The sequence below is a fragment of the Anomaloglossus baeobatrachus genome, chromosome 5 (genome assembly GCF_048569485.1).
Source record: "Anomaloglossus baeobatrachus isolate aAnoBae1 chromosome 5, aAnoBae1.hap1, whole genome shotgun sequence".
Lineage (NCBI taxonomy): Eukaryota > Metazoa > Chordata > Amphibia > Anura > Aromobatidae > Anomaloglossus > Anomaloglossus baeobatrachus.
The window spans coordinates 289,463,171-289,607,349 of NC_134357.1; the positions used below are offsets into that span (position 1 = coordinate 289,463,171).

Below are 144,179 nucleotides of genomic sequence, written 5' to 3' on the forward strand. Positions count from 1 at the left end.
CATTTTATTTCACAGACACGTGTGTTTTCTCCGGTACGTGCCACACGGATCACATCCATGCTGTCTGTGTGACACCCGTGCTGCCGGAGGAAAAAATTGACATTTCTCCGTGTGGAGAACACGGACACACGTATACTTCAAGTGGACACACGGTCCGTGGCAAAACACACACGTGTGCACAAACCCATTGATTTTAATGGGTCTGTGTGTGCTCGTATCTCCGGTACGTGTAAAAGCGGACGTCACACATATTGGAGACACAGATGTGTGAAGGGGCCTAAGGCTCAGTTCTAGGGTCAGGTGTCCTGCATAGGTGCAGAACCTATCTAGTGTGGTCAGGGGAGCCAGGGGCCAGCAGAAGGTTTGCTCAATGGTCACCATCTCCTCCTTCCTTAAACAAAGAGATTCCCTTTCCTGTCACCATATGCGTAGTACGTCCTCATACCTAGCATGAATTATCCGGAACTGAATTTCTTGGTCCTTATGTATTATATCTTTGAGCATATGTGACATTCTGCTACTACCTTTTTCTGGTATGATCAAAACATTTTATTAATTTTGTATGGACTATGAATTAACATTTTGGCTATTATTAGTGATGAGCAAGCAGTAGCATCCTTGGTACTTGTAAGCAGGCGAACCCTCGTACGTTCTCAACTAGTGTATCGATTGTAATGGAAGTCAATGGAGAATGGAAGCATTTTTCTGGAAGAGCTTCTGGAAAAATGCAAGTTCCCCATCAACTTCTATGACACGAGTCAAGAATGTCAGAGCGTCCGACTGCTCATAAGAAGTACTGAGCACCCAACATGCTACTGCACACTCATTACTAGTTCTTATACAACCCTTGGATGTTTATATATCATACTAGAAGGTGGCCCGATTCTACGCATCGGGTATTCTAGAATTTACGTATTGTGTAGTTCATGTATGATTTTTGAATATAGATATAGATATATATATATATAGATGTTGTTGTGTGTAGTTACCAAGTGTTTGTGTAAGGCGCTGTACATGTTCTGGGTGTTGTCTGGGTGTGACGGGGGGGGTGAGAGCGGTGTTGTATGTGTGTTGCGTGTGTTGCATTGTTTGTGGAGCGCTGTGTGTCTGTAGCGTTGTGTGTGTGTGTTGCGCGGTTTGTGTGTGTGTGGTGTGTTTTGGGGGAGGTATGTTTTGTGCAATGTGTGTGTTGTGCGGTATGTGCGTATATTTGTGTGTGCCGCGGTGTTTGTGTGTTGGGTGTTGTGTGTGTGCAGCGTTGTCTGTGTGTGGGTGTCTGTGTAGGGCAGTTGTTTGTGGTTCCAAGTGTGTGTGTGTTGTGCAGTGCGCGCGCGCGTGCGTGTGTTGGGGGGAGGTGTGCACTTCCCATCGTGCTCCATCCCCCATGCAGCGCACTCCCCATCGTGCTCCATCCCCTATACTGCGCACCCCCCATCGTGCTCCATCCGCCATGCTGCGCACTCCCAAACGTGCTCCATCCGCCATGCTGCGCACTCCCAAACGTGCTCCATCCGCCATGCTGCGCACTCCCAAACGTGCTCCATCCGCCATGCTGCGCACTCCCAAACGTGCTCCATCCCCTATGCTGCGCACCCCCCAACGTGCTCCATCGGCCATGCTGCGCACTCCCCAACGTGCTCCATCCGCCATGCTGCGCACTCCCAAACGTGCTCCATCCGCCATGCTGCGCACTCCCAAACGTGCTCCATCCGCCATGCTGCGCACTCCCAAACGTGCTCCATCCGCCATGCTGCGCACTCCCAAACGTGCTCCATCCGCCATGCTGCGCACTCCCAAACGTGCTCCATCCGCCATGCTGCGCACTCCCAAACGTGGTCCATCCGCCATGCTGCGCACTCCCAAACGTGGTCCATCCGCCATGCTGCGCACTCCCAAACGTGCTCCATCCGCCATGCTGCGCACTCCCAAACGTGCTCCATCCGCCATGCTGCGCACTCCCAAACGTGCTCCATCCGCCATGCTGCGCACTCCCAAACGTGCTCCATCCCCCATGCTGCGCACCCCCCATCGTGCTCCATCCCCCATGCTGCACCAGCATCAGCCTCTCTACCCGCAGCATCAGCCTCTCTACCCGCAGCATCAGCCTCTCTCCTCCCAGCATCAGCCTCTCTGTCCCCAGCATCAGCCTCTCTGTCCCCAGCATCAGCCTCTCTCCTCCCAGCATCAGCCTCTCTCCTCCCAGCCTACCCCAGCCTCAGCCTCCCCCAGCATCAGCCTCTCTCCTCCCAGCATCAGCCTTTTCTGTCCCCAGCATCAGCCTCTCTCCTCCCAGCCTACCCCAGCCTCAGCCTTCCCCAGCATCAGCCTCCCCCAGCATCAGCCTTTTCTGTCCCCAGCATCAGCCTCTCTCCTCCCAGCATCAGCCTTTTCTGTCCCTAGCATCAGCCTCTCTCCTCCCAGCATCAGCCTCTCTCCTCCCAGCCTACCCCAGCCTCAGCCTCCACCAGCATCAGCCTCTCTCCTCCCAGCATCAGCCTTTTCTGTCCCCAGCATCAGCCTCTCTCCTCCCAGCCTCAGCCTCCCCCAGCATCAGCCTCTCTCCTCCCCAGCATCAGCCTTTTCTGTCCCCAGCATCAGCCTCTCTCCTCCCAGCCTCCCCCAGCGTCAGCCTCCCCCAGCATCAGCCTCTCTCCTCCCAGCATCAGCCTCTCTCCTCCCAGCCTACCCCAGCCTCAGCCTCCCCCAGCATCAGCCTCTCTCCTCCCAGCATCAGCCTTTTCGGTCCCCAGCATCAGCCTCTCTCCTCCCAGCCTACCCCAGCCTGAGCCTCCCCCAGCATCAGCCTCTTTTCTCTCAGCTTCCCCCTCCCAGCCTTCCCCAGGCTCAGCCTCTCTCCTTCCAGCCTCCTCCAGCACGCCGTGCTCCTCTGCCGACACGCACAAATCCGATCGCATACACTCACACACACCCGATCGCATACACTCACACACACCCGATCGCATACACTCACACACACCCGATTACATACACTCACACACAGACACATTGACGATATTGCACATACGCGCTTATACTCACAACATCCGGAGATACCACATGCTTCTGGCCATGTGATCCTCCGGCAGGTCCTGGAAGCTCACAGCACAGTATCGCCGCCGAGAAGCAAGCGATATCCCAGGATGTTGTATGTGGATGCGATGTGATGTGTGTGTGAGTGAGTGTGATCTGGTGTGTGTGTGTGCGTGTGTGTGCATGTTCCGCCGCTGCAGGACCTTGATGCGCTGGTAACTATGCTACCATGGTTACCAGCGTATCTCGTCCCCCGCTCGCACGGGAGCCCACACCAGCATACGCCAGCCAGCCCCAGCAATGCGAGGGTATGTGTCGGCTGGTTTGGCGGCGTACGCTGATGTGGGCTCCCAGGGGTACAGTACTCACCTGGTAGTCGTGGCTCCGTGACCGTGTCGGTTCGGGGACTGCGTGGGGGGGGGCGGGGCCAGAGCTAGCGTGCATTGCGTGAGGGGGCGGGGCGTGGCCAAGTTGCCAATGCCTGCAGGGTGCCGGGGCGAGAGGCCAATCTGTGGGGGGGCGCAGCCTGGGCGAGCGGCCAATCCGTGCGGGGGGCGGGGCCATGGCGAGCCCAGCGGCCAATGAGCTTTGTGTCACCGTAAGGACACAATTTTGGAGCAAGACGCACAGATGCACAGACACACAGACAATTATATATATAGATTATTATTATATTTTTGCCATGATATCTTTTCTTGGTGAAATATATATCCACACACACACACACACACACACACACACACACACACACACTGTATATATAAAGAGAATTCCTCTTTTTTATACATACCAGCACACAAAACACACAAAGACACAGACTTTCCCTTCAGTGTGTAGTATTATTTGGACTTCAAGGCTTATTCCCATCTCCAAAACCCTGTCGTAATATTTGTAGCAGGTGTAATAATTATATTAGCAAATACCTCCAATTAGTAATGTAGTATACTTCTTCTAATTCACTATGTCGCTTACCTCATGTTCAGGGCATTGCAGGACCTTAGGTATCCATGGTTACAACAACGCATATAGTCACAGTTAGTTAGCTAATTAGTTGCTAGAGGTCATATCCATGGATACCTAAAGGTCATGCAGTGCCCTGGTCATGAGGTAGGCAACATTAGAAGATTAGAAGAACATACCTACATTTCTAATTGGAGGTATTTGCTAATATTATTATTACACCTTCTACATATCGGGATAAGATCTTGGAGATAGAAATAGCCCTTTAACCTTTAAGGGCAGTCACTACACTTTCACCTCTACATGATTACACCCTACTTCCTATTCATTCTTTAGTTTTCATAATCATCACAGATATCTTGCGTTTAATTGCACATAATCATCACGCTTTGTACTCAATATATTTCTGTTCATACTTCATCATATTTTTGTTTTTCTTTGTTCTCTTTTCCATTCTTGCCCCTCCTGTCCCTCTTCAATCGTGGCACCCTCAGTACTCAAAGAGCCTCATGGTCAAAGCTTGGAGTCTCGTATGGGTAGCACTGGACCGGGTATAGTTTTGACCCTCCAGTGTAACCTAGAGACAGCACACTCCAGGAGCATATCAATAAACAAAAGCACTAGGAGTACTGGTGCAAAAATAGAAATTTATTATAAGTATCAATAAATAACAGCAAGTTAGACAAAGGACATTTATCAAGCAAGGTTAGGGGAATGAATGCCTGGGTCCCATAGACCACACTGAGGGGACTCTGTGTAGGATCGATATGTTTGGGCTTAATCAGGTTAAATTACAGGTAATCTGAGAAGGATATTACAACATGTTTTGGTATAATACATAAAGGTTTTTACCTATTGTAATGGTGGGGTAGGTAAGCCAGGCTGGAGGGATTCCCACCAATAGCATGCCGAGTCTCATAGACCCCAGTAGTGATAGGCCCTGTAAATCAAGCTAGGTTTCACAGAGGCCCCTGTGTTAATTCATATAGCCACTGGGTTAGATAGGGTTCCATGTACACCCTATATGTACCTATCTAACCCAGTGGCTATATGAATTAACACAGGGGCCTCTGTGAAACCTGACATGATGGCTCAAAGTAAGTGACTGGAAACACATTCATAAGAACAGATTGGCATTTTTTTGTTTTTGTTAGTATGGGACTACTTGAAACTCTCAAATGTCTGGATATTCTTCATGGTCAGAATTACCTCAACTTTACAACTCCAGCTCAACTCAAGAGCGGAATTTAAAAAAAAAAAAAATAAAGTATACTCCCTTCCTGCAGCGTCATTGCTCAGCGATGTTGGCGCCACGTTTCCCCTTAGTGATGCAATGTTATGTGCAGCTACAGCCAATGGGCAGTCGCTTGTTTGCAGAAGCCTATAGTATTTCATCAGAGCAGACATATGGCCTAATGGAATATTGATTGTCACCTCCCCGCCAGGAACAGATAGACTGGAGCGGAACCACTACAAAAGGCGAGGAAGCCTTCATTTTTTTTTACTTCTGCTCCTGAATTGATTAATTAGGGTATTCAATAGTGAACAACCCCTTGAATTCCATCATATTTCATAAGAATATTAAAGAGATAGCAGAAATCAACTTAGCAACTGCCCTGAAGATTTTATCTTATTGGAAATTAACAGACTCCCCAAACAAATTTCACTTGAGACATAGATACAACCTAAATTTATAGGCCAATAGTCATATAAAAGTTGTATTTCCTGCACACAGTAAATCATAGACTTTCCAGTAAAAAAAAAAAAAATAAAAAGTGCAGATAAAGATAAAGCCCACCAGCTATTCCCCTTACAGTGTTCAAAAAAAGGATTATGGCATAGACACACGCTGTGCTAAACAGATATTTCAGATTGTGGTTCAACTCTCTGAGGCTGCCTACAGACTGGTGTATGTGTCTAGAAAAATCTTATTAATAAATGAAATTTAATGGCAAACGCCACCAACTGGCTCCATTTCAAAAGTTTTGGAGAGCGGAATAATGCAATCTTCTCTACCACTCTAAAGGGGGCTTTACAGCAATTTGTAGCGATAGCGAGCGTGTAAGTACCCGCCCCCGTCGCGCATGTGATTGTTTGTGATCGCTGCCGTAGCAAACATTATCGTACGGCAGCGTCACACATACTTACCTGGTCGGCGCCGTCGCTGTGACTGCCGAACAATCCCTCCCTTCAAGGGGGAGGGACGTTTGGCATCACAGCGACGTCACCGCAACGTCACTAAGCGGCCGGCCAATCAAAGCGGAGGGGCGGAAATGAGCAGGACGTAACATCCCGCCCACCTCCTTCCTTCCGCATTGTGGCCGGCGGCAGGTAAGGAGATGTTCCTCGCTCCTGAGGTGTCACACATAGCGATGTGTGCTGCCGCATGAGCGATGAACCACCTGGATAAACAACCCTTACCGATTTTTGAGTTTGGGACGACCTCTCCATGGTGAACGATTTTCACCATTTTTGAGGTCGCTGGTCAGTGTCACATGCTGCGATATCGTTAATGACAACGGATGTGCGTCACTAACAACTTGACCCCGACGACCAAACATTAACGATATCGTAGCGTGTAAAGCCCCCTTAACTTGCCTTACAGTGTTAAAGTGAGACGTGTGTATATATATATATATATATTTTTATTATATATAATGTGTGTGTATGTGTATATATATTTTTATTATATATAATGTGTGTGTAATATATATACATATACATATATATATATATATATATATATATATCACACACACACACACACATATACATATACACATATATATATATATATATATATATATATATATATATACATATACATATACATATACACACACTTTATATATAATATATACACACACACACACACAGTAGAGACCAAAAGTTTGGACACACCTCATTCAAAGAGTTCTTTATTTTCAGGGCTCTGAAAATTGTAGATTTACATTGCAGGCATCAAAACTATGAATTAACACATGTGGAATGAAATACTTAAAGTGTGAAACAACTGAAAATAGGTCTTATATTCTAGGTTCTTCAAGGTAGCCACCTTTTGCTTTGGTTACTGCTTGGCACACACTTGGCATTCTTTTGATGAGCTTTAAGAGGTAGTCATCAGAAATGGTTTTCACTTCACAGGTGTGCCCTGTCAGGGTTGATAAGTGGGATTTCTTGCCTTATAAACGGGATTGGGACCATCAGTTGTGTTGTGCAGAAGTCTAGTGGATACACAGCCGATAGTCCTACTGAATAGACTGTTAGAATTTGTATTATGGCAAATAAAAACCAGCTAAGTAAAAAAAAACGAGTGGCCATCATTACTTTAAGAAATGAAGGTTAGTCAGTCCGAAAAATTGGGAAAAGTTTTAAAGTGTCCCCAAGTGCAGTGGCAAAAACCATCAAACGCTACAAAGAAACTGTCTCACATGAGGACCGCCCCAGGAAAGAAAGACCAAGAGTCACCTCTGTTGTGGAGGATAAGTTTATCCGAGTCACCAGCCTCAGAAATCGCAGGTTAACAGCAGCTCAGATTAGAGACCAGCTCAATGCCACACAGAGTTCTAGCAGCAGACACATCTCTAGAAAACCTGTTAAGAGGACACTTTGTGCAGCAGGCCTTCATGGTAAAATAGCTGCTAGGAAACCACTGCTAAGGACAGGCAACAAGCAGAAGAGACTTGTTTAAGCTAAAGAACACAAGGAATGGACATTAGACCAGTGGAAATCTGTGCTTTGGTCTGATGAGTCCAAATTTGAGATCTTTGAATCCAACCACCGTGTCTTTGTGCAACGCAGAAAAGGTGAACGGATAGATTCTACATGCCTGGTTCCCACCGTGAAGCATGGAGGAGGAGGTGTGATGGTGCTTTGCTGGTGACACTGTTGGAGATTTATTCAAAATTGAAGGCATACTGAACCAGCATGTCTACCACAGCATCTTGCAGTGGCATGCTATTCCATCCGGTTTGCGTTTAGTTGGACCATCATTTATTTTTCAACAGGACAATTACCCCAAACAATAATGGAATTATACTAGGCTCGACTGCTGCTAGCCTGGTGCTCAGGAGAAAAAAGCCAGTACAAACAAAAAAAGACAATTAAACGCAGGGATGGAAGGGTTAAGGCCCAGTCACACACAATGACTTACCAGCGATCCCAAAAACGATGCGACCTGATAGGGATCGCAGGTAAGTCACTGGGAGGTCGCAGGTGAGATGTCACACAGTCAGATCTTACCAGCGATTCAGGAACAATACAGGTCGCAGTAGCGACCTGTATAACTATCTCAGCAGTCACTATGACCCTGTCACACAGTGTGAAACACAGCGATGTGTCCTGCCCAGCAGGACATCGCCTTTGAAGAAAATGGCCTGGACCATTCTGCAACGACTAGAGATCACACAGCAGGGGCCTGATCGCTGGTAGGTGTCACACATAACAAGATCGCTAACAGAAACCGTGACTCAGCTGCGATCTCGTTATGTGTGACGGTACCTTAAGACTGGGACAGGAGAGGCCAAAATTTACATACAGCATTCCTGATGGGACGTATTAAAGGGGTGGTAAGTAGAGACAAAGGGAATTCGCGAAGTCATATTGGAAGTCTGTGTATTTCGTGATTGAGAATGTTACGAGAGAAACTGTCCTTATACATATATCTCATAGGTCATTTTTGTATGTTTTTCTGTATATCTGGTGTGATACCATGTTGAGAGTTGTAATCTCCTTTTGTTAAATACTGTTTTGTCTAGTATCATTTTGTCACTGATGAAGGCTCTTTTGAGCCTAAGCGTCGGACAGAACCATTTTATGTGAATTGTCACACTCGTTTATCACCTTGACAACTTTGAATGAATCACGAGCATACAACAAACCTATTTACTCCTTCAGTTTTTCCTGAACTGTGTACCAGGGATCTTCTTTTGTTTGTAATGACCCCAAATACACCTCCAGGCTGTGTAAGGGCTATTTGACTAAGGAAAGTGATGGGGTGCTACGCCAGATGACCTGGCCTCCACAGTCACCAGACCTGAACCCAATCGAGATGGTTTAGGGTGAGCTGGACCGCAGAGTGAAAGCAAAAGGGCCAACAAGTGCTAAACATCTCTGGGAACTCCTTCAAGACTATTGGAAGATCATTTCCGGTGACTAACTCTTGAAGCTCATCAAGAGAATTCTAGGAGTGTGCAAAGCAGTAATCAAAGCAAAAGGTGGCTATTTTGTAGAACCTAGAATATAAGACATATTTTCAGTTGTTTCACACTTTTTTGTTAAGTATTTCATTCCACATGTGTTAAGTCATAGTTTTGATGCCTTCAATGTGAATCTACAGTTTTCAGAGTAATGAAAATAAAGAAAACTCTTTGAATGAGAAGATGTGTCCAAACGCTTGGTCTGTACGGTATGTATATAATACACATAATCTATAAAACTATATACGAGTGCATCTCAATAACTCTGGGACCTTGATTTCCAAATGAAGTGCAAAATTTACTTTCATATGAAAACAACACCTTGGATCACTGAGCAACAGTCCAGTTCTTTTTCTCATTAGCCCAGGTAAGACACTTCTGGCGTTGTTTATTGGTCATGAGTGGCTTGACACAAGAAACACGACAGTTGAAACCCGTGTCCTGGATACATCTGTGTGTGATAGCTCTTGAAGAATCGACGCTAGTAGCAGTCCACTAGTGAACTTCCCCCAAATTCTTCAGTGGCTGTTTCTTAATCCTATCAAGGCTGTGGATATCCTGGTGGCTTGTGCACCTTTTTCTACCACACTATTTCCATCCACTTAACTTTCCATTAATATACTTGGATACAGCACTCTGAACAGCCAGCTTCTTTAGCAATGACCTTTTGTAGCTTACCCTCATTGTTGAGTGTATCAATGACTGCCTTCTGGACATTTGTCAGCAGTCTTCCCCATGATCGTGTAGCCTACTGCACCAGACTAAAGGGACCATTTTAAATGCTTAGGAAGCCTTTGCAGGTGTTGTAATTCTAATTTTCTGAGATAATGGCTTCTGGGTTTTCATTGGCTGTAAGCCATAATCATCAACATTAACAGAAATAAACTCTTGAAATAGACCACTCTGTTTGTAATGACTATAGGTTTAGCTTTTTGTATTAAATTACTAAAATAATATAACTTTTTGAGGATATTCTAATTGATTGAGATGCACTTGTATTAACTATAGCCCTTTTTACAATACTGCATCAGTGCGATACAAGTAGAGGTATCAAACACTGAGGCTAAAAGTGAAGCACATCTTAATCTTAGATTCAGTAACTCTTAAAGGATCATGTAAAATCTCCATTTCCAAGATACAAAGATGGGAGATACTTTGAGAGCGGTTTAAATATTGGTGTAAATATAGCTATATTAGTCCTTATTATAGTTAAGCTATCATAATGATAGATACCATTTAAAGCAGCCATTAAAACTTTACAATTAATTGACCTTATATTCTGATCAATGGATAACTAATGTGTATGCAGCGTTCATCATGTACCTTAATAAAGCAAAAGACTACCTGCTTAAAATCAGTGCTGATGCTGCTGTGATCACAGGACTTTATTAGCTAACAAGGGTCTACAAACACAGGTTGCAATTTCCCATCTAGGTACCTGCTCCTGCAGTTGACAACAGCCATGAAGAATAAGGGTTACAGTAATTCAGGAAACCAACTACTCTTTCCTTTATGGGGAAAAAAAAATAAAGCTAATTAATTGTGTAGGCCTCTCCATTCTATCTTTAGGCTAAAAAGCCCAAGTTTCATGAAAAAACATCAGCTAACTTTTTTTTTAGATCACTAGAGGAGAAATGAACATCTATACATGGTCCTAGAATGTTATATGTAAAGTGTTAGACAAAAAAAAGACGACAGTTATTATACAGCTTCAATGTTTATTATAGTTAACAATTAAAAAAATGCCTCGAAAAGCTACCTGTATGTTAAATTAATCGTTAGAACAAAGCTTGAGGTCATGTCGTGTCATTACAATGAACAGAGGACACACACGCACATTCACACCCTTCTCAAAGAAAAGAACTTTTACAAGTGATATGTAAAAGGAAAAAAATGCAAAAAGAATACAAACAAAAAAAAAAAGAAATAAAAAGCACATTTAATAGAAACCCTTGTCTGATTTGCTGCTTTTCCAATGCCAAACATGCCCTAAAATGCTACTTTACAATCCTAGCCTATATAAAAGGTCTTCAACTGTATAATGCCTGGTGGAATGAATAAAAGGTGCAGAAGGGTAGGGGGTCTACACAGTGTCCAGTGAACAAGGCACAGCCCTGTCATCTGGGAAATAAGCCCTTATTTCCAGGATATTAGGGACAGCCTCACAATGCAAAAGGAACAAAGAAAAGCTGGTGAAGGGTTAACACTCAGAATTACACTCGTTCCAGGGGATATGTGGAACTTTAGGTTCTGTGATCATCCATTGTATAATTATGGATTTGTGCATTATCTTAACCCATCTAATATACCACATGCACACATAATTACAACCGAAGGACAAGACCAGTTCCTTGGGAAACTTCTCTATCATCCATCATTTCAGGGTTGATCCTCAACTGTCATTTATAAAGGCCATCTATTGTGCAAAGTGGCACCATCTTCTCGAGGCTGGAGTGTTCACTACTGACATTCGAATAGTGGCAATCTAAGAACTAACATGTAAGATATTGTCAAGTCAGGTCAAGAAATCGTTCTAACTGCAACGTTATAAATAATACATTACCATCTAGATCAGTACATGCAGAGATAATCTTTCTTTGGTAAAGGGAGGGGGTAAAATAGCATAACTCCTACATATATCTTGGTTTCCTCTTTGGATAACACTTTTTTGCAACTACTTAAAAATTGCAACTCCCTAGATTGTCGACAAAGTTGAAAACACAATTTGCTTGTCTAAAGACATTGTTTTGTTGTCGTTAAGCTCTCCTGAAGTGTCCGTTATAGTAAATACTTGTATTCCCCGTAAAATAACAATTCCGACTTTTTTTTTTTTTTTTTTATAACTGTGTGTTGTACCAATTGCCCTTTATACCTTCTGGAAGAACTCAGCCAACCTGAATTGGCAATAAAAACGAAGCATGTAGCCTTAAAAGAGAGATGACCTTTATGAAAAATTACTCTGTTGGTTGCTCAATTTCTGTAGAACAGAGGCAGCAATAGTAAAAATGCGAATTTTATAAATACTGTAACCTGTACAAGGCCATGTGCTTAGCTTATATTGTCAGATTGGCCTGGCAGAATCCCATTCATTGGACAAAAGATCAACTTGGCCTTCATTCCCCCGAATAGATCAGGATGGTGTTATTTTGCTGTATAGAATAGCGTAGCCAGCTGCACTGTTCCATATAATGGGAATAAGCAAAAACGCCCAACAGCATTCTAGGAAATGATGCACCAGAGGTATTTTATGGGGACTACAAATAATTACTAAAACAGAAAAGCTACAAGACATCTGGCGTCTACATCTGGACCATATTTTGAAGATGGTCCACTTGCACTGCAGGCAAAGATAAGTCCAGAGACCAGGACTATTGTACAAACATGTTATGCATCTACACAACTTACCGCTAAGAATAGGATTACTTTATGATCAGTGTTTTTTTTCCTATGTTGGACTCCCACCGACCCAGAGTCTGAAGGGGTAACAGCGCTCTTCACTTTTTTGCACATTCCAACGAATGGGGACATCTGAAGGTCACTTTACAGATAAGTGGCCAGAACGCAGCACTAAATCATTGCCATGACCCTCAGAATTGAACTCCCATGATCAAAGTGATGACATTTTGTAGTGATAAGCCTCTTTTTAAAATACTGTATAGGTAACGGTCTGAAGACCTTAACATCCAGATATTGGCCAGATGCAGGCATAGGAGATCCTGAGTTTGGCAACATTCATTCTTAAAGGAAGTGCCCTTCCGTGGCAGTTCATTTTCCAGTGGCAGTGGCAATCTTTCAATTACATCCAGACTGTGGAGTTCAAAGGCAAAATGTCACAATAGCTCTGACTAATGTGATATATGGTTTATCCATTGTTACATGTGCCTATGCCTTCACTCCTATGACTCCAACTAGCATAATTTGAGGGTGTTAAGCACGGTTTAAACGGAAGGAAACTATTGTCTTGTCTTATTAATTAAGATTATGCTTTCCAAGCATATAGTTGTACCCGTGGTCCACCTGTAAATCAAGTGGACCAGAATGCAGAACCCCAGAACGCCATCTCATCCCATGCAATCAGTCAAAAGACGAGTGCTATGATCACCTGTTAGTTCATGCAAGGCCTAAAAATGGCTGTCTATACTGATGTCTTATGATACATCATATACATTCTCTATTATTCCAAAGTGCGAAAATGTTCAGTATCTTATCTAGATGGAAATACCGGAGAAATTTTAACATTTCACTGCTACGGTAGTAAAAGCCAGCCCTAGTATCAGTGAAGGTGCTTGGAAAAGGCTGTGCAAGAACCAATAGTGGCAAGTTATAAGAAAAATCTACAAACCCCACCATAGCGCATAACAGCAGATTCTTAGCAGCAGACACCTAAATAGCCATTCTCAGATGAGTCAATGAGGATGAAATTTCATGAAGAATTTCATTTGCTGCTCCAAACTTTCCAGCCAATGGAAATGATGATATTGTGTGCCTATTGCAAAAGAATATCACAGCTCTGTATCAGAGGATATGGTGAAACAGTTGTGTGAGCAGTGCATGCCAACTCCTCCACAATGCAGTAGTGCAATAGAAAATATTTTCAAGACTGTCTTAGCCTTGCATTAATCAGGTATGGAGTTGAAAGCCAGACCGCCAACTCTCGGCCAATCCCTAAATCGTCATTCTTGCCCTCAGGTAGAGTCGGAGCCCTCCATCTCGATGGCAGCAGTTCCCACGGCCTCCCGGATGAATGGGAGGCGCCAAGAAGGGGGCCAACGCAGGAAGACTGGGGGTCTGAGGGTGTAGAGAGTAGAAAAGTGCTGTCCCCAGAATGAAGGGGAGAGGCGCAGGAGCCCATCCGGATTGGACTTCAGGTCTTGGGGATGAGTGAGAGAGGGGAGCACGGAGTCAGACAGAGGGAGGGGGTCTCTGTAACAACCAAAATGGAAGAAAAGGGAGAAAACAAAATGGGTAAGGAAAAGAGGGGAAACAAAAAAAAAAAAAAAAAAAAAAAAAAAAGTTATACAGGTTCTTACTCATGGGGAATAAAAATGGAGGCGGAAAATTAACGTTTAAAAATGGAGATGCAAGAGCCCAAATGACCATGGATAGAAACACAGACCGGGCTGTGGAGAGGTGAAAATGGAATACACAAGTGATGCACATGGAAAAAGAACATAAAAACAGGTTAATAGGCTGTCATTAGGCTGTCCTCAACAAAGACTAATGAGTTATAAAGGTGCCATAGTTCACAACAACCCAAGATGCTACTAGGAGGCAGTGGCCCATAACTAAAGAGTTATAAAAATCTGAAACACTTCATAGAGCTTATAGAATAATATAGGAGCACTTTTACTATGCAGATTTCACAAAGACTCACTGCTATGCCATATTACATATTACATGGCAATTATACAAATCAGGATCTCCACCAAAAACACATACTGAAGTTATCAAAGTGATGTACTAGCAACATATGGCCCTCCAATAGGGATGCACACACAGGGCAGCACTGTCCACCCACAGAAGTGAAAAGAAGGAGGCATGGTAAATGGTTATACTGCATCATGTATGGGAAAGGGTAGAGTCTGTCAAAGAAAGGAAGGTGGTGGATCTGTATTATCAGGAATATTGATGGAGATAGAAGTTGCAGAGCCAGCTACCTGGACACCATGGAACTTGAGTGAGACTGGCTAGAGGAGGTGGTGGCAGCACTGAGTTGTGAGAAACCACTATGGCTCGATTCAAGGCTTGTCATTGAGCCCCTGGAAGAAAACAAAAAATCAAAATTTGATATCTCACTGCAAAATACATTAATGAGGTTGACTGGTATAAGGGGGGGGGGCGCTAATAACCAGCGCCTCAACTGATCAGCTATTATAAGTTGGATGTAGACATGCATATTGCAGCTCCATTTACTATCAGTTTGTAATCCATCACTACGGGGACAAATCTATTAGCCCCTATGCAAGGTTAATATTTTATAGAGGGTTGACTTGCAATTCTGCCAAGATCACAGAAATCCTTTAATTAAGGCTAATTTCAAAAGTTAAAAGGAGCGTCTTCCCTTGAGGCCCTCAAAAGGAGCGTCTTCCCTTGAGGCCCTCAAAAGGAGCGTCTTCCCTTGAGGCCCTCAAAAGGAGCGTCTTCCCTTGAGGCCCTCAAAAGGAGCGTCTTCCCTTGAGGCCCTCAAAAGGAGCGTCTTCCCTTGAGGCCCTCAAAAGGAGCGTCTTCCCTTGAGGCCCTCAAAAGGAGCGTCTTCCCTTGAGGCCCTCAAAAGGAGCGTCTTCCCTTGAGGCCCTCAAAAGGAGCGTCTTCCCTTGAGGCCCTCAAAAGGAGCGTCTTCCCTTGAGGCCCTCAAAAGGAGCGTCTTCCCTTGAGGCCCTCAAAAGGAGCGTCTTCCCTTGAGGCCCTCAAAAGGAGCGTCTTCCCTTGAGGCCCTCAAAAGGAGCGTCTTCCCTTGAGGCCCTCAAAAGGAGCGTCTTCCCTTGAGGCCCTCAAAAGGAGCGTCTTCCCTTGAGGCCCTCAAAAGGAGCGTCTTCCCTTGAGGCCCTCAAAAGGAGCGTCTTCCCTTGAGGCCCTCAAAAGGAGCGTCTTCCCTTGAGGCCCTCAAAAGGAGCGTCTTCCCTTGAGGCCCTCAAAAGGAGCGTCTTCCCTTGAGGCCCTCAAAAGGAGCGTCTTCCCTTGAGGCCCTCAAAAGGAGCGTCTTCCCTTGAGGCCCTCAAAAGGAGCGTCTTCCCTTGAGGCCCTCAAAAGGAGCGTCTTCCCTTGAGGCCCTCAAAAGGAGCGTCTTCCCTTGAGGCCCTCAAAAGGAGCGTCTTCCCTTGAGGCCCTCAAAAGGAGCGTCTTCCCTTGAGGCCCTCAAAAGGAGAGTCTTCGCTTGAGGCCCTCAAAAGGAGAGTCTTCCCTTGAGGCCCTCAAAAGGAGCGTCTTCCCTTGAGGCCCTCAAAAGGAGCGTCTTCCCTTGAGGCCCTCAAAAGGAGCGTCTTCCCTTGAGGCCCTCAAAAGGAGCGTCTTCCCTTGAGGCCCTCAAAAGGAGCGTCTTCCCTTGAGGCCCTCAAAAGGAGCGTCTTCCCTTGAGGCCCTCAAAAGGAGCGTCTTCCCTTGAGGCCCTCAAAAGGAGCGTCTTCCCTTGAGGCCCTCAAAAGGAGCGTCTTCCCTTGAGGCCCTCAAAAGGAGCGTCTTCCCTTGAGGCCCTCAAAAGGAGCGTCTTCCCTTGAGGCCCTCAAAAGGAGCGTCTTCCCTTGAGGCCCTCAAAAGGAGCGTCTTCCCTTGAGGCCCTCAAAAGGAGCGTCTTCCCTTGAGGCCCTCAAAAGGAGCGTCTTCCCTTGAGGCCCTCAAAAGGAGGGAGGGTCTTCCCTTGAAGCCCTCAAAAGGAGGGAGGGTCTTCCCTTGAGGCCCTCAAAAGGAGGGTCTTCCCTTGAAGCCCTCAAAAGGAGCGTCTTCCCTTGAGGCCCTCAAAAGGAGCGTCTTCCCTTGAGGCCCTCAAAAAGGAGGGTCTTCCCTTGAAGCCCTCAAAAGGAGGGTCTTCCCTTGAAGCCCTCAAAAGGAGGGTCTTCCCTTGAAGCCCTCAAAAGGAGGGTCTTCCCTTGAAGCCTTCAAAAAGGAGGATCTTCCCTTGAAGCCTTCAAAAAGGAGGATCTTCCCTTGAAGCCCTCAAAAAGGAGGATCTTCCCTTGAAGCCCTCAAAAAGGAGGATCTTCCCTTGAAGCCCTCAAAAGGAGGATCTTCCCTTGAAGCCCAGTTTAACAAGGGAAAACAGACTGTGCACAAAATCTCTCTTCATAAATGTGTAGTGGGGAGGCATCCATGTACCTGTATTTGTCATTTTTTGTAACAGTACATACTCTGCTCCTAATCACCAGTCCATTTTTCTATGGTGGTCAGATGCCGATCAATACTTTACGACCTAAAACATTGTGTGTGCAAACATATTTTTGGCTTATACCTGAAATCCTCAGAGCCAATGATTTCTGTGTAATACATGACTTTGCACTTGTGCGAGGACACTTGTAAGGAGGCAAGAACATCATCTACACGTGGGAGGCTGCTGGTGGCACAGGCTGGCATGCTATGAAACTTCCATTGCAGGATGTAGAAACCCGGCCAGCGGGTCACATGAGAACCCTGAGAAAGGTAAAGTATTATATACATGTGCTAGCAGTAGCAAATTTTAGAAAAAAAAAAAAGATTAAAAATGCATCATCAATGTACCTGTACGCTCTCGCCCTCCTTGCAGGTCAATGGAGACTCTACCATGCTGTAATCGCGTCCCAGCTGCCAAGCCTTATCAATCAACTGCACATTGTTGCACAGAGGAGACGTAATGCCATGAGCTCCAAGGGTATCACGCTTGGGGACCTGCGGTGCTCTCTTAGAGTGATAAATGTTAAAAATAATGTCTCCTTTACATACATCAAAGTCCCAGGTGATTACAGAAGAGGCATCTACTATCTGGATTAATATCTAAAAAAGAAAAGACAAAAAGAACAATGTCATGTAATAAATCTAAGGAAAAACAGGTTAAAGCAACATCAGCTTTGTTATACTGCAGGCCAGCCTGAGGGCAACAAGTAGAGACAGTTATGCCAATTTGATTGGTGGCTTGTCTTTACATTCAGTAATCCAATAAAAAAGAGGGACCATAAAAATATAACATATCTTTTATTTAATTCATAGAAAAATTAAAAACATTAAAAACGAGGAAGAGTATCAAAAAGAAAAAATACTAACTGCCACATGATATTATAAATACACAAACTAGCATAATACAGAGAATGGAAAATTCCAAATGACAAATACACAGTCAAATGAATTGAAAAACACGGCCAATGAAGTATCAATGGGGTAACTACATTAATAGATGTATATTACAGTAAATCATATCAATGCAAAATGATAAGTAATTACCCAGTCATAGATGGTGGGCTATATGGAGGAAATCCCTAACGCGCGTTTTGCATTAGCTTAGTCAGAGGGGTTGGCTTTAATTACTGTTTACCACTGCGGCTCTGAGATAGTAGCCCATATTTCTTAGGGGCTTTAATACGTTGTGCATACATAGCATATAGGTACTATTGCTAGTTTGATATACTGTAATATCCATCTATTAATGTAGTTCCCCCATTTACATTTTTATCAATTCACTTGGAATTTTCCATTCTCTGAATTATGCCAATTTGTGTATTTAGAATAACATGTTCCAGTGAGCATTAATAATAACACTACCAAATACTTACTATTAAAAACGTAGTATAGTTCTCTTGATTCTCTGTGTCACTTACCTCTTGTTCAGGGCATTGTAGGACCTTGGGTATCCAATGGATATGACCACTCATATAGTGACAGTTCGTTGCTTGTGGTCATAACCATGGATACCTAAGGTCCTGACATGCCATGAACATGAGGCAAGCAACATAGTGAATCAGAACAACTATATTACATTTCTAATTGGAGGTATTTGCTAATATTATTACATCATCTACATATTGGGATAGGATCTTTGAGCTAGGACTACTCCTTTACGTTATGCACTGAGGATTTTTTTCCTTTCTCATACACTTCTTTTTAATGTTTTAAATTAAATCTTCTATGAAGTAAATATAATAAAAAAATATTATATATTTGTATGGCCCCCCCCCTTTCTCTATAGGATTACGGTGTCATTTTTGGGACCAAATATTACTTTTGCCAGTTTATATATAGGTTTAAAAAAGTTTACGTTCAGCAGTTTAAGAATGTTTAGATTTTGTTTTGTAGGATGAAACCAGTGAGAAGTTCACTGTATTCAGGATATGCAGGCTCATCCAGCCAGTAGCCACAGATTGACAAATTTCTCCCCATAACGGTCACTGGTTGAAGCTTACAAATCATGAAATGCGCTGCAAAATTATAGATTTAAATTCCCAAAAACTACTGCGCAATTATTCTATAAATTTTCTTTTAAAATACAAAATAAAACAGATTTTTAGTCTACATTTCAAACGTCCTAATATTTTCCTGCAGTAGAGTCTGTTACACCTTCACATAGCTAGTAGTGATGGGCGAACCCCCCGATGTTCAGGATCGGGAGCCTTGCCCATTGTCATTATACTTACAGGTCCCGCAACGCATTCTGCAGACTGTCTCCCGGCAGCTTCTGCTTCCAGGTCCCATCATTGCTGTGCCCCCGGGTAACCACCACTGACTACAGGACCTTCTATGACGTCATAGCCATGTGACTAGTCTGGTGTGAATATTGTATTACCTCGTGGGTTACAGACTGGTCACATGGCTAGGTCTCTGACAGCTCTCAGCTGAGTGTGTGAGCAGACCTGTGTTTGTCTCCTCGCACAGATGTAGCAGAGCTGAAGATGCTCGCCCGCCTTTGGACTAAGTTGGAGTTTTTTTTTTTTTTTTTAAAGTAATAAAGATGGAGCCCTAAATGTCTTCTGTTTTACTTCTAGCAAAATATTTGTTTGTGTTGCTGTTTTATTTTACTTTTAAAATAACAGAATCACATATGCTGTCACAGAGTGGGCATCTGGGGTTGGATGCTGGAGTAACCTGAAACCAGACCATACATTCTAGCATCTAGAATGTATGGGCAGATTCAAGGTTACTTTAACAGCCAATCACAGATGCCTATTCTGCGTGACAGCGTCTGAGATTGGCTGTTGGGTCCCTCACACATAGTAGTGTAAAAATAAATAATTAAAAAAAATTATGTGACGCGCTACAGTATTTTTGATTCTCAGCACAGATAAAGCGGACGGCTACGGGCTGCCACCCCCATCTGCCTGGCAATCAAACTACAGGAAGCCCATTAAATTTAATTATTTAAAAATATAATTAAAAAAAAAATTCCGTGGGCTCCTGCCGTATTTTGATCGCCAGTCAGGTAAAACCAGGCAGCTGGGGGCTGGGATTCTCAGCGTGGTAAGGCCCAAGCGTTCTGGGCCCTCACGCTAAAAACCGCAGCCTGCAGCAGACCCTGGAAATGGCACACTGTTTCTTAGCGCCATTTCCAGGCACTTTACCTGACTCATCCAGCAGCCCTGATGGCAGTGACACACTGTGTAATAATGGGTTAATACCAGCTTTGTATTCTCAGCTGGTACTAAGATGGAAATTCATGCTGTCATGCCAAATTAGACATGGCCACCATGAAATTCTAGTAAACAAAAAATAAAGAGAAAGATTTTTATTAGAGATAAAACAAAAAAACAATCCTATCTCTATTGTAAAAAAAGTCCTTAGTCCGACATAGTCCACAGGGAGAGCCATGTCGGCTTTGCTTTAACACTCTGTGTCGACGAGCGTCTTACAGAGCGAGAAGCAGGCTGACAGCGAGGGTATGATTCCACTTGCATATGACTCGTGCGAATCTCACATTGCATCACCCCGCATGGCCTGACACTCTCACAGGAGCACCTCAGTTGCATGGAAATACATGCAGCCGACACGCTCCTGTCAGGAGATTGTGCTCCGTGTCGGGTGATACCGATGAGAGACTCGCATAGTGACAGTCAAAGTTTAATCGAGTCCATGAGCCGAAAACAGCTGAAGACTGCCGATTGATAGCAGTGCAGTGAATACCCCCAGAAGCAGAAGCGGCCAGGAGACAGTCTGCAAGACGCGTCGCGGGACCTGCAAGTATAATCAGAATTTTTTTTTTTTACTAGTGTGCTTGTTTTTACAGCCCCTGGACCCGAACTGTAACACGAGCTTCCCAGGAAAGAGTGTTCGGGATCGTGTGCACGAACACTGTGTTCAGGTTCGCCCATCACTATCCTGTCGCTTTTGACACAGATCCAATAGGACAATACTCAGGACTCTGTTGCGCTATCTGCTTTGCCTGTTCTTTCGCCTCTTAGTGTTAGAGATAGCAGCAGGAAAGATGTACATGGCAGATCAGAGTGTGTAAGGAAGCAAAGAAGGGAATTTTGTTTACTTACCGTAAATTCCTTTTCTTCTAGCTCCTATTGGGAGACCCAGACAATTGGGTGTATAGCTTCTGCCTCCGGAGGCCACACAAAGTATTACACTTTAAAAAGTGTAACCCCTCCCCTCTGCCTATACACCCTCCCGTGCATCACGGGCTCCTCAGTTTTGGTGCAAAAGCAGGAAGGAGGAAACTTATAAATTGGTCTAAGGTAAAATTCAATCCGAAGGATGTTCGGAGAACTGAAAACCATGAACCAAAAGAACAATTAAACATGAACAACATGTGTACACAAAAGAACAAACAGCCCGAAGGGAACAGGGGCGGGTGCTGGGTCTCCCAATAGGAGCTAGAAGAAAAGGAATTTACGGTAAGTAAACAAAATTCCCTTCTTTGTCGCTCCATTGGGAGACCCAGACAATTGGGACGTCCAAAAGCAGTCCCTGGGTGGGTAAAAGAATACCTCGATAAAAAAAAGAGACGAAAACGACCTTCTCTTACAGGTGGGCAACCGCCGCCTGAAGGACACGCCTACCTAGACTGGCGTCTGCCGAAGCATAGGTATGCACCTGATAGTGTTTCGTGAAAGTGTGCAGACTAGACCAGGTAGCTGCCTGACACACCTGTTGAGCCGTAGTCCGGTGCCGCAATGCCCAGGACGCACCCACGGCTCTGGTAGAATGGGCTTTCAGCCCCAAAGGGAGCGGAAGCCCAGAAGAACGGTAGGCTTCAAGAATCGGTTCCTTGATCCACCGAGCCAAGGTTGACTTGGAAGCCTGCGAACCCTTACGCTGGCCAGCGACAAGGACAAAGAGCGCATCTGAATGGCGCCGTGCGAGACACGTAGAGCCGGAGTGCTCTCACCAGATCTAATGAGTGCAAATCCTTTTCACATTGGTGAATTGGATTAGGGCAAAATGAAGGTAAGGAGATATCCTGATTGAGATGAAAAGGAGATACCACCTTAGGGAGAAATTCCAGAACAGGACGCAGAACCACCTTATCCTGGTGAAAAACCAGGAAGGGGGCTTTGCATGACAGCGCTGCCAGCTCCAACACTCTACGGAGCGATGTAACTGCCACTAGAAATGTCACCTTCTGCGAAAGACGTGATAAAGACATCCCGCAGCGGCTCGAAAGGTGGTTTCTGAAGAGCCGTTAGCACCCTGTTAAGGTCCCAGGGTTCCAGCGGACCCAGGGTTCCAGCGGACGCTTATAAGGTGGGACTATATGGCAAACTCCCTGCAGGAACGTGCGGACCTGCGGAAGCCTGGCTAGACGCTTTTGAAAAAATACGGATAGCGCCGATACTTGTCCCTTGAGAGAGCCGAGAGACAAACCCTTGTCCATTCCGGATTGGAGGAATGAAAGAAAAGTGGGTAAGGCAAAGGGCCAGGGAGTAAAACCATTATCAGAGCACCAGGATAAGAAGATCCTCCAAGATCTGTGATAGATCTTAGCGGACGTTGGTTTCCTGGCCTGTCTCATGGTGGCAATGACATCTTGAGATAACCCTGAGGACGCTAGGAGCCAGGACTCAATGGCCACACAGTCAGGTTGAGGGCCACAGAATTCAGATGGAAAAACGGCCCTTGTGACAGCAAGTCTGGGCGGTCTGGGAGCGCCCACGGTTGACCCACCGTGAGATGCCACAGATCCGGGTACCACGACCGCCTCGGCCAATCTGGGGCGACGAGAATGGCGCGACGACAGTCGGACCTGATTTTGCGCAGCACTCTGGGCAGCATCGCCAGAGGAGGAAATACATAAGGCAGTCGAAACTGCGACCAATCCTGAACTAATGCGTCCGCCGCCAGAGCTCTGTGATCTTGAGACCGGGCCATGAATGCCGGGACTTTGTTGTTGTGCCGTGACGCCATGAGATCGACGTCCGGCGTTCCCCAGCGGCGACAGATCTCTCGAAACACGTCTGGGTGAAGAGACCATTCCCCCGCGTCCATGCCCTGACGACTGAGAAAATCTGCTTCCCAGTTTTCTACGCCCGGGATGTGAACTGCGGAGATGGTGGAGGCTGTGGCTTCCACCCACTGCAGAATCCGTCGTACTTCCTGGAAGGCTTGATGACTGCGAGTGCCGCCTTGGTGGTTGATGTATGCGACGGCAGTGGCGTTGTCCGACTGGATACGGATCTGCCTGCCCTCCAGCCACCGATGAAAAGCTAATAGGGCTAGAATACACTGCCCTTATCTCCAGAATATTGATCTGAAGGGATGACTATCGGAGTCCAGGTTCCCTGAGCCCTGTGGTGGAGAAAAACCGCCCCCCACCCTGACAGGCTCGCGTCCGTGGTGACCACAGCCCAGGTTGGGGGTAGGAAGGATTTTCCCTGCGACAGAGAGTTGGGAAGGAGCCACCACTGAAGTGACGTCTTGGTTGCAAGGGAAAGAGAGACGTTCCTGTCGAGGGAAGTCGACCTCCTGTCCCATTTGCGGAGAATGTCCCACTGGAGTGGCCGCAGATGGAATTGTGCGAAGGGCACTGCCTCCATCGCTGCCACCATCTTCCCCAGGAAGTGCATGAGACGCCTCAAGGGGTGTGACTGACCCCGAAGAAGAGATTGCACCCCTGCCTGCAGAGACAGCTGTTTGTCCAGCGGTAGCATGACTACCGCTGACTGAGTATGAAACTCCATCTCGAGGTAAGTCAGTGATTGGGTCGGTGTCAACTTGGATTTTGGGAAGTTGATGATCCACCCGAACTGCTGGAGAGTCGCCAGAGCGACGGTAAGGCTGTTTTGACACGCCATCTGAGAGGGTGCCCTGACCAGAAGATCGTCTAAGTAGGGAATCACCGAGTGGCCCTGAGAGTGTAGGACCGCCACAACAGATGCCATGACCTTGGTGAACACCCGTGGGGCTGTCGCCAGGCCGAAAGGCAATGCCACGAACTGAAGGTGTTCGTCCCCGATGGCGAAACGCAAAAAGCGTTGATGTTCGGGTGCGATCGGCACATGGAGATAAGCATCCTTGATGTCGATCGATGCTAGGAAGTCTCCTTGTGACATCGATGCGATGACCGAGCGGAGAGATTCCATCCGAAACAGTCTGATGCTCACATGTCTGTTGAGTAGTTTGAGGTCCTGAACGGGACGGAACGAACCGTCCTTCTTTGGCACCACGAACAAGTTGGAGTAAAAGCCGCGACCATGTTCCTGGGGGGGAACAGGGATCACAACTCCTTCTGTCTTCAGAGCGTCCACCGCCTGAAAAAGTGCATCGGCCCGCGCGAGGGGCGGAGAGGTTCTGAAGAAACGAGTCGGGGGACGAGAGCTGAACTCTATCCTGTAACCATGAGACAGAATGTCTCTCACCCATCGGTCTTGAACATGTGGCCACCAGGCGTCGCAAAAGCGGGAGAGCCTGCCACCGACCGAGGATGCGGTTCGGGGATGCCGAGTCATGAAGAGGCCGCCTTGGAGGCATTGCCTCCGGCGTGTTTTTGGGGGCGTGGCTTAGCCCGCCACGCATAGGAGTTCCTCTGGCCTTTCTCCGGCCTGCTGGACGAAGAGGATTGGGGCTTGGCGGAGGGACGAAAGGACCGAAACCTCGATTGTATTTTCCGTTGCTGAGGTCTCTTCGGTTTGGACTGGGGTAAGGAGGAGTCCTTTCCCTTGGATTCCTTAATAATCTCATCCAATCGTTCGCCAAACAATCGGTCGCCAGAAAACGGCAAACCGGTTAAGAACCTCATGGAAGCCGAGTCTGCCTTCCATTCGCGCAGCCACATGGCCCTGCGGACTGCCACAGAATTAGCGGATGCCACCGCTGTACGGCTAGCAGAGTCTAGAACTGCGTTCATGGCGTAGGAAGAAAAAGCTGACGCCTGAGAAGTCAAAGACGCAACCTGCGGAGCAGAATTACGTGTGACCGCATTAATCTCAGCCAGACAAGCTGAGATAGCTTGGAGTGCCCACACGGCTGCAAAAGCCGGGGCAAAAGACGCACCCGTGGCTTCATAGATGGATTTCACCAGGAGCTCTATCTGCCTGTCAGTGGCATCCTTTAGCGATGAGCCATCTGCAACCGATACCACAGATCTAGCCGCCAATCTAGAGACTGGAGGATCCACCTTGGGACATTGAGCCCAACCCTTAACAACGTCAGAGGGGAAGGGGTAACGTGTGTCAGTAAGGCGCTTAGTAAAGCGCTTGTCCGGAACCGCTCTGGGCTTCTGGACAGCATCTCTGAAGTTAGAGTGATCGAAAAACGCACTCCATGTACGTTTAGGGAACCGAAACTGGTGTTTCTCCTGCTGAGAAGTCGACTCCTCTACAGGTGGCGGCGGGGGAGATAGATCTAACACCTGGTTGATGGACGAGATAAGGTCATTTACTATGGCGTCCCCTTCAGGTGTATCAAGATTGAGAGCAACGTCAGGGTCAGAGCCCTGAGCTGCGACGTCCGCCTCGTGCTCCAGAGAGTCCTCAAGCTGGGAACCCGAGCAGTGTGAAGAAGTCGGGGAAGATTCCCAGCGAGCCCGCTTAGCCGGTCTGGGACTGTGGTCCGGGCAGGAATCCTCCACGTGAGACCTAGGGCCCCCCCTGGGAGCGCGCTGCGGCACGGACAGAGAGGGGCCTGGAGGGGACGATCCAACAGGGCCCGGGGCCTGTGTAAGGACCGGTCTGGACTGCAAAGCTTCAAGCAGCTTGGCAGACCATTTGTCCATAGACTGAGCCATGGATTGTGAAAGTGACTCAGAGTTTCTCAGCAAAAACGGCAAACTCTGTCCCTGCCGCCTGGACAGGGGGAGCAGGGGGGTCTACCTGAGCCGAGGGGCCCACTAGTGACCGAGGCTCCGGCTGAGCAAGCAAAACAGGGGTCGAGCATTGCTCACAGTGAGGGTAGGTGGAACCCGCAGGTAACATAGCCGCACAAGAGGTACAGGTCGCAAAATAACCCTGTGCCTTGGCACCCTTGCTCCTTGTGGACGACATGCTGTTGTCTCCTAGGAGAGTAATCACTGAGGGTACATGGGAAAAGGTATATAGCCCGACCGAACAGAAAAATAAATATAAATATAAATATAAATATATATATATATATATTTATTTATTTATTATTATCTATTCCGGCACCCTAAGGGGACCAGCACCGGGTGACCGGTGTGGCTTACCGACCGCTAAAAAGCGGAGCGTGTGTCCTCCAGATTCCCTGCCTTAGGTCTCCCAGAGTTGCAGAGCTCTTTCCTGGAAATCCTCCACCGGCAGAATGCCAAAAAAATGGCTGCCGGAGCTCTCTGGGGAGGAGTGGAGCCGTGGGCGGCGCTAGAAAAGTGCGGGAATCTGGGGTCCCCATAGTGATCAGTGAGGGGGGAGGAAACATACAGGATGCTCCGGCCCTCACATCCGATGTCAGGTCGGCAGTCCCGCCCTTACCCCTGACAGACAGGCCCGGGGGCGGGAGTTTTGCTACTAGGCCGCAATGAAGCCGGGGACTAAATTTAAGACCGCGGCCGACAAGCAGGCGCAGTCAGCGCGGAAGTCCGCCGGTCTTCACAAATCAGCAGCTGCTGCAGCGTCCGGGATGAAGGCGCTCCATGCACAGCCCCCATGGGGACACAGAGTACCTTAGAGATGCAGGGCCCGGTCCCTGAGGATGATTAGACTCCTGTCCGGCAGATTCCCACAGGGGCTGCGGAGGGAGCACGGTCCCAGTAACTGGATGACCGGTCAGGATCCCACTTCTCCCAGAGCCGCTAAGGGATGGTGAAGGAAAACGGCATGAGGCTCCGGCCTTTGTACCCGCAATGGGTACCTCAACCTTAACAGCACCGCCGACGTAGTGGGGTGAGAAGGGAACATGCCGGGGGCCCCGTGGGGGCCCACTTTTCTTCCAACCGATATAACTAATATGAGAATGCATGAGTGGATGTGTGCCTCCTTCCACACAAAGCATAAAACTGAGGAGCCCGTGATGCACGGGAGGGTGCATAGGCAGAGGGGAGGGGTTACACTTTTTAAAGTGTAATACTTTGTGTGGCCTCCGGAGGCAGAAGCTATACACCCAATTGTCTGGGTCTCCCAATGGAGCGACAAAGAAACACAATTTATCATGGATGATAGCCTGCAGGAGGTGGTGGAGTGAGCCTCATAGGCTGTGAATCAGAAGAGAGATAAGATAGCCCTAATGGCGGCCTCTGCAGGAAGGGGGTGAGAAATCACAAACACCCCATCATTGATGCCAGTTGGAATAAGGGAGAGGAAATCAAATATGGGTTATAAGAGTAAAATGCAGTACAGGAAAGAAGCTGTGCTAGTACATGAGATTTGGAAATTAGTGCTATGGACATGGTTAGCTAGTGAGCATGAGATCTCGTTAACTCTCATATGCATCGCTGCTACTGTAAAATTAAGCAAATGACCTGTCTAGAATAATCAGTCCCATGAAAATTAACCAAAAATGTCAAAAGTTTTTCTTCGTATGTCAAGAAGTGTCCAAAGCCTTAAAAACCCAACACACCGCCACTGGTTGCCAGCTTTCTGTGCATACTGTGCTCAGGCAGAAAGCTGACTATCAGTGATGGGGTGGGGTTATGAATACGGAGGATATTATAGCAGCAGGTTTACTATTCCTCTAGTGACGATCTCCTGCTAATAAAACTGTGATTTATCAAAACCACAGTATTACATTCTACTGTTGTCAGATTAGGAGGCAAAAACCTGGCGAGGGATTCCCTTTAACACTAGAAGTCCCAGGAATTTCGAGCTCCATAGGGTTCCAATGGTAGAACTGTTAAATGACCCCTCTCTGGGACTTCTAGTGTTAAATCATAGAAGCACATGAGATAATTTGGATCCATAATAGAAGCATATATGTCCTACCTCATGTGGGGCACCCTTAAAGACACTTGCTGATTGATAGATGGTCTCTGTCCACAATCGGATATCCTCACTTTCAAGTTCTTCTGGAGTCCTGTATAAGGCTTTGGGAACCAGCCCACCTTCTGAAACTTCACACTGCAAGACAGTGGTTCAAATGTATTAAGAATAGCATCATAGTTTGACTAGGCATTGAAGAAAAAAAAACAAAGCCCTATAAATATCTTAAAAAGGCGATATTTTGTAAGGATTTCTTTTTTTTTCTCTGGTCATTTGGGCCCTACGGTATTATTTTTGGTCTTTGATTATACAGAATTAAAAATGCTGTTCGTGCCTAAAGTTCTTTTCTTACTTACCAAACATTCCCCCCCAAGGAAATCAGGAATGACTTCTTTGTCAATATAATCAATTAACCCTCCAGGACCTTGATAATCATTGCCAGCGTAAATAAGGAATTTCTTTCTAGTATTCTCATCTATAAAGGGGCTGACCTAATAAAAAGACAGGAAATATTAGATTAGCAAAAATGTTTTATATTCAGGGAGTATTTTGACCAGGTCATCATTTTTATGCAGATTTTCCAATTCCAGGCTGTATAAACTTGAAGGCTTATAGGATGAAGCAGATCAGGTGATGTATATTTGTGTAATGGGGAGGATGAGGCCTAATGATATCAACAGCCAAGGCGTGCAGAGTTATTAGGCAGCTTATTTTCCTCAGGGCAAAATAGGTAAAAAAGATTTAACTGACTGAAAAGTCAAAAATGGCTACAAATCTTAGAGGGACGCAGCACTCCTGAGATTAAGATATTATTGGGAAGTAAATCGCATAATCACAGATCCAGCAAAATATTGTTACAAGTAGTCAATCGCCACCCCCCAAAAAAACCCAAAAAAACGCGCACATTATCCCCTTCACAACCAACCGATTTTGCGCTTTCCATTTTTTTTTTCGCAATCCTCTTCTGAGAAACGTAACTTTATTTTTCAGTCAATATGGTCATGTGAGGGCTCGTTGTTTGCGAATGAGGTGTAATTTTAAACGAAACCATGAGTTTTACCATATAGTGTAAAGGAAAATGGCAAAAAAATTCCAAATGAGGAAAAATTGCAAAAAATGTGAGATTGCACTATTGTTTTTGAGATATTTTATTCACAGAGTTCACTATATGGTAAAACTGATGTGTCGCTGTGATGCCTGAGGTCGGTGAGAGTTTATAGACACCAAACATGTATAGGTTTACTTATATCTAAGGGGAAAAAAAATATATATTAAAAAAAAAAATAAATAAAAAACCCCCAGAAGTTTGTCTGACAAAAGTGGCGTATGTTATTGCACCATTTTACGCGACCTGTAGTGTTCTCATTTTTCGGGATCTATGGCTCCATGACAGCTTATTTTTTACGTTTTGAGCTGATGTTTTAATTTTGGCGTTTGGAATTTTTTTTGCCACTACGTCGTTTAGCGATCAGATTAATTTATTTTATATTTTGATAGACAGGGCATTTCTAAACGCGGCGATACCATGTGTGTATATTGTTTCTTTTTTTAACCCTTTAATTTTCAAGGGGGCTGGATTTGAACAACTTTTTTTTTTTTTTATTTAATTTCATTAGTCCCCATAGGGGTCCATGAGGATCAGCAATCTGATCGCTAATTAATGTCTCCAGATCAGAGCAGCATCACTCAGACCGGGAGAAATGATCATCTCTTATAACCGTCAGTACTCGGTTAAAGGATCTAAGTCATGTGAGCTACAGGAGTCATCACGTGACCATGTTCCACCATGACAACCACCAGATACAGGTGATCACCTCACGTGACTTCCAGTATCTGGCGGTGAGTAAACGTCTACCGCTATTGCCATCAATATGGCGCTGTCACATTTTGACAGCGCCATTTAAGGGGTTAACAGGTACGGATGAATAGCGATTCCACTCGTACCTGCCAGGCACACGTCAGCTGTACAAATTAGCTAACATGTGCGCAGAACACCGCCTCCAGCCCGCAGCAGCAGGTGGGGATTAACACTATGACCACAGGGACGTAATATTACTACCTGCAGTAGTTAAGGGGTTAATTGCCAAAGATATGAGATGAATCAAAGAAAGAGACCAGGAACCCATCATCCTCCAAGTTTTCTCAGTCTAGAACTACAACCCTCTGTGGAGGGCCCAGAAGTACAAGTTGTTCAGTGTCAAAGACACAACCGAGGTAAGGAAGAATGAAACTGATCACCACTGAGCAACACACAGAAGTGGGAACATCAAGACTGGGCTTAGAAATATTAGAGGAACGTTTTTCAGAGATTTTATGGACTGATGAGAAGACAGTGACTCTTGACGGACCAGATGGATGAGTCTGAGGCTGGATCACCAATGGCCCAGACCTCTACTTCGACTCAGAAGCCAGAAAGGTGAAGGTGGGATACTGCTATGGGCTGATAGTAAAGATGAGCTAGTTTGACCTTTTTCGAGTTGAAGATAGATTCAAAAACTGCCAAACCTACTGCCAGATTTAAGAACGCACTAAGCAGTGGTACAGGAAAAAGTCTGCATCTATCAAGAATACATGATTTTTATACATGCCATTGTTCCACGACATGCATCGAAGTCCTCCAATGCTTCGCTGCCTTACAAAAGAATAATGACATGGCCCCTTCCCAACCTGACCTAAACCCTATTGAGAACATGTGGGCGTGCTTCTAAAATGAGAAAACAGTCACTGTTGGTGCTGCTCAAAAAGTTGATGGTCAACAGATTAAGAAACGGACTGCTCAATGGATGGAAGGCTTAATACTGGTATTCAAAAGGAAGGGGGGCTTTACTGGTCATTGAAATTTGAAATGTCACAAATAGATATTTGTACATTAAAGTCATTTGGTTATTCTCCAGTTACCAGATGAAAATAAACAGTGGAGATGGGAAAATTTATGTTTTTTCAATTAGTTGTATATCCTTCAAAACTGATGTTCTCCTAGGAAAGACAAAACCTCACTTTCTTAAATATTCTGCTTTATTAACCTTTTGGATTCACCAACAGCTCTCTAGCTGCTCAACAATAAAAAAAAATAAAATAAAATTTATACTAATCATATATATTTTATTAAATCAAAAATACTAATTGCATAATAATTGTGCAGTGTGTGTACATTCCCACATGGTAGTGATTATGTGTACTTTATAAAATGTTACCAGTGTCCACAGGACAGGAAACACTCTGGGGGCCCGCAATATCAAGAGTCGTCCAAGGGTCTCGGGATAATTGGCTTCCACAACTTCTATGATCCGCAGTAATGCTTTGACACCCGGCCTCCATAAATGCCTCATATTTAGCCCCTCCAAGTCCACCAAACATGTCCAGGAGCTACAGTAAAAATGACATCACACATACTTTTAGCACATAGATAATTTCAGTCTGTAGGGGGATGGGAGAACAACATTTAGAATGTGGTTGATCAGTCCACAAAGAATTGAGGTCTTAAGAAACAGGATTTTGCTCCTAAGCTTTTGTGCTTTGGAGCCAAAGGTGACAATGTTACATTGGAGACATGCAAGTAACATACTGCGCTTAGTACCGTAAGGGAACAATATAGCCACCTAGTGGTTACTTACTGCAACAGTATGTGAGTATACAGCAACTATAAATGCCGAAAAAGAATTGCCGCTCCCTTAGCCTGCTTTCACACTTGCGTTGTTTTAAATCCATCAGGTCAGTCGTCGCGACACAACAACGGATCCGTCGTTTTTTTAGACATCAACTGACAACGGATGTGTTATTTCACAGGATTCCGTTCACAGGAATCTTGTGAAAAACTGATCTGTCGCATCCGTTAAATCCGCTGTGCGTCCATTTTATGACGGATCCGTCGTGATCCCTTTGTGTTTGGGACAGGCCAATGGGTGGGCCAAACATGCTGGGCATGCTCAGTAATGCATGACTGAAGCCAGCACTGGATTCTATCGTGTGACGGATTACGGCGGAATCCAGCACCATAGACACCCATTACAGCTCTTGACGGATGGCGACTGAATCCTGCGGAGTGCATTTTTTTGCCGCTTGAAAAAACGTTAGATTCAGCATTGCCCCCGCCTCACGGTCAGTAAACGACTGATCCGTCACGCGGCGGATGCAACGCAAGGCCATCAGTCACAATCTATCGCCAATAGAAGTCTATGGGGAAAAATGGATCCCTGCAAAATATTTTGCAAGATACCGTAATTCCTCAAGGCGACAGATTGTGACTGATACAAAACAACGCAACGCAAGCCTTACAATTCAACATCACCAAGATTACATTCGATGTTGCGGACTTTTTTACAGCCATTTCCTTTATTCTAGATCTGTTAAGAGCACCCATTTCTTCATTTTGCACACCATCATACAGCTGATGGTTCAGGTATCCCACAGATTATATTGGGAAAACCTTCAAACCAATAAAAGTCCTTTTCACGGCTTAAACCAGAACCAACTGCTCACTAGGCTTCCCCTATAAATACCTTTCTCCACTACTCTGCTGTTTTTATGGTTTTCCTGGAATCCCTTTATTTATAAGAACAAAGCTGCCTTTGCATACCTAAGAAAATTCCTTGTATAATCATCCAGTGTCACAAGCTAATCATAGCCATGCTATCCGATGGTTGTCTATGGGCAGTGTTCCAAAGCACTTCTGTCCCCACAATCTATACGACCATGATTGACGTCACCCACAGTGTCTGTTGCCCCTGTGCAGGTCTAGTTCCCTACATTGCAGGTGCGAGAGCTGAACAGATTGTGTGGATGACATAGAAGGATAGCCATATCAATATCAATATCAATATCAATATTCTCAGAAGAGTATATCAATCAATGCAAGATGACCCATCCAAATACCCAACACTGATTAGCACGTGCGGGACAATAATAAAAGGCATTCTAGGTATGCAGGGCAGCTGGGCTCTTATGAAGAAGTTGCAGGAGAGCTATTAACTGAAAGGTGGTGGATATAGTTTATATACTAGGTAAGTTTGGAGCCTGTTAAGTTTATCACCAAACCTCAGGTGCCAAACACCAATATCAGTAGATCTCCCAGTTGTGTACATAAAGTAAACAAAAAAAAAAAAAAAAAAAAAAAAAACTTACCTGATGGGTCTCCCAAATATATTGGTGTTCTCCTCACATCGCCTCAGCCCTTCCTCATTTATGGATAGCACCTAATTGAAAATAAAGTAAAATTAATTAGTACCCTGGATTTAAAGGGAATCTGTCAGCAAGGATTTCCCTATATAATATGAGAGCAGAATGATGTATTGGCTGACAGCCAGATTGCAGCGATGTGTCACTTACTAGGCTGTATGTTGTTTCAATACAAATCAGCGTTTGTCTTGAGATCATCATTGCAGAATTAGGAGTATCGAGCTTCCTAATCAACTGGTCTGGGTAACCTCGCCCACCCCACCACTAATTAGCAGCTGTCTCAATATAAAGTGTACAAAGACAGCTGCCAGTGGTGTGGTTTTTTTTTTCTTGTTTTTTTTTAGCGTTCAGCATTCTTAGCACAGTTACAATTATGATATTGTCTGCTGGAAATGTATCAAAATGACAGCATACAGACAAATAAGGAATATAACAGGAATCAAAGTCTCAGTCCCTATATCATGCTGCTTTCAGACAAGGCAACAAAAACCCAATGGCAGGTTCAAATTACATTGTGTCAAAACATTTTACAAAATAATTGTGGTACCAGAGGGGGGTGATCAGGAGCACAAAGAACGTCCTTCTGTGCGCACAGGTGCTTATATTGTAGAGTATTACTGCAGTCTTACGTGTCTGAGTAGGGACTCCTCACCAAGGGCTCTGACCAAACCCTTTGTGTCCATCTGACCAAGCCTTAGAACGTACAACGGACGACCATCTGCAATGGATAAGACACACATTAACGAGTCAAGAACAACTGCACCATTTCTTCCTTTGAATCAGTGAAGTTTTAGTTTTTAATCAAATAATTTAGAAAATGTTAAAAAGTATGAAAACGCGCTTTAAGTTATAGTCTTTGTATAGAATGCTATATGTTTGCCACAAATCATAGTGTAAGATAAGTGTTAAATAGTCTGATGGCTGGAGGACTCACTGATCACAAACCCAAAAGAGGAAACGTGTGAATGGAGAGGGGAAGTCATACACGCGCTCTGCCACGCCACTCAATGCCTACAGGGAGGACAGCTCTGGGCCCCAAGCCATCAGACATTCATTACCAACCCTGGTTGGAAAAACAAGGTTAAAGGGTCAACTATAAGTCTGATCTGCACTACCAGACGAAGCCCAGACATGAGAGACGATGCATCTAAGAAAGCAGCCATGTTTCTCTAACCGTATGCAACCCCAAAATGTTGGTTCTGAAATGAGACACCCAATTTCCTGTCTGCGATCCAATAAACCAATTGAATAAGTTACAATGAAAAAGAACCACATCCCTACAGAATCCTTTTTAGAAACTTCACCCTAAATTGCCATCATGGTGAATGCTTAAAAAAAAAAAAAAAAAAAGTACAAAAAGAGAATTTTGTTACTTACCGTAAATTCTTTTTCTCATAGTTCCGTATTGGGAGACCCAGACAATGGGTGTTTAGCTTCTGCCTCCGGAGGACACACAAAGTACTACACTTAGAAGTGTAGCTCCTCCCTCTGAGCTTATACACCCCCTGATGAGCAAACTCAGCCAGTTTAGAGCAAAAGCTGAAGGAGAATAGCCACCCACAAGTAAAACAGAGCAAAAACCGGAACAACCGGAAACTCTGTCTACGACAACAGCCGGTGATAACACGCGGAACAAGAAATTGCCAACAGGCAACAGGGAGGGAGCTGGGTCTCCCAATACGGAACTATAAGAAAAAGAATTTACGGTAAGTAACAAAATTCTCTTTTTCTTTATCGTTCCTTTGGGAGACCCAGACAATGGGACGTCTCAAAGCTGTCCCTGGGTGGGAAATAAACAGAAAAACAAAGAAGTAGGCAGAACCTAACTTCACAAATGGGCGACAGCCGCCTGAAGGATGCGTCTGCCCAAGCTCGCATCTGCCGAAGCATGAGCATGCACTTGGTAGTGCTTTGAAAAGGTATGCAGGCTAGTCCACGTGGCAGCCTGATAGACTTGTTGAGCCGTAGCGTGGTGCCTGAAAGCCCAAGAGGCACCGACAGCTCCGGTCGAGTGAGCCTTGATCCCCGGCGGGGAAGGCACTTGAGAACACTGGTAGGCATCCGAAATGGTCGACCTAATCCAACGGGCTAAGGTCGGCTTAGAAGCAGAAAGGCCCTTGCGCCGACCTGTGGTTAGCACAAAAAGAGAAGTGCACCGCCTAAGAGCAGCAGTGCGAGATAGATAGATCCGGAGAGCACGCACCAGATCCAGAGTATGCAGCGCTTTTTCAAAGCGATGAACAGGAGCCGGACAAAAGGAAGGTAAGGTAATGTCCTGGTTAAGGTGGAAAGGAGAGACCACCTTAGGGAGAAAGTCCGGAGTCGGACGGAGAACCACCTTGTCTTGATGAAAGACCAAAAAAGGTGACTCCGAAGAGAGCGCAGCCAAATCGGAGACTCTCCTGAGGGAAGTTATGGCCACCAGAAAGGCCACTTTCTGTGAAAGACGAAACAAAGAAACCTCCCTAAAAGGCTCAAAGGGGGGTTTCTGCAAAACAGTGAGAACCAAATTAAGGTCCCAGGGATCCAAGGGCCGCCGGTAATCCGGAATGATGTGAGACGCGCCCTGCATGAAGGTGCGGACCTGAGCCAGCCGGGCGAGGCGCCGCTGGAACAGCACTGACAGAGCCGAGACTTGTCCCTTGAGAGAGTTGAGGGACAGTCCTAGCTGCAGACCGGACTGTAGAAAAGACAGAAGGGTCGGCAAGGAGAATGGCCAAGGAGGATGGCCGGAAGAGCGACACCAGGACAGGAAAATCTTCCAAGTCCTGTGATAGATCTTGGCGGAGGAAGACTTACGGGCCCGAGTCATAGTGGAGATGACTTCCGGAGGAATACCAGAAGCCGTCAAGATCCAGGACTCAAGAGCCACGCCATCAATCTGAGAGCCGCAGAATTCAGGCGGAAAAACGGACCTTGTGAGAGAAGGTCTGGACGGTCCGGGAGATACCACGGCACCTCTACGGACAGATGGAGCAGGTCTGGGTACCAAGCTCGCCTGGGCCAGTCCGGTGCAATGAGGATGACTCAACGGCCCTCCATTCTGATCTTGCGCAGGACTCTGGGCAAGAGAGCTAGAGGGGGAAACACGTAGGACAGACGAAACTGGGACCAGTCTTGAACCAGAGCGTCCGCGGCAAAGGCCTGAGGATCGTGGGAGCGAGCCACGTAAACCGGAACTTTGTTGTTGTGACGGAATGCCATTAGGTCCACGTCCGGAGTGCCCCATTTGCGGCAGATCGACTGAAACACTGCCGGGTGCAGGGACCACTCGCCACTGTCCACGGTTTGACGGCTGAGATAATCTGCCTCCCAGTTTTCCACGCCTGGGATGTGGACTGCGGATATGGTGGACTTGGAGTCCTCCGCCCATTGAAGGATGCGTTGTACCTCCAACATTGCCAGGCGGCTGCGTGTCCCGCCTTGGTGATTGATGTAGGCAACCGCTGTCGCGTTGTCTGACTGGACTCGGATGTGCCTGCCCGCCAACAGGTGGTGAAAAGCCAGGAGAGCCAGAAGCACAGCTCTGGTTTCCAGCACATTGATCGAAAGGGCTGACTCGGAGGCAGTCCAAGTGCCCTGCGCTTTGTGGTGGAGACATACCGCTCCCCAGCCGGATAGACTGGCATCCGTGGTGAGGATCACCCAGGACGGAGCCAGGAAGGAGCGCCCCTGGGACAGAGAGAGGGGCCGAAGCCACCACTGAAGAGAGCTCCTGGTCTGTGGCGACAGAGCCACTAACCTGTGCAAGGAGGAAGGCCGCTTGTCCCAACAGCGGAGAATATCCAGCTGCAGGGGACGCAGATGGAACTGGGCAAAGGGAACAGCCTCCATTGACGCCACCATTTGACCCAGCACCTGCATCAGGCGCCTGAGGGAATAACGGCGGGGCCTCAGTAGAGAGCGCACCGCCAGTTGGAGGGACTGCTGTTTGACTAAGGGCAACTTCACAAGTGCCGGCAAAGTCTCGAACTGCATCCCTAGGTACGTGAGACTCTGGGTCGGAGTCAGAGTAGATTTGGGGAGATTGACAAGCCACCCGAATTGGGCTAGAGTGGCAAGAGTGAGCGAGACACTCCGCTGACAGTCCGCGCTGGATGAAGCCTTGACTAGAAGGTCGTCCAGGTAAGGAATCACTGCCAACCCCTGTAGGTGCAGGACCGCAATCACTGCTGCCATGACCTTGGTGAATATCCGAGGGGCTGTGGCCAACCCGAAGGGGAGAGCTACGAATTGGAAATGATCTTCTCCGATTGCAAAACGTAGCCAACACTGGTGAGAAACTGCAATTGGCACATGCAGATAGGCATCTCTGATGTCAATGGATGCCAGGAAATCCCCTTGGGTCATTGAGGCAATGACTGACCGCAGAGACTCCATGCGAAAGTGCCGCACTTGAACATGCTTGTTGAGAAGCTTGAGATCCAGGATGGGCCGGAAGGAACCATCCTTTTTGGGAACTAGGAAGAGATTTGAGTAGAAACCTCTGAACCGTTCCCGGGCGGGCACCGGTACAATTACTCAGTTTGCCTGCAAGGATGCGGCGGCCTTGGAGCAGGGGGGAGTTGAGAGAAAAAATCTGTTTGGCGGGCTGGAAGAGAATTCTATCCTGTAGCCGTGGGAGATGATATCCCTCACCCACTGATCGGAGACGTGTTGAAACCACGCGTCGCCAAAGTGGGAGAGCCTGCCACCGACAAAGGACGTTGCTGGCGCTGACAGATAGTCACGAGGAGGCTGCCTTAGCGGCAGCACCTCCTGCGGTCTTCTGTGGACACGCTTTTGGGCGCCAGTTGGATTTCTGGTACTTGGCTGAGTTAGCGGACGAGGCTGAGGACTTAGAGGACGACCAGTTGGAGGAACGAAAAGAACGAAACCTCGACTGATTCCTACCCTGGACAGGTTTCCTGGTCTTGGTTTGTGGCATGGAAGTACTCTTCCCGCCAGTAGCTTCCTTAATGATTTCATCCAGCTGTTCACCGAACAAGCGGGACCCAGCAAAAGGGAGCCCAGCAAGGTACTTCTTTGAAGAAGCATCTGCCTTCCACTCTCGAAGCCACAAGATCCTGCGGATAGCGAGGGAATTAGCCGAAGCCACCGCAGTGCGGTGAGAAGCCTCCAGCATGGCAGACATGGCATAGGATTAAAAAGCTGAAGCTTGGGAAGTTAAGGTAACCATTTCGGGCATAGATTCCCTGGCGAGGGAATGCATCATCTCTAGAGAAGCAGAGATGGCTTTGAGAGCCCACAGTGCTGCAAAAGTCGGGGAGAACGAGGCCCCCGCCGCTTCATATACGGATTTGGCCAGGAGGTCAATCTGGCGGTCAGTGGAATCCTTAAGGGAGGTGCCATCAGCCACCGACACAACGGTCCGGGCTGAGAGCCTAGACACCGGGGGGTCTACCTTTGGGGACTGAGCCCACTCCTTGACCACCTCAGGTGGAAAGGGAAAGCGGTCATCAGAACCACGCTTTGGGAAGCGTTTGTCAGGACAGGCCCTGGGCTTGGCCACAGCGGCCTGAAAACTGGAGTGGTTAAAGAACACACTCTTCACTCTCTCTTAGGCGAGGTAAACTGGTGCTTTTCTGCTAGAGAGGGTTGCTCCTCTGATACTGGCGGATTGAGATCCAGTACAGAATTAATGGAAGCAATCAAATCACTAACATCTGAGTCACTTTCGGACAGATCAATGGGGCACATGGAGTTAACCTCCGAGCCCCCCGTAAAGGCATCCTCCTCATCCTGCGAGTCAGCTCCTGAATCAGAGCCGCGGGACGAGGAAGGAGAGGGGACCCTGCGTCTCTTAGGAGGACAGGGTCTGGGACCAAATGAGGAATCCTCTGTGAGCTCCGGTCCTGAGAGACCCCTAGCAGCCGAGGCACCATGTGAAGGGGGCTGATGCATGTTCAGCAAAGTCCTGGACAGATGTCCCATGGAGTCAGCAAAAGACTGGGAGATAGACCTAGAAAAAGCTTCTACCCAAGCCGGAGGTTCAGGCACAGGAGCAGGAGCAGCCTGAGAGACCACTGGGTGTGAGACTCCAGGCTGAGGCACCGCCAGGTTAGAGCAGGCATCACAATGTGGGAAAATGCTCGGTTTAGGCAGCAGGAGCTTACATGCAGTGCATACTGAATAAAGCTTTGGAGCCTTGCTCCTCGTGTGAGACATGCTGCTGGAGTGGAGGCTCTGCCAGAGAATGAACCCCAGAGAGTATAAACAGAGGTCCACAACCGGAGACCGGTTGTGGCTTACCAGACCGCTGGAGCGGTGTTGTGTGCCCTCCAGATCCCAAAGCCCGGACCCCCAAGCACAGCACCTCAGCAGAGATGCTGCAGACCAGCGCTGCAATGCAGAGAGAACGTTGAAAAAATGGCCGCCGGAGCGGAGAGGGGGCGGGACTTGCTTGAGGAGTGGGAACTGGAGGGCCTTAGAGACCTACAGGGGAGGGGACACACACAGCAGTGGGGAGTGTCCCTCCCCTGTACAGAACGGCCGCCGGGAGGAGCCGAGCCTGTCCCTCTGCATGAGAGACAGGCGAGGTCAATGAAACCGAAACTAGGCCTCCGGCAAAGCCGGGGCCTAAATTTGAGCAGCGCGGCCGGAGCGCAGGCACCATCGGCGCGGTTCTCAGGCGACAGCTAGAGAACCCGCCGGAAATGTCAGAAAACACAATCAGCACACTCTCCCACAACAATAAAGTACAGGGACCCGGAAAACTAAACGTCTCAGGTACTTAGCTTGCTGAGACGCAGGGCCATGTCCCTGGGGATGAGTGCTCCGGTCCAGCAGGGTCCTGAAGGGCTGCGGATGGAGACCGGTCTCCTGCCAAGCATGGAGACCGTGCTGGCTCCCACTTCAAGCCAGAGCCCAGGAGGGATGGTGAAGGAGCACGGCATATAAGGCTCCAGCCTAGGAATCAACCTTACAACACCGCCGACACAGTGGGGTGAGAAGGGACATGCCGGGGGTCCAGACGTGGACCCCACTCTTCAATCTCGTTCCAAAAGGAAAAAAATCATATGAGAATGCATGTGTGGATGTATGCCTCCTGAACACAAAGCGATAAACTGGCTGAGTCTGCTCATCAGGGGGTGTATAAGCTCAGAGGGAGGAGCTACACTTTTAAGTGTAGTACTTTAGCTTCTGCCTCCGGAGGACACACAAACACCCATTGTCTGGGTCTCCCAAAGGAACGATAAAGAAAATAACATTAAAGGGTGCTTTACACGCTGCGACATCGTGCGTCACTAAGCGGCCACCCAATAGCAGAGGAGGAGCGGAGATGAGCGAGCGGAAGATCCCGCCCATCTTCCTTCCTCATTCCCGGTGGCAACATGTAAGGAGATGTTCGTCGCTCCTGCGGTGTCACACATAGTGATGTGTGCTGCTGCAGAAACAAGGAACAACCAGCGGCATGCCCCACCACCGATATTTGGTAAAGGAGCGACGTGTCAACGATTACCGATTTTTCACGTTTTTGCGATCGTTGATCGTCGCTCCTTGGTGTCACACGCTGCGATGTCGCTAACGACGCCGGATGTGCGTCAAAAACACCGTGACCCCGACGATATATCGTTAGCGATGTTGCAGCGTGTAAAGCACTCTTATGAGTCACAAAAGGCGAATGAACATTTTTGGCTAAATGGAATATTTTAATTGTAAAGTGCTGCAGAATATGTTGGTGCTTTATAAATAAAATGATTTATAATTACCGCATTTTCCGGGTTATAAGATGCACTTTTTTCCCCAAAAATGGGGTAAAATGGAGGGTGCGTCTTGTAATCCGGATATGGCTCACCGGGGCGGCTGTCATGGAGCAGGGTCATAAGAGGCAGGATCGGCGTTACTGATGGCTCGGAGGAGGGGGTGTCACTGAAGTGGAGTTGCTCAGTAGGATGGTGTGTCACGGCGGCTGGGCCCAGTGATCTGACTGTGGGCTCCATTGAATCATTCGCAGTTGACGCGATTGACTTTAAGAAAATAGCTTTGGAAGAGGCGTGTGCGCAGACTGGTGCAATGTACTTAAAAAAAAAAAAAAAAAAAAAAAAAATGGCCGCAGAGTCCTATCTGCCCATGTGCCGCCTCCACGGCCATTTTCTTGAAGTCCATCTTGTCAACCATAGGCGATTCAATGGAGCCCGCAGTCAAATCACGGGTTCCAGCTGTCAGGACACCTCATCTTGTGACCCTCCTCAGCCGCTCTACTGCAGTGACATCCCTGCAGCCCATCGGCAGATAAATGGTGCCCGACGCAACACCCCCAACCCCACAGTATTGGTGACCCTCCGTCCACAGACCTTCCTAAGCTGCAACCTCCGACCCTGCCTCCTGTGACCATTCTGAGCCACTCCACCACTGCGGCTCCCCGCTGGTGAGCTATAAGGAGATGCACTAGGATTGTCGTACATAGGAATAATAGCATTACTCTACTGATTCTTTTTGTTACCTGTAACATCTTCTAAAGATGAACACTACCTGGCAAGGTACGAACCTTTGTCATGGTGGTGCCATCCTCCAGCATAGTAGTCGTGCAGAACCTGTGGAGGGTTCCATGTGCTCAGTAGGTAGTCTACTTGATGCTGTTTTCGCCAGGTGAGTGATTGGCACAAGATTTCTCTAGATTTATCAATATTGAAGTCTCGAGCTCGCAGGAATCTTAGAATATGCTCATCTTTGGGAATCTACAAGTATAGAGATTAACCAATGTTTATGCACTAGTCATATACCATATTATGAGGATGCCATCATAACCCTTCAATCATCTGAAAACAAGCCACCTACCTTGCCTTTATGAGTTTCTTGCAGCCACTGTCTTAGGCGGATGAGGCAACTCTCCTGTAACGGTGTGAGGTCTCCAAGATAGCGCTTGATGTAATCGGCCTCCAACTTATCTATGTAGAAAGAGAGAACCAGACATGTGTAAGGACATTAAAGTGGATCTGTCACCAGATTTCACATACATTAATGGATTGTAGACCTGATAAGACTAATGTACTGACAGTGAAAATCCATGTCAGAATGGCTGTATGATGTCCAAATTAAAATACGCATTTTATGAGCTGGACTCATAAAATGGTTGTATCAATATTTTGCAGTTGGATCTAATGACACCAAGTACCCTATGTTATTTACATGTACTATTAATTTACTACAGGGTAGTTATTTTTACGCATCGTTTTTATCATAGGTTTTGCAAAATAAGTGGAAAGAAAAATCCTCAAATCCTCTAAAATTAGTCTGCCTATATAAAACACCCAACTTTAGTTTATGAGCTACAGCAAAGATACACATAAAAAAACAAAAAAAAAAAAAGGGGGGGGGGGGGTTGGTATCCAATTTGGTCCTCACAATCCTGTCTGGCAGCCTTCCATGCCTTTTCCACTTACTAGACCTCGCAATGTTGCACGTAATATACTGCCTAAGCTTCAGTCACAATGTTGTGGGGGCCTTATTTAAGAGAGTTGAACACTGCCCTGGTCCGGAAGCCCCAGAAGACCAAACTAAATCTCTCAAAACACGCACCATCTGGTGTACTGCTGAGCGCCTCTGGAGGGCTGGATGATGTGGGAGGACCTTCTTTGTTATTGTGCCCATCGGTTGAAGTCACGGTAGGTATGTTTTGTGCAGGGGACACAGAATGAGTTGAGGTAGATGTCGGACACTCTTGCAACTGCTTGGGAGCTGGAGTCCATCGAGGCAGCTGTGTAATGCCCTCGTCCTCCATTTGCTTCAAGTAATACTCAATGATTTCTTTACCCTGAAAGTTAAAAAGAAAAAAAAGTTCTTAGAGTACGGTTATTAAATTGGAACACCGGGTCTACCAGGATTGGTGGTCGCTTGCCTTTTTGATATTGCTGGTGTACTGTTTCATGGCAATTTTCTCTACTGTGCTCTCAAATCCAAAGAATGATTTGATATCCAGGCTAGCAGACTGCTCAAAGCAGGTCCAGTCATCATTGTCGGGGTGTACCTAGTGGTCAGAAAAAGAAGAGTGGGTCACTTACAGCACAGTCTTGAAATATTATTCAAGCATTTCCTTAGTCAAAGACTTAAAGATAATGCGAACAATGCTTCGGTCAGTATTTCATATGTATAAAAAGGATGATTTGTAATTCCAAAAGTAAAAAAAAATAAATAAAAGTTTTTGCCCCGATATGTAGTGCCGCTCTTGCCCATGAACTATGTATTGAATTAAAGCACAGCCCCATTGATTTATTCTAATCCCGGATGAGCTCATTATAGCGGTTTGCCCAACTTTGAAAGCAATATCTTCATTCACTATGACTCCAAACTCCTGAATCGTGGCAGTGTGAACTATCATAGTTACCTGAAACTGCAAATGTAAGCAGTCACATGACCACATGTATGTGATTTACATACAAGCACTCACATGCAGACTAGACAATTCACTTCTATTGAGAGAATCTGGATAAGACTAGTAGGCATGTGACTGCATGTGAGCAAATCACATACATGCAATCATGTAAACTCTTCCATCGTCAGTACCAGGGAATCACAACAGAGTAAGCACTGAACACTGAAGATTAAGGGGTACTTTGCACGCTGCGACATCGCTAGCATCGGCTAGCGATGCCGAGCGCAATAGTCCCCGCCCCCATCGCAGATGCGATATCTTGTGATAGCTGCCGTAGTGAACATTATCGCTATGGCAGCTTCACACGCACTTACCTGCCCTGCGACGTCGCTCTGGCCAGCGACCCGCCTCCTTCCTTAGGGGGCGGGTCGTGCGGCGTCACACGGCCAATAGAAGCGGACGGGCGGAGATGAGCGAAATTTAAACATCCCACCCACCTCCTTCCTTCTGCATAGCTGGTGGAGGCAGGTAAGGAAATGTTCCTCGCTCCTGCGGCTTCACACACAGCGATGTGTGGTGCCGTAGGAACGAGGAACATCGCATTTCCTATTAGTGCGACATTATGAAAATTACCGACGCTACACAGATCACCGATTTTCAACGCTTTTGCGATCGTTTATCGGCGCATCTAGGCTTTACACGTTGCGACATAGTTACCGGCACCGGATGTGCGTCACTTTTGATTTGACCCCGACTATATCGCAGTAGCGATGTCGCAGCGTGCAAAGTACCCCTAAGAGTCTGTTGTTACATAGAAAGACTGCAGATTTTGGACAACTCCTTTAAGCAGAACTACTGTATAATGAAGTCTAGTTGAAAAACTTCAATTGCAACTACCATGAGTACTTACAGTGTAACAGCAATACTCATGGATTGCAATACGGCTGGCGAAAGTTTCATTGTAAGCTTCAATGTTCAGAGTGCGGTCCCGTCTGTTTAAGGAATTTTTCTGGATAAAATACACATAGTCTACTCCCGCAATCTAGAAAACAAGAAGAACAATGTTTTATCGACTTCAGTGATACATTGATGGTTTGATATCTAAGGTGGCAAACAAATAAAAATACAAAGAATAAAAATTGACCTATGCCACAGACACTTGGGTCAAATATACTCAGAAGCTCACAATCTTCTGAAGTGGCCCTTCTGGCGTCCATCAGGCCAGTGTAGGTCTATAAAATGGCAACCATTAGAGGTATACATTACTAGATCCTCTAAAGAATTTAGCACAATGCAAAAAGGAAGGTGTATATTTGTTCAGTGATCAGCACAGGGCTAACGGCAGATGTGACTCACGCAGGTCAGCCTACATGTATTTTAGTAAGGCCACCCATGTTACCCACTGGGGTTTCGTAAGAATTATAACAAGTAGTGGGGAGTACACTTTTTGCACAGATGTTAGACTGACCTTTTTAAGTAGTCGTGGAGCATCCACATCCAGCTTACAACGTCTCTCCACCACATGCACTGCTCCGTCTTCACTGAGGAACTCATTCATGATATCACTACCGACAAACATAGGAATGAGATGACAAGTGGGGAACCGACGCTCATAAGCCTGCGGAGGAGAGAGAAGGAAGAAAAATGCAATTTAAACATAAAACCCATACTAAGTAAAATCAAAGTTAGAATACCATACAATGTCTGTATAGAAAACAGGAGGAACTCATGTTAAGGATGCTTTACACGAGACAATCTATCGTGCGATAGATAGTCGGGGGTCACGGTTTTTGTGACGAACATCCGGCATCGCTTGCGACGTCTGGCTGTGTGACACCTCCGAGCGACGCAGTATCGCTCACAAATCGTGAGTCGTGTACTCGTCACTCGGTTTCATAATCTCGTTTAATTAAAATGGCGCCGGTTGCTCATCGTTCCCGGTGTAGCACACACCGCTCCGTGTGACACCCCGGGAACGATGACCAGCAGCTTACCTCTGTCCCGCGGCACCCGCCGGCTATGCGGAAGGAAGGAGGTGGGCGGGATGTTTACGTCCTGCTCATCTCCGCCCCTCCGCTTCTATTGGCCGGCGGCTGTGTGACGCCGAACGTCCCTCCCACTTCAGGAAATGGACGTTCGTCGCCCACAGCGAGGTCGTCCAGAAGGTAAGTACGTGTGACGGGGGTTAAACGAGTTTGTGCGCCACGGGCAGAGATTTGCCCGTGACGCAAAAACGACGGGGGCGGGTACGATCGATTGTGAAATTGCACAATCGGTCGTCCCGTGTAAAGCAGGCTTAAGACTACTAGCCAACTTATCTGGGGCAAAAAAAAAGTTGTGACAAATCTGGGAAGCGCACAAACCTGCAGGAAGACATCAACCAATGTACCCCACTAATCTCTGTATGAGTATATGTACCCCACTATACCATGCTGAACTACACAAGCCAACACACCCCAATACAACCTGCAGGAGGCCATAAACCAATGTATCTCATAAATCACTGTAGGAGAACATAAACCAACATATCCCTGAATAACCATTAGGAGTATATAAGCCACCCTTCCCATACCATTCCCTGCAAGACAACACAGGCCAAGGTACCCCATTATAATCTGCAGGAGCACATGAACCAACTTACCCCACAATACCTTGCAGGAGCACACAAGCAAACATACTTTATATTTAACCACAGGTCAAACACACACACACAAAAAAAAAAAAAAAAAATTTAGTAAGTAAGTCGCCCAATTCTCCACCCAGCTCCTGAGTTTGTAGGGATTCACTGACCTGTGTATCTATATGGGGGGCCTTCTGACTTTCCCCTACAGGTAACGGGGGTAAATAGGGATGAGAAGGTTTTAATTGCAATACTCAATCCTGGCTTCAGAAAGGAGCACGGCACATGATCAGAAGTCTTCAGAAAACTTCCGGTCAGGCACAGTGCACCTCTCTGAAGCTGGGACGCGTACACCAGGCTTCAGAACCTCAATGATGTAAGGGAACAAAGCCATGCGCATTCATGAGCTTTGTATAATGCTCGCCATGACGTCGGCTCTTGTAAGTCATGTTATCACGCCCACAGCGGAGTGGGCTGACTAGTCTGGGGAAACTAACATCCAATCAATCAACTAATCAAAAGGAGACTTTTGCATATCATAAACTGACTTTAGAAATACTTTTTCTAAAGATCTGTACATCAGTATAATTTAATAAAGGGGCAATTAGGCAGGGAACTTATATACGAGAACACCAATAATTAGAGGACGAAATCCATACCACATAAGATACATGAATATAGTAATATATGGGAACTTATATACGTAGACAACTGCTCGTGGTTCTGGGGGTACGGGGAACCTGACAGGTTCAGTTTAATCCGGTCACCTCTTTTCACCCACCCCAAAGCCCGTTTTCACCCTCCTGAACAGGCCAATTTTTTTTTTTTTTTTTTTTAAGTTTGACCAGTGTCACTTTATGAAGTATTAACTGAAATGTGTCACCATATCCCAGTGATTTTAGGACTGTTTTTTTAGTGACATATTGTACTTCACAATAGTGGTAACTTTAAGATGATATTTTTTTCTGTTTGTGAAAATATCACAAATTTGGCAAACATTTTGAAAAAGTTGCAATTTTCAAACTTTTAATTTTTTTGACCTTAAACCAGACAGTTATGTCACACAAAATAGTTACTAAATAAAATTCCCCACATGTCTACTTTACATCAGCGCAATTTTGAATTTATTTTTTTTTGGGAAGTTAGAAGGGTTCAAAGTGGTCTCTTTTTTCCCAACTAAATTTACAAAACCACTCTTTCCTTAGGGACCACATCACACTTGAAGTGACTTTGAGAAGCCTATGTGACAGAAAATACCCAAAACCGACACCATTCTAAAAACTGCACCCCTCAAACTGCTCAACACCACATACAAAAAGTTTATTAACCCTTCACAGGAACTAAGCAATGTGGATGGAAAAAAATAACATTTTACTATTACCCACAAAAATGTTCCTTTAACCCCAAATTTTGTATGTTCACAAGGGTATCAAGAGAAAATGCACCACACAATTTGTTGTGGTATTTCTCCAGAGTCTGCCGATACCCCACATGTGGTGGAAAACTACTGATTGGGCCCACGGTAGGGCAAGAATGGTATTTTCCTTTTTTAATTCAAAACTGGGTGGAATAGTTAGCAGACGCCATGTTGCGTTTAGAGAGTCCCTGATGTTCCTAAAAAGTGGTGAAAAAAAAAAAACAGAAGTGACCCCATTTTGGAAACTAGACCTCTCAAGGACTTTAGCTAGATATTTGGTGAACACCGTGAACCCCTAGATTCTTCACAGAATTGAATAATGTTAAGCCATGAAATGAAAAAAATAAATAAAAATACATTTACCACAGCAACGCTGCATTAACTACAAATCTTTTATTTTCACAAGAGTAATAAGAGATCATGCACAGTACAAATTGTTGTGCAAATTCTCCTGAGTTCGCTAATACCCCATATGTGGTCGAAAACTATTTTTGAGGCACAGTACAAAGGGAAGGAGCGCAATATTGGAGTCCAGATTTAGTTGGAATGGTTTGCAGAGCCCCTGGAGGTGCCAGAACAGCAGAAATCCCCCACAAGTGACCCCATTTTACAAACGGCACTCCTCAATGAATTTATATAGGAGTGCAGTGAATATATTGAGAACAACAGGTGTGACAAAATTTTATACTAATAGGCAAGGAAGAAAAATAATTACATTTTACCCACTAGAATTTTGTTTTGTTTTAACCCCAGATTTCCAATTTACACAAGGGTTAACAAGTATAGGTTAACAAAAAAAAAAAAAAGAAGAAGAAGAAGAGGCCACATCATATATGTTACACAATTTTTCCTGAACGTGTCAATGCCCCACATGTGACTGTACTGTTTGGCCACACCACATGGCTCAGGATAGAAAGAGCGTCCTTTGATTTCTAGAACACAGATTTTCCTAGATTAGTTTGCGGACTCCATTTGCAGAGCCCCCAAGTGCAAGAACTGTAGAAGCTCTCAAGTGATCAAATTTTGTAAATTACACCCCTCTGGGAGTTCATGTACGGGTGCAGTGAAAATTCAGTTTCTGGAAAACACCCATTGAGTCAAACTAGTGAATGCTGCAGAACTAAAGAAAAAAAATATATATATATATATATAAATTTTCAAATAAGCCCTTGTCGTGCCCAGTACATTGTAGTGCCTGTACATTGTTACCAGTTCGTGGTTCTGGAAAACTGCACCCAGTAAATTAAGAGGGCTTCCTCGGTACAACAATGCCAGACATGTGGACGTTAACTGGTTTAGGCACATTATGGGGCTCAGAATGGAGGGGGGCATTTGTATTTGAGAGCACAGATTTTGCTGGATTTCTTTTTTGATGGGCATCTTTAGCATTTTTCCTAAGCCTTCGTGCTACTAGTAACATGGAAGCTCTTTATTTTTCTGTTAACAGATGACAGTCCTGAGTGGGGACTTGCGTTTTTGAGGTTTGGAGTTAAATGCTATTTGGTGACAATTTGGGTACAGAACATTTTGGATCATTCCACATTTATACCGTGGTACGCGACTCAGGTGAAACCCCCAATGGATCCATTCACTATGACACAGCAGAGTTACTCTGAGCTACATTTGGCCTCTGTTCAGCAGTGTCAGTCTTTTCATAAGGTAAACAGACAAGACCGCACTTTTGTGCACGCCAAAAAAGACGTGCAATAAGCTGGACACCGATGCACCACAAGCAAGATGGGAGTTCAAAGTGACTTCCTCTGCATGATTATAGTGAATTTTCCGTTGGGAATTTTGTCTGCATAACATTATTCAGTGATTTACACGTAATCTCTGGTATAAGCGTTCAGCGTAGAGCGCAAGATAAATGTGAGCCGCACCTTACTGCGATCTTTCGGAGGCAGAAGGAACAAATCAACAGCAGTCGAAGAAATGACTATATTTTTTACACCGTGCAGTTTAAGTGATATGGCAGCTTTATTCCTCAGGTCAGTACAATTACATTGATACCAGGTTTATATACGGTAGGTTTGTTTTTTTTTTATTTGTTTTTTTTAAGGTTTGGCTACTATCACAAAGGTTTTTTTTCTGGCAATAGGGTTATGTGAAGGTTTGCTTTTTGCGGGAGGCGTTGGAGTTTTTATTGGTACCATTTTGGGCCACGTATTATTTTTTGATTGCCTTGTATTCAGCTTTCTGGGAGGCAGAATCAAGAAAAGGAAAAAACACAAAAAAAAAAAAACAAAACAAAAAACCCCACCAATTCAGGGATTATTATTTTTTCTTTACGCTGTTCACAGTGTCATAAAAGTTATAAGATAGATTTATTCTTCAGGTCAATACGACTACAGTGATACCACATTAAGTTGTTTTTTTATATTTTGCCACTTTTACACCATAAACTAAAAAAAAAACAATAGTTTTTGCATTGCTGTATTCTGAGCGCTATAGCATTTTAATGTTTTAGTTGTTGGAGCAGCTTGTTTGTTGTGGAACAAGAAGACGTTTTCAGATGTACCATTTTTATTAATATATGACTTTTTTATTGCATTTTATTCCATTTTCTCAGCTGTGTGATGAAAAGTTTTTGCGATTTGTTTTTTTTTTTAGGATGTTCACTGAAGGGCTTAACTAGTGTTAAATTTTTTATAAATCACGTTATAGACGTGGCGATACCAAAATATGTACTTTTTTGATTATTTTCATAAATATATTTATTGGAATTTGTCTTCCTTTTAGTTCTTTATGCTGATTTTTATACTTTTATTTTTTTTTAACTTAGGGTACTTTCACACATCCGGATTTTTGCTCTGCGGCACAATACGGCGTTCTGCAGAAAAACCGCAACCGGCTTTTGTAACGCCGATTGCGGTTTTTTTTTGCATTGACTTACATTAGTGCCGCATTGTGCCGTAGGGGCTTGCGTTCTGTCCGGTTTTTGCCGCATGCGGCAGATTTAGCTGATGCGGCGGCCGGATCGAACGTACCCTGCAACGTTTTTTGCTCCGGCAAAAAACACCGCATCGCGCCGCATCCGGCCGCTGCGGCGCATTTTCAATGCATCCCTATGGAGGCCGGATGCGGCGCGATGCGGAAAAAACCGCATCCGGTCGCCGCATGCGGTATTTTCCACTGCGCATGCTCAGTAGCATGCCGCAACCGGAAAAAACCGGACCGGCCGCATGTAAAAACTTATGCAAAGGATGCGGTGTTTTCACCGCATCCGTTGCATAGTTTTCACAGCCGGATTGAGCCGCAGGGCTCAAACCGGATGTGTGAAAGTAGCCTAAGTCACTGTAGGAGACATTACTTTTTATTGCCCTGATCACTGGTATTGTATTGCAAAGCACTAGCATTGCAAAACATTACACAGTCCAAGCAGCACTGACTGAAGCATCTGAAATCATGCTCCTGGCGTGATCCTAGAGACTTTTTATAGGTTGGTGAGCCAGGGGTCGGTCGGTCATGACCACCTTGGGTCTCAATGGCAATGATCGGGCCCTTGCAATCACATTGCAGAGATACCAATCGGAGGGGAGAGGGAGTGCGATCCCTTTTCCAGACCCCTAAATGATGCGATTGATATCAATCGCCAGATTTAGAGGGTTAAACAGCCAGGGACGGAGTGGCAATCATCCCTAGTTGTGAGAGCTAGGTCTTGGCTGTCGAGTAAGTCGTCTCAGGCGGCGATTGAGTGGGCACAATGCCTGTGTTCCCGCAATCGCCTGGATGTGCTGGGTATGTCCAAGGCCGGGAAGTACCAGACTAGCAAATTAATTGGTTGCTTTGCACTAGTTTTTAATGGTCATCGAGTCCTGTTCTTTCAATGTGTATCATAACATACTGCAGGACAGATACAGTTAAAGCTTTTTGTCTTAACAGGTCTTGAAGAGTCAATCTCAATGCTGGTGTGTACACACAGGCCTGTTCCCTGGGATCTTTGTTACTGTATAAAAGAATAAGTGGAAATCTATAGGTGTGACATGACAATGAACAGGTTGCTTGCTCTGCCATGCGGCCAAAGCATAGGCTACTTTTGATAAGCCATGGCCGTTCCTCAACACCAGGCCTGGTGGCTTACGTATAATTCACACCCAACATAAAGCTTGTAGCCTTAGCACCAGCACCTCTGGGTAGGAGGCTGGTCTCTGTGTATCCAACAGCGATTTCTTGAAGTCGATTATCAAAGCAGTTTCTATTGTAATCCTAAAATGCTCGCTTGGCTATGTTCACTGTACGTCACTGCAGCCACTTATTCTTCCTGACTGAATTGGGTCAGAACAGAGAGGGAACGCAGCTGTACATCGCTTTGGGACACAAAAGAACAGAGGAAAGAGCAGCGCGAGATGAAAGTCAGAAGAGAAAGTCAGCGTCTGCTCCTGGGAAGAATACTGTTATATATAGGACAGAACATTAGGCCCAATACGGGGGCAGTCATGTAAAAGTCACCCATCTATACAGTGCTGAAATATAGTCACAGGTCGCAAAAATAGCTACTGTGCACAAATTATTTTAACTTACAGGTTTTGGGGGTTTCAAATAAATTTATGGCCTATCCATGTGATACATCATCAATTTTAGACCAATGGAGGTCTGACTTTGTACCCCCACCACAAGCAGTTTGAAGGGCTTGTCTAAGGGCAGTCTATGGCAGCAGCGTATCATAGATTGGCTCATTGAAATAAGTTAAAGCGGTATTCCCATCTCCAAGATTCAATCCCAATATATAGTAGGTGTAGTGTTACCTCATGTGCAGGGCATTGCAGCTTAGGTATCCATGGTTACATCCACTCAAATAGTGACAGTTACCGCTTTGAAATTCAGCGTTCGGGGGCGGCGTAAATCTGCAGGAGGAACAGCAACGGACCCCAGGCAGCCCGCCCCCATGGAAGATTTAAGAAATTTGCATAAGAAAAAGGTACAAGTTTACAAAGTGTTTATTTTGGTATAAAAGGTGCCACAAAAACTATAGGAAGCTTCCTAGAATGCAGCCCAGGAGCTGCAGAGGGGGGAACTTTTAGCTTTATAGCTAAATTTCTGATGACAGGTTCCCTTTAAAATCTGAAAGTAGTTGACCGGGGAGTGGTGAAGAGGGGGGTCAAAGGAGGCGGGTGAAATACTATGCGGTGTGCTCATGCTGGTCTGTGCGGTGCTGTTCTGTGCATCGGGCGGCACGGCTCTGCTCTGTGTGGGGCGGGTAACGTGGCGCTGTTCTGTTCAGGACTGCTCTGCTTGCAGCTGCTCTGTGCGGCGGGTGGTCATTCTGAAGATCTCGGCGGTCAGGGCTTCAAATAATGGCGCCTAGAGTCTGCGCATGCGCAGATTGAGCTCTCAGCTGAAGCTCTCATCTGCGCATGCGCAAACTCTGGCCGCCATTATTTGAAGCCTCGCCGCCGACGTCTTCAGAATGGCCGGTTACTCACCACCTCCCGTGCAGTGCAGGGCAAGTTGCGTCACCAGGCTCCGCACAGCAGAGCCGCGTCACCAGGCCCACACAGAGCAGCGCCCACAGTGAGTATTTGGGCCCCCTCTGTACCAGTAGCAGCATTACAGTACTCCAGTACCGCCCCTGCCTCTTGTGATCCCCGCTCCGCTGCTGCCCCCTCTCCCTGATAAAACACCACCGGATTATAATACAGACCCCATATTTTTTTTTCTACTTCTCCAAATTTGGGCTGCGTCTTATAGTCCGGTGTGTCTGAAAACAAAAAAAAAAAACAAAAAAAAAAAAACGGTACTTGTGGTCATAACCATGGATACCTAAGCTGCAATACCTTGCACATGAGGTAAAATACATGGCTAGGTCATGCGCACTATACTACATTTCTAATTGCTATTATTATTATTACACCTATTACATATTGGGATAGGATCTTTGAGATGAGAATACCCGTTTAAAGCCTGAGCAATGCAGCATGGAATGGTTACTAGGGACTTGCTGCCCGACAACCAACCTGAAAGGACTATTAGGAAGGGTTTTCTTAAAACAGCCAGTGAATGGATTGGACTAGGATTTTTTAGAAAGATTTGCTTCCTGTAATATAACTGCTATGGCTTTGTGAAGAGACTTGGTGTGTTCATGCTCCTTACATCAGCCTATTAATGGCATTCATACATGTTTTGAACTAGTCAATGATCGGCTGAAGTTATTGGCACAGAAGATATCCACTGGATTCTATAGCCGACGACAGAGGAGCAGCGAAGAACACTCAATCGGAAAGACCAAGTCAAACTCAATGTGTGCAAGTAGTCTTACAACTCAACTGTGGCACTGGTTTTATAGCTATAAACATTTAGATTCTTCTGTATGGCTAAACTAGGTAACTTTTCCTTGTGAAAAGAGGACATGATATTGTACAGAAATGCCATAGAGTCAATAAGAATAAACTATCTAATTTTGAAAGAATACTACAACTGGATGCAGTTCTCTTCAAAAAGGGACTAAAAGCGACTACTTCTGATTTATGGAAACATTCTGGGGGATGCAAGTTGTTTGGGTATTGCCGCTTTACCTGCTATTGATTTTAGAGGTCTTCCCATCACATCTCCACCTGATCTGCTCCTGCGACAGTATGCTTCTGGGGTCAGACACCACCGCAATCATTATGCCAGCGGCACCGATGATCGAAGAGCTGTCAGAACCAGAAGCTCTGGACGGTGCATGTTCTTTCCATCCGCTAAGGTTAGGGTGGCTGGGACCTGCTGATCCTTCCAGTCTGGCAGTATTGGTCATCAGCGTCCCGGTCCAGCTAACTGGATAGCACCACACCCTACTTAAGTCCCCAGCTTACTACTGGAATCTTCCAGATCTAGCCTTGCCCTCCTCTGTTTAAGGTCTGTCTGTTCGGCTCCTGTATAGTACAAGTGTATACCATTTTTTGACCTCTTCTTGTTTTATTCACTATTCTGGCATCTTCAAATCCTGTATTCTTTTTGCCCTCTTGGTTTTGACCCTCTTGGTTCTGACCTAGCTAGCCTGACCACTTTTTCAGGCCTGCACCATTGCAGTAGCTTATTTTGTGGCCCAACCCAGGAACCCCAGTGCAGTGGAGTTGGGTGTTCAAGGGTGAAGGCCAGGGTAAACCCTGGGATCTGGTAAGCGAAGTGGCTTGTGCGAAGGCTATCAATGGTGGCCATTTTAGAGCTTTCATGCAACCCTGACAAAGCGACACTACACTTTCACACCATAAACATTTATGATAGAGTAGTTAAGGTCAAAAACACAAGTGCAACACCAGCTATACCAAAACTCCTTTGCAAGACCAGCAATAGAACTGCATATTCACCTCAGATGTCATCAAAAGACCTATACAAAAGGTCCTGTATCCTCAGTAATAACTAGGCAATCATAGTAAATTGCATCCATTTGCAAATTACTATGCTCCAACATTTATAACTTACTTTTCCCCTACTCAGACAGCATTAGTCATCTTTGATGGTTGCCCTTGGACATGAAACAGCACAGCCTTATCTGAAATCAACAATTTAGACCAGGGGTCTCAAACTCGGCTGGGTAGAAGGGCTGCACATAGAAAAAAAAAATAATAGTTTGGGGAAGCCGCATTCTTTAAAGGACAATGTGACTTATTGTTACCATTTTTAATTATACACTTTTGAATCACTATTTTTTAACATTTTTCACCTGATTTTAATTTATATATATATATATATATATATATATATATATATCTCATTTTTAATGGAGAAAAAAAAAAAAATCATGCTTTATTTCGATTTTTTTTATTTACATTTTATCCTCTTTTTGCAAGTAACCATGTGACCAGCTGGTGTCTACTTTATTGGCTGAGGACCCGCCCCTTCTGATGACATGGGTGTGACCTCATACAGGTCCTGAATATTATTAGATCGTTAGTCAGCTGCTGTGACTCAAGAAGCTGACGATTTTATAAACTTCACTTTCTTGGATTTCAACACCTATACATCCGAGCTGACCATTACAGGTATGTATAGAATCAGCCCGATAGTGCCGGTATAGTACTGGCTTTAGGTTATATATGAAAATCTTGATGGTTGGTGCGTTTTAAGTGCGGACTGCCTGTGTAAACAAGAATATAAAGGTCATCAATCGGTAGTCGCTTAATGCTGCAAATCTGGTAATAAGAAATTGTGACATCAGGACTCAGTCACCAGGAGATATTTAAAGAGACAAGCACATTCTTTTTTCGGTCATCTCCTAAAATCTTTATTAAAAAGGGAAAACAAATCTTTTCCATATACCGTATATCTAAATCAGGTCATTCCCAGCTCCCCATGCTGGAGCACGCTGGAGCAGCTGTGTGGCTCTGTTGGGATTACTTATTTCTAGTACACTACTTCAGATACACGCACACAGTAAACACATAATCTAAGCAAACTAACAGTTTAAGGTGCCTACAGTAACTAGACACAGACTTTGGCCATTATTTTGTTCTTGTAATTTATGACAGTGCTGTAGATCTCTCAATGGACAGGAATGAAGTGTAAGGGCCAAGTCCTGCTTATGAACCGCCCTGCTTACCACTTCAATTGTGATGTACAAGGAATCCAGACTATGCGCTTCTGCTTTCCATTATCTGCTTGTATAACTGGAGATCATCCCGGCAAATGAACTACCATGTGATGACTTGCAAAACTTAAGATGGAGCAGCCATGTACACAGATAACCAACTGCATGGCAGCAAAAGGACACTCAAGAAGTATTAACTTCATACAAAAACCATCTACAATAGACAGATGGAACATGATTAGAAGTAGATTTGATGCCCCCTTTCTTAAGACCATAAACATTAGCACAAACTAAAGGCTTATTTCTCTGGAATTACATGGCAGATGCCCATGACTAGATATGAGTGGACCAGTGGGTCCCTGCTAAAAAACGTTTTAAAAATCCAGTTCCGGTCCATATAAGTATATGAGGACCAGAATCCGGAGATTAAAAATGGTTGGGGAAAGGATGGGGAATAGGAGCCCACGCGGTGTGCTCACCAAAGCTCAGTGTTATGGCTGTATACTCATTCCAGGTCACGCATTCACTTCCGGGCCAGTAATTGAATATGCAGTGCTTTCCCGGCCCACTGGCACCTGTGATTGGTTGTAGTGAGACACGCCCCCACACTGACTGACAGCATGCCTGACACTTCCATTCACAGACAGTGTGCGTCTATAGTGTACAGTAAAAACAAGCAATTGGCATATTGTCGTCCCCCCCCCATATGATACACAGCACAAATAAAGCATCTGTGAGTTCAGATAGGTAGCAGTCAGGACCATCATGTGACCTCATGTGGATTACGTTGGACCTGCAGGGGTGTTTGAGAGTTAATGAAGCAGTGACTGAGGGTGGCTTTTTTGTATTCTATTCCAAATAAAGGATTTTTTTTAGTGTTTTTGTATTTCTTTTTAGTTACAGGATTAGTGATTGGGAGGGGGGTTGGCTCAGACCCCTTCCCATCACTAATTTTGGGCTTGGCGACAATTGTGCGCCGTTATTACCCCCTCATTAAAGTTTAGCCCTGATGCCAGTGCATCGGGAAGAGTAGGGTAAGTGTCGAGCTTGTTGCATCTAATTGATGCGACAATCTCAGGCAACTATAGGTTGCTATATTTAGGCTGGGGGGGATGGCCTAATCTCAGACTGGGCAGGCCTAAGGTTAACACCAGCCCCAGCTGTTGGGCATCGAAACCGCACGCTTTAACTATTTAAATAATTTGAAACTCAAGCGGTTCTTATTTTGATACACAGCCAAGATAAATGCATGGCTAGGGGCTGCACCCTGTAGCCATATGCTTTATCTGTGCTGGGTATCATAATATGGGGGGACCCTACACCAGCTGCTTTATTTAATGTATTTAAATTTAAAATTTTAAGACCTCAATACTGACCCAAAAACAGCGCAGGTGAGTGGTTGCAGTCAGACGCTGTTACACAGGCTGAAACTGACTGCGACCAATCAGACGCCTGGACGGCCAATGGGTGGGGAAAGCCGTGCATATGTGATGAGAATACACGGCACCGGAAGTGAATGTGCGACCTGGAAGCAGTTTGCTGCCATGACAGAGACACTAAGCATGAATCGCTTGCTTCATTTTGAAATTTTTTAAATCCGAATCAAACACGCGAGTACCTTTGAAACTGAGTGAATCCGGACTTAATAGTCCAGGTCTGCTCATCAATACCAATGTCTGGTGAAGCAGATAATATGGATACTTGTTGACAATGCACCAGTTATGTAAGGCATTAGGTAGCATGGGCATTGACAATACTATAAGTTGATGTATTGAAGGTAAAGAAAAATTGTTAAGGATCATACCAAGTGCAAAACGGTGATCATTACATTACTGGGTAGAAGAATTCCCAGATTTTGAGGTCTTGAGGTGTGTGCCTGGTGTGCAATGGATATTACCTACCCCCAACTGGTGTAACTAAGGACCGCCAGTGAATTGACAGCACCATCAGTACCCAGCACTCCTATGTACATGAGGAGAAAAGGCTAGCCTGTTTGGTTCTGCTTACTGTAGCAAACATTGCTAAAAATGCTTGACATCTTGCTGGGTATGAGACTGCCAGCTGCAGATCAGTCAAGAGTTCTCAATGTGACCCTTGCAACCCACTGATAGTGCCTCCAATGGGCACTAGAGCATCAGAACTGGAATCTGGAGCAGAGGAAGAAGGCGGACTTGTCTGAAGAATCACGTATTTTATATCATGTAGACAGATGGTTGCATGAATTGCTTCCTGGGGCAGAGATGCCACCAAGGTGCACTATGGGAACAATGCAAGTCGTAAGGCATTGTGATGTTCTGGGCAGTGGTACTGGCATTCACATGGGTGTTACCTAAAACGGTTATCTGGCACGGCCACTGCAGCATCAGATGGATGGGACATATACATGATGTGTCTTGCAGTCTAAGGCCCCATGCACACGCTGTGGTTTTTGTTGCGTTTTTTGGGTGCAGTTTGTGACACAAAACTGCATGCATTTCCTTCCCCAGCCAAGTCTGAGATTTCAGTTTTGCTGTGTGTACATTGTGTCTTTTTTTTTTTGTTGTTGTTATGGCTGCAGTTTTGCGGTGACCACAAAACTGCAGCATGTCAATTCTTTGTGCATTTTTGACCAGCGTTTTTAGTAGTGATGGGAGGACTCACAGATACCTGGGATTGGCGGGTCTAACTGGGTTAAAAAAAACAAACAAAAAAAACTGTTACGGCACGGAATTTATACTAGGTATATGGGGACCCGCATCCGGACACAAGTTTATGGGGACCAGAATCTGGTGCTTAAAAATGGTGTTAGAAAGGGAGTTGGAGCAAGAGTGTTATACATTGAGTCTCCGGTAGTGATTTTTCGGTCGCACACGATACGACACAAAGATCCGGCTCCCTGCTGTGACCGACAGGAGCCGAATTCCCAGTGAGAGCCACTAAATTCTCTTGACAGCTCTTACCATTGCTGAAACCCCGCCCACCGGCGGCTTCAATGACGTTACTATAATCTTAGATATGTGTTGACCTAGGCTGAAGACATTTAATAGGGAGCCAAGAACAATCCGAATGAGCCAGCTCTTTTTGGTGAGTGGAGCCATGGGAATCAAATCACCAAAAAGAACCGGACTGCCCATCACTAGTGTCAGGCACGGCTGTAACTGCTCCTAGGGCCTCTCATTCTACTTCAAGTGCTACTCATTAGCCTCCTGGATATTCACTGCTTCCCCTGCCCACTGGCATCTGTGATTGCTTGCAAATCAGACTGCACCTCCATCCTGAGTGGCAGCGTGTCTGACTGCTTCCAATCACAGATCCTGTCTGTGGGCATATTGTGGCAAAGAAAAAAAAAAAAATAAATTGTCGTAGGGTCCCCCCATATGATACCTAGCAAACAAAGCATATGGCTACAGGCTGCAGCCCCCAGCTGTGCGCTTATCTTAGCTGTGCATCAAAATAAGAGGAACCGAATGTGGCTTTTTTTTATACTTTATTTAAATTTAAAACCCAATTTTGATACCCAGCCAAGATAAAAAAAAAAAAAAAAAAAAACTCGACAGCTGGGAGCTGGTATTCTCAGGCTGGCAAAACCCATGGTTATTAAGCCCCCCAGTCTAAAAATAGCCTGCAGTCACCCAAGATTGCCCCCCCCCCACATTAGAGGAGACAATCCCAGCACTTCACCAGTCTCTTCCAGATTACCCTTGTGTCGTGGAAATTGGGGTAATTAGAGGTTAATGTCAGCTCACAGCTGCCACCAAGACCTAGATTAGTAATGGGAGACGTCTATGAGAACCCCATTACTAATCTGTAAATGAAAGGAAATAAAAACACAAACACCGAAAAAAATTCCTTAAAAATAAAATCCGAATGCAGTTCCTCTTATTTTGATACACAGCCACGAAAAGCGCACGGCTTAGGGCTGGAGCCTGTAGCCATATGCTTTATCTGTGCTGAGCATCATAATAGGGGGGGACCCTACACCAGGTTTTTTTTTTTTATTTATTCAGTTTTACACCACAATAGTGCCCCGCAGAAAGGGTTGCAGTCAGACATGCTGTCACACAGGCTGGGAGGCAGTGTTCCAATGGCACGGGAGACTCGTCATGTATAACGCGCTGGCTTTATTCTTATTTTTTCTTTATTTTATTTCACAAGTTGCCAGACCTGGATCATTACACGGAGTTGCCCAAGAACTCTGGGCCTGGGTCCTTTTTGAAACCGCACGGATCCAGACTTTTATAGTCTGGGTCCATCACTATTTTTCACCCATTGAATTAAAAAAAATGCGTTGTCAAAAAACGCATGGAAAATGCACTGAAAACGTATGCAATTTTGGGCAACAGGCTGCGGTTTTTGTGCCACAGGGTGCAGTTTTGTGGTGAACACAAAACTGCAGCGTGCGAATATATCCTTAATGTCAGAAGCACACCTCACTTCTGAAGTGGAATTGATCGTCTATTGCAGACACAGTAAACCCCTCTATGGCAGCAACATTCCCTAAAGAGAGTCCTCCTGCAGAAGAATAATGCTTCCTGCTACACTGCTCAGAAATGGTCCGAGGAATGTGATAATTCGTTTAAGAGGCTTGGCCTCCAAATTCCCCAGATCGCAATCAGATCTATTTATGGCATATACTGGAAAAACAAGTCCGGATTCATGGAGGTCCCACCTTACAGCATATAGTTACTCAAGAAATTGGTCATCAGGTTTTTGAAAACAGCAAAATGTAGGTGCTGAAACTCAGATTCCAGTGATGTGTCACTTACTGGGCCGCCTAGTGTTTTTTTTTATTTGATAAACTTGCTGCAATGTTGTGCAACCACAAACCAATCGCTCTCAAAAGCCGGCCGCTCAGCCGATCGCTCTCAAAAGCCGGCCGCTCAGCCGATCGCTCTCAAAAGCCGGCCGCTCAGCCGATCGCTCTCAAAAGCCGGCCGCTCAGCCGATCGCTCTCAAAAGCCGGCCGCTCAGCCGATCGCTCTCAAAAGCCGGCCGCTCAGCCGATCGCTCTCAAAAGCCGGCCGCTCAGCCGATCGCTCTCAAAAGCCGGCCGCTCAGCCGATCGCTCTCAAAAGCCGGCCGGTCAGCCAATCGCTCTCAAAAGCCGGCCGGTCAGCCAATCGCTCTCAAAAGCCGGCCGGTCAGCCAATCGCTCTCAAAAGCCGGCCGGTCAGCCAATCGCTCTCAAAAGCCGGCCGCTCAGCCGATCGCTCTCAAAAGCCGGCCGCTCAGCCGATCGCTCTCAAAAGCCGGCCATTAGCAGAGGTTTCAATGAATCCTCACTTATTTCTCCCCAACCTGCAATACAGGTACGTTTCTTAGAATATATATTTTTAAAAAAAAAAAAATTGATTTCGACGGGAACTCAGAAGTAGCTATTCACTGGAATGAAGCCAACAAAGTCACTGTATGGCCTTCATCCTGACAGTATTCATCTTCAATCATGAAGAAAAAGGCTACATTTGCTACATGTGGGAAAAGGACGAAAACAGAGGACAGAGGCCATACTACTCAGACGGCTTCATTTCAGTGAATGGCTTTGTCTGGGTTCCCCCTCGGAATCCAGTTTATCAGAGATTCCGACAGAATCTCAATTGAGAGCACTGTCCAAGTGTGAACATAGCCTTACCTGGCATTAGAAGGACTTCACTCTAACACAGGATTGTCCAAACCATAGAATCCTGGTCAATAACCGAAGGATTTGGTTTAATTAGGATTATACAAGTCATTGAAAATACATATCATTTTTGAATGGTGCTGAACAGGTTAAATGATTCACTTTCCATGTTTACTAGCAGAGCTGCCAGAAGCACAGAACTTACAATAGAGCAGTCTCATAGGAGCCCTCCTGCCGGAAGCCAAAGTGTTCTGCTTGTGTTGTCAGTGAGCTCCGCTTTCCCATCAGCTGGACCCACCCTGACACTTCCTATAGTCAGCAGTAATGACATGGTGACACCGGGCAGAAGGGTGCACAGAAAGCCACATGTAGCCGAGAAACACTGGAGACGTCGCCCACAGTGCCAGACAATACTGAGATGGGTCCCTAGTATCCAGTATGGGACCACTACTGCTAAGGCTGTATCCACACTGCAGATACAATAGGAAAAGTGGTATAAATGTACAGAATACTATATAGTATAACCAGGGTGGGCTGTAAAGGCAGAACGTGCACAGTGAAGGGGTGCATCTTTTTAGTTCACATACAGCAGATTACTTGCAGAATTTTCGGGAACTAAAAACCAACTCCATATATTTGAATAGCCCTTCTACAGCTTCTGCTTCGATTCCTACAAGCCACATGTAAATGTATGGGAGAGCTGCAAAGATGTCTGCAGCTTGCAACGTCTGTCTTAAAGGGATTAACTTCAAGTTCTTGAATGTGTTAGGCTATGTGCACACGCTGTGTTTTTTTATGCTGCGTTTTTTGGCCGCATTTTGGTGCGTTTTTGATTTCTGCATTTTTCTGCGTTTTTCCAATGCATTGCATGGGGGGAAAAACGCAGAAAAACGCAGGAAAGTATTGACATGTCCATTTTTTTTTTTAAGCTTAAAAACGCAGCTAAAAAAAAAAAAAAAAAAAAAAAGTTGTGTGCGGACAGCAAAAATGAAAACTCAGACTTTGCTGGGGAAGCAAAGGCCAAAAACGCACCCGAAAAACACGCAAAAAACGCACTATGTGCACATAGCCTAAAAATGCAAAGTGCTTGAAAGACAAGGAGCTTTGTAATTCACTTCTTCCTAAAAATCCTCTCCATACTCCGGATCAGGCTTTGGTCTTCTGCTCATTGCATAGTTTTCCGATCACCTTTAGAGCTCATGAGTAGAGATGGGTGAGCACTAAAATGCTCGGTCCTCGAGTCGGGCAAGTCGGACACTGAAAGTGCTCAACTCAAGTAACAAGTATAATGGAAGTCACTGATTGGGCAGTTCAGCTCTCCACCTATATACAGCCAGCCATAAGAACAGCATTTCTGGAGGAAGGGAGAGCGGGTTTTCTCCTTTAGGCCGGAGTCACACTTGCAAGAGACTCGCGAGAGTCTATCATCACATAACCCGGCATGGCCGCACACTCTGACAGCAGTGGGTCAGCTGCATGTATTTCTATGCAGCTGAGACACTCGTGTCCAGAGAATGTGCGGCCATGCCGGGTGATGCGATGTGTCTCTCACAAGTATAACTCCTGCCTTAGACAAACGTTGCTTTACCCCAGTGAGAGTCATTCAGAAACTGCGATTGGCTCTCTGGGGTCCCTGAACACATCACGCAGTGAAACCAGCCTGTGCAGTGTGGCCATTGTTTCATGAACGACACATCAGAGCACCCGCCATTTTTGGCCGAGCTCCACGAGTACCCTGATGCTCAACTGAGCAGCAAGCAGTCCTGAGCACACTCACTCATCACCATTTATGAGGATTCCTAGGCAAGGAGCACAGCACTTACAAACTCTTTGTTATAGAGCTTGTAAGCTCCTCTGAAACTGAACAGATCACTGAATCTGACCAGCTTCAGTGTCCTCTGCAAGCATCAAGAGTGACAAACTTAGCCCAGAAGTGTAATCATGCTGCATGACTGAAAGGTCACTCATTCAAGACCTGAAAATCAAATCACAAGAGAAGATCCATACACATCGGGCCAATGGAGAGGTCCCAATATCATTTGCTGAGGGAAATGGGATTTCAACATGTCGCATGCTAGGAAATATGTGAACGTCAAAAGGAGTTGACCCATCAAGACAATCTCTGTTCAGTCTCCCTGCTTGGGTGCTCAGGACCCACTCCCACAATAGGCTAGAATGGCAATGCGTGATCCATATGGGGTCAGAGCACCCAAGTATAGGACATCGCTAAAAATTCTTAAAAGTATTAGGTTTGCAAAAGCAGCATGATGAGGACATTAGCACTGATGACTAGATAAGAATCCTGAGAACACAAAATACACCCACACTGCGGGTCATGCCAAATATCCTGCTATGCAACATGTGACCTGGCCCATTATTTAGGAGGGTGCTGCGCTGTGCCTGTCAGGAAGCACAGATGAAAGCGTTGTGAGAACAGGCTGTCCTAGTGAGCGCCGGGAGAGCAGCTGACATGTACTGGGCTCACAGACTGAACCCGGCCACTTCCGGAGACACCCACAAACATTTCCAGATTGTGAAGAATTGCCAAACATCAATGCGATAAATTACACATACCACAATCAGACGAAGCTTTATGAATAGCCGCGCAGCAGTGCAGTAACTGAAGCCAGCCTTGGTGGCTACATAATACTGCCCTGCATGCAGGACTAATGCAGTCTATGAATGCCAAGCATGAAGACGTGCCACTCTTAACGTGCAAACGCCGCACAATCCATTTACTATGATGTGTGTGCAGACATATTCAGAGAAAGATAACTCGGATGCCTCACAAATTAGAGTGTGAGACAACTAGAAGGCATCCATTGTTCATCCCTGCCCTGATGATATAGGAATGACTGCACACATTAATGAGAGGCTACGCAAAAGTGATACATGCTTTATTAGGCTGATACGCTACAATTACAGAGAGTATTCAAGGGAATCTATCACCAGGTTATTTTTCCACCTATTCTGAGAGCAGTATAATAAAGAGACAAAGACCCCCAATCCAGTGATGAGTCACTTACTGGGCTGCTTGCTGTGATTTCATAAAAAAGTTTTACCAGCAGTAGATCATCCCTCAAGGATGTGTAAACCTTCTGCCATGTAGTCCTCCATATTCATAAACTCTGTATAACCCTGCCCCCATTACCCACTACCCGTTTTCTGCCTATGCACAGGATACACAGAAAGCTGCCAATCAGTGGTATGAGTGGAATATAGAGGGTGCAACATTCAAAGAACTGGGAGATCTACAGCAGAGAAAACTATTTTATCATAACTGAGGGAAGCATCCCAATAAGTGATACATCGTTGTAATCAAGGTCTCTGCACCTACATCATGCAGCTCTCCGATGTGGTAGAAAAAAATCTGGTGACAGATTCCCTTTAAAAAGGAACCTATCACATGGAAAACTACTAGATCTTGTAGATGCCCGCCTGCACATTAAACCCTGTTGCCAGGAAGAAATTAACTTTATTCCTCCCAGCAGCATTTAGTCACAGGGGCGGCGCCGGCCAGTGTGGGCTCAGTCACCACCCTGTATGTGCCAGCGGCTGTAACTGCACACCCCACACTGACTAAACTGACAGGCGCTCTGCAGTAGAAACAGCAGTCGGTCAGTGCGGGGCTGTGGTTACAACTGCCACTCTCCATACACAGAGTGGTGACTGAAGCCGAATAAAGTTCTTTTCCTCCCGGCAGCGGGGTTCAATGTGCAGATGCCGGGCAGGTTCAGAATGCTATTAACCTGCTGATTAACCCCATATCTGCAGGTTAATAGCATTTTTTGCATATGACCGGTTTCCTTTAAAAGGGGTTTTCAACCACGTTCCGGAAAATAACAAAGCTGCAGTGCGGATTCAATGAACAGTGCTATTTAACAGAATAGGGCAGCAATGCAGTTTCCTACACTCCTGAATGGCTGAGATCCATTTTGGAGAAGAAAAAAAAAAAAAAGAAGAAAAAAAAAAGAAGGAAGGTTTTAGGCTGCGTACATGCATCAGTTTTTGGCCATCAGGCGCAATCCGTCAGAAACATGAAAAACCGCGTCCGGCGTCTAATGACGGCCACATGCGTTTTTCCCCCATAGACTTCTATTAGCGCTGGATGGCCTTGCGTTCCATCCGGCTTTCGCTGGATCCGGCAAAATTTGCTTGTCCGGCGGCCGGATGGAACATTGAGGTGAATGTTTTTGTGTCCGGCAAAAAAAACGGATTGCGCCGGATCCGGCGCCATACGCCGTGTTTCATAATGGAAGCCTATGGATGCCGGATTCAGCGTAATATGTCAAAAAACGAATTACGGCCGCCGGATCAGTTTTTTTTTTTTTTTTTTTTTAACTGAGCATGCTCAGTATCAAAACGGATCCATCAAAAAACAGAAGAAACGGATGGAAAAAACTGATGCGGCTGATCCGTTTTTTTTCTCTGGATCCGTCACGTCACTTTTTTCGCCGGATCATGCCTGATGGCAAAAACACTGATGTGTGCACTTAGCCTTAAGGTGGTGTCACACACAGCGACGACGACGCTGCTAAGTCACCATTTTCTGTGACGTTGCAGCGACGTCCCGTCGCTGTCGCTGTGTGTGACATCCAGCAACGACCTGGCCCCTGCTGTGAGGTCGCCGCTCGTTGCTGAATGTCCTGCTTCATTTTTTGGTCGTCGCTCTCTCGCTGTGAAGCACACATCGCTGTGTGTGACAGCGAGAGAGCGACGAAATGAAGCGAGCAGGGAGCAGGAGCCGGCGTCTGGCAGCTGCGGTAAGCTGTAACCACGGTAAACATCGGGTAACCAAGGGAAGACCTTTTTCCTGGTTACCCGATATTTACCTTCGTTACCAGCCTCCGCCGCTCTTGCTGCTAGTGCCGGCTCCCTGCACATGTAGCTGCAGTACGCATCGAGTAATTAACCCTATGTGTATTGTAGCTAGAAGAGCAAGGAGCCAGCGCTAAGCAGTGTGCGCGGCTCCCTGCTCTCTGCACTGTGACATGTAGCTGCAGTACACAATCGGGTTAATTAACCCGATGTGTACTGTAGCTAGGAGTGCAGGGAGCCAGCGCTAAGCAGTGTGCGCGGCTCTCTGCTCTCTGCACATGTAGCAACGTTATGATCGCTGCTGCGTCGCTGTGTTTGACAGCTAAGCAGCGATCATAACAGCGACTTACAAGGTCACTGTTACGTCACAGAAAATGGTGACGTAACAGCGATGTCGTTGTCGCTGTCGCTATGTGTGAACCCAGCTTTATTCTCAGGAGTGGTGGTGGTGTGTGTGTGTGGGGGGGGGGGGGTAGGTGTTAAAAGGTCAGACTCCCAACAATAGTCTAGATTTACTGTCTGGGCTATGCAAATACTAGTCGGGTGACCTGGTTTCCAAAGTCTAAATATTTTAGGAGCCAAGCGATATTTTTGGCTGCACTGGTGATCATTTTAGATCGCATGTGGGACCCTGTGCCATCCCTTTATGGAAAAGTAAGAGGATTCATACGGCCACATTATTTTACACAAGTACATAAGATAAGACAGGCTACAAATGGAACAGCATTTTAAGCACCTACATAAAACTGAGCTGCCCAAATCAGATGTAGCGCATAAGTAAAATTGGTATTATTTCTGGGAGACAAAAAAAAAACAAAAAAAAAAAACCCTAACGAACACCCCTTTTTCTTTAGGACATAAAAGACAACAAAATATAATAGAAAGGAGAAAAATGAGGACATAATCAAAATCTATATTAGAATGGCAGCACATTTCCCTGGCACCTAAAGAGCAGAGCGCAACGAAAAATCCCATTGCTAAAGCTGCAGGGGATTTTCATGGCAAATTATTACAGGGAAAAAGCGTTGTAGTCTCCAAACCCAGTGAAAAGCTGCGCAAATCTACTTTCTGGCTGTGCGATGGATTTACATGACATCAAAGCAGGCAGATCTTGGATGTAGACCCTGAAGGCCTGTATTATTTTCAGCTGGGACAGAAATAACTCGGCAGTAGTAGATACAGTAATCATCAGCTCACGGTGCACAGTATTGGACATCTCCCAGAAATCGCTAATAGTACATGCAATTAAATGCACATTAATACAGGGAGCCTGGAGAATCTGATTCAAGTACGTGCAGATAGTCTATGCCAGCTGCGGGCACCTCCAATAACAGGCATTTTACCATATGATGAGAAGATCGGGTATGAAAACGTACCGCCATAATTAACTCAAAGCTGGATTTATACACCCGGACGGGCGACTGGTATTTCTGCACCATGGTGACGGGTCTGGTGGAACGTCAGCAGCCTGCGGTGGGAGAGAAATAGGTTAGTGTGATATTAAAAACACAACACTAAATGTCTTTCAATCACAGGTTCTCATACTTGTCCTTTGTATTGCTTTTAAAGAGGACCCACCACCAGGATATTCCTATATAAACTAATGCCAGTGCTATACTGGCACTATCATGCGGATTTTAACCATACCTTTTAGTTGTGAGATAGGATGTCTCGTTTCTGAAATACAGGCAAGTTTGTAAAATACACTGCTACTTGATTGATAGGTGCAGAATATGTAATAGGTGGGTTGGGTTTTGCTAGTTATTCCCGCCCCTGTTTGCTGGGCTGTCTTCCTCCCCCAGTTTTTATTATAGGGGGAGGAAGGACAGGCAGCAGACAGGGACAGGAATAACTAGCAAAACCCAAACCACCTATTAGATATCCCGTTGCACCTATCATCAAATAACAGTGCATTTCCCAAACTTTACTTGCTTGTATTTCAGAAACTATACATCCAATCTGACAACTAAGGCTATGTGCGCACTAGAAATGTGAAGTTTCTCAAGAAAATTTCTTGAGAAACTTCTGGGAGTGAAAGATTTCCGGACCTCCGGAAAAAATCCGCACCAAATCCGCATGCGGATTTGCCGCAAATTAGCCGTGGAATAGCCGCGATTTTCCAGCGGGTGGTTCCCTGCGGATTTTGCAGGCTGTACTGCCGAAATCCGCAGGGTACCTGCGGAAAAGAATTGACATGCTCATTTTCTCAAGAAATTTTCTCGAGAAAATCTTCAAGGAAATTTCTTGAGAAAAATCCGCACAGCTATTTTTTTTTTCCTCATAGAATTTGCTGGGAAATGTCTGCACAAAGATTGTAGACATTTCTCAAGAAATTTCCGCGGCAAATCCGCGGGTAAATCCGCAGGTAAAACACACTAGTGCGCACAGAGCCTTAAGGTATGTATAGAATCAGCATGATAGTGCCAGTATAGCACTGGCTTAAGTTTATATAGCAAAATCCTGGTGGTTGGTCCTCTAAGTTCTATGTACAGCAGGTAATCCAGCACTTTGCTAAAATGCCTTTATTTAAATCCACTAGGGCTGTTCCACCATTGGTAATCAATGGAACAGGCCTCGCCTCTAAATATTCCACCTGAGGGTACGTGCACACAGCGTCTTCTAGAGGCTGGTGTATCAGTTTTTGACAAAAAAAAAAATGCCAAGTCATAATATGTCCACGATTTCTAAATTGAGCACTTCAGGTTCCAGCTAGAATGCCTGAAAAAGACGCCACGTTCATATATCCTAAGGGTATGTGCACACGTCATCTTTTCAGACGGACTCCACCCGGAAAACACCTAAAAATCACTGCAAATGTGCCCATAAAATGAACATAATGCAGAGCAATGTCAAGACAACAACGCTCACTATGTAAGGGTTCCGTATTATGTCACTTCTCTTAAAGGGGTAGTCCATTACACTGACACTGCCGATACGGCGCCTGCCCAGGAGAATATAGGCTTTTTTTTTTTATAACAGGGACAAACAAGCACACGTTAAGAATTTGGTGAGTTTTTAACATATTTGGAAGCCAAAACCAGAAGTGGAACAATCAGAGGAAACGTTTACTGGAAACCAGTCCACCACTTTTGTATTTGTCACCCACTCGTCGTTTTGGCTTACAACTATGGAGGTAAACGCAAACAACGTGTGCACATGGCCGTAGGACAACCCTGTCAGTAAGCTTTTTAGGGGATACGGTGGGCAGAGAGATTCAGCCTGCTATGTGAAGAGCCATGGAACAGATGGGTCTCACACCCTGAAAGTCTGGTATCAGGGCTCGCTCACACGGACGAGGGCTATCTGGTGTTTTATCAGATAACACTGGGCCCAATGTTATACTATGTAGTAGTGCAGATCCGAAATTTGTTTCTCGGATTTGGCAAGAGAAAAAAAAAAAAAATATTTGTATAAAAATAAATAAATCACAAAGCTGCGGTTGGCAGTGTACATCAAACATCATGCATCCATACAAGTTTATGGGTTGCAAAACATTGGACTACACATCATCCAAGACAGACAGGGAAGAAGAAGGAGAAATTGATCTCTCCATCTTCTCTGCACCTGTGATCCGATTCTCGCCTGCGAGCAAACCGGAGCACAGCGACCGACACTCCTCACACTCGCCGCAGTGTCATTAGCATACCGCATCTAATGCGCTTGCATGACAAAATCATCAGTGTGACCCTATCCTAAGGCTACACAGTGATGTGTTATGTGATACTATTGGCACTGATCATATATTACAGGTTGCGATACACTTAGGCTGGTTTCACACTACGTCTTTTTAACATCCGTTGAAAACGTTATTTTAGCGGAAGTACGGATCCAGTGCAAATGCGTTTTCATTTCAATGCATTTGCAATGGACTCGCGTCCACCTGCGTTCACCTGCGTTTGCGTGCGTTATAGTGCGGATCCGGTGACTTGCAGTTTTTTAACATGTTTCAAAAACGCTACTTGTAGCGTTTTTGAGCTGCGTCAAAATACTGCAAGTCACCGGATCCGCACTATAACGCACGCGAACGCAGGTGAACGCTGGCGTGCTGATAGACAGGATCCTGCTTTTGTACTGAGCATGCCCAGAAAGTACTGAGCATGCCCAGAACCAGTCTCGCGTGATCTGTCTCTCTCTCCTCCTCCCTCACCCTCTCTATCTCTGTCTTTCCCCCTTCCTCCCTCTCCCCCACCTGAGAGCTGCGGACACTCGTAACCAAGGTAAATATCGCGTAACCACTTCTCTTAGTTACCCGATGTTTACGTTGGTTACGCGTGCAGGCAGCCCTGCTCCTAGCAGCTGCAGACACTCGTAACCAAGATAAATATCGGGTATCCAAGGCCGATGTTTACCTTGGTTACCAGCGTCTGCAGCTGTCAGAAGCCGGCTCCCAGTCTAGTTCCCCTCACTCCCGATCACATGACTCCAATGCCCGCCCCTAAACATCCAGTGCAGGATCCTGCAAAATAACATATGCGTTTGCATACGTTATTTGCTGTAAAAGCAGGATCCGTACTTCCGCTAAAAAAACGTTTTCAACGGATGTTAAAAAGACGTAGTGTGAAACCAGCCTAAGTGTGTCAGATTTTCTGCCACTTGTTGCACTTGACATGCAACTTTACTATTTACAAGTAAGGTACACAAATGTTTATTTAGTCGTACGACTTGTCCAACAATTGCAGTTGCGCAACATGTTGCCGTATAGCCCCAATGAAGTTGTAGTGTTACTTTGTGACATCAGATTAATGATTTCCTATGGTGCTGCGTTGCGACCTTCTGCTATAAAAACAGTAGCAACTGTTTACAAATATAAATGGATTTTTGGTTAATCGTCTGAAGTTAAATTTTAATGTAAGTTGCATGTGACTGCAATTTGCATGCAACTTATCTGGGATTCATTTTTATTTCTTAAAACTGTAAGAACAACTGTAACAGTCAAGCACCACTAAAGGCCCCGTTGAACGCAACGACGTATCTAACTATATATCGCCGGGGTCACGGATTCCGTGACGCACATCCGGTATTGTTAGCGCCGTCGTTGCGTGTGACACCAACGAGCAACCATTAACAATGGAAAATACTCATTAAATCGTCCATTGTTGACACGTCATTCCTTTTCAAAAAATCGTTGATTCTTGAGGATGCAGGTTGTTAAGGCCCAGTCACAGAGATAAATCTTTGGCAGATCTGTGGTTGCAGTGAAATCATGGACATATATTGTTCCATTTGTGCACAGCCACAAACCTGGCACTGATTGTCCACAATTTCGCTGCAACCACAGATCTGCCGCAGATTTATCTGTGTGTGACAGGGCCTTTAGTCGTTCCCGAGGCAGCACACATCGCTACGTGTGACACCGCAGGAACGACGAACTACAGCTTACCTGTGGCCGCCGGCAATGAGGAAGGAAGGAGGTGGGTGGGATGTTACGGCCGCTCATCTCCGCCCCTCCACTTCTATTGGGTGGCCGCTTAGTGACGTCGCACGAACCACACCCTTAGAAACGAGGCGGTTCGCCGGCCACAGCGACCTAGGCAGGTAAATCTGTGTGACGGCTCCTAACGATATTGTGCGCCACGGACAGTGATTTACACGTGACGCACAAACGACGGGGCTGGTGCTTTTACCAGCGACATTGCTAGTGATGTCGCTGCGTGTAAAGCCCCCTTAAGTCACACTGATTGTTTTGGTCATGTGACTTGGAGAATTGCTGGCGCGACACGCCGCCATGTAGACCTAGCCTAAGCAGGTACTATATCATAGCCATGTAACACCCCAAATCCCGTTCTACCATTTGGACGCTGATAATTAACCATTGGGAGTTTCAGCTGCCAGACCCACAGATTTCGTACCAGTAGCTCCTTGTTTAAACAGGGGGTTACCCAGATGGAACGGCCCCCTTCAAAGTGATCCTTGTCCCAAACATATCCAAGACCTGATGGAGCAGGCAACAAAAGAAATGCAGCTGATAAGAGCACAGTTTTCTATTCAGTTCTCCTCTATATGGCGCGTAGGCCGGATGATTGTTCTCATATATAAAAGGCATCTCAGGTGATTAACTTGGGCACAATTGGTTTGCAGATTTCTAGTAAAGTACATGGCGTTCTGAAAGCTCTTCATGAATGTTTCATTCCTAGTAAAAGCTTTCCTTCCTAAATCTCAGGATTAGCAAACAACAGTTTTCTATAGAAGAAAAAAAAAATGAACCGGGAAACTGACGCCCCAGGGATAAAGGTGCAGGTTATTGAGCTGGGGGGACACAATCACTAGGGCAGATCCAATGTAGCGGTATTTTCCGTGGGTTCAGCACTGCACATCTATAAATATACAGCAGCAGACCGCTATGTAGTGATCGAGGCTTATATAATCCAGCTCACAATCAGCTTTAAGCCAGGGATGTGCAGTTGTGTCGCAGATGCAGCCGTTAATTGGACTTGTTTCAGTAACATTTACAAGAAGTGTTACTATACAACCCAACTGCACGGATTTTAGGTTTTCTGATCGGATAGGGATCATCCATTCATCTGAAGCTTCCATATATCTACTTTCTGTTAGTAAAGATGTATATTCAGGGGCTTTCCTAGCACACAGCTGAGGGCTTGGTAAAACATATTCGTGCCGGAAAGAAGCATAGGCAAAGCAGGACGCAGGTCTGTAATGCTGTTGTGAAACGCCCAGATTGGATGAATCCAGCAGGCAAAGGTCCTTCGCAAAAAAATAAAAATCTGTCAACAGGTTTTTGCTACTTCAGAGAGCAGCATGATCTAGGGGCAGAGACCCTGATTACAGCAATGTGTCACTTACCAAGCTGCTTGCTATCACAGTTCTCTAAATACTGAGCTCTGTATAACCCCACCACTGATTGTCAGCTTACTGCCTATAACCAGTGTGCACAGAAAGCTGCCAATCAGTGATGGGGGCAGGGTTATACAGAGCTCAACAGATGGCAGAAGGTTTTCTAGTCCCCTGGTGTTAACCTCTGCTCAGGGCAGATCAAAGTGCGCCTGCGCAGGATCTCAATGCCGGCCTGGGTGGATAACGTAGGACGCGTCATGCACCTTGGCTTCAGAAGGAGGAGGACAAAGATCGTTGAAAGAGGAGGCGCCGGACGGGAGAACAGAGACACCTATCTGACCAGTCTACACCGCAAGGAACCTTAGGGTACGCTCACACGAGCGTGAAAATCGGACGAGTGCAATGCGAGAAAATCTTGCATTGCACTCGGACCTATGTTAGTCAATGAGGGAGAGCAGTTGGTCAGCTTTTCTCACTTCCAGATTCTGGATGCAAGAAAAGCGGCAGCATGCTGCGATTTGATCCAGAATACGTCCAAGACTCGCCAATACAAGTCAATGGGTGCGAGGAAAAAACGGATGTCACACGGACGGCACATGGACCATCCGAGTGACATCCGTTTTTCTAAGCACAATCCTATCATGTAACACAGAACACTGTAAATGCTCCTGTACATGACTAAATGAGTAACAGCTGCTCAGGAAAAAAAAAAAAAAAAACCACACTGCACACTGAAACTGGTAGCACACGGACGGCAAGTGAGAAAAAAATTGTCCTACTCTTGCAAACAAGAATGGGACCGTTTTTGCATATGTTTGTGTGAGTCCAGCCTTAGGTGAGTTTTATGAAGTGATATTTATGTTCTACACAGAGGCCTGGGATCTTATATACAGCATGTTAGAATGCTGTATATAAGAGACCACTGGTGGTGGCCGCAGCTTATAGGCCCCAAATCTAATGACAGGTTCCCTTTGAAAAAAACAAAAGGGGCAGCTTCATCAGTTTGTGTTAGGTATATTTGTGCCAAGTACAACTCTGAGAAAATTTACATCCCAAAAGGCGTGAATTAAGACACATATGTATACCAAAAATCATAAAGTATAAGTTTAGTTCATTTCACTCCAGCACGCTCTTCCTCAACATTAGTGTAGTCTTTATTAATCTGTTCCAAACTCTGGCTACCCCCTACCCATCCACCTAAAGCAGATCTGGTGGTTTAGTATGCGAGGGCAGTATATTACAAGTTACTACTCAGAATGAAAAGGTAAACTAATACAAGAGACCCATAGAATCGTGATATTTATGTGAAGAGAGGCCCTGTGCCCCCCAGAGCTTTATACACAATATCAACCCTGTAGTCCATGAGAGCCAACTATGAGTCCACTGTATTACAAGTGCTTCTCAATAACAGCTTGTCGGCAGAGGGAGCATGAAGTGCTCTAAAACGTCCTGGCAGACGGCTGCGCTGACTTTGGTCTTGATAATACACAGTGGACCTACACCAGCAGATATATAATATTAATATATAATATTTCATTCACTTATATAGCACTATTAAGTCCACAGCGCTTTTACATACATCAGCAATACTGTCCCCATTGGGGCTCACAATCTAAATTCCCTATCAGTATGTTTTTGGAGTGTGGGAGGAAACCGGAGAACCCGGAGGAAACCCACGCAAACACGGGGAGAACATACAAACTCCTTACAGATGTTGTCCTGAGTGGGACTAGAACCCAGGACCCCAGCGCTGCAAGGCTGCAGTGCTAACCACTGAGCCACCGTGCCGCCCAGATGGCAAACCATCACTGATTGTGGAAATGTCACACTAGACCTCAGCAGCTTGGATTGTGGCCTCTCCACTCTTCCTCCAGACTCTGGGACCGCGATTTGCAAATGAAATGCAAAATTTACTTTCATCTGAAAAAACCTTGGACCACTGAGCAATGGGATTTCATTGCCTGTAAGCCATAATCATCAATATTTTAAAAACAGAAATAAATCACTTGAAATAGATCCCTCTGTGTGTAATGACTCTATACAATATGTATTTCCCTTTTTGTATTGAATTATTGATACAAGTTAACTTTTTGGTGATATTGTAAATTTATTGAGATGCACTTGTATGTGAACTCTTCTATTGGCCAAACAGCACTAATTCTTTTTGCCTTTTGGCTACAAGGAGCTGTAATATGCTACCATAACATAGGACTGACAGATCCACTGTAAGTAAAATACAGAATCCATGTTGGAGTTCCCCCTTGTGGCCTGTTGCTTCATGGTGAGGTAGAATTACCGTATTTTTTGCTTTACAGGACGCACTTTGGTTCCCCCAAATTTTGGGGGAAAGTAGGGGGTGCGTCTTATAATCCGAATATACGGATTATATACTGCAGGGTCCAGGGGAGGTGGGGGCCGCTTTGGAGTGGTGCTGGTGGAGGCTGGTGAAGCTGCGGGAGGGAGCCTTTGATCTCCTGCTCCCGCTCATATAATATGCAAAGCCGCTGTCCATCACCGTGGTGCTGAAACCGCACCGCGGCGATGGGCTGGGGGGAGCGGCGCATTTTATATCTGACTGTGCCCCTTTGACGGCACATGCCCCCCCTTCCTGTGTTAGCTATGGCCCCCATGCTGCTGCCCATAGTAAAATAAAAAAAAAACAAAAAACTGTTTACTTACCCCCTCCAGCGTGTCTCCCCGGTCTCACTCTGCTCACTCTGCTGTGCCGATCAAATGACCGGGACCGTGAACCAGGAAATGCAGGCAGGAGGCCGGAGCTCGGGGACACGAAGGAGCACAGTGCTGGAGAAGGTAAAGAAAGTTTATTTTACTAAAAGCAGCAGCATGGGGGCGATATCTAACACAGGGGGCCAGTCTGTGCCAGCCACAGGGGGCCAGTCTGTGCCAGCCACAGGGGGCCAGTCTGTGCCAGCCACAGGGGGCCAGTCTGTGCCAGCCACAGGGGGCCAGTCTGTGCCAGCCACAGGGGGCCAGTCTGTGCCAGCCACAGGGGGCCAGTCTGTGCCAGCCACAGGGGGCCAGTCTGTGCCAGCCACAGGGGGCCAGTCTGTGCCAGCCACAGGGGGCCAGTCTGTGCCAGCCACAGGGGACCAGTCTGTGCCAGCCACAGGGGACCAGTCTGTGCCAGCCACAGGGGACCAGTCTGTGCCAGCCACAGGGGACCAGTCTGTGCCAGCCACAGGGGACCAGTCTGTGCCAGCCACAGGGGACCAGTCTGTGCCAGCCACAGGGGACCAGTCTGTGCCAGCCACAGGGGACCAGTCTGTGCCAGCCACAGGGGACATGTTGCATCACTGGGGGACGTGTGCCAGCACAAGAAAGCTATATTCAATATAGGGGGGCCATATCCAGATTAAGGGGAGCTAATTTTAGGATGAGGGGTTATGAGAGACATATACCCTATATGATTTGTTAGACAGACACTGGCATTATAAGACGGACCCCATTTATTAAAAAAAAAAAAATTCTCTATTCCTTCACCAAATTTGGGGGTGCGTCTTATAATCCGGTGCGTCTTATAAAGCGAACAATACGGTATATTAGTAAAGTGCTTGTGGATAAGATGAAACGAATAACTGCTGACATGTACAGATACAAACAGAAATGCATTGCCAGGTCGGGCTCCCACTGTATAAATGATGTGCATGAGAAACGTTAGATATGGAAAGGTCACATCATTCTCAGCACCAAAATAAAAGCTAGAATAACTAAATTATTCAAGTGTTAATTAGCAGTTACCATAAATATCTTACCTAGAAAAAAAAAAAAAGGAAAGCGCAGGGAGTTCTTAGACGTCGCACAGCGCTCTGCAAAATGCAGGGTTCATGTAACACATCTGCAGAGAAAAAGGAGATAACATTACTATCATAGAAATGATAGACCTATCAGCAAGCAGCCGCCACGTGTGTCGTGGAAGACTGTACACATACGTACCCGGCCTACAACACACACAGATGGCTCCCCACCCCTATTACACACATAGCCATCGTCAGGGAATACTACAAGACCGTGGCCAAAACAGCAATGGGGTTAAAAGGACTGTCACCAGGTTTTTGCCACCTAATGTGAGAGCAGCATAACATAGGGGCAGAAATCCTGATTCCAGCGGTGTGTTACTTACTGGGCTGCTTAGTGTCGTTTTGATAAAATCACTGATTAAAATCAGTAGTAGATCATCATTAGAGGACTACTTGTCCTGCTGACAGGTAGTCCAACATATTCATGAGCTCTGTATAATTGCTAGATCTGCAGCAGAGAAAACATTAATTTTATCAAAATGACAGCAAACAGCTCAGTAAGTGACACATCGCTGGAATCAGGGTCTCTATTATGCTGCGCTCAGATGTGGGAGCAAAAACCTGGTGACAGATTCCCTTTAAATGAGGAGCAAAAGAGGCACAGGACTGACAACACTACTATATATATATTTTGTGTTATACCATGCCTGATGAAGAGACCTGAGTAGTCTCGAAAGCTTGCAATTATTACCATCTTTTCAGTTAGCCATTAAAAGGTATCAACCACTGAGGACTCTCTGTTCTTTTAAACAATTTTTTTTTTCTCTACTGGCTAACACGGTACAAAGATATATTTTACTTGTAACACTACTATATTCATGTAAGGGGCTGCTCACACATATCCAAGGAGGCACGGCCAAACAGATCATAATCAGATCAGTCAAATCAAAACAGTCCCTAAAGAGGATACAGGGAATCTGTGTGAATAGAGACGCATATCAAGGTCCAGCGTACACACTTCTTAAAGTAACTGAGACATGTAGGATTTAATAGATCCTAAGGAGGCAACAATTTAGGACAGTGTAAAAAAAGGTTTAAAAAGGGACTGTCAGCAGGCTCTTTCTACTGTATAGGCCCTGAAGACAGCAGGAGAGAGGCTGAAACACAGATTTCAGTTATGTGTCACTTATTAAAGAGAATGTGTCAGTTGGATCAACACTTTTAAGTCATCTATATGGCCATGGAAGTCAAAAGAAGCTGAATAAAAGGATTCATTGACTTCTGTGATCCGGTGTCTTAGTCCAGAGAAATCCACACTTTTCTCATATGTAAATGAGCTGTTCCGGGCAGGGCCGGCGTCAGCACGCGGCATACCTGGGCAAATGCCGGGGCCCTGGAGAGCCGGGGGGGCCCACTCGGCCTCGTCAGTTCTGGTGCCCCTTGGCCGGGGCCCCCTCGCCTTAGTTCTGCTGCCCCCGGGCCGAGTTCCGCAGTCCTCGGCAGGAATCTGCAGCGCCGTCCCTTTAAGGCGCGCAGACTTCCTGGTTTGAACTTCATCTGTGGGCGGAGCTACCGACCGGCCTGCTCAGTCCCACAGATGAAGGAGTTGCAGTGCCAGCCAGCGACCCCCAGCACAGCTCTTCTCTCCGGCGCTGTGTGGGCCCCCTCTCCGGCGCTGTGTGGGCCCCCTCTCCACCGTGACCTGAGAGGTGTGTGCCCTCCCCGCCCCCGATTTATGGGCCCTGGGGAGCTGTATGGGCTTCTCCCCCCTTAGGTGTATGCCCTGCCCCCCGGTGCTGTATGTGCTGGCCCCTGGAGCTGTGTGTGTGGGCCCCACAGAGCTACGTGTGTGTCTGTATGTATGTAGCAGAGCTATGTGTGTATGTATGTAGCAGAGCTATGTCTGTATGTATGTAGCAGAGCTATATGTGTATGTATGTAGCAGAGCTATATGTGTATGTATGTAGCAGATTCATGTATGTATGTAGCAGAGCTATGTGTGTATGTATGTAGCAGATTCATGTATGTATGTAGCAGAGCTATGTGTGTATGTATGTAGCAGATTCATGTATGTAGCAGAGCTATGTATGTAGCAGAGCTATGTGTGTATGTATGTAGCAGAGCTATGTGTGTATGTATGTAGCAGAGCTATGTGTGTATGTATGTAGCAGATTCATGTATGTATGTAGCAGAGCTATGTGTATGTAGCAGAGCTATGTGTGTATGTATGCAGCAGAGCTATGTGTGTATGTATGTAGCAGAGCTATGTGTGTATGTATATAGCAGAGCTAGGTGTGTATGTATATAGCAGAGCTAGGTGTGTATGTATGCAGCAGAGCTAGGTGTGTATGTATGTAGCAGAGCTATGTGTGTATGTATGTAGCAGATTCATGTATGTATGTAGCAGAGCTATGTATGTAGCAGAGCTATGTGTGTATGTATGCAGCAGAGCTATGTGTGTATGTATGTAGCAGAGCTATGTGTGTATGTATGTAGCAGAGCTATGTGTGTATGTATGTAGCAGAGCTATGTGTGTATGTATGTAGCAGAGCTATGTGTGTATGTAGCAGATTCATGTATGTATGTAGCAGAGCTATGTGTATGTAGCAGAGCTAGGTGTGTATGTATGCAGCAGAGCTATGTGTGTATGTATGTAGCAGATTCATGTATGTATGTAGCAGAGCTATGTGTATGTATGTATGTAGCAGAGCTATGTATGTAGCAGAGCTATGTGTGTATGTATGCAGCAGAGCTATGTGTGTATGTATGTAGCAGAGCTATGTGTGTATGTATGTAGCAGAGCTATGTGTGTATGTATGTAGCAGATTCATGTATGTATGTAGCAGAGCTATGTATGTAGCAGAGCTATGTGTGTATGTATGTAGCAGAGCTATGTGTGTATGTATCCAGCAGAGCTGTGTATGTATGTAGCAGAGCTATGTGTGTATGTAGCAGAGCTATGTGTGTATGTATCCAGCAGAGCTGTGTGTGTCTGTATGTATGTATGTATCTAGCAGAGTTGTGTTGTGTGTCTGTATGCATGTATGATGTGTATCTATGTATGTCAGTGTATATGACTGTATAGATATGTCAGTTCTATACGTATTTTTGTGAGTTTGTCTTTAAATATGTATATGTATGTGTACGTATGTGTGTGTGTCTGCGTGTGGATGGGGCCCACCGGGACTCTTCCGCCCAGGGCCCACAAAAACCTGGAGCCGGCCCTGGTTCCGGGCTATGGGCTGGGCACTGGTTTCCCTGAGAATCTGCTTCCAGGGCCTATATTATATAGAAGGGTATATTACCAGTGAGATGGCCGCTCTGTGGTCTCCTGCAGAGCGGTGTGTGACTATAACTGACATCGGCAGGTGCCTCAGCCTCCATCTCACATATAGGGTTACAATACAGCAGAGCTGTGAGAGCTGCAGCTGCTAACGTGTTTGTGAGAAGACCAGGTTCAATTGTTTGTATTAGTTGCACATCTCACACTGCTAACTCCCCCTCTTATTAAAAATAAAGTCTGGAGGCAGATTCTCATGTAAATCAGTGTCCGGACCATAGCCTGGAACAGCTCAACTACATATGTGTTGTTCTTAGACAGCTTTAAGGCAGGCTTCCCTGTTTTTTGGATGTACCATGTTTTTGCTGAGTCCAAAACGATGCATTGTACAGTACAAGCACAGTGGACGGGACTAATAGAAATCCCACTGTGCCTCTTTTCTCTGCAGCGTAAACTGACCTGTGGCACGGCCTCCCAAGCCGCAGCATGCCAATTTATGCTGCGGAGACACAAGTGTTCTCCACAGGTAGAACAGAGAGAAAGTCTGCAGTGGCCCGAACCCTGATTGTGGGCACGGGCAGCTGCGGTCTCCTGTGGAGAACACTTGTGTCCCTGCATGGCAGTTGAAACTGTGTCCTACACAAAGTGTCATTGGATCTTAGGCACGTTCCCTAGAAGAGCCTTTTGGCCACTACTGGCAAAGTTGTTGCAATTAGATCCAAATACAAAGATGGAATTCCAGCACCTGCAGTCCAATCTTCAATTTAAATAAAACATCCTTTTATTGGAAACATGTTAAAATATACATGTATAAATAGAAAATCCTTACGCGTTTCAGGTCATGGTGACCCTTACTCATAAGTAATATGTTTGAAATAAAATAGACATTTATACAAACTTTGAAGAAGGAAATATTCACGTGGAATGAATAAGTTACAACAGCTGTGCACATTAACTATTTATTTTGTTTCCATTAGATGCCATCACCTATACTTCTAGAAGATAATTTCTTCATCGCAAACACATACAGCCAGTTATATATGAAATTACAGAATTACACAGTGACGGTTCATGGTGGCATGTAATCGCGCTATAACACCTTGCTGTACTATCAGCCACCAAAGAACAATTCCTGAAGAAGGCAGGTGTGTGATCCAAGTGTAGTAATCCTGACAACGGATCATCACTGAGGTAATGGCTAGTTAGCGGACCACCGGCCTAGCTTCATATCAAGAAGGGCTTGTCACGGTGGAGCAAGTCAACTGGAGGACAAATCAGTGACTTGTATGCACGGTCCTCTGTCTCTAACACAAAAAAGGGGGGTCTACAGATAAGGCTGCTTTCACGCTACTTTTTTTTAGCATGCGTCCTGAACGATTTTTGCTGCAAAAGCGGATCCTGTTTTTCTAAAGAAAAACACATGCAAACGTATGTGTTATTTTGCAGGATCCTGCCACTTGACGTTTATGGGGGGGCATTGGAGTCATGTGATCGGAGTGAGGGGAACTGAACGTGACAGACTAGGAATTCAGATGCCGCTGGGGAGCGAGAGAGAGCGCGCGCGAAACAGAGCGCGCGCGAAACAGAGCGCGCGCGAAACAGAGCGCGCGCGAAACAGAGCGCGCGCGAAACAGGAATAAAGAAACATACTCTCGCTGTGGCTTCTGGGCATGCTCAGTAGAGCAAGCAGGATCCTGTCTATCAGCATGCCAGCGATCACATACGTTTGCGTGCAGTATAGTCAGGATCCAGCAATTTGCAGTATTTGGACGCAGCTCAAAAACGCTACAAGTAGCGTTTTTAAACAATGTTAAAAAGCTGCAACTTGCTGGATCCTGACTATAACGCACGCAAACGCAGGTGAAGGCATGTTGACGCGAGTGCATTGTAAATGCATTGAAATGAAAACGCATTTGCACTGGATCCGATTTTGCAGCAAAAAAAAAAAAAAAAAACAAACATTCAGGACGCAGGTTAAAAAAAAAAAACGTAGTGTGAAAGCAGCCTAAGTAGAAGTCCCAGAAAAGTGGATCCAAAACAAGTCATTTACCCTTTGCACCAGTAGAACCCCCAATCATCAGGACCCATAAATGAGGTACTGTGACTATATACAGGACGGCTTATATCACCTTCACACAGCACCATATAGCAACTTACAGCACATGTGGCCTTTTTGGATTTAAATGTTATGTAGTCAAAAGGGTTACTAATCTGTCACACTTCTCAGATATCCAAGACAAGGAACAAGGAAGAGGAGATACATTTTTGTAGTCTGGATGTCCATGTAGAAACATTTGCATAAAAGCAGAAGTTAGATAAGGGGGGGGGGGGATCCTGTCTTCTAGTTCTAAAAAACTTGTTTTTTGTTACGCCAATATGTGGCGTACCTGGTAGCATTACCCCATTACAAGTATCTTAAAGGGGTTATCCTACAAAGTTGCTTCTAAATCAATAGATCTGGAAACAATAAAGGTCCAGTCACACTAAGCAACTTACCAGCGATCCCAACAACGATAGGGATCCCTGGTAAGTTGCTAGGAGGTTGCTGGTGAGATGTCACACTGCGACGCTCCAGCGATCCCACCAGCAACCTGACCTGGCAGGGATCGCTGGAGCGTGGCTACACGAGTTGCTGGTGAGCTCACCAGCAACCAGTGACCAGCCCCCAGTCTCCTAGTTACAGCACACATCAGGTTAATTAACCCGATGTGTGCTGCAGCTAAATGTGCACAGAGCAGGGAGCAGCGCACACTGCTTAGTGCTGGCTCCTTGCTCTCCTAGTTACAGCACACATCGGGTTAATTACCTGATGTGTGCTGCAGCTACATGTGCAGAGAGCAGGAGCCGGCACTGACAGTGAGAGCGGAGGAGGCTGGTATCAAAGGTAAATATCGGGTAACCAAGGACAGGGCTTCTTGGTTACCCGATGTTTACATTGGTTACCAGCCTCCGCAGAAGCCGGCTCCTGCTCACTGCACATTAGTTGTTGCTGTCTCGCTGTCACACACAGCGATCTGTGCTTCACAGCGGGACAGCAACAACTAAAAAATGGCCCAGGACATTCAGCAACAACCAACGACCTCACAGCAGGGGCCAGGTTGTTGCTGGATGTCACACACAGCAACATCGCTAGCAACGTCACAAAAGTTGTTCGTTAGCAGCGATGTTGCTAGCGATGTTGCTTAGTGTGACGGGGCCTTAAGTTACACAATTTAACAAGAGCGAGAGATATAGATATAGAGATAGATTATATATACACACACACACACACACACACACACACACACACACACACACACACACACACAATATATTATATATTATATATTTCTGTGCTGAGATAATCTTATAACAGGACATTGTCTGATCATACCACATCTCCGGGGCCGGGGAGAAAGTATACAGACATAGTATACACAATGCAGGTCTTTGAGGTAAAGCTTTTTTATTTTTTTTTTTAAAGAAAAAAAAAAAAAAAAAAAAAAAAGGAACCTATCATCAGCAAGATTATACCCAGCTACGACGATGGTGCCAGGAGTCATCCACGTCAATCAAAGGAGGACGACGATCAGTGCCAAAAGGACAGACAGGAGCCTCAACATAGGATGTCCATCGACCCGGACCCAAGGATTAGTACACATGGCGGGAAATATTATAAAAAAAAAAAAAAAAAAAAAAAAAAGATATTTGTGAGATCTGCAGGGTGAGTCCGGCCACAAGATGCACAGGCGCTGCATAAGGTGCTAGATTTGGTTTAGAACCCCAAAATCTGGTGAGAGCTTCCCTTTAAAAAAGAGCAGGGAAATGTTTTACCTCACAAAAAGAATCATTTATGAGACCGTGCAGTAATGTTTCTAGACTCTTTAGAGTCCTCCCCAGGAGATTGGTATGATCAGACCATGTTCCTGTATAGTCAGACACTGCCATTACACAGTACATAGCAGGGAAACATATACAAGATTATTTGCGCGCAGAGACTTTTTTTTTTAAAAACATTCAATTATGGAAATTAATATTCCAAGATATATTGATTAAAAATTAACTTTGTTCATTGGAAAACCCCTTTAAAAGGAGAAAATGTCTCTCTAATATTTACTCACAGGACGGACAGCCCCAAAATGTCCCAAACTGACGCCGTCTGCCTCATTAAAGTCAATAGACGTAAGCCCTGATGGAGCTATTGACTAGTGGCTAAAAGCATGAGAAGAACATAGCCGTATTGTTGCTTACAACGGAGGAGTTGATTAATACTGCCACATAGCCAACAGGTAGACATTTCCATCTCGATTCTTTCAAGGAGCCAAACAATGTATTAATACAATCACACCCTTCAGAGAAGGGAAAAAAAAAAAAAAAAAAAAAAGAGACCTGTTTACACAGACAGCTTGAGTTTTGGAGGCAATGGGGGAGGGTAGGGTGCTCAGGATCATCTTTTGGCCAGAGTTGAGAGCCCTAACAAAAAGTGTCTGGCTCTGGAGGATAAGTCCTGCATTAACCCCTTCACCCCTGTGAGAGTTTCCGTTTTTTTTCCTCACCTTCTTCCATGAGCCATAACGGGGTTTTTTTCCGTCAATATCGCCATATGAGGGCTTGTTTTTTTTGTGGGAGAAGTTGTACTTTTTAACACCACCATTCATTCTGCCCCATATTGTACTGGAAAACAGGTAAAATAAAATCCAAGTGTGGTGAAACTAGAAAAAAAGTGCAATTCAATTGCACGATTTATTTAATTAAATTAACAGTGTTCACTACATAGTAAAACTGACCTGGCATTATGAGTTTATAGATACCAAACATGTATAGTTTTGCTTTTATCTATATGGTGGAAAAAAAAAAAAAAAAATGCACTTTTGTCTCCCTTTTCCAAGACCCGCAGCATTCATTTTTCAAGATCTGGGGGCTCAGTAATGGCTTCTTATACTAGTCCCCCTAGGGGATTTTATGCCTGCACACTACGATCGCTTCTCCTGATCAGAGCGGTGCTTCGGCATGGCTCTGATCAGAACTGCTGTGTTACTGTGAGTGCCTATGAAGAACAAAAAAAAAAAAAAAAACGCACATCACAATAGTTTAGATGCAAAAAAAAAAAAAAAAAAAATAAAAAAAGTGTATCTCAATGTATTGAGTAAAGGGTAATTCCATAATATTAGGACATAAACAAAATTACTGTATTTTTCGGATAAGACACTTTTTCTCCCAAAAATTTGGGAGGAAAGTGAGGGGTGCATCTCATAATCTGAATGTAGCTTCCCGGGATGGTGGAGAGGGGGCCGGGGGAATGCTGCGGCGGCTTGCAGGTGGCTGAGGCGGCTGGGTTGGTGCGGGATCTGCGGAGGCTGATGCTGGGGCAGCTGTGCAGTGTCAGCAGCTGTTGTGTGGGTCTCCAGCTGCTGCAGTGGCTGTGCAGGGTCTGCAAGTTGTCTCCGTCAGCTGGTCCTGGGGCTGCTGTCCGGGATCTCCGGCGGCTTTACTGGCGCTTCGGGTTGGCCGGTGAGAAGTTCAAATAATGCTGCCCGGAGTCGGCGCATATTCAAGCTCTCATCTGTGCAGGCACCGCCTCCGGTTCATTGATCGCCCTCCAGCGGACTTATGGAAAATGGCGCCCGGAGGTGGCACTTGTGCAGATGAGAACTCGGCTTGCCATTGAGCCTAGAGCTCAATCTGCGCCGACTCCAGACACCATTTCTTTGAAGCCCTCCCCGTTTGAAGCCGCAGCCCCAGCCTCCGCTGCAGCCGCCCCAGCCTCCGCTGCAGCCGCCCCAGCCTCCGCTGCAGCCGCCCCAGCCCAGCAACCCCAGCCCAGCAACCCCAGCCCAGCAACCCCAGCCTCCGCTGCAGCTCGAGTCCCAGCCTCTGCCGAAGGCCCAGCACAGTCTCCTCCACCACAGCTACTGCCCCCTCCAGTAAGACACCACCGGATTACAAAACTGACTTTTTTTCCTTCACCTATTCTTGCTCTGAATTTGGGGTGCGTCTTATAATCTGGTGCATCTTATAAAATGAAAAATACGGTAATTATAGACATTTTGACCTTTCCCAGGTCTTACTCATTTGGTAGCTTAGTCCTGTATTGAGAAGGGTGTCTGCATCGGCACTGTGCACTCTGTGGAGTGGGTTTATACTCAGCCCAACCTGTACCACCAGTAACCACGCTGAGTGCACAACAAACGTTTTACACAAACTACTGTGTGAGTGCCAGCGCTTTGCCGGCATTCAGAGAAAACATGTCATGGCAGTGACAGGGATCATCATCAGACCCCCACGCTGCCATGCAAACCAATTTGTGTTATCTAATTGCACCACGAGTCCGCCATTGGCAGCAGGGAACAGTGCGATCCCTGCCGGATTGCTTTAGATCAGGCTGTCAGAGAAGGGGCTAACAGGTGCGGGTGAATCTCCGATCCATCTGTGCCTGTTAGCTGCACATGTATGCTGATCAAATCAGCATACACGTGCATGGAATAATGCGCTATGCGAGCCCGCGTCAAAGGGACAGACGTGGCCAAAAACGTACCAGTACAACCTAGATAGTGAATGTGTTAAAGGGGGTTTTCCCCACACAGTTCTTTTTATTCAATAGATCTTTGAATAATAATAAAGTGCCAAAATAAAAAAAAAAAAAAAATGAATATATAAAATGTTCCTGTGTTGAGATAATCTTATATATGTGCCCCTGTTATGTACTGTGTAATGGTTGTGTCTGACTGTACAGGAACGTGGTCTAATCATACCACAGCTCCTAGGCAAGGAAGTAAAAAAAAAAAAAAAAAAAAAAAAAAAAAAAGTATACAGACATTACAGCACAGGATCAAAAATAATTGTTTCTTTGAGATAGAACATTTAATAAATAAACAGGGATATGTTTTACTTCACAGAAAGTATCAGCTGTGATCCTATACTTTAAAATATCCTTTGGGAGGCGCTACAGGAAAATGTAACACTTATTGCCAGGTAACCAAGAGATTATACATGATTACAGGGATCCCACAGAAGAATGCTTTAGGATAGGCTAAGGCTAGTTTCACACTTGCATTGAACGGCATCCGTTGCATTGTGTTGTGTGACCGATGCGATGCATATAATGGCACAATGGATCGTACAAAACAACGGAAAGCTTTTATTTATTTTTTTTCTTCTTTACAGTTTTACTGGCAGCAGACTATTATTAACGATCACCTGAGCGCTCTCACATGCCGGCGGCCGGGCGATCACCTGAGCGCTCTCACATGCCGGCGGCCGGGCGATCACCTGAGCGCTCTCACATGCCGGCGGCCGGGCGATCAGCTGAACGCTCTCACATGCCGGCGGCCGGGCGATCACCTGAGCGCTCTCACATGCCGGCGGCCGGGCGATCACCTGAGCGCTCTCACATGCCGGCGGCCGGGCGATCACCTGAGCGCTCTCACATGCCGGCGGCCGGGCGATCACCTGAGCGCTCTCACATGCCGGCGGCCGGGCGATCACCTGAGCGCTCTTACATGCCGGCGGCCGGGCGATCAGCTGAACGTTCGGCCACCAAGAGACAAAAAGTTTCTGTGATTTAAAGAAAATAAATGATGAGCATGCGCAGTGAAAAAGAGAGGATTCCGCTGCTCAAAAAACGTTACATGCTGCGTTCCTTCTGTCTGGCGGACGCAACGTCAGCCAGCGGCAGCAACGCAGGTACTTTTGGCACAATCAGTCATCCATACAAGTCTATGGGAAACAGCGGAATCCGTTAACGGATTCCGCTGTTTTCCAAAAGGGCGGATTGTGACGGAAGGAAAAAAAAAACGCAAGTGTGAAAGTACCCTAACAGTCATTGAATCCTAACAAGTAGGGGATGTCCAAAGTGGAGAACCCCTGGTTATAGTGTCAGATTAGTAACAAGTTTACATTCAGAGAAGATATTCTTTAGGACAGTTAGTAATAAGCTGTGTCTCTATATCTTCTCATGGGACAAAACAACTGACTACAATTTACACAAGGAGCTTAAAGCGCCACTCCAGCGGTTGTTTTTTTATTTGCATCTCTGGAGCGGTGCTTTAAATGCAATCCGCCGACTGATACTCACCTTCTGGCGGATTCACCTTCTATCGGCACCGCGCCATCAGGCTCCGGCAGTTTGTGACCTGCCAGTGTGGTTCAGTATTTGACGGAGCACTCCGGAGGTTACAAATCAGTACATCTATGTGAGCCTCGTTTCTGGCTCTCAGAGATGCATTGGGAGCTTGTGATGCAACGTCTGACTTCCGGCCAGTCAGACGTTACTGTCACAAGATGGCACAGTGGAGCTAGAGCGACATCGGTAAAAAGTGAAGATGCTGGAAGGCGAGTATATCACAGGGGACTTAGATTTAAAGTGTAACTCCAGCACTGAAAAAAATAATAATGCTAAAGTGGTGTTTTAATGGAAATCTGTCACCCAGTTTTTGCTACCTTATCTGAGCACAGCAGAATATAAGAAAAGAGAGCCAGATTCCAGCAATGTATCACTTATCTTACTGGGTGCAGCAGTTGTGACACAGTTCTTAGATGAAGCATAGCCCAGAAATCTAACCCCACAGCTTTCTGTGTACATTGTATACATGTAATGTATGTAAAATAAATTACATAGCTAAGATCTGTGTCTTGGCCCCCTTCTCCTGCTCTCCTGTTGTCTTCATATTACAAAGTAAAAGCCTGCTGACAGATTCCCTTTAGGAATTTTTTCCTCACTGCTTTCAGTCCATCAATTAGAGGTGTCATCATTAACCTCTCCGTCTTCTATTTAGGCATCTAGGAAATGGCAAGAAATGGAGGAAACAGGTGAAGAAAGCCCCAAGGAGCACAAGTAAATAACAGATGGTTACTTGTCAGATGTGCTCCAGGCCGGGTTCCCATGCATCATAGTCCTCCACAAAAGGACAGTAGGATCTATGCCTATAGCTTGTTTGAGCCCCGTGTCTTTGCCAGGAGTGCAGCACTGGAGTCATTTTTTCTTGTGGATACAGCTCTGAGGGTATGTGCGCACGTTGCTTTTTACCTGCTTTTTACCTGCTTTTTTGCTGCTTTTTCTTCTGCGCTGTTTAATGCCAAAATGGATGTGTTCTTCTATTCAAGCAAAGTCTATGGGAATTTGGGTTTCTTGTTCACACTATGTTGTTCAAAATGCTGCCTTTTTGTGGCAGAACTTTGGTCAAAAACTCAGCTTTGCAGTGCAAAACCCAAATGGCAAAAACAATTGACATGTTGCTTCTTTGAAAAGCTGAGTTTTTGACCAAAGTTCTGCCACAAAAAGGCAGCATTTTGAACAACATAGTGTGAACAAGAAACCCAAATTCCCATAGACTTTGCTTGAATAGAAGAACACATCCATTTTGGCATTAAACAGCGCAGAAGAAAAAGCAGCAAAAAAGCAGGTAAAAAGCAACGTGCGCACATACCCTAATGCCATTTCTAGAGACGTCAGCGCCAACCACACAAAACAGGTTGCGAACATTCAATTCCTGACATGTTTCAGGGTGTGGACCCAGCCTTAAAGCCTCTCATTTATATATAGAGCAAATCTGCAGAAGTTCAGTCACTTTCAACATTTCAAATTCTTGGGACGCTCTGATCGGATCACGAGCTACAACAAGAGCTGCATTAAGAAGTCGAGCTTTAGGCTATGTGCGCACTAGAGCTTTTTACCTGTGGATTTACCCGCGGATTTGCCCCGGAAATTTCTTGAGAAATGTCTGCAATCTTTGTGCAGACATTTCCCATGAAATTCAATGAGAAAAAAAAAAAAAAAAAAAAATAGCTGTGCGCACTGTGCGGATTTTTCTCAAGAAAATTTCTTGAGAAAATTTTCTCGAGAAACTTTCTTGAGAAAATGTGCATGTCCATTAATTTCCGCAGGTACCTGCGGTATTCCGGGGGTATTCCGCAGGTAGCAATGATGTGCGGTATACCACCGGAATAGCCGCGAATTACCTGCGGGAATGCTCATCGCTGCCTGCGGTTTTGCAGGAAGCGATGTCATTATGCCAGGAAGAGGAAGCGGAGCAGAGTAAACACACGTCACACTCCCTGGACGCCGCACAGAAGCACTTCCGTGCGACCTCCAGGTGCCCGTGCAGTCTGTGTCCTGCTCCGGCCTCGCGGCTGCCAGCACTGCAGGGTGTCAGTGTCTGCCCACAGTGTCAGCAGCCTGTCACGCGGCAGCGCAGGCAGACACTGACATCCTGCAGTGCTGGGAGCCGCGGGGATGACGATCGCTGCTGTCAGGAGGTGAGATCATTACCTGCTGTGACGATCTCCTGCCTCCTGACGTCAGCGCTGTCACTGCTGTCTATGCCCGTCTCGCGAGCGGCCCGAGACTGTCACTAGCGGTGACGTCACGGGCTCTCGCGATACTTCTGACAACGCGGCGGGCATAGAAGTCAGTGACAGCGCTGACATCAGCAGTACAGGAGATGATCACAGAAGGTAATGATCTCATCTATGCTCCTGATGGCAGCGCTCGTCATCCCCTGCAGTGACCTGAGCTGACCTAATGATGTTAGCTCAGGTGACTGCATTGCTCTCCCAGCCAATGGGGAACATTCTGTTCTTCATTGACTGGGACAGCGACTATGGTATGGATCGCCGTGCCCCCCCCCCCCCCCTTATTGGATTACGCCGGACGTGGAATTGATTGTGCTCTTTTCAATAAATTGGTTAAAGAGGGAATGTTTTGGGGAGTGTTTTTTCAAATAAAACTTTTGTTGTCTATTTTTTAATTATTACTGACTGGGTTGGTGATGTCGGGTATCTGATAGACGCCTGACCTCACCAACCCCAGGGCTTGATGCCAGGTGACATTACACATCTGGCATCAACCCCATATATTACCCCGTTTGCCAACGCACCAGGGCGCGGGATGAGCTGGGGCAAAGCGCCAGGATTGGCACGTCTAATGGATGCGCCACTTCTGGGGCGGCTGCGGCCTGCTATTTTTAGGCTGGGGAGTGTCCAATAACAGTGGACCTCCCTAGTCTGAGAATATCAGACCCCAGCTGTCCGCTTTACCTTGGCTGGTGATCCAATATGGTGGGGACCGCACGTTTTTTGTTTTAAATTATTTATATAAATTTAAAATAACAGCGTGGGGTGCCCACTGTTTTGGATTATCAGCCAAGGTGAAGCTGCCAGCGGTGGTCTGCAGGCTGCAGCCGTCTGCTTTACCCTAGCTGGCTACAAAAAAAATGGGGGGACCTCACGTCGTTTTTTTTTAATTATTTATTTTATGGCTAAATACAAGGCTAAGCACCCTTTAGTGCCACATGAAAGTCACTAAAGGGTGCCAGCTTAGAAAATGCAGGGGGGTGGAACATTATATAGGTTTTTCTCATCTATCTATCCCTCTATCTATCCATCTATCCCTCTATCTATCCATCTATTCATCTATCCCTCTATCTATCTATTCATCTATCCATCTTTCCCTCTATCCATTATCTGTCTATCGATTATCTTTATTATTTATTGCAGGGACAAACCTGCGGTAAATCCGCGGCAAATCCGTGGCAAAACCGCATGCGGATTTGGTGCGGATTTTTTCCGCAGGTCCGGAAATCTTTCACTGGCAGAAGTTTCTCAAGAAATTTTCTTGAGAAAATTCACATTTCTAGTGCGCACATAGCCTTAGAGCTGAAATCTCCAAACATCACTCGCTCGGTCAAAGTCTACACAAATCTGGTTCTTGTGATATCCATTCTATGCAACCTTACAGTAAATGGCTCCTTGTATTGTAAGTGGTTCAACTAAATAAGTGGTCTCATCAACACCAACAAACTATGTATATCAGTATTAGGAAAATACAAACATTAAGCTATAAATCACCAACAAGAAGATACATTTTTATATAAACTAACTTCTATTAATTATAAAACATTAAAAACAGACTGGATGTCTCGAGAAAGCAAGCCCCTCAAAAGGGTAAAAAAAAAAAAAGTATAAAAAAAATTATATTGTGAACACAAAACAAACAAAAAAACCCAAATACACAATTATCACCCTGTATATAAAGAATTGCAATGGTATATATATATATATATATATATATATATATATATATATATATATATATATATATATATATATATATAACAAGTGTGTTATGAGAGAAATACAATGGCTCAAAAGAACCAGTAACAAACAACAGTAACAGAATATACCTACGGGAGATCAGAAAATACAAATAATAGCGTCCCACACTCTCTCCGACGCACGTTTCGCACTTGGAGCGCTTCTTCCAGGAATGAAGTTCTTTCACTCCTGGAAGAAGTGCTACAAGTGCAAAACGTGCGTCGGAGAAGGTGTGGGACGCTATTATTTATATTTTCTGATCTCCCGTAGGAGACCATCACAATTCTTTATATACGGGGGTGATAATTATGTGATTTTTTTTGGGGTTCCCAATATAATAATAATTTTTGATATATTTTTACCCTTTTGAGGGGCTTGCTATCTCGAGACATCCGGCCTATTTTTTAATGTTTCATAATTAATAAAAGTTAATTTTTTTATATAAACCATCTTCTTGTTGGTGATTTAAATAAGAGGTCTGCTCTATCAATATCCGGCAGGTCAGGACCGACAAGTTCTTTACAGTGCAGCATTCACAAAGCTACTAAGGCCAGTTTCACACATCAGTTTTTTGCCATTAGTCACAAGCTGTCGAATTTTAAAAAAATAACGGATCCGGCGACATCATTTTTTTTCTCATTGACTTGTATTAGACAGATTGCGGCGGATGGCCTCAAATTTCAGCCATCGAAAATTGTTTGTCCGTTGGACGGAGACATCTGCCACAGTAATGTTTTTTGTGTACGTCGAAAAAACGGATAGCGACATATCTGTCGCCGTCCATCACTTGGTAGAATGGAAGCCAATGGGCACAGGATTCGTCGCAATCCATCAGATGACGGAATCTGGCGATAGATTCCGTTTTTTTATAACTGAGCATGCTCCAATTATTTAGCCCCCAGCTAGTCGGATCCGTTGAAAAACGGATCAGTCGCATCAGTTTAGCCACAATCTTGTGACTGATGGCAAAAAAACTGGAGTGAAAGGGGCCTAAGCTGTAAAAAGGTGTTTAAAGGTGAAATGCCACTATAAAAGAGTAGGCTTCACTACACTTGGCTTATAAAATGGCAAATTTCATACACTGCATTACCATAATATACTGCTGTAGATCTGAAGATCTGTATAACTAGGGTCCAATACTGACTAGAAACACAGAAGCCAGATTCCTGGTTTTGTTGCCACAGGTACAGATATCTTATTGATAAAAAGGTGCATTAAAAAGTATTACCTACCCATCCTTTTCTCACCACTCTTGTGGTCTTCTCCAAAAGGACTGAAAGCAGTAACTCAGCAGGGTTAGGGGACTGAAAGGACTTAACATTATCACCATTTCTGGTTCCAGCAGTGACCACCAGTCCAGCAGTAATGGTAGTGATTAGTGATGAGCGAACAACAACTATTTGTGTTCAGATAACGCTTACGGAGTACTATTCTGGTATTTGGCATGGCAAAAAAAAAATAAAAATAATTTGCTCTTTATCCCCATTGACTTGCATTAGGTTTGCTATTTGTGACGAATACTGAAATAGTACTTTGGGGTTCGTTACGAATAATCTGAACCTAAATAGTTACTATTCGCCCATCTCTAGTAGTGACCTCTGCTCTCTGGACAACTATGAAAAAGTTGTGGAAACTACATTTTAAAGAGAACCATCAGCTGAGCGTATTCTAGGTCATTATGTTTTGTTCTTTAATTTGCTGACAGAGTTATACGCCTTTCTATTTAGTACTCCTTATATGTTGATTACTGTAGGCAAAGGGATCGCCAACCTCTGGCTCACGGATGTCTGTTATCGTAGTGGATTAGCACCAGGTCTAGCAAACCGCTAAGAAGAGCAGGTCTCCAGACGGTGACCCCATACAGAAGAGCAGATCTCGGTTACCAACCACCCGTAAATTTACTGACAGTCTGTAAAACCCTGGTACTTTACCATCCGAAGAAAAAAAAAAAATGCGCCGTCCGTGATTTTTTTTTTCATTTTTGGCAAAGTTTGTACTGTGCATGGAAGCCTCTATAGAGCAAGGAAAGTACAAACAGGACCGTAGCGGGAGAAGAATGACGTCGCCATGAGGATAAAGGATTCTCCAATCACACCGAGCACGCCAGAACCTGCATTCTAATCTGCTGCCTTAAACATCAGAGCCACGTGTGTACGTGTGTACGTGTGTACGTGTGTGTGTGCGTGTGCGTGTGTGTGTGTGTGTGTGTGTGTGTGTGTGTGTGTGTGTGTGTGTGTGTGTGTGTGTGTGTGTGTGTGTGTGTGTTCTGGCTCATACACTGCACCATGCTGTATATACAGGTCCATACTGTATGCTATATTACAGTATGTCTATATACTACAGTGGAACCTTTATTTACGAGAACAATCCGTTCTGGGAGTGTGCTTGTAAACCAAGTTACTTGTCTAGCAAAGCAAAATTAAATTTCCCATAGGAAATAATGGAAACTGAACAAGTTGTTGAACAAATTGTGTAAATGTCCCATCCTAGTCCCCTATTATGCCAACACACACACACACATGTAATGCTCACCTTACCCTCAGTTTCCTCACCGGCGTCCTGGTTCTTGTAGTCCGCAGATATGTGTATCTGGACACCATCACGACTGATGCCGGTGCTTCCACTGTCAGCGCTTCAGCAGCAGACGTCATACACATGAGCCACTTGCTTCTGATTGGTCAGCGCACTGCCTTTGAGAAGCGCTGACAACGGAAGCTCCTGCATCATCACGATGGTTACCGGATACACATACCTGCGGACTACAAGAACCAGGGAAGAGGCCGCCGAGGGAACGGAGGGTAAGGTGAGCCTAATGTGTGTGCGTGAGCATTTGCGGACTGCAAGAGCGAGTCAGAGCGCGGTGAAAATACGGAATTGGAAGTGTGTGCGGTGAGTATTTGCTCGCACAGCAAAGCTTGCTCGTAAACTGAGTTACAAATTTACAGCAAGCTTTGCTCATATAGCGAAATACTCGCACACCAAGTTACTCGTAAACCGAGGTTCCACTGTATATGTATGTGTATATAGTATAGTGTTGCCTATACACTATACACAGCCAACAGCCTGAATCTTCTTTATTACACTACTGACAAAAAGTTAGGGATATTTGGCTCTCAGGTGAAGTGCAGGATGATCCTAAAATGCACTCTTGTTAGGGTGAACTCTTAACCAGAGATCACTAGTTGCCTACTGCCTGGCCGAATTGGTGTAGACCAAGTGCATGTGTAAAGAAATCACACCAGACACAGTCGGATGTGAAAATCTCTTCTTGATCACAGTAAAGATGGCACCGAACAGAGCGAGTACAGAGCATGCGTCCTCTTAATATAGGCTAGGGGCGTACACAAGTTCAGATATGCCCATTTAGTGGGACAGTTCATGGGCTACCAATGGGGAGATCTGTGTTGCTGTTGATGGGCGGGTCTGACTTCAGTGGATGAATCCATGGTGATGGTGATGGGAGGGACGTCATCTGGTGGATCCATGCTGATGGTAGATGGGTCTGTGATGTCATCGGGGGCCATCTTGGCTTCCTCTGAAAACTGACTGGCTTATGTATAGAGAATTCATTTCATTGAACACACTTCTCACAGTGCTCTATGTCCAGAGGTTAATTAAGTATTTAATCTTATGGCCCTCCTCAACACCCTAACCTTTTCAGGTGAACTTATTGTGACCTACTCCAAACTTTTGAATGCACATGTCAAACTGTTCAGTTTCAAAAGTTTTTGCACAACTTGCTGTCCTCTAATAGGAAGCTTAATAATAACATTCACAATAATAGTTTGATCCATGAATCGCCCAATAAATTTGGAGTTCAATTAGAAATGGTATTTAAACAGTCCTCACATTTTGATATCATGAGACCAAGATAAAACCTAACAATTGATCAACAGTAGCTCGGCACTGCGAGTCTTCAAGCAGGATGTTCTCATATGGAAGTAGCCACTGAGCATAGAGTGTCTCAGAGTGTCATCAGCAGGTTGCAACAGAGAGACTGGGAGACTGGAAGAGTAACAGAAACACAAAGAAGTGGACGTCCTTTCGCCACATCTCATAATGATGACCACTTCATTGTGAACAATTCCCTTTGGAACAGGACGATTTATTCAACACAACTCCAGGAATATTTAAGTGAGGTGAGAGGCACCCAAATGTCACATTAAAGCATTCAGAACAGTTTGCATCAGCAGGGTATTCGTGCTAGATTACCTGTGAGGGTACCTGACCAGACCACCAGGAACGGGCATCATCTACACTGAACGAGGGACCGGTGGGCCTCAGTGCTGTTCACGGATGAAAATCGTCTCATGCTGAGCAGAAATGACGTATAGGGGAATAAGTGTCACTCCTGACTTGATAGTGGGTTCTTAAGTAGGAAACCACTCCAACAACTGTACAAGCCAAGAATTGGCACTCCAATGTAGATTCAAGAGGAGTAAGTTTTTATTGAAACTGCAGATTTATACAATACTAAAGAGCATAGGTATAGCAGCACCATTGAAGCAAGAGGTTCTGCGTGACAGGCGCCTCTCGCACAGCACCCCCTACCTCATCAGTGCTGCTATACCTATGCTCTTTAATCTACACTACTGCGATGAAGGCCAGATAGGCCTGAAACATCAAAAATGATGTGATGTCCAATTCTGCATCTTCAATAAAAAATGTTCTATTCTTCTTGAGTACCAAGTTTATTCTTATAGGAGTAGAAATGATGGCCACCAACGATGTTGGAGAAATCCAGGGCAGCGCTATGCATCAGCCACTGTTGTCCCCAGATGACCTTATGGTGGTGTTACAGTGTGGGCAGGAGTGTCTAGTCAATACAGGACTGCTCTACACTTTGTGAATGGTACAGTGACAAGCCCCTACTACCTGAATCACATCATTAATCCAGTCATTGTGTCTCTGCCTGAACAACACAGGACTAAATTTCATCTTCATGATTGACAATGCTCCAGCTCTCAAAATCATATTATTGAGGAACCTGCTGCTGGACTGTTGTACCTGCAAAAAGAGTGGTCTGCACTTTCTCCAGACCTGAATCCCATAGATAACGTATGGAATCAGCTTAGTAGAGGCTCATAACTCTGTACTCCAGAACCTCAATCTGAGGACCACCTTTCAATAAGAATGGGATGCTATGCCTCAGAAGACAACTTGAATTGAACAGCATGAGATGTCGCTGGCAAGCTGTAATTGATGCTCCAAATAAAATGGTCCACTACTAGGTCAATCCCTTTGTACTCCCCATGTTTTCCCCAGTTAAAAAAAAAAAAAAAAAAAAGGTATACCTCCAGTGACAGCGACATCCCCAACAGTGCCGACACTTGTTCTCCTGGGGCTCATGGGACGTTGTAATGTCACACGATCCCCACGCCCAATCACCTCCGGCTTCTACTTATACGTCCAAAGGCGGGGAGAGAGAGGTCGAAGGCGATTCGGCACAGGGTTCGTGTGACATCACATTCTCCTGTAAGCCCCAGTAATGAGAGGGCCTGCACTGCTAAAACAGCGCCAGCATGGGGGGAGAGTATAGGCTTTTTTATCTTAATGGGGTCAAACATGGGGAACGGGAAGGGACTGTCCCAGTAGTGGACATCCCCTTCAAGGCCACATGACAAGTTATTGAGACTGCTGTTGGCTTTTATTTCAAATAGTTTGAGATGATGAAATCACCATTGCATGCTTCTACATAAATGCCATACTTTCATGATAAAATATCACTGTAGAGTGAATTAAAGATTAACATAAATTTCACCCAAAAGCAAAATATCCCTAACTTTTTGCTATAATATGATATATAGAGATATATATATATATATATATATATATATATATACACATATACATATATACGTAGAGTCTCAGTGTCTCCTATGTGATGTATATGGCAGGGTCTCAGCACATCCCATGTCATGAATAGAGCATACTGTATACCTGTGTATATAGTATAATGCTGTGTATATAGTGTGGATGTCGCGCTATGCACTTTACTCACAGGCACAACTCCACACTATTTATACAATGCTCAACATTGAAATTCCAACAGCAAAATGGAAAAGTAATGGAAATCACAGGATGCATAGACATATAAATATCTAAATAATGTAAATAAGGAAAAAAAAATCCTAAATCTCTCGATTTTTTTTTTCAGTCTGGCGATTGAGAAACAAGCAGAAATCCCGACACTTCCAGCCTCAGTTGCCATCAGTGAGGTTATTGATGGTAGTCTCAGGAAGGTTCTGCTGCTGAATGCACTTGGGCAAATCATGAAGATCCGATGCTGGCAGCGCCTGTCGTCCCAGATGAGCTCGAAGTAATAGAAGTCGCAGGTTATGCAAGGGGTTGTCCAGGCTTGGGGCACAAGTATGAAGTCACTATATACGACTGCAGAGTTGTGAATCCTTAAAGCTTGTGCGCTGTCAGGATTCTCCAGTACCAGTAAGCAGGCGGGTTTGTGACCACAATGGTGTTAGCGCTATATAAAAATAAAGATTCAATGATGGGATCTGTATACCTGCAGTCACATGCCGACTAGACGTGACCTGCCTCACTCAATTCAAATGAATTGAGCAAAGCCAGACACATCTAGTTGGAATGTGGCCAGAAGTATGCTAAATGCATACTTGCAGTGACATAACCCCCCAATCCCAGCTTCGGAGAACCCTGACAGCACATACTGTGGGGATTCACAACTCTGCAGTCACATACAGTCAAGCCTGGACAGCCCCTTTATGGCAGCTCACAGGAGCAGAAACAATATGCTGCCTTTCATTGTCATGTTGAGAAATGGATCCTGGAACACTTTGGAGAAAAGGCCACAAGACTGGTGCCACCATTGATTCATTCTGTACTGCTATACGCTAGTGTGGCCCCGATCGTTTTCTGTATATATACTGCACAGTACCAGTTCTCATGTCCTGTGTACTGGGTGTAATTCTCAATAAATTATATATACACAGACACACACACTACCACGTCTCATGTCTTGTATACTGAAGAGGGGCAGACCGGCGCGGAGGAGGGGTGGGCCGGCGGTGCAGATGGGAGGGATTTAGCTCCCTCTCTCCTCCATAGCCAGCTATTGCCATTCTCACCCTGCACTCGCAGAACACCGGTGTACCGCGAGTGCAGTGCGATTTTTCTCTCGCCCCATACACTTGAATAGATGTGAGAGAAAGTCTGGCATTGGCCTTGCATTACAGTTGCAGCATGCTACAATTGTTTTCTGGTCCGATTAGGGCTGAGAAAATAAATCGCTCATGGGTGCTGACACATAGGCTAATATTGCTCCGAGTGGAATGTGATGTTTTATCGCATTTCACTCGCTCCGATTTTCATGCCGTGTGGTTTAGGCCTAAAAATTGCCACCAAATAAAAAGAAAAACAAAAAATGTCTAGAACCGAATGGTAGATGAAAACAACACTCAGAGGAGCAACAATAATAAAATAGTAGCAAACACTAGTAACTATTCCAGTTTTACCTCCCCTAATGTTAAAAATGGTTTATTCTACAAGCAGGACTACTTCATTGATAAAGGGATTGTCGATAGTGGGCAATCCCTTTAAATGCCAGTTAGAGCTCTGCGGACTCCTGCTGTCTTCATCGGAAGGATTGTTGTGTAGTGATTGGCTGCAGCGGTGATGTGCTCTGTAGTCGTGACGTCACCGCTGCAGCCTGTGTAGATGGGTCACTGGATTAGGGGGAGCAGAGTAATGTTCTAAATTATAAACTGAACAGCATAGGCAGATAAAAATCTAAAAAAAGAAAACCCTCTCATCCCGGTGCATTTATAAATAGTCATTTATCCCAAGTGTCTGAGCCAATGCCATCAACTGCAAGCCTATGTAATAATGTGACGGTGAGTGACGGCCCTCAGATAAGGACATGCTGATTCTGGATCTCCAAGTCATCTTTAGGTAATAACTGCAAGCAGTCGATCGGTAGAAGTCACACTGACCTACATATTACCAGTGTGCCTCCTGCTCAGCAACTGCAGAACGCCCCAAGAGATAGTGCCAGAGCGCCGGCGGGCAGGGGTACGAGGACCACTCATGGTAGCATACGGTATAGTCCAGACATAGGTCAACTGTAACATCTACAATGAGACATGGGGGGGGGGGGTACATGTGTATGCTGGACGTGGGGGGGTATGAAGACCACACATAAGGTACAGTATATAGTCCAGACAGACATCGGTCAACTGTACCATCTACAATGAGACATGGGGTATGAGGACCACACATAGTCCGGACATAGGGCAACTATAAACATCTACAATGAGATACGGGGGTACATATTTTTGTGGGGGGGGCTACGAGGACAATACATGGTACAGTATATGGTCCAGACATAAGTCAACATAAACATCTACAATGAGACATGGGAGGAGGAGGGGCGGGGGGGTATGAGGACGATAGAATATAGTCCAGACATAGGGCAACTATAAACATCTACAATGAGACATGGGGGGGGGGGGGGTACATGTGTGCCCTGGGGGTAATCAGCAAAAAAAATAGGAAGAAAAGTACACACACATGTACTATATATTACACATAAACACACTTCCCCAGAAATGATGCAGGAGGAAATTACACAATGTGCAGTAAGTGCAGCTGTATGCTATAGGATGTACACACAGTATGTGTGTGTATATATATATATATATATATATATATATATATATATATATATATGAATATACACACACATACATGAATGTGTACATGAGCCGATGGACACCAGACATTCATGGGCAGCCTCCCCTCCACACTATTATATAACGCGCAGAGACCTCTATTTCCCGGCACAAAGTTCAGGTCACACATCCCCAAACCAAGCCCCGGTCATCCCGTCTCACCTTGAAGCCGCTCCGAGTCCGTGTCCGCCCCAACCGGGCTCCGGTCCCAGCTGTGCTACCGGCCACCAAAAAAATCAAGATTGCGCCTGCGTCAGGACGGCAGCTAGTGACGTCAATAATTAATATTCACCGTCCCGCCCCCTCATTGCTCTGCGCTTCACATTCCAGGTCTTGGTCACGTGTTGTCAGGCGGTGGGCGGAGCGAGCAGTTTGGGGCCCCTCCTTGTGTGTGACGTAGAGCTGCCGTATTTATATGAATGAGGGTTCGGGTGAGGTGACTGGCAACTGTCGCAGGAGGGAGTGGATGTCACTTGTGTGTGGTTTCTAGAACAGGACGCGCTGCACCTGACGTGTAGCGGGTATATAGACTCCTTGGGGTTACCGTAGTGGGCGCACGGGTTTCAGTCGCCCACAGACCCTGGAGCCAAAAGGAGCCCTAAAAAGCTGTTTTTGACCAATACTAATGAAGACCCATGTTATTTGCGCCCTGTGGTAGATTTTGCATGGGGGCCTAGGTCTTCACATTACATCCCTGGACTCGGCTGTGAGTAAACCATTCCTAGTGTGAGAGGCCTAATTATTTAAAGGGATATTACCATCTTAAAAGGGTTTTCTAGTTTCAGAGAAACCTTGTGCTCACTATAGGGAGTAGGGGGCTTCAGGGAGAGGCTAGAAAGAGGCCGCAGCACTGACTATAGGGAGTAGGGGGCTTCAGGGAGAGGCTAGAAAGAGGCCGCAGCACTGACTATAGGGAGTAGGGGGCTTCAGGGAGAGGCTAGAAAGAGGCCGCAGCACTGACTATAGGGAGTAGGGGGCTTCAGGGAGAGGCTGGAAAGAGGCCGCAGCACTGACTATAGGGAGTAGGGGGCTTCAGGGAGAGGCTAGAAAGAGGCCGCAGCACTGACTATAGGGAGTAGGGGCTTCAGGGAGAGGCTAGAAAGAGGCCGCAGCACTGACTATAGGGAGTAGGGGGCTTCAGGGAGAGGCTAGAAAGAGGCTGCAGCACTGACTATAGGGAGTAGGGGGCTTCAGGGAGAGGCTAGAAAGAGGCCGCAGCACTGACTATAGGGAGTAGGGGGCTTCAGGGAGAGGCTGGAAAGAGGCTGCAGCACTGACTATAGGGAGTAGGGGGCTTCAGGGAGAGGCTAGAAAGAGGCCGCAGCACTGACTATAGGGAGTAGGGGGCTTCAGGGAGAGGCTGGAAAGAGGCCGCAGCACTGACTATAGGGAGTAGGGGGCTTCAGGGAGAGGCTGGAAAGAGGCCGCAGCACTGACTATAGGGAGTAGGGGGCTTCAGGGAGAGGCTGGAAAGAGGCCGCAGCACTGACTATAGGGAGTAGGGGGCTTCAGGGAGAGGCTGGAAAGAGGCCGCAGCACTGACTATAGGGAGTAGGGGGCTTCAGGGAGAGGCTAGAAAGAGGCCGCAGCACTGACTATAGGGAGTAGGGGGCTTCAGGGAAAGGCTGGAAAGAGGCCGCAGCACTGACTATAGGGAGTAGGGGGCTTCAGGGAGAGGCTAGAAAGAGGCCGCAGCACTCACTATAGGGAGTAGGGGGCTTCAGGGAGAGGCTAGAAAGAGGCCGCAGCACTCACTATAGGGAGTAGGGGGCTTCAGGGAGAGGCTAGAAAGAGGCCGCAGCACTCACTATAGGACGTAGGGGGTTTCAGGGAGAGGCTAGAAAGAGGCCGCAGCACTCACTATAGGGAGTAGGGGGCTTCAGGGAGAGGCTATACAAAGGCCGCAGCACTGACTATAGGGAGTAGGGGGCTTCAGGGAGAGGCTAGAAAGAGGCCGCAGCACTCACTATAGGGAATAGGGGCTTCAGGGAGAGGCTAGAAAGAGGCCGCAGCACTCACTATAGCCGGAGTAGGGGGCTTCAGGGAGAGGCTAGAAAGAGGCTGCAGCACTGACTATAGGGAGTAGGGGGGCTTCAGGGAGAGGCTAGAAAGAGGCTGCAGCACTGACTATAGGGAGTAGGGGCTTCAGGGAGAGGCTAGAAAGAGGCCGCAGCACTCACTATAGCCGGAGTAGGGGGCTTCAGGGAGAGGCTAGAAAGAGGCTGCAGCACTGACTATAGGGAGTAGGGGCTTCAGGGAGAGGCTAGAAAGAGGCTGCAGCACTCACTATAGCCGGAGTAGGGGGCTTCAGGGAGAGGCTAGAAAGAGGCTGCAGCACTGACTATAGGGAGTAGGGGGCTTCAGGGAGAGGCTAGAAAGAGGCTGCAGCACTGACTATAGGGAGTAGGGGCTTCAGGGAGAGGCTAGAAAGAGGCTGCAGCACTGACTATAGGGAGTAGGGGGCTTCAGGGAGAGGCTAGAAAGAGGCCGCAGCACTGACTATAGGGAGTAGGGGGCTTCAGGGAGAGGCTAGAAAGAGGCTGCAGCACTGACTATAGGGAGTAGGGGGCTTCAGGGAGAGGCTAGAAAGAGGCTGCAGCACTGACTATAGGGAGTAGGGGGCTTCAGGGAGAGGCTAGAAAGAGGCCGCAGCACTGACTATAGGGAGTAGGGGGCTTCAGGGAGAGGCTAGAAAGAGGCTGCAGCACTGACTATAGGGAGTAGGGGGCTTCAGGGAGAGGCTAGAAAGAGGCCGCAGCACTGACTATAGGGAGTAGGGGGCTTCAGGGAGAGGCTAGAATGAGGCTGCAGCACTGACTATAGGGAGTAGGGGCTTCAGGGAGAGGCTAGAAAGAGGCCGCAGCACTGACTATAGGGAGTAGGGGCTTCAGGGAGAGGCTAGAAAGAGGCCGCAGCACTGACTATAGGGAGTAGGGGGCTTCAGGGAGAGGCTAGAAAGAGGCCGCAGCACTGACTATAGGGAGTAGGGGGCTTCAGGGAGAGGCTAGAAAGAGGCCGCAGCACTGACTATAGGGAGTAGGGGGCTTCAGGGAGAGGCTAGAAAGAGGCCGCAGCACTGACTATAGGGAGTAGGGGGCTTCAGGGAGAGGCTAGAAAGAGGCCGCAGCACTGACTATAGGGAGTAGGGGGCTTCAGGGAGAGGCTAGAAAGAGGCCGCAGCACTGACTATAGGGAGTAGGGGGCTTCAGGGAGAGGCTAGAAAGAGGCCGCAGCACTGACTATAGGGAGTAGGGGGCTTCAGGGAGAGGCTAGAAAGAGGCCGCAGCACTGACTATAGGGAGTAGGGGGCTTCAGGGAGAGGCTAGAAAGAGGCCGCAGCACTGACTATAGGGAGTAGGGGGCTTCAGGGAGAGGCTAGAAAGAGGCCGCAGCACTGACTATAGGGAGTAGGGGGCTTCAGGGAGAGGCTAGAAAGAGGCTGCAGCACTGACTATAGGGAGTAGGGGGCTTCAGGGAGAGGCTAGAAAGAGGCCGCAGCACTGACTATAGGGAGTAGGGGGCTTCAGGGAGAGGCTAGAATGAGGCTGCAGCACTGACTATAGGGAGTAGGGGCTTCAGGGAGAGGCTAGAAAGAGGCCGCAGCACTGACTATAGGGAGTAGGGGCTTCAGGGAGAGGCTAGAAAGAGGCCGCAGCACTGACTATAGGGAGTAGGGGGCTTCAGGGAGAGGCTAGAAAGAGGCCGCAGCACTGACTATAGGGAGTAGGGGGCTTCAGGGAGAGGCTAGAAAGAGGCCGCAGCACTGACTATAGGGAGTAGGGGGCTTCAGGGAGAGGCTAGAAAGAGGCCGCAGCACTGACTATAGGGAGTAGGGGGCTTCAGGGAGAGGCTAGAAAGAGGCCGCAGCACTGACTATAGGGAGTAGGGGGCTTCAGGGAGAGGCTAGAAAGAGGCCGCAGCACTGACTATAGGGAGTAGGGGGCTTCAGGGAGAGGCTAGAAAGAGGCCGCAGCACTGACTATAGGGAGTAGGGGGCTTCAGGGAGAGGCTAGAAAGAGGCCGCAGCACTGACTATAGGGAGTAGGGGCTTCAGGGAGAGGCTAGAAAGAGGCCGCAGCACTGACTATAGGGAGTAGGGGCTTCAGGGAGAGGCTAGAAAGAGGCCGCAGCACTGACTATAGGGAGTAGGGGGCTTCAGGGAGAGGCTAGAAAGAGGCCGCAGCACTGACTATAGGGAGTAGGGGGCTTCAGGGAGAGGCTAGAAAGAGGCCGCAGCACTGACTATAGGGAGTAGGGGCTTCAGGGAGAGGCTAGAAAGAGGCCGCAGCACTGACTATAGGGAGTAGGGGGCTTCAGGGAGAGGCTAGAAAGAGGCCGCAGCACTGACTATAGGGAGTAGGGGGCTTCAGGGAGAGGCTAGAAAGAGGCCGCAGCACTGACTATAGGGAGTAGGGTGCTTCAGGGAGAGGCTAGAAAGAGGCCGCAGCACCTGTAGGGATCCCTGACCCCAACAATCATAAACTAGTGGTAGGTTCGAGCAATACGCCATGAATTCATGCTGGGAATGTCCTTTTAATATGTCTCCATACAAATATATTGTCCTTTACCATAAGTCTGTGTTGTCGGTGCGGACAGCCATACAGTACATGGCGGCACACTCCACAGAAAGGAGCCATAATATGTTGTCAGTGGTCACAAAGATATCCATCATTTATGGCTGTAAAGATGAGCATTATGCATATTGGTATGAGACGACGGAGAGCCACACTGCAGCGCTCTTCTGGGAAGTTCCCGCTAACAAACATGCAAACATTTACACAAGCCATAAGCGAAGTGCGGAGTGGACGTCACTGCCCCAATGGCTTTGTTCCTTCTGTGCAGGAGCCTTCACTTCTTACATCTATTAGGCTGCTTTCACACATCCGGTTTTTGCCGTGCAGCACAATACGGCGCTCTGCAGAAAAAACAACCAGGTTGTTTTTGCCGCCGGTTGTGTTTTTTCCGCATAGACTTGCATTAGCGCCGTATTGTGCCGCATGGCCTTGCGTTGCGTCCAGTTTTTGCCGGATGCGGCATATTTAGCCCATGCGGCGGCCGGATGGAACGTTGCCTGGCACATTTTTTCGTGCGGCGAAAAAAACGCATCGCGCCGATGCGGCGCGATTCACAATGCGAGCCTATGGACGTTGAATGCGTTTTTTTGTACTGCGCATGCTCAGTATCAAGCCACATCCGTCAAAAAACGGACGGGCCGCATGGAAAAACGTATGCAACGATCCGTTTTTTTCGCCGCATCCGTTGCATATGTTTTTGAGCCGGTTTGTGCCGCTCAGCATAAACCGGATGTGTGAAAGCAGCCTTAGGCAGCTTTCACACTTCCGTTGTTTTGCATCAGTTGCAATCCGTCGCCTTGAAGAAATACAGTATCCTGCAAAATATTTTGCAGGATTCTGTTTTTTCCCCATAGACTTGTATGGACGACGGATTGCGACTGATGCCCTTGCATTGCCTCCGTCGCGTGACGGATCAGTTGTGGAACGACTGACCGTCGGGCGGCAGGAATGCAGCATGTAACTTTTTTGAGCGGCGGAATCCTTTTGTTTTAACTGCACATGTTCAGCTCTTGTGTTTAATCATTGAAATCAATGTCTCTTGGCGGCCAAACGATCAGCTGATCACCCGGCGGCCGGCTATTGTGAACGATCAGCTGATCACCCGGCGGCCGGCTATTGTGAACGATCAGCTGATCACCCGGCGGCCGGCTATTCTGAACGATCAGCTGATCACCCGGCGGCCGGCTATTGGGAACGATCAGCTGATCACCCGGCAGCCGGCTATTGTGAACGATCAGCTGATCAGTCGGCTATTGTGAACGATCAGCTGATTGCCCTACGGCCAGCTTTTGTGAATGATCAGCTGATCGCCCTACGGCCGGCTTTTGTGAACGATCAGCTGATCGCCCTACGGCCGGCTTTTGTGAATGATCAGCTGATCGCCCTACGGCCGGCTTTTGTGAATGATCAGCTGATCGCCCTACGGCCGGCTATTGTGAACGATCAGCTGATCGCCCTACGTCCGGCTATTGTGAAAGATCAGCTGATCGCCCTACGGCCGGCTTTTGTGAATGATCAGCTGATCGCCCTACGGCCGGCTATTGTGAACGATCAGCTGATCGCCCTACGGCCGGCTTTTGTGAATGATCAGCTGATCGCCCTACGGCCGGCTATTGTGAACGATCAGCTGATCGCCCTACGGCCGGCTTTTGTGAATGATCAGCTGATCGCCCTACGGCCGGCTATTGTGAACGATCAGCTGATCGCCCTACGGCCGGCTATTGTGAACGATCAGCTGATCGCCCTACGGCCGGCTATTGTGAATGATCAGCTGATCGCCCTACGGCCGGCTTTTGTGAATGATCAGCTGATCGCCCTACGGCCGGCTATTGTGAACGATCAGCTGATCGCCCTACGGCTGGCTTTTGTGAATGATCAGCTGATCGCCCTACGGCCGGCTATTGTGAACGATCAGCTGATCGCCCTACGGCCGGCTATTGTGAACGATCAGCTGATCGCCCTACGGCCGGCTATTGTGAATGATCAGCTGATCGCCCTACGGCCGGCTTTTGTGAACGATCAGCTGATCGCCCTTCGGCCGGCTATTGTGAACGATCAGCTGATCGCCCTTCGGCCGGCTATTGTGAACGATCAGCTGATCGTTCACAATAGCCGGCCCGCCGGTAAAACAGAAAAAACAAACAACGGATCGTTTTTTTGTAGCATCAGTCACATTAGTTGTGCCACTATCTTCAACGCATCCGTTGTATCAGTCACTCAACTGATTGCAACTGATGCAAAACGATGCAAGTGTGAAAGCTGCATTAGCGATAAGTAATTGAAGTCAGTGAGGCTTCCACTTTCTCCTGACATCATGTAGTTTCAAGTCAGACGCCCAATCATTTTATTCTGCAGGATAAGCCATTCCCAGAACTCTCTTCAGTGGGTTACTCCACTCTCCCCATAGGGAACACATCTATTTATTTGTTATGCTTCGCTTATATAGCACCAGCGCTTTACAGGCTCCGACTTTTTCATAATTATGTTGCCGCGACAGGTACGCTGCTTTTCCTCGTTCCTGCGGCAGCACACATTGCTGAGTGTAAAGCCGCAGGAGCGAGGAACTTCTCCTTACCTGCCGCCGGCGGCTATACGGAAGGAAGGAGGTGGGCGGGATGTTTACATCCTGCTCATCTCCGCCCCTCCGCCGCTATTAGCCGCCTGCCGTGTGACGTCGCTATGACGCCGCATGACCCGCCCTCTTAGGAAGGAGGCGGGTTGCTGGCCAGAGCGACGGTTGCAGGGCGGGTGAGTGCATGTGAAGCTGGTATAGCGATAATTTTCGCTACGACAGCTATCACAAGATATCGTACCTGCGATGGGGCCGGGGACTATCGCGTGCGACATTGCAGCATCGATGTCGCAACGTGCAAAGCCCGCCTTAGGTCAGAGCTCATAGAAGGTGTCACAAACCACCGGGGGGGTCACTCAGAAATCCCCCGCGCTGGCTACCAGTACGTCACAATCGGGGGGTAACAAGTGGGGGTCACCCCTCCTTTATACCTCCCGACCGACAGACAGAGCACGTGACGCGCTCTCTAGCGCCCCTCTTATAGTCAGGCCAATTATGGAATTGCCCGACCATAAGCAAGGAGGCCGCTATACTACTTATGCCGATTATTGAAGGGTCCCCGGTGAGAGTAAGGTATATATTCCCCCGACCTCCGCGGGCGGAATATATAAAATCTCCCCGAATCTCACTGGCCTCCCCACAATAATCCTTGGCACAATTCGCTGCCACCAACCGATTTACGGTAACTATTAGCCGAACACACAGACGTGGGATTCAAGATCGAGATAACAGAACAGCCCAAGATTAATTATATAATTTAATCAGCCTAAAGCACACTAGAAACTACAATATATACAATAGGGAATCTACAGAATATACATATGTCAGAGTACAGTTACAATCAAAGCATGGGTTACAAACAGGCATACACAGTTCCAGCAGTTACCTTGTTGCGTCTGGCCACAGGGGGGCGCTGTACCCAGGTTTCTAGGATCCTTCCCACAGATGTTTCCTACACGTGCCCCCAGCGAAAAGAACCCTGGAAAATGGCCGAAGTAGGGTTATCAACCTGGGCAAATCCAGGTCCCCTCCTACCTTAGTGACCTCAGAGGGAGCACTGCTCCACCCCTGGCTTGAGTTATGGACAATCCACAACATGGAATATGGGCCATAACTTTGCCTGGGAGCGTCGTAGGCGGACGCCAATGCTCTCATTGTGACAGTTATGAATTTAGCTACAGAACGAGGGGACTCATGACCTGTCTACTAGTTCCCCATTGGCTGATATCACGCCTGGGGCATTTCCCAATGTCCTGCTCCCATAAAAAGGGTGTGCCAGCATCGTCCGCATGCGGAGACACCATTTTTATGGTTGCCATATTTATCGGAAATGTGGCTTGCGAGATATGAACCATTTTTTACTGGAGTCGTTCTGTCTGCTAGTTCCATAGCCTTGCTAATGAGATACAACTCTTGTTACAGGGTGACGGCAGGGAGTCATCCTGTGTCCATTGTTCCCACACCACCTCATCTCCATATCACAGGAGATGGCCATGGGATTTGTTGCTAAACCAGTTGTGTGAAGGAAAGGGGGGGTGACACCAGGAGAGGGCTTCCTGACATACTTGAATATCATGATTTATCGTCATATCTCCGGATTTACCTCACACCTCCCCCCTTTTGAGGGCGCTAGGGGGCAGCACACTCCGGTGTTCCCCCGTGCGCCCGTCCGCGACCTCTCCTTGTCGGGACAGCCCGTCTGCGTTACCGTGGTCACGGCCCCTTTTGTGGCGAATGGTGAAGTTGTATTGCTGGAGCGCAAGGCTCCATCGCAACAATCCCCCATTCGTCCCAGAGACGGTGTGCAACCAGCTGAGGGGATTGTGGTCCGTCTCCATGATGAAGTGGCGCCCGTATAGATAGGGTTGCAGACGCTGCAGGGCCCACACTATGGCCAGGCACTCCTTCTCCATCGTGGAATAGGCAACTTCCCTTGGTAACAGCTTCCTGCTCAGGTACAAGACTGGGTGCTCTTGGCTCGCAGAGTCCACCTGGCTGAGCACCGCACCGAGGCCGAAGTCACTGGCGTCGGTCTGTACTACAAACGGCCGCGTGAAGTCGGCTGCCTGTAGCACGGGCGGGCTGGACAGGGCGTCCTTTAGGGCCCGGAAGGCTGTCTCGCAGTCCATTGTCCAATCGACTGCAGAGGGCAGCTTCTTCTTGGTGAGGTCCGTCAAGGGCTTTGCCAGGCTACTATAGCATGGAACAAACCTCCTATAGTACCCAGCGGTCCCCAAGAAGGACATCACCTGCTTCTTGGTCCTGGGGGTGGGCCAGGATGCGATGGCCTCCACTTTCTCAGGCTCGGGCTTCAGTGTTCTCCCGCCTACCCGGTGACCGAGGTACTGGACCTCGCTCATGGCCAGCTGACACTTTCCCGGCTTGATGGTCAAACCTGCCCGGTGGATCCGCCTGAGCACCTGTGCTAGATGCTCTAGGTGGTCCTCCCAGGTGGGACTGAAGACGGCAATGTCATCTAGGTACGCGGCCGCGTACCCTTCAAGTCCCTTGAGCAGGGTGTTGACCATCCGCTGGAAAGTGGCAGGGGCATTCCTCATCCCGAATGGCATCACCGTGGACTCGTATAGTCCAAATGGGGTAATAAAGGCAGAGCGTTCCCTGGCCTTGCGAGTCAGGGGGATCTGCCAATATCCCCGGCTCAGATCCATGATGGTCAGGTACTGAGCCCCGGCCAACTGATCGAGCAGGTCATCGATGCGTGGCATTGGGTACGCATCGGCGACCGTGACAGCATTGAGCCCCCTGTAGTCCACGCAGAACCGAGTGGTTCGGTCCTTCTTAGGGACGAGGACTACAGGCGAGGCCCAAGCGCTGTTGGATGCCTGGATCACCCCCAGCTTCAGCATCTCGTCAATCTCCTGGCGCATGTGTTGCTGCACCTCCAGGGAGACCCGATATGCTGAACGCCGGATCGGGGGATGATCCCCAGTGTCCACGTGATGGACAGCCAAGTCAGTCCTTCCGGGCTGGTTGGTAAACAACCCCCGGAAGGGGAGGAGGGTGGCCCACAGCTGGGACCGTTGGTCTTCCAAGAGCTGGTGGCCAACCTCCACATCCTCAATGGATCCGCCTGCCCTAACCTGGGCTAGCATATCCAAGAGGGTTTCCGCTTCTCCCTCCTCGGGCAGGTTGCACACGGGGAGCGCACATGCCTCCCGCTCATGATGTGCCTTCATCATGTTCACATGGAAGGGCTTCCGCCTTCCACGGGCAGGGTCCAGGGTGACCAGGTACGTTACAGGGTTGAGCTGCTGGTACACGAGGTATGGGCCTTCCCAGGCTGCCTGAAGCTTGTCCTGTGGTACGGGGACCAGTACCCACACCTTTTGACCCACTTGGTAGGTCCTCTCACAAGCGTTCTGGTCGTACCAACGCTTCTGATCGGCCTGGGCTTGAGCCATATTGTCGTGTACCAGTTGCGTCAAGGCCTGCATTTTGTCCCGGAAGCGCATGACATACTCGATAACCGACACTCCAGGGGTGGCCAAATCCCCTTCCCAAGCCTCTTTCACCAGAGCCAGGGGGCCCCGCACACGTCGCCCGTACAGGAGCTCAAACGGTGAGAATCCTGTTGAGGCCTGTGGAACCTCCCGGTAAGCAAATAACAGGTGTGGGAGATACCGCTCCCAGTCACGCCCATGGGAGTCGACCAACATCTTAAGCATCTGCTTTAAGGTGCCATTGAACCGCTCGCACAGGCCATTAGTCTGTGGATGGTACGGGCTGGCCACCAGATGTCGCACCTGGACTTGCTTACAGAGGGCCTCCATCAGCTGGGACATGAATTGGGTCCCCCGGTCAGTGAGCATTTCCTGGGGAAAACCCACTCGGGAGAAAATCTCCAGCAATGCGGTGGCCACCTTGTCAGCCCGAATGGACGACAAGGCCACTGCTTCTGGGTACCGGGTGGCATAGTCCACTACCGTCAGTAGGAAGCGTTTCCCGGAGCTGCTGGGGATGGCCAGCGGGCCGACCAGATCCACAGCCACCCTCCTGAAAGGCTCATCGATGATTGGCAGAGATACTAGTGGGGCTTTGGGGCGTGGCCCCGCCTTCCCCACTCTCTGACAGGTTTCACACGAACGGCAGTAGGCAGCCACATCGGCCCCCATTTTTGGCCAGTAGAAATGCTGGTTTAACCTGGCCTTGGTCTTAGCGATCCCTAGGTGTCCGGCCATCGGAATCTCATGTGCGATCCGCAACAACTCCGTCCGGAACGGATAGGGTACCACCAACTGTCGGTCCCTGGGCCACGCCTCCGGTGAACCCTGCTGGACCGTGGCCCGGTACAGCCGTCCTTGGTCCCAGACCACTCGCTCCGGGTCCGAGTCCGAGGGAGGCTGTGCCGCCTGCTCCTTAAGAGCTTTCAGGCTGTCGTCAGCTTCTAACGCTGCCTGAAACCCCTGACTAGATGTGGCCAGAATCGACGAGACTGTCACATCTTCAGTCAGTACCCCGGGACCTGTGTCCTGGCCTCCACCTGACTCGGCTGCCACTTGGTCAGAAGGGGAAGAGCTATCGGACCTCCGGGAGGCCCCTTGGCTTCCAGCACTCCCACTGCGGGTGACAGCGGCCACAGCCGCTGCGACCGTGGGTCGTGCCTGCTCCTCCTCCGTTCCTGACCAAGTCGCCGGTTCAGGCAGACCTACCTGGCTTCCTGACACCCCGGTTGTGGGGGAACCATGCACCGAGATCTTACCTGGGAGCACTTCCGCTCCTGGACCGGCCCCAATCTCACCTGCCTGTTCCCCTCCTGCAGCAACAGAACCCCGCTGTGAAATCTCTGGGGACCCCACATTTGCTGTGGTAGCCCCCACCCCACACACTGGTCCTCCCCCTGCAGCACCCTGCTCTCTGCTTATCCCTGCAGAGGGCAACAGATCCCAGCTCACAGGCTGGTTACTTGTAGAGGCATTGTCACACCTTTCTCTGACCCCCTCCCCTCCTGTCACAGCTGCAGCTGCGTGTGTGTCTATGGTGTCTGTGCAAGCAGAAATATCAGAGTTCACTCCCTCCTCCCTTACATCATTCATAGATAACACATTAACATTGTCAGGAGTCATGTCAGTACTGGCTGAAGGTTCAGCCCTTGGGGGGGGGCCAAACTGGGAGGTTATCTGCCCCAAATCTGTCCCAAGTAGCACGTTTGCAGGGATCCGATCAGTTACCCCCACCTCCCTCACCCCCCGCCCTGCGCCCCAGTCCACATAAATGTCAGCAACAGGCAGCGCCGGGTCAGTGCCTCCAATCCCGGAGACAGCGAGGGTTTTTCCAGGGATCAAGTCTTGGGGGGACACCATCTCAGGCCGCACCAGAGTCACCTCCGAGGCGCTGTCTCGCAGTCCTATGGTCACAGACCGGCCGACGGTGACAGGTTGGAAGCTGTCCAGGGACCTACCACCACCCCCACCCACACAATACACCTTGGGCGGCCCTTGGGACGGGGACGGAGCCGGGGCCTTGGGACGCTGAGGGCACATGGCCTTGAAGTGTCCAGATAGGTTGCACTGGTGGCACCGTCTTGGTTCCGCCACGGGCCTGGAGAGGGGAGTTGAGGGGGACACCCCCTGCAGTCTAGGGGCAGGTGGGGCAGTCGCAGAATTCATCTTACCCCCTCTCCAGGTGCTGCTGGTGGCCGCTCTCCTGGCCTCAGGGGCCCGGTTGTTGGTGTAGTCATCGGCAAGGGCAGCTGTAGCCGTGGACCCCTTTGGCTTCTGGTCTCGGATGAACTGGCGGAGATCCTCAGGGCAGTTCCACAAGAGTTGCTCCGTGATGAACAAGTCCAGGATCTCCGGTCCGGTGGAAAGCTGCAGGCCTTGGGTCCAGTGGTCGGCAGCTCGGGCAAGTGCCCGCCGGTGGTCAGCCCAGGAGTCCTTTGGTCCCTTCTGTAGGCTCCGGAACTTCTTGCGGTAGGACTCTGGAGTGAGGTTGTACTGTTGGATCAGGGCCCGCTTGATGGTGTCGTAGCCCTGATCTGCCTCAGCAGGCAAGTCCCCAAGGATATCCAGGGCCTTACCCCTTAAACGGGGGGTCAGGTATTTGGCCCACTGGTCCTTGTCCAGATGGTGCTGCAAGCAAGTCCGTTCAAAAGCAGTCAAGAAAGAGTCCAAGTCTCCATCCTTCTCCAGCACTGGGAAGTCCTCAACACGGACCTTTGGAAGTTTGGTGTCTCGAAGGTCACATGTGGCTGATGAGGGCCGGAGCTGAGCTAGCTGCAGCTGGTAGTCACGGTCTGCCTGTCGCTCTCGCTCTTCACGCGCTGCCTGCCGCTCTCGCTCCGCAGCCTCACGCTCTGCGTGCCGCTCCGCAGCCTCAGCGTCACGCGCTGCCTGCCGCTCTGCCCTGCGCTCTGCCAGGAGTTCCTTGTAGCCCTTCTGGTCTCCAGCCTGGAGAAGGGCCATAGCCATTTGAAGAAGGCTATCCGAGCCTCCCAGGCTCGGTGGAATGGCACGTGGTGATCTGCGGCACGCTGCAGAGCTAGGCGATTCACTGTCCCTTTCAGAGCGGAGGGCTGGCATCTGGCTCGTTGAGGAACCTTGGGTGAGCTCTTCCTCATCTTGTCCAGCAGTGCCAGGTTGTGCAATGTCCTCGGCAGAACGGTTTTCTGGCGTCGAGCTCCTGGAGGACTCGTGGGCAACCTCCTCATTGCTGTCCACAGCACCGTCCTCCCTCTCTTCGGCTCCTGCCTTAGCATTGGCCAGTTGCATAGCTCTGCTCCTGGTGCCATCAGCCATTCTTGCAGACTTTTGGTCACTGACACAGAACTGACACCTGATGCCTCCACACACCTTACAGTATCTGCACTCTGACACTCTAGTGTTGAGCTAGTCTGAAGACCCCAGCAGCCACAGCTGCTGCAGGCAGTCTTTAGTGTCTGGGAGTATGGGTCTCACACTCACACACACTATTATCTCGATCCCACCGCTATGCCACCAATATGTCACAAACCACCGGGGGGGTCACTCAGAAATCCCCCGCGCTGGCTACCAGTACGTCACAATCGGGGGGTAACAAGTGGGGGTCACCCCTCCTTTATACCTCCCGACCGACAGACAGAGCACGTGACGCGCTCTCTAGCGCCCCTCTTATAGTCAGGCCAATTATGGAATTGCCCGACCATAAGCAAGGAGGCCGCTATACTACTTATGCCGATTATTGAAGGGTCCCCGGTGAGAGTAAGGTATATATTCCCCCGACCTCCGCGGGCGGAATATATAAAATCTCCCCGAATCTCACTGGCCTCCCCACAATAATCCTTGGCACAATTCGCTGCCACCAACCGATTTACGGTAACTATTAGCCGAACACACAGACGTGGGATTCAAGATCGAGATAACAGAACAGCCCAAGATTAATTATATAATTTAATCAGCCTAAAGCACACTAGAAACTACAATATATACAATAGGGAATCTACAGAATATACATATGTCAGAGTACAGTTACAATCAAAGCATGGGTTACAAACAGGCATACACAGTTCCAGCAGTTACCTTGTTGCGTCTGGCCACAGGGGGGCGCTGTACCCAGGTTTCTAGGATCCTTCCCACAGATGTTTCCTACACGTGCCCCCAGCGAAAAGAACCCTGGAAAATGGCCGAAGTAGGGTTATCAACCTGGGCAAATCCAGGTCCCCTCCTACCTTAGTGACCTCAGAGGGAGCACTGCTCCACCCTTGGCTTGAGTTATGGACAATCCACAACATGGAATATGGGCCATAACTTTGCCTGGGAGCGTCGTAGGCGGACGCCAATGCTCTCATTGTGACAGTTATGAATTTAGCTACAGAACGAGGGGACTCATGACCTGTCTACTAGTTCCCCATTGGCTGATATCACGCCTGGGGCATTTCCCAATGTCCTGCTCCCATAAAAAGGGTGTGCCAGCATCGTCCGCATGCGGAGACACCATTTTTATGGTTGCCATATTTATCGGAAATGTGGCTTGCGAGATATGAACCATTTTTTACTGGAGTCGTTCTGTCTGCTAGTTCCATAGCCTTGCTAATGAGATACAACTCTTGTTACAGGGTGACGGCAGGGAGTCATCCTGTGTCCATTGTTCCCACACCACCTCATCTCCATATCACAGGAGATGGCCATGGGATTTGTTGCTAAACCAGTTGTGTGAAGGAAAGGGGGGGTGACACCAGGAGAGGGCTTCCTGACATACTTGAATATCATGATTTATCGTCATATCTCCGGATTTACCTCACAGAAGGCCACTTCAGAATAGTCCAATGTTTTCCTCTTAGCCACTCTTGGGTGTTTCTAGCTGTGTGTTTTGAGTCATTATTCTGTTGCAAGACCCATGACCTCTGACTGAGACCAAGCGTTCTGACAGTGGGCAGCACATTTCCCTCTAGAATCCCTTGATAGTCTTGAGATTTCATTGTACCCTGCACAGATTCAAGACACCCTGTGTCAGATGCAGCAAAGCAGCCCCAGAACATAATAGAGTCTCCTCCATGTTTCACAGTAGGGACAATGTTCTTTTCTTGATATGCTTCATTTTTTCATCAGTGAACATGGAGCTGATGTGCCTTGCAAAAAAGTTCAATTCTTGTCTCATCTGTCCATAGGACAGTCTCCCACAAGCTCTGTGGCTTGTCAACATGTAGATTGGCAAATTCCAGCCTGGCTTTTTTATGATTTTTTTTTTCAACAATGATGTCCTCCTTGGTCATCTCCCATGAAGCCCACTTTGTCTCAAACAACGACAGATGGTGCGTTCAGACACTGATGTTCCTTGAGCTTGAAGTTCACCTTTAATCTCTGTAGAAGTTTTTCTGGGCTCTTTTGTTACCATTCGTATTATCCGTCTCTTTGATATGTCATCAATTTTCCTCCTGTGGCCATGTCCAGGGAGGTTAGGTGCAGTCCCACGGATCTTAAATTTCTGAATAATATGTGCAACTGTAGTCACAGAAACATCAAGCTGCTTGGAGATGGTCCTTTAACCTTTACCTTTAACATGCTTGTCTATACATTTCTTTCCAATCTCCTGAGACAACTCTTTCCTTTGGTTCCTCTGGTCCATGTTGAATGTGGTACACACCATGTCACCAAACAGCACAGTGAGTATCTGTAGCCCTATATACAGACCCACTGGCTGATTACAAGATTATAGTCTCTGTGATGCTATTTAGTGTACACACCTTGATTTAACATTTCCCTTTTGCCACATTATTTTCAGGGGTACCATAATTTCTGTCCAGGCCTGTTTCAGGAGGTTTATGTTAAAAAAAAATCTGTGGAAGCATGGTTAAAAAGCAATGTCTGACTTTCAATTGTTCATTTTCATAGATTTTTTTTATTTAGTAATACCTTTGTCAGATTCAAGTTTTTTTTCTGTGACCATTGTAGTTTTTTCTTTCATTAAGCGAGGGGTACCAACAATTTTGACCACATGTGTACAAACTCCTTATAGATGTTATTCTTGGTGGGATTTCGACCGAGGACCCTAGCACTGTAAAGCCTGCTTTACACCAGGCAATCTATCGGGCGATAGATCGTCGGGGTCACGGTTTTTGTGACGCACATCCGGCATCGCTGGCGATGCCGGCCTGTGTGACACCTCCTAGCGACGCAGTATCGCTCACAAATCGTGAGTCGGGTACTGCTCGTTAGGTTCCATAATATCGGTTACTTTAGTCGCCCATCGTTTCCGTGGTAGCACACGTCGCTCCGTGTGACACCACGGGAACGATGAGCAGCTCACCTGCCTCCCGCGGCCGCCGCCGGCTCTATGTGGAAGGAAGGAGGTGGGCGGGATGTTTACATCCTGCTCATCTCCGCCCCTCCGCTCTGATTGGCCGGCGGCCGTGTGACGTCACTGTGACGCCGAACGTCCCTCCCACTCCAGGAAGTGGACGTTCGCCGCCCACAGCGAGGTCGCACGAGAGGTAAGTATGTGTGACGGGGTTTAGTAACTTTGTGCGACACGGGCAGCGATTTGCCCGTGACGCAAAAAGGACGGGGGCGGGTACGATCGATTGTGAAATCGCACAATCGGTCGTACCGTGTAAAGCAGGCTTAAGGCTATGTGCGCACGTTGCGTACTGGCCCTGCAGAAATTTCTGCAGCGATTTGAACAGCACACATGCGCTTCAAATCGCTGCAGAAACAAAAGCCGATTTCATGCGCTCTGGATGCAGCACCTGCATGCAGAGCACACAAAAGGAGTGACATGTCACTTCTTAGTACGCGCACTTCGGGCAGCAGCCGAAGCGCTGCGCTCTAAGACGCCACGTGCACACGTCTCCTGCACAATCTCCATAGATTGTGCTGGGGACGCAGGACGCATGCAGTTACACTGCGGTGCAGATCGCAGCGTAACTGCATGCAATTACGCAACGTGCGCACATAGCCTAAGACTGCAGTGCTAACCACTGAGCCACCATGCCACCCATGAATACTTGATTGAGAGTTCATGTGTATGGGAGAGTCGGGAGAGAAAACTGTTTGGTCAACAGTTATCTAGGGTTTATGGGCACTATTGGGTTAAGTTCCCACAATGAGGTTTTTTTTTTTTGTGAATTATTGATGCTGTGTATTTCTTCTGGGCAAGACTTACAGTAGACAGTGTCTTAGGCCTAAGACACACGGCATGAAAATTCGGAGCGACTGGAATGCGATAAAACATCGCATTCCACTCGAACCAATATTACTCTACGTGCCAGCACCCATGAGCGATTATTTTCTCAGCCCTAATCGGACCGAGAAAATAGTCGCAACATACTGCGATTGTAATGCGATACTTGTTTCTCTCGCACCCATTTAAGTCTATGGGGCGAGAGAAAAATCGCACTGCACTCGCAGTACACCAGTTTACTGCGAGTGCAGGGCAAGAATGGCAATATGGAGGAGAGAGGGAGATAAATCCCTCTCCTCCGCAGCGCCGGCCCGCCCCTCCTCAGAGCCTGCGCGCCCCCCGCAGCTGTGGTCCGATAGCAAGATCGAACCTCAGTCGCAGTGACACTCACATGATACTCGGCTCCCGCTGTGCTGCCAGCGTGAGCCAAGTGTCATGAGAGGATCGCAGTAGTCCCCCGTGTGGCCCCGGCCTTACAGTTCCAGTTGGATGGGAGTTAGAAAAATTTCACGCTCACTGTGCTTTTTTTTGTGCGATGATTGCCTTCTCCTTGTATCCCCCTGGTCTTTGTGCCTTGTTTTTAATTTTATTTTTGTTCATTTTTATTTTTTAGATACACTTATTTTTCCTTTTTGCTGGCACCCATGGAATTGACATCGGATAATGGACATGGACATTTTATCTATTTACCATTCCTCCTGTGTGCCCCATCTGGGATGCCTGGAAGCGATACTGAAAAGGATTTCTTGTTTTGCTTTATCCTGATGTGTCTCCCACCTGGGTTCACACTGTTTGTATTTGTCTATGTTTGGTTTCATGTGCTCGCTCCCGCTCCGTCTAGCCCTGTCGCGCGCGTGCATCAGTGGCTTGCTGGCCCGGCTTTATCGGCGTCACCATCGCCTGCGCGCATGCGTGGTCTCCGGGTGACGCGTCCCCGTTTACCACGCATGCGCGCTACCAATTAGGGGCGTTGACAGCTGACGGCATCGGGACCGGCCTCGATTGGTTCACTCGCGTGACGCAGTGGGGGCGGAGCAGCTGGAGCGACCGAGTGCCATATTTAAATGCATATGGCTGCTGGATGTTGTTCCATTCTTCCCCCCTGATGAAATGATCTTACCCGCTGGATCGTGAAACGCTGCGTCGGGGCTCTTTCTCCAGGGGGTCCTCTCTGCTGCTCCCCAAGCCCGTTTTGTAACCCTCATGGGTATGTGATTTACCTAAGTGGGTCTGTCTCCACTGGTGTTCCTAATAACCATGGTTTTGCATTAACATTTGTTAGCACCAACTTGTGGTCAATCCCTGCATTTAATACTGATATGGCTTTGCATTTATAATGGTACTAGAAGGTGGCCCGATTCTACGCATCGGGTATTCTAGAATTTACGTATTGTGTAGTTAATGTATAATTTTTGTTATATATATAGATGTTGTTGTGTGTAGTTGCCAAGTGTTTGTGTAGTGTGCTGTAAATGTTCTGGGTGTTGTCTGGGTGTAGCGGGGGGTGAGAGCGGTGTTGTTTGTGTGTTTCGTTGTTTATGGAGTGCTGTGTGTCTGTAGCGTTGTGTGTGTGTGGTGCTGTGTGTGTTGCGCGGTTTGTGTGGGTGTGGAGTGCGTGTGTTTTGGGTGGAGGTATGTTTGTGCAGTGTGTGTGTTGTGCGGTATATGCGTATATTTGTGTGTGCCGCGGTGTTTGTGTTGGGTGTTGTGTGTGTGCGGCGTTGTCTGTGTGTGTGGGTGTCTGTGTAGGGCGGTGTTTGTGGTTCCCAGTGTGTGTGTGGTGTGTTGTGCGGTGCGTCTGTGGCGGTGTGTGTGTGTGTTTTGGGGGGAGGTGTGCACCCCCCATCGTGCTCCATCCCCCATGCTGCGCACCCCCCATCGTGCTCCATCCCCCATGCTGCGCACCCCCCATCGTGCTCCATCCCCCATGCTGCGCACCACCCATCGTGCTCCATCACCCATGTTGCGCACCCCCCATCGTGCTCCATCCCCCATGCTGCGCACCCCCCATCGTGTTTCATACCCCCATTCTGGGCACCCCCCATCGTGCTCCATCCCCCACGCTGCACCCCCCATCGTGCTCCATCCCCCATGCTGCACTCCCCATCGTGCTCCATCCCCCATGCTATGCGCCCCCCATCGTTCTCCATCCCCCATTCTGCGCACCCCCTATCGTGCTCTATCCCCCATGCTGCACCCCCCATCGTGCTCCATCCCCCATGCTGTGCACCCCCCATCGTGTTTCATCCCCCCATTCTGGGCACCCCCATCGTGGTCCAACCCCCATGCTGCACCCCCTATCATGCTCCATCCCCCATGCTGCACCCCCCATCGTGCTCCATCCCCCATGCTGCACTCCCCATCGTGCTCCATCCCCCATGCTGCGAACCCCTCAGAGAGGAGTATAATAGGAGGAGTATAATGGGAGGAGTAGTCCTGGGGGGCGGTGTACAGGTGCCCAACGTGTGCGGGGGGCGTGGTCTAGCGGGCATCTCGTGCGGGGGCGTGGCCTAGCGGGCATCTCGTGCGGGGGCATGGCCTAGTGGGCATTGCGTGCGGGGGCATGGCCTAGTGGGCATTGCGTGCGGGGGACGTGGCCTAGCGGGCATCGCGTGCGGGGGGCGTGGCCTAGCGGGCATCACGGGGGGAGTGGCCTAGCGGGCATCACATGCAGGAGGCGTGGCCTATCGGGCATCACGTGCGGGGCGTGGCCTAGCGGGCATCACGTGCGGGGGCGGGCCTGGCCAAACGGTTAATCCATGTGGGGGGCGTGGCCAGCGGGCATCGCGTGTGGGGGGTGTGGCCTAGCGGGCATCGCGTGCGGGGGGGCGGGCCTGGCCAAACGGTTAATCCATGCGGGGGGCGGGGCCAGCGAGCATCGCATGTGGGGGGCGGGGCCTAGCGGGCATCGTGTGCGGGGGGCGGGCCTGGCCAAACGGTTAATCCATGCGGGGGGCGGGGCCGAGCCGAGCGGCCAATCCGTGTGGAGGGACGGGGCCAGGCCGAGCCCAACGGCCAATCCGACGGTTGTCACTGTAAGGACACAATTTTGGAGCAAGACAGACAGACAGACAGACAGAATAAGGCAATTATATATATATAGATTCTGTCATTAGAAGTCTTTACAATTTTGTACCAGCATCTCTGTTAAATGTACAACTTTGATATTTTATTATATTTCTGGTCTTCCAGAGTGTATAATTCTACCACTTTAATTCATTTAGTGCTGGTCTAGATGACTCTTTGTGTACATCCATATATGTGTAAACCCTTGGATTCATGATCTTTCCATTTGGGGTGCTTCTGTGCATTCATATATTATGACACATTTTAGGACCCAGTTTTTCAGATTCCCCTTCTTTTGTATATCAATCTGAATTTGTATTTTACAAACTCTACTTTACAGTGCCGGCTTGGCATTGCTGCCAATTTTAAACCATGCCAGTTGTTCTTTAATAAACTATGCATTTGCACTTTACTCTTTTGTCCTCCTGTTTTTGTAAAGCCTTGAGTGTGCTATACAGGTGCCATGTTTGGTCTGCCTGTTTTTCTATTTTTTGGTTACATAGTTACATAGTTACTTAGGTTGAAAAAAGACCTAGGTCCATCTAGTTCAACCTTCCTCCACCAGTTCTACATTTAGTCACTAAGTCATTTATAACCAACAATGTTTTGTGTACTGAGGAAATCATCCAGCCCTTTTTTAAAAGCTGTTATAGTATCTGCCATTACTACCTCTTGTGGTAGGGCATTCCACAGTCTGACTGCTCTAACTGTAAAGAACCCTTTGCTATTTAGCTGTAGGAATCGCTTTACTTCCACTCTCAGTGAGTGCCCCCTGGTCCTTAGTACTGTCTTTGGAAGAAATAAGTCATGTGCCAGTCCTTTATATTGACCACACATGTATTTATACATATAAATGAGCTCTCCTCTGAGACGTCTTTTTTCTAAGCTAAACATATCTAACTTTTTCAACCTGTCATCATATGGGAGGCCTTCCATTCCTTGTAATAGTCTAGTTGCCCGCCTTTGAACTGACTCTAACTTCTGAATGTCCTTTTTAAAATGTGGAGCCCAAAACTGGATCCCGTATTCCAGATGTGGCCTTACAAGTGATTTATAGAGGGGTAACAATACGTTGGGATCACGGGATCTAATCTCTCTTTTTATACACCCTAAAATCTTGTTTGCTTTAGCAGCTGCTGCTTGACATTGAGTGCTGCTGCTCAGCTTATTTGTAATGAGAATACCCAAGTCCTTCTCCTGTTCTGTAGTCCCGAGTTTACTTCCATTTAATGTATACGCAGCTATAGGATTACTCCGTCCTAGGTGCATTACTTTACATTTATCAACATTAAATTTCATTTGCCAAGTATCTGCCCATTCTGACATCTTATCCAGATCTTTTTGTAATATTGTACTATCCAGGTCAGTTTTTAATATCCTACATAGTTTGGTGTCATCTGCAAAGACTGACACTGTACTACCAATCCCATCCACAAGGTCATTAATAAAGAGATTAAAAAGAATCGGTCCAAGCACAGATCCATGCGGCACCCCACTGCTGACTATAGCCCATTTAGAGAATGTACCAAGAATGTACCATTTCTGACTACTCTTTGTTTCCTATCTTTTAGCCAATTCCTTACCCAGTTGCATATTGTGTCCCCTAGTCCTTGCTACTGGAGCTTTAGTATAAGGCTATTATGTGGTACAGTATCAAATGCCTTTGCAAAGTCCAAATAAATCACATCAGCTGCATTACCAATATCCAGGTTTGAACTTACCCCCTCATAGAACCCCAACAGGTTGGTTAGACACGACTTATCTTTCATGAATCCATGCTGTTTGTCAGTTATCATATTATTTTCTGCAATATATTTTTGCATGTCATCCCTTAAAATGCGCTCAAAAACTTTGCATACTACTGATGTCAGGCTTACTGGACGGTAGTTGCCTGGATCTACCCTCTTACCTTTCTTAAATATCGGTACCACATCAGCAATCCTCCAATCCTGAGGCACCAACCCTGTTACAAGTGAGTCTAAAAAGATGAGATACAGCGGTCTGTCGATTACGGGGCTCAATTCCCTCAATATTCGTGGATGAATGCCATCTGGCCCTGGGGATTTGTCAATGTTTAATTTACTCAGACGTAGGCGTACTTCATCTTGTGTTAAATTAATTATATCGGGTGGTGAACTTTGATTTTTCACTTGTTGAATGATCCCTGGTACAGTCAGTTCCTTGGTGAATACAAATGAGAAATGCCTATTTGATATCTCAGTCTTTTGTTTGTCCTCTATAACTAACTTGTTATTATATTTTAAGGGGCCGATACTATCCTTTGTTTTCCTTTTGGCATTAATGTATTTATAAAAGATTTTGGGATTTATTTTAATGTCATTGGCGATTTTGTGTTTCAGTAGCTAATTTTGCTTGTTTGATTTCTTTTTTACATTTCCTATTGATATCTTTATACTTCTGAAATGCTATTTCTGTATTCTCAGCCTTTAAGATTTTAAATGCCCTTTGTTTTTGTTTTATTATACTTTGTACAGTCTTATTTATCCATAGTGGTTTCTTTTTATTCCTGGACATTTTATTACCAGAGGGTATACGTTTTTTACAGGACTCTAGTAGTATATCCTTAAACTTACCCCATTTATGTTCGGTATCCCCAGTTATTATGACTTTGTCCCAATCTACACATTTAAGCTCTTCCCTTAATTTCTTGAAATCAGCTTTCCTAAAATTCCAGGTTTTAGCATTCCCCCTTTGAAATGTTCTATTGAATATTATGTTGAAGCTTACCATATTATGATCGCTGGTGCCCAAGTGCTCCCGGACCTGTAGATCTGAAATTGTATCCGGTCTATTTGACAGGACCAGATCTAGCAAATTATCTCCCCTGGTCGGTTCACCTACCATCTGAGAGAGGAAATGGTCTTGAATAGTAGATAAGAACTTACAGCTTTTAGCAGAACCAGAAGATTCTATGTCCCACTGTATGTCTGGATAGTTGAAATCCCCCATAATAAGAACCCGATTATTATTATTAGCTGCCTTTTCAATTTGTTCCAGCATTTCACCCTCTATTTGTTGAGGTATGTTAGGAGGCTTATAGCAAACTCCAATTAGCATTTTTCCATTATTCCCCTCCCCATGTACATTTACCCATACTGACTCTACATTGTTGCTGTTCCCCTCAATGTCATCATACAACACAGGTTTTAGGTTAGATTTAATAAATATACACACCCCACCACCTTTTTGGCCTTTCCTGTCCTTCCTAAATGTACTATAACCCTGTATGTTTGTCACCCAGTCATGGCTTTCATCCAGCCAGGTTTCCGTAATGCCCACCACATCATAATCCATGGTTGACATAAGAGTCTCCAATTCATTCATTTTGTTTGCAAGACTTCTTGCATTTGCCAGTAGACATTTAATCCTATCAACACCTTTATTACTCCTAGCCTCCCTATGTTCCTTGTATGTCCCATCCCCCCCTAATCCTTCATTGACCCCTACCGTCTCACTGTCTCTATCTGCTCTATCTCTCCCCTTATTTGCTCCACTACCCTCCCTCCCCCCCGATCCTAGTTTAAAAGCTCCTCCATCCGTCTGACCATTTTCTCCCCCAGCACAGCTGCACCTTCCCCATTGAGGTGCAGCCCGTCCCTACCGTAGAGCCTGTAGCCGACTGAGAAGTCGGCCCAGTTCTCCATGAACCCGAACCCTTCCTTCCTGCACCAATTTCTAAGCCACATATTTATCTCCCTAAGCTCCCGCTGTCTTTCTAGTGACGCTCGTGGCACCGGTAGTATTTCTGAAAACACCACCTTGGAGGTCCTGGACTTCAGCTTCTCTCCTAGTTCCCTGTAATCATTTTTAAGGACCTTCCACCTGCCTCTAACTTTGTCATTAGTACCAATGTGCACCATGACTGCTGGGTTTTCCCCAGCCCCACCCAGCAATCTGTCTATCCGATCCGCAATATGCCGAACCCGAGCACCCGGCAGACAACACACTGTTTGGCATTCACGGTCTCGGCGACAGATGACCCTGTCTGTCCGCCTAATTATAGAGTCCCCTACCACCAACATCTGTCTGGGCTTTGCTGCACTCCTATTTCCCTCCTTCCTACAGCAGTTGTTTTCCTGGTTGCTAGGAGCAACATCCTGCTGTAGTAACCCTAGTCCTGGCCCTTCATTTCTAATATCAGCCAAACAGGCATATTTACTAGGTTGTGCCAGGTCTGGACTAGGCTCCCTGACACTTTTCCCCCTACCTCTTCTTCTAACTGTTACCCAGCTACCTACCTCTGGGTCCTGATCTTCCCCACCTCCACCCTCCTCCATATCACTGGCCCCAGCCTGAGAAAGCTCAGTGAGCTCTAAACTCCTCTCCAGGTTTGCAATGCCCCTTAGTGTTGCAAACTGCTTATTTAGATCAGTTACCTTGGCTTCCAAATACGCAACATGCTTGCATCGAGTGCAGACATAGTCACCCTCGAACGGCTGCTCAAGGCATGCATACATCTGACAAGATACACACCTGGTAGCATTGTCCATGGAGCACCTATTAAATGGGGATAAACGTTAAAGTAGTAAAACAAAGAGAAAAAAAACAATGGAAAACGTATAAGGATAAATTCAAACTATGTTCTTGTGTCAAACTATGTAATTGTGTTGAAACTATGCACTTATCTTAAATTCAGCACTTTACTTCAGTTCAGCACCTTGCACGCTCGTTGATCTCTGTATTAACAAAAAACAAAAACAATTAACAATTAACAAAAAACTACAACTTAGGTTACCTAAGAGACCCAATAGGTGCAAAAATACTGCAGAAAATCTGCAACATTAAGAACTCCTCAAATACTCATCGTGAGAACTTAGCTTAAGGCCACATGCACATGTCGAGTATTTGAGTTATAATACCGTCCCTATTCGGCGAGATGACTAAAGTCCTAATCATGATGGTCTTCTTTATGCCACTGAGGGTTGGTCATAAAGCAACTCACATCGCTCACCGAGTCCCATTGTCCTTAATATTTGCAAACTGCTTTTGCCTCGGGGGAACTGGCCCCCCACACATCATATGGGATGGCAATGAAAAAAAATCACAAAAACTAAACGAAATCCGCAAAAAAAAAATACCCAGTGCAGGACTGTGTGAAGGATTCCTAATGTTTTAGGCAACTTGAGACATAATCTCAAGGATGTGTATTTACTTAGTGTAATTCCATGGAAAAGTGGCATCTAAACCTGCCCATTAGTTCCCCGTGATGCATCGTGTTTCTGATGGTTGGCGCTGTAGAGGAAGCACCATAATGGGTTCCAGATAACCTTTACATCATTGCTAGCTCCACTCAACTTACATTCCTATTGTTTTGGCAAAAACAATGGCTCTCCTTACCTAGGATGACCCCAGCTGGGTGTGGAGTAATTTACATAAAACTTGATGGAACAGGAAAAAGCTGAAGTCACAAAACTGAAGAGTGCAAAAACAGGAATGTATCTCATTACAACGAAATGTTTCTAGTTTTACTACGTTTAAAAAAAATAAAAAAAAAAAATGATTGATCTTGGTGTAACTTTACTGCACGCTGTGGTTTACATGACATTTGTCAGTTATCAGAATTAAAGGACACATTTTATAGTGTTTCCGCCTATTAAATAGGTTGTCCACTACTTTAACAATGATGGCCTATCCTTAAAATAGGTCATAAGTGTCTGATCGGCAGGTGTCCGACTCCACCAATCAGCTGTTCTAGGTACCAGCAAAGGCAGCAGGTGGCCGAAATGCACAGCTTTGGAGCTGCCCCTTATTCAGCTAGCAGCTCTTCAGCAGTTAAGGTCAGCTGTAGCTGCTCTGTAGCCACATTTCCTTGTGTTTAAAAAGCTAGGTTTTCCAGCAAACCTTGCTGATTATACAAAGCCATTTGTATGCTGGCCCCCCTGGTGAAGGAGTTACTGAGGATTTGTCCTGTAGTTGGATCTTCTCCATTTTTTGTTGTATTCCCCTGTTTGTATCACCTACCCTCTTTTTTATTAGTGCAGCAGTGTGCCTAGTGAGCCGTACTGCCCCACTCCTTATCTAGGACTATATATATATATATATATATATATCTAGTAGATATTTTTTAGAGCTTCAGGTATTCCTGCTCGGCGACAGGTGAAGAGCCTGTATAGGATCTGGCTAGGAGTGCAGGGTACAGTGCCAGGTTAAAGCAGGAGGTGTCTATCTACCCTCTCACTAGTACCAGGGCCCAGTGTTGTTATTGTGTTCCTGGTGTTTGTGGTATAATTGTGGGGTGTTTTTTTTGTGCATCAGACATCTGTTGGTCTGAACGTGCCTGCCATGTTAATTACGTGACACTAGTAACTTCAATTAAAAAAAATGTAAAAAACACAAGTTTTAAAAAATGTACAAAAACCCCCAAACCTAAAAGTTAAAATCACCCCCCTTTTGCCCCATTGAAAATGAAACAATAAAAAAAACAGATCTTTGGTAGCGTCAAGTTCAGAAATTCCCGATCTATCAAAATATAAAATCAATTAATAAAGTAAAGGGCATACCGAGAAAAAATTAAAACGCTACTTTTTTTGGTCAAATTGAGCAACACCTGTTAGAGTACAGATAAATCCAACATAAACACAGTGAGTTGTGGTTTAAAATATTTTTTTATTGAAAAATGCTAAAAACAATTCTATTTTTTTTTTAAAAATTGTATAGTGGTGCTTCAACATAGGAGGGACAGAATTACAGTCTACAATTTATGTATAAATAGTAATATAAATAAACAACACAAGTTATTAAGCGTGAAATGTTATGTAAATAAATATCAAATATTTTTGCTAAAAATGTTTATGGTCAATAAATATATAATGTATATATAATGTACAAATAGCTATTTAAATATAAGAATAATGAAACCAGGAAATTATTCCCTGCTGATCTAATTAATATGGTATGTATCTATCCATGTGCAAACAATAGATACTGAAACATGAGGTATATGTAGTTATTCACATTGACCTGCAATGTAGATCAATATAATGACAAAAATTCATGGGGGAACATTCCTGAGAACAAAGTGCACATTAGTGGTAAAGTGCTCTTGTGCCTGTTATATTATTTCAATAACAATCATGAAAAAAATTGTAACATTTTTTCAAAAAAGGAGCAAAAAAGTCCCAGATAATAAAATATTATTTTTTATTAGATATTAATATAAAATGTAAACACACAATTAAAAGAGATGTATACAGCAAAAGACAGAGGACCCAACAACATAATAATATTGCACATAAAAAAATCCACAATGGGAAAAGTGACTTGTGCTCAATAGTATTTCAATACTTCCTCTCATTCACATCAAAGACAAATAGGGCCATATAATTAATTATTTGCATGCATCAAATTCTAACACATAAAGCCCTTATACAATTTGATAAATAAATAGATACTTGAACACTTAGATATCACATGGTGAACACAGTCACTACAACTAGCATAAACTGTGAACTTTTGTGCAGTATAACCCAGTCACGTAGGGGGTGGTAGATGTATTCTAAATTATGACCATAGGTGGAGCTAAATCCCACATGTAAGCGGGATCACAATAAAGATAATGACTAGCGTTAAATTAAATCAGCCGGCATATATTGACAGCCCCAATGGGCAAATCATAGTATCTGGGACTTTTTTGCTCCTTTTTTGAAAAAATGTTACAATTTTTTTTCATGATTGTTATTGCTATGAAATGGGAGTGTCCTTCTATAGACAGACCACTTTTGTGTTAATTCTGTTATATTATTTACCTGCAGTACTGGCTGTGATATAGCTGTATCGTCCCTCCACCCCGACGTACGTTTCAAATAGCTTTCTTCAGGGAACATATGTCACGGTGAAGTAAATGGGTCTTGAAATACCTCCTTTTTCCAATGAGAAAGGAGGTGTGTGCAATCATGCAAGACGCCAATCATATGTGGTTCATGAATCCCAATAGTGATGTGGTCTCAAAGTACTCCTGGCTCTTGGTGTGGAACACAAATGGAACACACTGTGGTCATGTGTGCCACAGGCTTGGGAGATGACGAATAACCCTGGGAGTGTATGCGCATAGAAACTGTCTACTTGATTGAACTAAAGAGGCACTGATAATTAGTGAAGTTGTGTGTGGAAGCCGGAGGACTTGTAGGGGATCTTAGTTGATAGAAATAGGAGAAATTCATGGTGAATTAAAAATGACAATACTTTGGTGTAGTGATGTGGAATATTGTGCATGAGTTGTACAAAAAGTAAAGTGAAAAAAAGTGCCTGAATGTGTGAATGATTGTTAAAGAATGGTTCCTACTAACAAATGCATATACCGTAAATGTGTTGTGAGACTAGAGGTGTGATTATTGTAAATAATATAACTAATCAAGTGACAATGCCTATACATTTATGCAAACTCTCAAGTATATAAATAAATTGTTATACAAGTGATCATATTAAAAAATTATGCATGTATATATTATAGTTTAAGTGAAAATATGTAAAAAAAAAAAACAAAACATATAAATAAAAAACAAATCCAATCAAGTGCTGTTCTCCTAGAAATCTCGTGATTCTGACTGTCCTTTAACTCCAATGGCCATGTCGGTTCTTTGATTGTCTTATATATGCCATCACTCCAAGAAAAAATGTAATTGAATTATGAATGCTGTGAATTGAAAATAAACTGGTTAAAATCAAACAGAATATCATTTATTAATATATATATCTAACAGAATTAATAACCCATTAAAAAAATCCCCCGTCCATAAAATGAATATCTGTATATAAGACATAAATACCATATTTTTCTGATTATAAGATGCACTTTTCCTCCCAAAAATTTGGGAGGAAAATGAGGAGTGCGTCGTAAAATCCGAATATAGCTTACCGGGATGGGGGGGGGCTGTCTGTGCGGCTCTGTGTGCGGGCAGCTGGGTGTGTGCATGCGGCCAGGTGCCTGTCGGTGCATGCGGGCGGCTGGGCGCCTGGTGCCGGCGTCCGCCTGCCTCTCTGTCCTGGCGTCCGGCTGCCTCTCTGTGAGTGTATGTGGGCATTCTGAAGCGAATGGCTGTGCGGACTGCGGTGGCTGTGCTGCGGGTGTCCCAGCTTCAAATGATGGCGCTGGGAGTTAGCGTGTGCGCAGATGGAGCTTTTGGATGAGCGCTCCATTGGCGCAAGCGCCGCTCCAGTAGTTAGTGCGTGCGCAGATGGAGCTCTTGGATGAGGGCTCCATCTGCGCATGCGCCGCTTCAGGCGCCATCATTCGAAGCCGGGACTGCTGACAGACTGGGACACTCACCGCACCGGCCTGCTCTACCACTAACCCACCGCTGCCACCACTGACTCGCCGCCACTGCTGCTAACACTGACCCGCCGCTGCAACCACTGACCCGCCGCTGCCACCACTGACCCACAGCCGCCGCTGCCACGCCGCCAGCACAGCCTCTGCCTCCTGTGACCCCGCTCCAACACCACTGCCCCCCCTTCGGTAAGACAACACCGGAGTATAAGATGGACTCCATTTTTATTTTTTTTTCACCTTTTTTTTATCTCCAAATTTAGGGTGCGTCTTATAATTTGGTGCGTCTTATAAAACGAAAAATACGGTGTACATAAATAAGGTCGAGGGACTTATAAATAAGCCTTAGAAATATTTTTTTAGGTCAAAGCAACAGTGCATCAAAATGCAATAATAGGCAATCAAAATATTGCATATATGCAAAAATTGTATAACTAAAAACACAGCTCAAGACTCAAAAACTAAGCCATCAATGGGCCCCAGATCCCGAAAAATGAGAACGCTATGGGTCTTCAATTCTGGAGACAAAAGCGTAATTCTTTTTTTGTTTTTTGTTTTTTTTTACAAACTTCTGTATTTTTTTTCACCGCTTAGATAAAAGTGTAATTAGATATGTTTGGTATCTGCGAACTCGTACTGACCTGGGGAACCATACTGGCAGGTCAGTTCCACCTTATAGTGAACATGGTAAATAAAAAGTCCAAAACATAATTGTAGAAATGGTTGTCCAAAGACTCCAGCGGCCAAATTCCAGGACTCAGTAGATATTCTTAAACTTTTTTTTCTTTTTGCAAAGCAATTTTATTTGAATAGTTCCATTAAAAATACATCCACACATGGGGCAAGACAAATATCGGATAGGGCTAGATCACTACCTCTATCCGATATTTGTCTTGCCCCACGTGTGGATGTATTTTTAATGGAACTATTCAAATAAAATTGCTTTGCAAAAAGAAAAAAAATTATAAGAATATCTACTCAGTCCTGGAATTTGTCCACTGGAGTCTTTGGACAACCACTTCTACATTTGATTTTCGAGGCTGGCTCCTGCTCTACTTTCTTGCGGACTCTATAGCCCGATCGTATATGAGATTCCACACATCGGGGAGTACCGGTAAGCTGGCTTTAGAATTTTTTTCTATTTTTTTTGTATAATAAAGAATTGTGGAATTGCACTTTATGATTATTCTGCTTTTATTGAATTTTAACAACAAAACATAAACAGCCTTGTATAAAAGAATAAGAAAGCAGTAGTATAGAAGAAAAAAGATTAAATAGACAGTTCGCATGTATGGTCCCTCTCCGGGTCCAACCATCCTATATACTCTATTACATATAGTGACTAAAATGCAAATCAAGATCTTAACATTTACTCTATATTAACATTGCTGCCTATAAGGCCAATTCCAAAATACTTCTATTCCCAAATCCCTTCACTTTCGGATGCACTTCAGATATATTGTCTTACATAAGATTATCTCCATTCACTTTCTTACGCACATTTGAAACAATGCTATTTTCCTATTTTTCGGTGTGGGGAACATCTTGAGCTTTGCCCCCTTGTTAACAGAATGTCTTCAACCTGGCAAGGACAAGAGTGAAGACCGACAAATAGTGTACGTAATAGTAGGGGGTGAGCTTCGCGTCCACGGTGCAGGATAATGAAATTCCAGAGGGGATTTGATTACCGAGGATGTGTATGAAGCAAAACCAGGAGAGGTGAAATGTTCTAGTGTAAGAGGAAAAAGAACTAAGAGAGAAAAGGAAGGGAAAAGAAAGAGAACAAAAAAGAAAACTATGGAACAATAGAAAGAGGAGAAAGGGAGAGGGAATAAAAACACACAAAAAAGAAAGGAGGGGGAGGGGGAGTGCATGGTTTGGGGGGGCTATAAGAAGAGGGGGAGATTAGGGGAGGGGGGGTAGACTGAGGGGGAGGGGGTATGTGATAGGGTTAAGGGTAGATGTGACACATCGGTGCCCTTGGATTCTCCTTTACTGAGCCAATAACCTCGAGAAATCCTGAGTTTCATTAAACATGATCCAAGGTTGCCAAATCCAGGTGTGGGTGTCAGTAGTGTCATTGGCTATTGCAGAAAGTTCTTCCATTAGGGCTATGTGTGAGAATTCTTTAAACCAGTCCCCAACAGGTAGCGTCTCCATCCTCCGCCAGTATCTGGGAATTACTGATCTGGCTGTAATCAGACAAAACCTGAGGAGATCTCTTTTTTGTGCCCCGATGGAGCCTGGCAGCATGGAATCGCCACCTGAGGGGTAAGTCTGACCTGGGTTCCTGTAATCCTCGTGTATGCCCCGAATACCGCGTCCCAGATGGGTTTGAGTTTATCACATTCCCACCATATGTGGGACATTGTCTCCTTTTCAGTTCCACAGCGCCAGCATTTATCCGGGACCGAAGGGAATAGTTTGTGAATTTTGGTAGGGCAAAGGTACCACCGAGCCAGAATCTTGTAATTCTTTTCCTGAGCAAATCCTGCCACCAACATTTTATGTGTAAAGAGGAAAGCTTTTTGTTTGTCCCCCTTTGAAAACTTAGTTCCCAATTCCCTTTCCCATGCCTGGACATAGTCCGAGCCCGGGTGGTCAGGCTGTCCGTTAAGGTGTTTATATATCACTGAGATCAGATGGGGGGGGGGGTGAATCCCTTAGGAACAAACCTTCAAACGCTGTAGGCGACACCAGGAGAGGGTGATGGCCCTCCGTCCTCCATTTCCCCAAAAAGGACCGCAGCTGTCCATACTGCAACCAAGAGAGTTTCATGAGGGGATCCCTTGCCTCTAACAGTTCTTGCGTGGGGATATGTGTGTCCTGTAATAAGTGAGCCACTCAAAGATCAGAGTTTTGGTGCCAACGAAGGAACCTCTCCACCCCCAACGCAGGAGGGAACTCTGGGTTGTTGAAGATGGGGGTCAATGGGCTGAGGGGTTTAGTCAGCCCGCTGTTTGTTCTCAACCTATCCCACAACGTCAGCGTTGCCTTCACCAAAACCCCCTTGGGTTCAATATGTATCTTATCCCGTTGTCCCACCCATGGGAGGTTCTTCAGAGGTGTCTGTGTACAATTTTGCTCCAGCTCCACCCACTGTTTTGCGTCTGCCTGGAAGTGCCAGTCAAACAATCTGACCAACACCGATGCCTGGTGGTAAAGTCGTAGATTTGGCAAACCCGCCCCTCCCTCTTACTTGTGTCTAGTAAGGGTTAGGAATTTTATTCTGGGTTTTGCTTGCTTCCATATAAATTTTATAAGAGCGGATTTCACGGTTTTAAAGAAGCTTATTGGAGGGTTTATGGGTACAGCCTGAAATACGTATAAGAATCTTGGAAGAATGTCCATTTTAAAGGTGTTAATCCTTCCAAACCAAGATAGAGGTTTTTTGTTATATGTGTTGAGGTCACTAAGTGTCCTGTCTAATAGGGTTTGGTAATTTAGTGTGTACAGTTTACTGAGGTCGGCAGGTATCTGAATTCCCAGGTACTTTAATGAGTGTCCCTGCCACTTGAATGGAAAATTGTTTTGGGATCTTTGGACTTCCGACGCTGCCAATGAGATGTTTAGGGCTTCCGTTTTTTTGTAGTTGACCTTAAAGTTACTAAGGTCCCCATAACGTTCAAATTCCATCATAAGTAAGGGGAAGGTGATACAGGGTTCTGAGATATATAACAACAAGTCATCTGCATAAAAGGCCGTTTTGTATTGTTTCCCGCCCACGCTTAGCCCTCGCACACTGGGGTTCTTCCTGATAGCCACTGCCAAATGTTCCATAACAATGGCGTAGATCAATGGGGATAGCGGGCATCCCTGTCTAGTACCATTGTGAATCTGGAATGGGGTTGAGAGGGAGCCTTTTGCTTTAATCCGTGCTGTAGGGCCGTTGTAGAGGGCCATTATTTTAGTTAAGAAACCTCCCCTCAGTCCAATCTGTTTAAGGGCCGCCTCCATAAAACCCCAGTGTACGCGGTCAAAGGCCTTGTCGGCATCTATTGATAACAGGCCCACTCCACCCGGGCACGCCCCCGCCCCGGCGATTAACGAGATAGTCTTGCTCACGTTATCCCTCGCCTCGTGTCCCTGTATAAATCCCACCTGGTCCGAGTGTATTATGTCTGGAAGTATCGGTGACAGTCTATTGGCTAGTAGTTTTGCAAAGATTTTGATGTCTACGTTCATCAACGAGATTGGGCGATAATTTGAGACCATCGTGGGGTCTTTCTCTGGTTTGGGTATTACAACTACGTGGGCCCCCAATGATTGTGGGGCAAACCCGTTGGTATATGTGACTGAGTTAAACACCTTTGTCATAAAGGGCGTAAGTTTGTCTCCAAAAATCTTAAAAAATAATGGGGAAAACCCGTCCGGTCCAGGGCTCTTTTCCGCTAGTAATATGTATTATTGATGGCTTCCTCTACCTCCGCCTCGGTGAACTGTTCCTCGAGCTGTGCTGATACGTCGTCCCCTATTACCGGGAGGGCTGTGTCTGTTATGTATTCTTCTACCTGCCTTTAAAATTCCTGGGGATCCAGGTCTGAGAATTTTCCTTTGATATTGTATAAGTTGGAGTAAAATGTTTTCATTATGTCTAGGATTTCTACAGGGTTGTGTTCCTCTGTCCCATTTGGGTGCCGTATTCGGGGGATGTATTGAGTCTGTATACGGGGATGTAGGAGGCGTGACATTGGGCGGCCGCATTTATCTGAATAGTTGTATAGGGTCTTTTTGAATCTAAGGTAACTGAGATTCAAGATGGATTTCAGTTCATCTCTGCATTTAGTGAGTTCTATCAGTGTTTCTGAAGATGGTGTACCCTTGTGATGAGTTTCTAGTATTTGAATTTGGGTCAGGAAGTCCCTCACCTTAGCCTCTTTAGCCTTTTTGATGCGTGATCCCTGTTTTATAAAAGTGCCTCTCAGGACACATTTCAGAGCCTCCCACTTAATGGGATATGGTGTGCTGTCCGAAGCATGTACTGAAAGGAATGAGTCAATTGAGTCTCCAATGTCCGCCACGCACGTGGGATCCCGAAGCAAAGTGTCGTTGAGTCTCCAACTCCAGGTCTGCTCAGGTCTATCCGGTGGGGACAATTTCAGAAACATTGGTGTGTGGTCTGACCACACAAAGTTGCCGATGGAGGGGCTGGGTTGCCATTTGAGAGCGTGGTGACTTATTAGGAAAAAGTCAATTCTACTATATGATTTGTGGGGGGTTGAGAAAAATGTATAATCTTTTCCCTTGGGATTCATTATCCTCCAGATGTCTACCAACTGCAGTCTATGTATTTCTTTTTTCAATGCCCGTAGAGACCCCTCCGGGACGGCGCTCCTCCCCGAAGTGGTGTCCACCATCAGGTTCAATGTTAGGTTGAAGTCCCCTCCTATCACCACCACCCCCTCAGCAAACCCGGATACGGTTTTCAGGAAGGAACCGCACGCTTTTGCTTGATTCTGACTCGGCGAGTACCATCCCGCCACCGTATAAAGAGTTGAGCTGATTCTGATTTTTATCATAATAAATCTGCCATTGAGGTCTATGATTGAGTCAACTACCGAGTGACCCAGGTTTTTATGGATCGCTATGGAAACCCCCCTGGAACGCGATTCCGAGTTGGAGCTGTGGAACCATTCGGTAAAATATCTATCTTTGATGTTAGGAACATGACCCGTTTTAAAGTGTGTTTCCTCTACGATGAGTACCTGGATCTTTTGTTTATACATGCCATATAGAACCTGTGATCGTTTCTGCGGGGTGTTGAAGCCTCGAATGTTAATGGATCCGAAATTTAGAGTTGTCATGTTCTTCAGTCAGTGTCGTGTCAAGACTGTGTAGGGCCTGTGAATCTTCTGACGTGTATTGGTAACTGGGGAACGAGGGGAGGATGGGGAGAGGGGAAGGGGGTGTAGTAGAGAAGGGGGAAAAAAAAGGGGGGGTAGGGGGGGATAAAGAGAAGAGGGGGGTTGATAGTGAAGTGAAAAAAGAGAGCTCATAGAGTTTTTAAAGAATCAGGAAGAGTAGGGTGTTGAAGTAGGAAGTAGTAGGGCGTCCCCTAAAGGAGGGGTACCCCCAGAGTCAGAGGGTATGGGGGAAATAGTTTTCCTACTGTACCGCGGCCAGCGAAGTAAAACTCCCCCTGTTGGTAGCGAGCTTTCCACCGAGGAGATCTCCCCCCAGACCGACAGATCCACAATCTGAAACTCAAAACATATCAACAGTTATCTCATAACCACCGCTCAGAGTAAAGTTATGATATCATAAACAACAATAAATGTTTTTTTAAACAGTGTATTGAGCACCCTGCATAGAGAGGCAATCGCCCCCCCATTTTTCCTATTCCCCCCCAACCTCCCCCTCGTCTTTTGCGAATGCCTACTGACTGTCTCTAAGGCGGCAGGCTTAACTGCCCCTATGATGGTCTTCACGTCTTTGATCGCACTAATTGCACCTCCACCTCCATCCCCGCCTCCAGTATGGCAGTCTCATCAGTTTCTTCCGGGGGAGAAATAAGGGGTATTCCTGTGAAAAAAAACTGGTAATGACTTGGGTAGCGATGACCTCTCAGCGCGCAACTCCCATCTCAGTGATCATCTCCCCTCCTTCTGGGGTCCCGCCTACTCTGGGGAAGCGGCTGTTCTGGGTGTGGGGTCCCCCTCCCAAGAGGCCTGACGGCAGCTGGGGCCAGTAAGTGACCTGCACCGGCGGAAGACGTAAAGCTGTAGTAGAGGCGTTGGTTCCTCTGGGATGGCTGAGGGTGTGGACTCTACCGTCCTGTCGGACACTTAGGCGGAACGGGAATCCCCACGTGTATGGCATGTTGTGTCGCCGGAGGACGTCCAAAAGAGGTCTCAACGCCTTCCGTTTTTGCAGTGTCCATCTTGATAAGTCTGGGAGTATTTGAAGTTGTGTATCTTGATGACGGAGGATTCCAGAGGCACGGGCCCGTGCCATTATGGCATCTTTTAGTAGGAGTAAAGCTGGGCTCAACTGTTATATAGGGGAGGTGCTTTAAAGGAAACAATCTACAGATACTGTGATAAATCCCAAGCACTCAGTCAGATACAAAGATAATGCAAAAAGTTTTTATTTGTGGATTGTAAGCAAAAAGAAAAAATGTCATTACCAATAGAGCAAAGCCAAGCCAACGTTTCGGCCTGTGTTAGGCCTTTGTCAAGGTCTTGCGTTTTATGAGAGACCACACGCCTCCTGCCTGCTCCTCTGGGACCCTGTCCCCATGCCATATGCCCTACAGGCACCTCCTCTACCTCTATACTAGCCCCTTGCTTCTCCCTGACTCTGGCGAACTACGCCTGAAAAGTAAAAACGCCCTACCCATGGTAGAATCCGCGGACATCTAACTCGTCCATATTCAATGGTCTCTCATAAAACGCAAGACCTTGACAAAGGCCTAACACAGGCCGAAACGTTGGCTTGGCTTTGCTCTATTGGTAGTGGCATTTTTTCTTTTTGCTTACAATCCACAAATTAAAACTTTTTGCATTATCTTTGCATCTGACTGAGTGCTTGGGATTTATCACAGTAATTATGGCATCTTTTAGCTGATAGCGATGAACTCTGCAGATCACATCTCTGGGGTAGGCTGCATCCAGTGATTTGGGTCCTAAGGCCCTGTGAACTCGATCTAGTTCAAGGTTGGTATCCAGAGGGACCTGTAGGAGTGAGTTGAATAAATGACGTGTTGTTTTGTCCAGCTCACCCGGTTCAATAGACTCTGGGAGTCCTCGTATCCTTATATTATTTCGCCTTCCTCTGTTTTCTGCATCGTCCATTTGATCAGCTAGGTAGTGCAGTTGGTAAGAGTGGATTGACAGGTCAGAGGAGTGGGTGTTCAATGTCTGTGACATAGCTGTTGTAGTTGCCTCCATGGCGGTCATTCTCTCCCCCACAAGCTGTACATCATCTTTCAGGGCCACCAGTTCAGCTTTGTATGCGTTTTCCAATCGGGTAACATAGCTCTCCATCTCCTCCCTTGATGGCATATTTTTGATTCTGTTGCTTAAGTCCTGAAGATCTGTCAGTACTGCCTTCCTCAAGGACCTGAGGCCTTCATTCCCCTGTTCCGTCGCTCCTCCGCTGTTCTCTCCAGGGGTGAGTGTGTCTGCTGGCGGTTCCCTCTGCTCTGCACCGCCACCTGCCTGCGATGCCATTACAGGCCCTGGTCCCCTCTGCTCGGTCTGGCCCGCTCCCGACATGAAGCGGGATATGTCCTGGGACAGGGGCTCCATGGTGCCTGTCGCGCTGGAGGGTGCTCCTTTCTTCTTTCTTGCACCCATGGAGGTCCTTCTGGGTGCAGTGGTGCACTGGGATATTGTGTTTCTGTCGGCCTGGGCTGGGAGCTAGAGAGACGTGTGTCTTTACTCCTCCATAGCCAGGCCACGCCCCATGGAACTGCACTTTATTTGCAATTTCACCGCCTTGGAATTTTTCCCTGCTTTATGGTACAATATGGGGCTGAATAAATGATGCCATTCAAAAGTACAACTCGTCCTACAAAAATAGACCCTCATATGGCTTTATTGACAGAAAAATAAAAAAGTTGTGGCTCTTGGAAGAAGGGAGGAAAAAAACGAAACTGGAAAATTGCCCAGGGGTGAAGAGGTTAAGCTGTTGCTAGCACATAATTAAGACCCCCAAAATCTGTTAAATATGATCCTGAATCCAGGCATACTTGTAATAATAATGCACTCCTGCATCGTATTTGGGGCTGAGCGGTCCGAGGAGCATGTAAGGACCAAGCTTGGTGCCTTCTGTTAGCTCCATCAAACAAAGGCAGAAGGGCCTGATTAGTAAACTCACTGTATAAATGAGTTATAAATGATTTAGTGACCAAATGTAGAATTGGTGGAGGAAGATTTAACTAGATGGACCTAGGTCTTTTTTCAACCTAAGTAACTATGTAACTATGTATATCCACTTTTTTCTGTTTTTTTTTTAATTTTTTTTACATTAAATTTATGTCTTTTTTTCGGTGAATCATTTTTGAATATAGTGTAGGGACTTGTAAGCGTGGGGACCCTTGTCGTTTGGGTTATGAGCTTATGTATTTTGGCCAAAATATGGACCAATACCTCACATTTATTATCATTTTACTGTATATCATTTGTTATTGCACAATTTTTCACAGAATACAGCCAAGCCCTTTTGGGATGTCTGTCCTGTGTGTCAATGCATTTATATAGTGCTGGGCAGCCCGCCTGATCTAATATGAGGGCGTCACTAATAGGCTATAAGCTAGACACTGCATTTCACGTACCTCTGTGACTGGTGCCCAATTGTAAAAACTCATTAGTGTGCATGTTTAATACCAGCAACCACCCCCTACCATGAGTTGGTAGGTTGAGAGTGACTGTCTCATCGGTATTCTGCACATGTGTTGCCCCCACCTTTATCATGGGGGGCCGGCTGCATCCTGCAAGTGCATTTGCCATTTTAACCTGTGTTGGTTGGTGACTTTTTTTTATTTTTTTTATTTCAAGTTATGTCCTTTTCAGTGAATTACATAGTTTGAGGCCCACACATTTTTTCCCCACCAACTGAGCTTTGTGAGAGCTTGTTTTAGTTTTTATTGGCTTTTAATTAGATATATATTTTAAAAACGTTTTTTATTCCATTTTTTGTGGGAGGAGCGGTGACAAAAATAAGCAATTATACCTTTTTATTTTACTTTTTTTACATTGTTCGCTGAGCAGGGTAAATAAAATGATAGTGTAAAATTTTGCAATTTTATTTTAAATTTCTCATTTTAGTCAAAGAACAAGGGTACGTTGGTGACTTTGACAATGCTTCCATATTGTAACATTGCCATTTTATTGGTCCCCTGTGAAGCCTTGGCTATGACCAGGATTCACAAGAGCACAAATTGGCAGTTACGTAACCTCCCTATCACTCACTCACATATCTGAACACTTAAGCTGGGTTCACACTAAACGACAGCGACAACGACGTCGCTGTTACGTCACCATTTTCGGTGACGTAGCAGCGACCTTGTAAGTCGCTGTTATGATCGCTGCTTAGCTGTCAAACACAGCAGAAGCAGCGATCATAACGTCGCTGTGCTACATGTGCAGAGAGCAGGGAGCCGCGCTTAGCGCTGGCTCCTTGCTCTCCTACAGTACACATCGGGTTAATTAACCCGATGTGTGCTGCAGCTACATGTCACAGTTCAGAGAGCAGGGAGCCGCGCGCACTGCTTAGCGCTGGCTCCTTGCTCTCCTTGCTACAGTATACATCGGGTTAATTACACGATGCATACTGCAGCCACATGTCACAGTGCAGGAGCCGGCGCTGGCAGCAAGAGCGGAGGCTGGTAACCAGCGTAAACATCGGGTAACCAGGGAAAGGTCTTCCCTTGGTTACCCGATGTTTACGCTGGTTACAGCTTACCGCAGCTGCCAGTGCCGGCTCCTGCTCGCTTCATTTCGTCGCTCTCTCGCTGTCACACACAGCGATGTGTGTGTCACAGCGGGAGAGTAACGACCAAAAAATGAAGCTGGACATTCAGCAACGACCGGCGACCTCACAGCAGGGGCCAGGTCGTTGCTGGATGTCACACACAGCGACAGCGACGGGACGTCGCTGCAACGTCACAGAAAATGGTGACGTAGCAGCGACGTCGTTGTCGTTGTCGCTGTGTGTGACACCAGCTTAAGATCCCATGGTTAAACTACCGCTATCAGAACATGTCAGTATATACAACCATCACCCTCCATGTATGGTGCAGCTTCAGCTCCTGAGCCCGTTTCATATCTCCACTTGACATCTGCTGTACATACAGTGGGGAAAAAAAGTATTTAGTCGGTCACCAATTGTGCAAGTTCTTCTACTTAAAAAGATGGGAGAGGCCTTTAATTGATATCATAGGTAGACCACAACTATGAGAGACAAAATGATAAAACAAATCCAGGAAATCACCTTGTCTGATTTTGCAAGCTTTTATTTGCAAATTATGGTGGAAAATAAGTATTTAGTCACCTAAACACATGCAAGATTTCTGGCTCTCACAGGCCTATAACTTCTTTAACCCCTTCAGCCCCGGGCACTTTCCGTTTTTGCGTTTTTGTTTTTTGCTCCCCTTCTTCCGACAGGCGTAACTTTTTTATTTTTCCATCAATCTTTCCATATGAGGGCTTGTTTTTTGCGGGACGAGTTGTACTTTTAAAAGAAACCATAAGTTTTACCATATAGTGTACTGGAAAACGGCAAAAAAATTCCAAGTGCGGAAAAATTGCAAAACAAGTGGGATTGTACAATAGTTTTTGGGATATTTTATTCACCGTGTTCACTATATGGTAAAACTGATGTGTGGGTATGATGCCTCAGGTCGGTGCGAGTTTATAGACACCAAACATGTATAGGTTTACTTGTATCTAAGGGGTTAAAAAAAATTCACAAGCTTGTCCGAAAAACGTGGCGCACATTTTGCGCCATTTTCCAAAACCCGTAGCGTTCTCATTTTTCAGGATCTGAGGCTCAGTGATGGCTTATTTTTTGCGTCTTGACCTGACGTACTTAACGGTACCATTTTTGCGCAGATGCTACGTTTTGATCGCCTGTTATTGCATTTTGCGCAAAATTTGCGGCGACCAAAAAACGTAATTTTGGCGTTTGGAATTTTTTTTGCCGCTACGCCATTTACTGATCAGATTCATTGATTTTATATTTTGATAGATCGGGCATTTCTGAACGCGGCGATACCAAATATGTGTGTATTTTTTATTTTTTTAACCCTTTAATTTTCAATGGGGTGAAAGGGGGGTGATTTGAACTTTTAGGTTTTTTTATTTTTTTTTAATTTTTTAAAACTTTTTTTTTTACTTTTTTTTTTTTATTTTACTAGTCCCCCTAGGGGGCTATTGCGATCAGCAATCCGATCGCTTTGCACAATCTGCAGATCTCAGCTACAGAGCTGAGAACTGCAGATTTGCTGCTTCACTTTCAATGCCGGCTGTATTCCGGCATTGAGAGGAAGTGACTCATGTTAGCCACAGGCGTCATCACATGACCCTGTGCTACCATGGCAACCGCCGAAAGTCACGTGATCATGTCACGTGACTTCCGGCGGGGGCGGGGTAAGTCACTGTCATGGCGGCGCCCATATACATATCGCTGCCAAGACTTTGGCAGCGAAATGTAAGGGTTTAATGGCCGCGGGTGGAAGCGATTCCACCCGCGGCTAGCAGGCACACATATCAGCTGTTGATAACAGCTGATATGTGCGCGTCTCGCCGCCGCCTGCCGGCGGCAGGGGGCGGGGCTTACCGGAACACGATCCATGATGTATCTAGTACGTCATGGGTCGTTAAGGGGTTAAGAGGCTCCTCTGTAGTCCACTCATTACCTGTAGTAATGGTACCTGTTTGAACTTATCAGTATAAAAGACACCTGTCCACAACCTCAAACAGTCACACTCCAAACTCAATGGTGAAGACCAAAGAGCTGTCAAAGGACAACAGAAACAAAAATGTAGCCTTGCACCAGGCTGGGAAGACTGAATCTGCAATAGGCAAGCAGCTTGGTTTGATGAAACAACTGTGGGAGCAATAATAAGAAAATGGAAGACATACAAGACCACTGATAATCTCCCTTGATCTGGGGCTCCATGCCAGATCTCACCCTGTGGGATCAAAATGGTCGCAAGAACGGTAAGCAAAAATCCCAGAACCACACGGGGGGACCAAGTGAATGACCTGCATACAGCTGGGACCACTGTAACAAAGGCTACCATCAGTAACACACTATGCCGCCGGGGACTCAGATCCTGCAGTGCCAGACATGTCCCCCTGCTTAAGCCAGTAGGTGTCTAGGCCCGTCTGAAGTTTGCTAGAGAGCAATTGGACTATCCAGAAGAGTATTGGGAGATTGTCATATGGTTTGATAAAACCAAAGTAGAACTGTTTGGTTGAAACACAAATTGTCATGTTTGGAGAAGGCAGAATGCTAAGTTGCATCCAAAGAAAACCATACCTACTGTGAAGCATGGGGGTGGTAACATCATGCTTTGGGGCTGTTTCTCTGCAAAGGGACCAGGATGGCTGATCTGTGTATATGAAAAA

At 46.4% G+C, this 144,179-nt stretch overlaps 1 protein-coding gene across 3 annotated transcripts; it reads right to left on the reverse strand.

The window, feature by feature from the left end:
- Window positions 1-10,886: 10,886 nt before the first annotated feature.
- SEC14L1 (SEC14 like lipid binding 1) lies at window positions 10,887-101,238 on the reverse strand. Of its 3 annotated transcripts, none has more exons than XM_075349548.1 (18): window positions 101,154-101,238; window positions 76,956-77,038; window positions 67,767-67,858; window positions 44,902-45,051; window positions 44,344-44,475; window positions 42,960-43,088; window positions 42,641-42,875; window positions 41,900-42,009; window positions 41,610-41,799; window positions 33,748-33,836; window positions 33,065-33,135; window positions 31,138-31,309; window positions 28,300-28,434; window positions 27,947-28,081; window positions 17,397-17,648; window positions 17,131-17,309; window positions 14,846-14,947; window positions 10,887-14,111 (listed from the first exon to the last, which is right to left on the reverse strand). In XM_075349548.1, exons 3-18 carry the CDS (start codon window positions 67,827-67,829, stop codon window positions 13,874-13,876), a joined length of 2,382 nt encoding a protein of 793 aa, XP_075205663.1. In that variant the 5' UTR covers window positions 67,830-67,858; window positions 76,956-77,038; window positions 101,154-101,238; the 3' UTR covers window positions 10,887-13,873. The 3 variants fall into 3 exon arrangements, with proteins under 3 accessions (XP_075205663.1, XP_075205664.1, XP_075205665.1); XM_075349550.1 differs by having other exon boundaries at window positions 14,019-14,308; XM_075349549.1 differs by lacking the exon at window positions 76,956-77,038 and having other exon boundaries at window positions 101,154-101,237.
- Between the last annotated feature and the right edge of the window lie 42,941 nt (window positions 101,239-144,179).

Coding starts and splice junctions, on each gene's coding strand:
- SEC14L1 (XM_075349548.1), bottom strand. CDS start 67,829: ATGGTGCAGAAATACCAGTCGCCCGTCCGGGTGTATAAATCCAGCTTT. Junction 17,310..17,396: donor AGGAGGGCGAGAGCGTACAG/GTACATTGATGA, acceptor TACCTTTCTCAG/GGTTCTCATGTGACCCGCTG. Junction 14,948..17,130: donor ATTGGCTCTGAGGATTTCAG/GTATAAGCCAAA, acceptor GTTTTCTTCCAG/GGGCTCAATGACAAGCCTTG.